At 36.8% G+C, this 144,179-nt stretch overlaps 1 long non-coding RNA gene and 1 pseudogene across 2 annotated transcripts; one reads left to right on the top strand and one right to left on the bottom strand.

Annotated features, from left to right (window-relative positions):
* Window positions 1–19,308: 19,308 nt before the first annotated feature.
* Window positions 19,309–97,804, top strand: LOC309806935. The gene is made up of 4 exons (XR_014294461.1): window positions 19,309–19,458; window positions 86,301–86,388; window positions 95,090–95,254; window positions 97,735–97,804. It is a non-coding gene; the product is annotated as an uncharacterized lncRNA (long non-coding RNA).
* A 3,846-nt stretch (window positions 97,805–101,650) lies between these two features.
* Window positions 101,651–102,537, bottom strand: LOC309806320 (claudin domain-containing protein 1-like; annotated as a pseudogene). Its single transcript has one exon. The product of its transcript is annotated as a claudin domain-containing protein 1-like (transcript).
* Between the last annotated feature and the right edge of the window lie 41,642 nt (window positions 102,538–144,179).

Here is a 144,179-nt window from a genome sequence, read left to right on the forward strand (position 1 = left end):
GGGGCTTTTTAATTCCCCTGAGCTGTTATTTATTGCAACTCATTTCTCAGGGGTGTGTCATTAAATGAGGCTTACTCACTTGTATCCAAGAAAAAAGAAATAGGATTTGGCCTTTTCTATTTAAATAAGATGACAACAGGAAATAATTTGTGTAATTTGCACAAATAAAAAAGAATGAATTTAAAATTTATTTATTTCAAACTGTTTTCTAATAAAGCCATTTGTAAGCAGAGAGATGCTAATAAGAACCAAATTAAAATAAAATAAAGAAAAATGCTTGCATGTTCTGAATTTGCTGTCCAGTTATCCCCAGAGTGAGCCTCACTAATGACTTTTGCCCCACAGAATCATCAGTTCATACTTTATAAACAAGGCTGAACATATTCAACAGACTTAGTGCTCAGTTGCAAAATACACAGACCCATGTTTTAACATCTCTGAAGTACCCAAGTTATAGTAGGAGAGCATCTAACAATATAAAAGTCAACAAAATAAGTGAATCTAGAAAAATAACTAGGAATATATGCACTGAATGGCAATACTGCTTATGGAGATGGTAAAATTATGGGTGATTTTTTTTCCCTTCTTATAATTTTCTGTATTTTCAAAATGTATTTTTTATCATTTTATATATTACAATAAACATGCATAGCTTTATAGTTGGGAAAAAAAGATGATAAGGAGATCATCCAAGGTGGCATAGTAGAAACCCTAAGTTACCTCCTCTCATGAGAACACCAAAACTCCTAACTATTTGCAGAACAACCATCAATGGAAAAGACCAGAACATACCAGAAAAGATATACACTAACAACGAACTATCAGAAAGAGAAATTAAGGAAACAGTCCCATTTACTACTGCACCCAAAAGAATAAAATACCTAGGAATAAACTTACATAAGGAGGTAAAAACCTGTACTCAGAAAACTGGTGTTCACTGATGTTTCATCAGTGAAGACGCTGATGAAAGAAATTGAAGATGACACAAACAGATGGAAAGATATACCATGTTCTTGGATGGGAAGAATTAATTATTGTTAAAATGACTATGCTACCCAAGGCAATCTACACATTCAATGCAATCCCTATCAAAATACCAATGATATTTTTCACAGAACTAGATCAAATAATTTCAAAATTTGTATGGAAACACGAAAGACCCTGATTAGCCAAAACAATCTTGAGAAAGAAGAATAGAGCTGGAGGAACATGCTCTGTGACTTCAGACTATATTACAAAGCTAAAGTTATCAAAACAGTATGGTACCAGCATAAAAACAGACACATATATCATTGGAACAGAAATCCCAGAAATAAACCTATGCACTTTTGGTCAATTAATCTATGACAAAGAAGGCAAGAATATACAATGGAGAAAAGACTACTTCATTAAGTAGGGCTGGGAAAACTGGACAGCTACATGTAAAAAAATGAAGTTAGAACATTCTCTAACACCATATACAAAAATAAACTCAAAATGGATTAAAGACCTTCATGTAAGATGGGAAGCCATAAAACTCCTAGAGGAAAACACAGGCAGAACACTCTGACATAAGTTGTAGCAATATTTTTTTTGGTTCCATCTCCTAAAGCAAAGGAAATAAAAGCAAATGAACAAATGGGACCGAATTAAACTTAAAAGCTCTTGCATAGCAATGGGAAACCATCAACAAAATGAAAAGACAACCTACTGAATGGGAGAAAATATTTGTAAATGTTATGACCGATAAGAGGTGAATATGAAACATATATAAACAACTCATACAATCAACATCAAAACAAACAACCCAATTTTAAAAATGGGCAGAAAACCTGACTAGACATTTTTCCAGAAAGGACATGCAGATGGCCAACAGAAAAGATTCTCAACATTGCTAATCATCAGGGAAATGCAAAGCAAACCACAATGAGATATCACCTCACACCTGTCAGAATGGCTATCATCACAAAGAACACAAATAACAAATGTTGGTAAGGATGTGGAGAAAAGGGAACCCTCCTACACTGTTAGTGGAAATGTAAATTGATGCAGCCACTGGAAAACAATATGGAGCTTTCTCAAAAAACTAAAAATAGAACTACCATATGACCCAACAACTCCACTCCTGGGTATATGCAGTAAATCCCCTACATACCAACTTTCAAGTTACGAACTTTCAAAGATGAGAACGTGCATGCCAGCTGTTGTACTGTACTACTGTACTTTTCAAGGTACTGTACTGTAAGATTAAAAATGTTTTCTTTATTTTTTGTGTTTGTTTTTTATGTACATATTATTTATGTGAAAAGTATTATAAACCTATTACAATACAGTACTATATAGCCGATTGTGTTAGTTGAGTACCTAGGCTAACTTTGTTGGACTTACGAACAAATTGAACTTACAAGCGCTCTCAGAACAGAATTTGTTCGTAATTTAATGTTTGAGTTAAATTACTCATTCGTAATTTAACCCTCTGAACCCTAGATTTTTTCTTTATCTTATAATAATTACCACCACTACCCAGTGGGGCTGTTTTAACTATAACATGATGTGTTTTACCTCTAACTTGGATCAAGAGACAAATGAAACTGATTCATTAAGTTAAATACAAGAACAAAAGTAAGAGTTTTTCCCTTCCTTGTTTTCAGTCATCCTCTAGAAGTCCAGAATCCAATTCTCCATGAAAGGAAGTAATGTAGATGCAGAAGTATACTTTGCTGGTGAAAAGTGGTAGGTAAATTAGGCTGGGATCTTTGGGGCAAAGAATAGAAAAACCTAAGGGCATCAGCTCTTCTGGACAGTCAGCTAGTACCATGTTGGTTCAATCAAAGAGAAATCCTCAGTGGAAGCCACTAAAAAGGACGATTAATGTATTTCCTAGGTGCCAGTGGTATATGTACTCACATAGATGGAGTCTGGACAGTTTTGAACATGAATTCTGCTCCTACAGAGCTCCTTGTCACTGGCAATAGGTGGTGTGCCTTGGAGCAGAGGTTAGAGGTTCTTGAATCGTGACTCATTTCCTTTCCACAAGCTTCTTCTGTATCTGGACCCCTTATCCTCATCTTGGTCAATCTCCATTTCTCTCTTTATACCTTAACATCTCTTCCTGTCTCTTTCCCTCTTTTATAGTCCCTGGATGGATAAATTCTCTCTTATTCATCAATTTTACTTATTTATATAGTATGAGTTTCTCACATTCTCTTGAGAGTTAGATGTTTAAAATCCAGTAATCCTTGTGTATTTATTTCTATGATCCCTCATGTCGTACTTTTCATGAGTAGGGAACATGAAATGACTGACTCAATGAGAAAGTGGCCAGAAAATAGAAGGCACTATGGAGAATAGAAATCCTATCAATTAATATTTCAGAAGTATCTTACGTTGTAATAATATGAGGAGGCAGTGAATGTGCAATGTTCAGCACACTGCTCACCACGTAGAAAGTCTCAATGTAATATCAGTTTCCTACTTTAAAAGATGATGTTTTGCAGAGTCTGTTCTAGTATCAAGACATTTGACTACATTCTGCCTGATGTCTTTGACCTCATACCTTGTATCTTCACTTAAGGATTTGCTTATTACCCCTTACCTAACCTACATGATTTTTTTAATAACAATTCTGAATTTGTATTCAATAGTCTATTGATTTTTTATATATATATAAATTTTTAATTTTATTTTTGGCTGCATTGGGTCTTCGTTGCTGCATGCAGGCTTTCTCTAGTTGCGGTGAGCAGGGGATACTCTTTGTTGTGGTTCGTGGGCTTCTCATTGTAGTGGCTTCTCTTGTTGCAGAGCACAGGCTCTAGGTGCGCAGGCTTCAGTAGTTGTGGCTCGTGGGCTCTAGAGCACAGGCTCAGTAGTTGTGGCTCACGGGCTTCATTGCTCTGCAGCATGTGGGATCTTCCCAGACCAGGGCTCGAACCCGTGTCCCCTGAATTGGCAGGCAGATTCTTAACCACTGCGCCACCAGGGAAGCCCACCCACATGATTTTTAACTAAATTCCACTTGCTAGCTTATCTTCAGTTTTCAAGTCAAAGAAGATAAATAAATGCATTAATGCATGAGCAGAATGTGGTGAGAAAATATGGACACTAATTGTTCTTACTAGATTAGGTGGAGGATTATTTTGAGTTTATTGTCTGTGATGATACTGATCAGTAAGGCCACAATTATTTGAGAAATTCATTCAGTGTGGGAAGGTTGATTCTAGAAAATAATGGACTGTGTAAACAGCAAATTTAGAGTTAGAGATTTGGCAACATAATTTTAAAATTATCACAAATAAATAAACCAATAAGGTTTTTTGTTTCCCATAGGGTGTGTATTTATCAGTGTGAAGAACTATGTACTGTGGATGTGATAAAAATTACAACAGGATCATCGAAACTGTTATAGTGTTTAACATTTGCAAAGTGTTATCTCCCAGAGGAAGGAAGGTTATTCTGATTTTTAGGGTCTGGAGTTGCTGGTTACCTCTAACTGAAAGCAAAGAAAATTATATAATTTCACTGAACATCTATAAAATGAGATTAGAGCATCAATCTCCTCATAGGTTTTTTTTTTTTGAGAATTAAATGAGGTAATCTGCTAAAGAACTTGAGCACAGCAGTTGGCACATTTATTTGAGGTGTTTAGACCATTTATCTTTAATGTGGTTATTGACATGGTTGTTCATCTATCATCTTTCTTTTGTTTTCTGTTTGTTTCATCTCTTATTTGTCCCATTATTCTCTTCTTCTGCCTTCTTATTGATTAGTTCAGTATTTTTCATGACTTTTTTCTTTTTTGTAGGTTTATTAGCTTAACTTTTGGTTTCACTATTTTAGTGGTTGCTTTAGCATTTATAGTATACATCTTTAACTTATCAGTTTACTTCAATTGGTCTTTTACCACTTATCATGTGGAATAAGAGCCTTACTACAGTATACTTGTATGTCTCCTAGACTCTGTTCCAGTGCTTTGTTCCATTTCATTTTTACATATGTTATAACTCTACAATATGTTGTCTCTTTGTTTTTAACAGTTATCTTTTAAACCAATTTAAATAATGAGGAAAACTTCATTATATTTACTCATTTAATTATTTTCAGTACTCTTAATTCCTTTATGTAGATTCGAATTTTTGTCTATTATAATTTTCCTTCAGCTTGAGGACTTCCTTTAACATTTCTTTTAGGTGTCATCTGCTTGTGATAAATACTTTCCATTTTTTATGTATGAAAAAGTCTTTAGTTCTTCTTCAAGTATGAAAAATATTTTTATTCAATCTAGGTTTTGCTTTACATGCTTTAAAAATGTTATTCCATTGTCTTCTTGTTTGTATTGTTTCTGATGAGAAATGTACAATTATACTTACCTTTTTCCTCTGTACATAATGTTTCTTTTTCTCTAATTGCTTTTTAAGATTTTCTGTGATTTGTTTTGAGAAATTGACTATGATGTGCTACAGTGTAATTATCTTGATGTTTCTTTTTTTGGAGTTTATTGAGCTTCTTTTGTCTGTGGATATGTAGTTTTCCTCAAATTTGGAAAATATTTAGCTATTCTTCTTTAAATACTTTCTCTGATCACCTTCTCTCTTTCCTCCTCATGGACTCCAACTGCACATATGTTAGTTATCCCACAGCTCATTTCTTTCAATTCTTTTTTCTCTTTGTATTTCATTTTGGATAGTTGCTATGTCTTCTATTTCACCTTCTTTTCTTCTATGATGTCTAATCTTCCAATAATTCTACTCATTGTATTTTTTGATTCAGACATAGTTTTAATCTCTCAATTTTTGATTTTGGTCCTTTTTTGTATCTTACTTGTGTCTACTTTTCAACATGTGAAATTTAGAGTGAATCACTGTCTCAATGTGCTTGTTTTCAATTTTAGCATCTCTATTGGTTCTGGCTCACTTCAATTGTTTGATTTTTCTCCTTATTATGGGTTACATTTTCTTGCTTCTTTGCATGCCTGGTAACTTTTAATTGGATGCCAATTATTGTGAATTTCATCTTTTTGGGTTCTGAATATTTCTGTATTTCTATGTATGCTTCAGTTTTTTCTGGACTTTAAGTAACTTGTAAAGACTTTAATCCTTTTTGGTTGTGCCGTTAAGATTTGGTAGGAAAGACCAAAGTCATGTGTAGTGGAAGTCTGATTTGTGCCCAGTGCCAATAAATTATGGAGTTTTCTAGTCTGGCTTATGGGAATGGGTATTATTTCCAGCTCACTGTCAGTGCTGGGTACGGCTCCCTCAAAACTTTTTGCGTTATTCTTTCTTGACCCTCAGGTAGTTTAATCACTGACAAGCAATAATAATATCTCTGCTGAGCACTCAAGGGGGTCCTTCTGCCTGTCTCCAGAGTTCTTCCTGTATGGTTCTCTCCTTTTCAGTACTCTCTCATGAGAACCCAGGCTCCCTCAGTCACCTGAGACTTTCAGCTCTGACTTCTCAACTCATGCTATATGCTGGGCCCTGCCTCAGTTTCCCTCCCCTGTGTTGCAACCTGGAAACTCTCTAGGTGCAGTAAGGAGGGACAGTGGTAGAGCTGAACCCATTTGTTGGTCATCTCTCAGGGAATACTGTCTCATGAGGCCTGATGTCCAATATCTTGAAAACTATTGTTTCATAAACATCTGTGTATTTTTATTGTTTCAGGTGGAAGGGTTACTCTATCTTGGCCAAAGTAGAAATTATTATGTGGCATTTCTGATTTTTAATAGCAATATTTCATAGTGAAATTAATTGTCTATTTTTATTATTTTACAACTTTCATTCTTACTAAAAGTAGATGATTTTATTCTAATGTATGTGAGAGAACAGTCACATATATATACGCATTTGTAGAAATGCTATCAACCTCTATCTATCTATCTATCATCTATCCATCTTTATAGCTAACTTCAGCATAAGGCTGTAGGTAAGGAAACATTGGTCATCAACAATCAAACATTAAATATTAGAGCAACTTTATTAAATCATGTTAAAGGAATGAGAAGGAAAAATTTTAAATAACATTTAAAATATTTTTAGAGTCAGTAAGCATGACCTTCTTATTCTTTTATGATGCATTTTAGTTACAGTGATAAAATTTGTATGTAGGTCTTTCTTTTGTAAAAACATACAATGTAATCTAATGTAAAGAATATCATAATCAGATTTTTCATCTGGTTTCTTCTTTTAATTTGTTAAAACAATATTAATTTTACACTGTTTTAAATTTTATTTTTGAACATATAGGCAAAACTAAGGAAAAGACTGTTATAAGTTGATGTTGGAGGAATAGATGTAACTATGACTTATTGCCTGATCATATTTCAGTGAGGAGAACAGATGTTAATTTGCATTTGAGGAATACAGACAGTATTGACTATGGCATGCAGCCTCTGCAGGATCTGAGCACTAACTAAAGAAAGAAGTGCCATAAGGTCAATGGAGAAGACGTTGTAGTTGGAAACAGGTATTAGTGAGCATGAAGCTTTGTTTATGCTCCTACCCCAGCTCCTTAAATTATGGTCTGACCCAAGAATAACCAGAATTATGGTGCTCAAAGCATCTTTATAATAGATTTTACTGAATAGATATTTCTCAATTTATAAATGGGCTAAACATACAAAAAAGTTAATTTGTAAAGAGTTGCTTTTCAGATTAGAAAACAATTTTTATATAAACAAATATTTTAAACACAGGCATCCCTCAGAGATATTGAAGGTTCCGTTCCAGACCACCACAATAAAGCAAGTGTTGCAATAAATCAAGTGAATTTTTTGGTTCCCCAGTGCATATAAACATTATGTTTACACTATGCTGTAGTTTATTAAGTGTGCAATATCATTATATCTAAAAAAAACCAAAGTACATACCTTAATTAGAAAATACTTTATTGCTAAAAAATGCTAATCATCTCCTGAGCTTTCAGTGAGTTGTAGTAGCAACATCAAAAATCACTGATCACAGATCACCATAACAAATATAATAATAATAAAAAAGTTTGAAATATTGCCAGAATTACAAAAATGTGATACAGAGACAGAAAGTGAACAAATACTGTTGGAAATATGGCATCAATAGACTTTTTAAATCCAGGGTTGCCTCAAACCTTCAATTTGTAAAAAACACAGTATCTGCAAAGCTTAATAAGGCAAAAAACAATAAAACAAGGTATGCTTATAATAATTTCCTCAATATTAACCTCAAAAAGATAACAATCATATATATATTTAATACATGCAGTCAATGGAAGTATTTTAAATACATGTAGCCACAATTCCTAATGCCATTTATACAAAAAAATGCACTTCAGTAACAACTTAGGATACCAGGATTTTATCTTTCTCCATAATTCTATAAGAACATTAAGAACCACTGTAGTTCTTAGGTTAGGGGGACATTACATGGGAGATAGCCACTTTGGGGGAATTACTTACTTATTAAATGGATGAATATTCTAAAGAAATATGTATTTGCATAAGATAAAATATCTTTATTAGCTACCTACTCCCCAAAAGTTCCGATTGAATAAAACAGACATAAATCAGGGATGCCCAGCAAGAAATGTTCCCTTCTCCTTCTTAGGCTAAATTTTCTTAAATGGGGTCTTTGTTTATAAGTTGTTTAATGTGAACAGATGGATTGAAAAACTGTCTTTGATTAGTTCGTGAAAAAAATAGGGATAATGATGATGATGAATATCACTGGCTTGTAAATCCAATGTGGATAGATCAATATTTTATTCTCTTTTCAAAGGTCTTAACATCATTTGACATAGCTAATAAGACCTATGTTGTTGCATTTGTTAATTTTTAAGTCACTTTCATATACAAGTGTCTCATTTGATCTTCAAAGCCCAATGCTTAAGAAATAGAAAGTTGATTATCATATGTATTCTGTTATTCATAAATAGCACAAAATATATCCACTGGAAATTCACTTAGTTACTAAGTGTTCAAGGTATCAGCAATATGAAATTGTAGCCATTCCAGTTTATTTTGTCACAGACATCTGATTACTTAATATATTAAAATGCACTGAGCCTTAAAGACCTATCTAACTCTTTAGAGCTTGCACAATACATTATTGTCTGTGGTTTATTTATTCTGCCATATTTATTTAACAAAATGCACAGCAGTGAAGCTTTTTAAGGTCTCCTTTAAAATGAAATCGTTTCACAAGTCCCAAATATAAAATAAGATTTTGGATTATAATGGCAATAATAGCTTCTGCTTCTTCCTCTCTGCTTTCTTTCCTAACTGAAAACTTGCACTTTCAAGGCAGTTTAAGAATGGATTTACTATTCTATTTTAGTATATTTTTTCACACAGTGTTTCTTAGAACTCATTTTGCAATGCATTTGTTCCATTTTTTTTCTTTTTTAACCCTTTTTTCTTTATGCTTGAGTTCAATTTCAGTGGATATTATTTATCACCATTTCAGTATTCTTTAAAAAGGATTTATCACCCAGATGCCTGCTCCTTTCAACAACAAAACAACTGCAGTAAACCTCAGCGCATGTCCTGACCTAACAGCTGAAAAATCACGCTGGAATTAAGGCCATAGTTCTGGTTCTTTGATCGGATGTCTAGTTTATATATAAATTCTGAATAAATAAAATCGGCCTGCAAACAGACAAGCTTAAAGATATTAAACCCAAGCCTTCTAACTGATAGACAAGCTGGAGAGAAATGCTACGGTGTGTAAGTTCCTCTCTTTTGTGTAAAAAGGTTATCTGTCCAGGCAAGCCTCTTAGGCTAAGTGTAATTAAAATCAATGGATGGAAAAGCATAAGCATTTTAAAAATGCAACTTTAAAAAATGGCAGTGGGGAAAACTTTGTCTATTTGTACTTCCGGAGGTGAAGCAAAACGGTTGGGAGATTCTGCAATTTCCGCAAGCAAGCAAGAGGTAAAACGCACCCCTAGTTAAATTATACCCTGACTCGCCAAAGCAAGGCTTGATAATTGCTCCACTGAGAACAACGCAGGGTTGAATCTGCTCATGATGTGTTTTATTGTGATTTGCATTTTTCTGCGTAGTAATTCATTGGCTTTAATAAAACATTGATTTGCATGCTGTTACAAAGTACATCATCTTTCAGGCTTTAAATTAAGCATTTCAGCAGTGCGTGTGTTGGTGGGAGCGGGGGTGGGGTATACATTAACTTGATTCTCTGCGCTAGGGAAAAAGTCTTTTCTCCCCCATCTGGCCTCTTTAAATGCAAAGGCTTAGTTGAGCATTTTTTGTTCATGAGTAGTTTGTCACTCTCTAATTTCTGTTAAATTTCTTAAGACCTGACACATTTGCATTTCCATGACTGTTAGATAATGTTTAGCACTTTTCATCTTCAAAGTGCTTTATAAATATTAAATAATCAAAGCTGCCAGCATACCCATGAGGCAGAGAAGTATTGGGTTGTTGTTGTTTCATCTTACTTGGTTTACCTTATGGGGAATTTGTCGTATGGCTGAATGTTAATTTCTTTTTAACCAGTTTTAGGTAGCTTCTCTCTACTAATAGTAAAGAATTGCACCCTTTCTGGGGTCTGAACATGGAAGCCTGTGATTCATTATTTACCACATGTAGCCTTGAAAAGTTATTTGAATTTGTACACCTGTCTATTGTTTTTTCCTTACATGTAAACCTCATTGCAATAAAGACCATCATTTATACTTTTTGCTTTTACACAGTAGCTAATCTAATACCGTTTTCATTTACTCATTCGTGCATTCCAAAAACATCTAATGAGTGCCCACTCTCTTCTAGGCATTGTATTAAACACTGAGAACATAAAGTTAATGAACACCTAAGTTCTACTCTTTGGGAGGATATGGTAAGATTGAAGTAGGAAAAGTACTCACGCTCAGAAGAGTTGAGAACATTAGATGAAGGAACTATTTAGCAAACACTTAGACACAGGGTTAAGAGACCTAAGCAGCACTGATGAAGACCCAGGGACTAGCAGCAGTGGGAAGATACTACCTACCCCTAAGGACAAGAGGGATAAGAGCTGAAGCTATGGAATAGGATCCATCTAACAAGGGATGTGATGTTAGAGAATGAAACCATTCCCAGGACTATGGACAAGTAAGGAGGGAGTCAGGGAAAGAAGTACACCTAACTCTCCATCTTGCCACCTTCTTGTGTCCTGCCAAAGCCTGGAGAAAGCTAACTGGAAACAAGAGGTAAAGGGAGCCTGGGTAGCATGGTCCATGGAGGTGACAACATACATCGCAGGACACAGAAGGGATGGAAGGTGTACAGAGGTTAACAGACAGTATCCAACACAAGAATCTTATGAGATAAGGATTGAGCTAGGCAAACATATATGATTTTACATATGTATATGTACATATAAATATATATATATATATGGAAAAAAGCACAAATACGTTTCTGTGTGTGTCAGAAGTGGAGAACAGTGTTCTGTCTGCAGACATTAGGAAAGCATTTAAGAGAATGTGAGCTTTTATCTAAGCCTGAAGGCTGATACTTTGATTGAATTACTAGGACTGTGAAACCTTAACATTGTTTTGCTGGTTTGAAAAAGTACAAATGATAGAACAGCTGCCCTTTTACTCTGTGGTATGCATTAGATTTTATTTGACTAGTCTTTCAGATGTTTAACATCATTGAAGATTGGCAGTTGATCCAGATAGCTTCTATTCTGACCACTTATTAAGCTGTTGATTTAAAAACAAGTCAATAGGGCTTCCCTGGTGGCGCAGTGGTTGAGAATCTGCCTGCTTAATGCAGGGGACACGGGTTCGAGCCCTGGTCTGGGAGGATCCCACATGCCGCGGAGCAACTAGGCCCGTGAGCCACAAGTACTGAGCCTGTGCGTCTGGAGCCTGTGCTCCCCAACAAGAGAGGCCGCGATAGTGAGAGGCCTGTGCACCGCGATGAAGAGTAGCCCCCGCTTGCAACAACTAGAGAAAGCCCTCGCACAGAAACGAAGACCCAACACAGCAAAAATAAATAAATTAATTAAAAAAAAACGAATAAGGTCTTTGAATGCAGAGAATGTGCTTTTAAAAAACAAACAAAAAACCAAATCAATACAGTCAATTAAAATTACTCGGAATGTTCTCTTTTTTTAAAGCCATTTATTTTTTTTTCTCTTCCTTTAATATTCTAGCATAACACAGAGGAAATTTAGCATGGCAGTGAATGTGCTATAACTGCCTCCCCAGGAGTATCATCTAAGGTCCAACATCTACACTTGGTGCATTCCTATCTCATTTTTATTTCTTTCAATTAAAAGCCCAATAAATAGATAAAGATGGCTAGTTTTATTTAAATAATAAGTTTCTATAAAAAGCATTGATTTCTCTATATTTCTCAATCATATAACCCTTTGAAATCCATCCAGATCTTGATTATCACAAATATCTTCTTTCTGCATGTAATTGGTTTTAATTTCTTTATTTTCTCCAGAAGCAGAAATAAGAAAGAAATTGATTTCTCAGATTTTCTCCCTTATTATCATCCCTGAATTCATTTTCTCAGTATATCGGTACAACTGATTCTTTTTAGCAAGTGTGTTATGATGAATAAATATGTACAAAGGGAAACAAATTCAGGCAGATCTATGGTTCCAAGCGCTCCCTCAGCTGTGTGTGCAAATCTGCCTCACTCCTTCCCCAAATTTGTTTCCAAGAGCTTTACTTCATATTGGAACTTGGTTTTCTGTTGGGTAGCAAGGAAGTGTCTCCAAAATAGTGATTATAGTTTGAACTACTGACCTTTCTATGCACTTTTTTCCCCCTCAGTTCTGGTGATGTTCTTTTTCAGGGTTTCATGGGGGAGAATCTGTGTAACAATTTCCTGTGCAAGGCGTGAAGGCAAAGACAAAAAACAAGTGGAGATGTAGTTCTAGCAATTATCGTATCTTGCATCATGTCTAGATTGAACATTGCTGGGTGTCATGGGAGTATTATTGGAGGCAATCATATTTATGGTGTTTGTTTGAAGGTATATTTGAAAGTATATTTTGAATGACTCAGATAGCTATTTTACTTTTACACTCAGCTGCTGTTTCTAACCATTTTGTGCTTAGGATTGTTAAATGCAAAGATGAGTTTCCCAGTCAAAAGAGTGAATTTATTAGTCCCATCAGATGGCATAGTCCATAAATCTTGAAAAATGCAAATATTCAAGATACAATTTTAACATGGTGTGGACTGTCTTATTACTGCTCAATAGTAGATGGAATCTGAGGCAAACTTAAAGATTCATTATGAAAAGGATTGTTGCAAGTAAATGACACTAGCTAGGGAGTAATAAATGCACATAATTACCATTCATCACTATACAAAAGGGATACCATATGAGAAGTAAGCATCTCCCCCACACTACCCTGATCCCTCTCCCCAAGTGTAAGCATTATTCTCAGTTTCCTTCATAACTTTTAAGAAAAAAATGCAAATACCTACATAATTTTTATAGTAAATGGGATTTTATTAAATTTGTGCATATTTTTATTGTGCTTTTTCCTTTTCTTTATTTTGGAGATACATCAGTATATGCATATATCATCATTCATTTAACCATTCTTCAAATGATGGCCATTTCCCCCTTATTCCCAAAGTTATGGCTAATAAAGCAATGTAAAAATAAATATATTTGTGTGTATGTATATACAGGTGTATATTTATGTGTGTGTATATATATGTATATATGTATGTATAGTATGTATGTATGTAAACTTTTACCATTATACACACATAAAGTAAATCATTAGAGTGAAAATGCTGAGTCAAATGAAATATCCATTTTACATTTTGATGGCTGTTGCTAAATTGCCCTACAAAAATATTATAATTTATACTACCACAAACAATGCATCCAAATACTTACTCTCTCCATAAAGTCTTGTTATTATCAAACTTACAAATTGCCAGTCAAGAAAGTGAAAATAGTATCTTGCATTTATTTCAGTTTGCATTTGCTGAATTTCAGTGAATTGATATTATTCATTCACAAGGAAATATGAATGATGTGTCATCATAAATCTCAGAGTTAAAATTTTGATTTGATATTACTAAACCTTAGATGAGGAGAAAATACTCTCTGGCTGTTTTCAGAAACTACGGAAAAAAAAATTACTTTTCGAAGCCATTCCAGTGGAAATATGTGCAGTTGTGTAAAACACAGTGATAAAGAACAAGAATAATGTAGAATTGAGAATCCAGAGTTCAGATCCCACTTACTAGCTATGTGACCCTAGGCAAGTCACTAAATTTTCCTTATTTGTAAATGATGTGAGAACGAACTTAGAGTGTTGTTATGAGTAACAAATGAAATGATGGGCAAGAAAGATATTTGTATGCTACAGTGCTCTTCAGTTCGTTATTATTACAAAGAAATAAATTATTAAATGGGAACCTAGTACTTTAGAAAAAAATGCAGTTGGCAGGGTGGGGTGTCTACCTCTCAGTGATGGTGGTCAGAATAGCTCTTTTAAAATTTTTTATTTATCTTCATTTTATTTTTTAATTTATTTTTTATTTTATATTGGAATATGGTTGATTTACAATGTTGTGTTAGTTTCGGGTGTACAGCAAAGTGATTCAGTTGTACATATACATGTATCCATTCTTTTTCAGATTCTTTTCCTATATAGATTATTACAGAATACTGAGTAGAGTTCCCTGTGCTATACAGTAGGTCCTTGTTGATTATCTATTTTATATATAGTAGCATGTATATTTTAATACCAAACTCCTAATCTATCCCTCCCCGCCACATTTCCCCTTTGGCAACCATAAGTTTGTTTTAGAAGTCTGTGAGTCTGTTTCTGTTTTGTAAATAAGTTCATTTGTATCTTTTTTTTTTTTTTTAGATTTCACATATAAGTGATAGCATATGATATTTGTCTTTCTCTGTCTGACTTACTTCACTTCGTATGATAATCTCTAGGTCCATGCATGTTGCTGCAAATGGCATTATTTCATTCTTTTTTATGACTGAGTAATATCTCATTGTATATATATACTACATCTTCTTTATCCATTCATCTGTTGATGGACATTTAGGTCGCTTCCATATCTTGGCTATTGTAAATAGTGCTGCGGTGAACATTGGGGTGAGTGTATCTTTTCGAATTATGTTTTCTCTGGATATATGCCTAGTAGTGGGATTGCAAGATCATATGGTAGCTCTATTTTTAGTTTTTTAAGGAACCTCCATACTGTTCTCCATAGTGGTTCTATCAATTTACATTCCCACCAACAGTGCAAGAGGGTTCCCTTTCCTCCACACTCTCCAGCATTTATTGTTTGTAGACTTTTTGATGATGGCCAGGAATAGCTCTTGCCTAGTAAATCTCAAGGGGTACCCAGTCTGAACTGGTGAGGTGCATCAGTAGGTCTTCCCTTGCTCTTTCATGGTCCTGCATACAGAAAGTTACTCTACAGGATTGGTTTGTTTGAAACACTGCAAGGTTAAAACAGCCGCTAGCAGCCTGGAATGGTAACGTCCACTTGCAAAGAGAGTAATAGTTTATTTTGTAGAATGCCCTATCCCTTTTCAGGTTATCCCTTTGGAAACAGTTCTTTTTACTCTTAGGGAAAATTAAACATTTCTGTAGTCACATAATCAAGTTTACATATACCCAGTCAAACTTGTCTTTCCTAAACCTGACACTTAGTGACTTTTATCCTAACTCTTACTCCTCGTTCCTTACTCTTTAATATTTTAAAATCAAAAAACAAGGTTGAAAACATTTTTATTGATTTAGATTTTCTGAGTATTATTACTATTTAATTTTGGGAATCTAGACAACTATTAGACTCTTCTATTGTCAATTATTACTCATCATTTTGTTGGTTTAGTTTTGTTCCAAGTTTAGTTGCCAAAGGAACATCTAGCACTGATGCATTTACCTTCAGACAATAAACTTAGTTTCAAACCTTATAACCTTAGCTGAAGTGATTGTATTTCTTAAATTACATTAGGCTCCCCGAAGCAGGTTAATTGAACTGCTGTTTACTGTTTTGTCAAGATTTATCCCCTTGTATAAATCTACTTGTGTCAGCTCTGTGGCACATTGTTCTGAAAGAAAACTACCTGCTCCTAGAAAAACCCTAAACAAGGCTCAGTAGTTAAATAGAATGTAGAGACCGACTCATCCCAGCGCTGATTTGAGAGGAAAAGTGTCCTCCTGTGTTTAGAAAGTTTCCAAGCTACATTACTGAATTGTGTTTTTTGTTTGGGAGATGGGTTGTAGATAGAGACAAAGGTCCTTGAGAAATCTTTCTTTCATCTGGTAGAGAGTAATGAGTTGGAGAGGAGTGAGCACTATAATTGTAATAAATGGTTTGTATATGGAGGCTCAAAATCTAGGCTGCCTTTTGTTGTGAGGGTGACATTTGCTTTTGTGCTATTATTTGACCAGTTCTAAGAACAAGTTAATACATATATATGTGATCATTTATTATATGACTTATTACTTGTACATAATTATAAAATTATATAGTTTGTAAAATTTTAGCAACTGTAGCTAGAGTTTGTCTTAAACACTGGTTTAAAATAAAATCTTAAGTTATTTGGGGATAAAATAGAGTTCTTAGGCTGGTTTGATAGAGGGCAAACTTAAAAAAAAAAGCTCGTACACAAATTGAACAGTGTTTTGTGGATACAAGATATAAAACGGAGGGTAGAAGAGAGTGAACAGAATTCCAGGAGGTTTGGGCCTGGGAAACAAAAGTGGGTATTAAGAAATTCCCACTCAATAAAAGTTAGCCACTGTTTTATGACTACAAAGGAATTCATGATCTTGTTATTCCCATCACCAAATTGTATAGCTCATTGCAATTTAGGAGTTTGGAGGAGAGAGAGGTCATTTAGAGTTGGAGTAGACCAAAAAGATTTTGTGGAGAAATTTTCACTGGATGTATGGGGAAATTAGGTGGGACTTAACTAGGGAGAAAGGTGAGTTAAATTAATCATGGAAGCAAGGAACAATAAAATTGGTGTCAGAGACAGAAGGACAGGAGCACTGGGATGGGAAATTGCAAGGATATGTTAGAGTTTGACTGTGGAGGCCTGGCTTCCAGGTCAAAGTAGTTTGAGCTTAATCCTACCAACCATATGTGTCTTCCAAGTCTTATTAACAGGGATCTGAACAACTACTGGCTTTTCTAATCACTTTAGTAACGAATGTTTAGACCACAACTAGGAAATCTTCACTTACCTTTCAAGATACAGGGTTGAGTTCATTTTCCTTAGAGATTTTATAACCCTGTTGGGAGCTCTCACACTTTATAATTAATTGGTTACTATGCTCTCTCCACTACTAGTCTGGGAGACCCTGGGGAGGGGGCAGATCTGTGTCCTGCAAAACTGTTGTAGTTCCAACACCTGACAGAGCGAGAGGCAAACAGTAAGCACTTATTGAATATAAATTAGATGAATGGATAAATCAATGGTGAGATGTTGAGTACTTCTTATTTTTAAGGCATCATGTAAGATTTGTGGGGAAATATGTAATTATTATTTTTGATATATGCCTATAAGGAATTTAAACTTTAGTTTGGCAGCTAGAACTTTGATACAAAAGTAATTAGTCATTTTTGATAGTTTATACTTTCTGCTTCCCTTTTCTCTGATTGATCACCTACCTTTAATCTTTATGTGCCTCTATCACTGTGTCTTCTAAGGTTACTAAATGACCTCCTATTTGTCAAATCCAGTGTTTGAATTTTCTTAATCTGCTTGATCTCTATCTAGCACTGAGCACTAGGGAATCCAATCTTTTGAAATTCTCTTTTCCATTTTGGTACCAAGACACTGAACTGGACTCTGACATCTCCTTCCCTCCACCACTATGCTAGTCATGCAGCCTCCATCATCAGCATGTTCAGTGTTCCTACCTGATGTATTATGTGCTTCCCTGTCTCTTCTTTTCTACACTGTATGTCCTTGAGACTGCTTCCTAGGCTAATATCTCTGTTCATGATTTAACTTGTATGTGTAAACTCTACTTCTGTCACTGAGTATCATCACTTGAATGCCACATCATCCTCTCAAATTCAGTGTTTTTAAGACTAAACATTGCGTTTCCCCTTAAGCCCCTATCTCTTATTCTGACATGGTACCAGCAGTTTCCTTGTCATCCAACCTTGAAACTTGGTACACATTTTCTCCTCTTGCTCACTTTTTATATTCAACCTTTGGCTCTTCTGGCAAAGATACATAGGTTCCTTTTCATTGCCACAGTAACTGCCAAGGCATTGGTTTCCCTGCAACCAGGTTTTGCCTTCTTGAGTCCATGTTCTATGTTGAATTGAGCCTCATAAACTATCCACATTAGCCCAACCTCAGAATCCTTCTATGATGGTTATTGCTTGCAGTCTGCCTCGCCTAGCCTAGAGTTTGAGGCCCTGTGTACAATGTGAATGACAGAGTTCTCCAGCTATTTTACCCCCTCACAAACCCAATGATTTAGTGACAATGTACTGGTCAACGTGCCTGATTTGGTGCATTTGCTTGCACCGTTCCCTTTTCTAGAATGAGTTGAAGCTCAAAAATTACCTGAACTCTGGCCTCATACTGAAGTCCAGTTAAAGTCTAAGGATCTCCCTAAAGCTTCCTCCATAGTAGTGTTTTCCAAAGTGTGGGGGACATAATTTTAAGTGGTGCATTAAAAGAAAGGCATCAAAAGAACATGAATTATTTAGTTAAAAAAGTTATTCCCTTTTCTATTTCCTTCACTCTTTCTAACTTTATCGAGGAGAAGGCCTCAATTTGGTTAAACAATTTTGGTTTTTAACATCACTCTAACATTTAATAATTTTTCTTTTAATCAGTGAAAAAGCAGGGAGATAACCCAGTGCATTTGGCAGTCACCATTATCTAGTTAGAAATAAATAACGTTATTTTGTTTAGGTTTGTTTGTTACCTTTCACTTATGGTAAAAATACTGGTGTTTCTTTAGGATGATAATATTAATTTAAATAATATTTAAATGTAACATTAATCAATAGTTAAACAATCACCCAATTTTAATATTAAATATTTAAATTTGATTTAAATATTTAAATCATGTTTCACTTACACAGAAAAATATCAGGTAAATAATAATGTATGTAGCAATTATTAAGAGGAAAATTAAAGAAGGTGGGACATAGGAGTACACAGAAATTATAAAAACTGCACATGAATGACTGCAATCTGGGGAACTCTCAATTACCATTTTAGCCTACAAATTTTTTTTTCATTCTTAAACTGTGAAATTTTAGTCACTCTTCCAAGTTTTTTTGTATTAACTAATAGAATTCTTTCAAGAATCCTATGTAAGATACTATTGTTTTCTCTATTTTACAGATGAGGAAATGGACGACATAATTTGCCCAGCTTCTCTCAAGTGGCAAAGCTGTAGAGACAGGTTTTGATCCCAAGTCTTTAGCCTCCAGAACCTGTGCTTTTAGCTACACTGCAACTCTGCCTCAGGAGAAGCACATCAATCTTTGATTTGATAATAACAGGTAAGATCTTTTGTGTTCACTATCGTTCATCTGTCTCTGTCCCCCAGAGGGAAAATTTTTATTCAGACCTGAAGTCCAGCTCTGTAGAAACCTCCTATAAGTAATTGTATTTAGAATTGATTTCCATCTCTACAAATGACTTGAAAACCTTTTTTTCCCAACAGTTTAGTTCTTAAAACTCAGGGAGTACTCAGTACTACAGGTTCAATAACAAGTAGGAAAACACGTCTCTGCATGAATAACTTTTATAGTTTGTTCATTAGAAAGTCCATGAGCATGATGACCAAGCACAATTTGTATCTGCTTCCTCAGCAGACTTCCCGGTAGATGAACAGCCCTGGGCAGTTCAAGTGAAATATTTAGTAACTAAACAGGGAGTAGTATGAAAGCAAATTATATACATTGGAGAAATGCATCACAGAAAATGTTATGGTTAGACTTGATATTAGAAAGGATCACCCTTACATTTGCCTTTTCAATTCTCGAAAAAAAAACTGAAAGGGCACTTTTCTGAAGAACTGCAATACCCTAATTTTATAATTACTGGAAATCATATTTTGATGTAAGGATTTTATAATAACCAGATATATTTCCATATTCCATAATTCTATATTTAAAATATAGATCTCATATACAACTAAGAAATATTTAACACAGAAATTTGCTCGTAAACACTCAATATTTGCTTTTTCAACCCACTTAATATAACTAAAGTTGCTGTATTTCTTTCATAATTCTGCTATCTACTAATTATTGGTCTAACACAGGAGTAGGCAAACTATGACCTGCATTTCAAACCTGGATATGGCCTCTTTTTATGTGGCTCACAAGCTAAGAATGATTTTCACATTTTTAGGGGTTAAAAAGAAAAGAAAAAAAGAATTATATGACAATGACTGTATGTAGCCCGTAAATCCTAAAATATTTACTATATAGCCTTTTACAGAAAAGTTTGCCAACCACTGATCTATCTTCTATGTTCTTCTATAATGTGCCTCCAGCTTTTATTTTGCTATGAATTTATTTCCTTTTTCTTAAATATCGCTGATTGAATTGTGGTCTGGTAGTACTTCATCTTTCAGTTTACAATATGTGATTCTGGTACTGTAATATAAAGTCAGTCGGTTAAAGTCATCTCATATTTTACCTAACCTAGTGTTTGTTATGCTGGAAACCTGCACTTTAGGAAATGCACTTGAGCAACCATCTCCAAGGATGTCTATTTAAACCAGGATATCAGAACTGAGCCTGATACTGATTGGGGCAGGGCGATGGTCATTGGGGCATAGTGTATTGCCTGTGGGAGGAAGTCACTGAAGCCAGGGGGAAGACAGTGTTATATCTAGAATCTAAAGGTGGCCTGCCTACAAACCATGCCTCCTGGTATTTACACACCTGTAGAGTCCCCTTCCACACTGAATTTGAGTTTGCCTTTGGTACTTAACAGAATGTAGCACAAGTGACACCATATTACTTCCAAGCCAAGTCATAAGAAGTCTTGTAGCTTCTGGCTTGTTCTCTTGGAATGCTTGCTCTTTGAATGCTTCCTCTCAAAATCCAAAAAAATTAGCTAAGAATCTCAGGCCACGTAGAAAAGACACATGTAGACATTCAGCCCCAGCTGAGCTCCTACACAACAGCCAGCATCAATCACCAGTCATTTGAGTAAGCTATGCTGAATACCTAATCTCAGACTATCAGGTGATTCCAGAACCAGCTGCCATTTGTTGTCAATCATTTGAGAGATCCCAAGCAACAAACACCCAACTGAGCTTCTACCACCATGAAGGGTAATAATAAATTATTTCAAACCAGTAAGTTTTGAAGTGATGTGTCATGCAGCAATAGATAAATGGAACAACATGTTCCAGTAATTCTTTGAGTATGTCCTTATTTACAGGCTTATCTTGTACTTTCCTGTGGCATGCCTGGGATCAACCATTTCTCCAAGAAACCCTAATTTCTATTAGTGGAGAATGATATTTAAAACTAAGATATGGATGTTAGATGATCTCCTTGTTATAATAGGTCTCTACTTTGAGGTCCTCTCAGGGGCCAGTACTAAAATATACAATATACATTATTTATTTATCTATTATCTAACCATGCATTCACAATGAAAAATTTCAATGCTAAAACAACCACACAGATTATTGTAACCATTCCCTTTAACATATATGTACCTCTTATTGCTGTCAATATACTTACTTATTTGATCAATCTCTCTTGCTTCATACCAACTTTATAATGAGGGAGCCCTTTCTTCCCACAGTGTAGATGCCCTCCTTACCCTACGCAAGTTTTAACTCCAAACCCAGCAAAGATACTAATGCTACACCCATCTACTATATGAGCTCCAATGTTTATTGCCCATCTAATGACTTTTGACAAAATGAGGAAGGGAAGAAGGGAGGAAAACAGGAAGGAAGGGAAGAAAAAGGATATGTTTTAATAGTGGTTTTTGAGGAGAAAATCTGGCACATGTTGACTTATTTTGAGATTGGAGTATGAAGAGAGCAGTGTAAAATTGGCCAAGAGGATATCTCAAAAATCAGGCAGAGCTGATGTGAGAAAATGGAGAAAAAACATTTTGAAGAGAAATCTGAGCTTAAGAGCTGAATAGGTACAGAAATGTATACAGAAAAATAAGTAAAAGATGATTTCTAAGTACGAGACTTATTTTGTTGGGATGTAGAGAGTAGGGCAAAGAAGATATGTTCATGTGAGTGTTCTTGGGGCTAAATAACCTATTAAACATATTGCTGCATAACTTTGCAACTGTAGATTTGTGATGCAAATATGGAAAATTAAGTCAAATTTTCATGTGGTTATAGTCAACAAGAAGAACCAATGGAATAATGTCTAATTTAACAATACATTGCAAACTCAGGTATAGTAACTATGCTCAACCCTTAAATATAACACTGTGGCTTAGTGTTTTACATGTAAAACAGGCTCAGAAAAAAAGATGAATTCAGCACTGGCCACATCACAAGTTCATCCAGTAACTAAAAGCAAAGCATTTCTCAAATGATTTTTTTAGCTTGCAAACAGATTGCACTCTCTTGTTAAAACATACTGAAATCTGTGTTATGAAGCTCTGATAGGTTATGCCATAATAAATTCTTATTCTTCTTTCAGTCAGTGATAGAAAAAGAAGCCTGATTTGGAAGAATTGAAATTGATTTACAATGAGAAAGAAATTCTTAATTTTTCCCTTTGAGATACAATTTCTCTTTTCTCTCTCAATGAACTGTAAGTAAAAGTAAGACCTTGTCATCCATTGGTCACTCACACCCTCTGAAAAACTACTGTTTCAGTCCCAGCCGTGTGATGACTTGGAAACTGGTCATTAACTTATTTAGTACTGGTCAGCTGAGCCCACATTCCACACTCTCATTTTCTCTAGAATAGAAACAATTACTGTGCTCAATCTTTTTCACCCACATCTTCCATATATGATCTGTCTCAATTTTTAAGAAACCAGTTATTTTATCTATTATTCACCATATGGTTTTCAACATCCACTATTCTCACTAACTGTGGACAAATAGTTTTCTGCATTTCCAGATTTTAATAGGTAATTATTTTCTTCGTGGAGAAAAAATCTTTTAATCTGATCTATAATTTATGGAATACACTATTTTAAAAAAATATAAAACAAAACTAAACAAACCAAAACAGACATTCAGCAGGCTGGATGCTCAAAAGTTATCTAATTTATTCAAAGGCAACCTGTTGCATATTCCTTTAAAAACAAATATTAGCATTATTAAAGAAGTAATTATTTATAAGAAGTAATTCGATTGTAATAAGTCAAGGATGCTTGTTGTAATATTTAGGGAACCCAGGAAAAGAATGCATACTTAACAACTTAATAGAAAGTTTAAAAAATGGAATTTTTGATAATAGTAATATGTGATCAATCTAAAAGATGAACAAGAAGAGAGAAAAGAGAACATAAAATATAATAGGTCAAATAGAAAATATTATATCATTTAGATGATGGAGAGAAAAATGGACAACTATTTGGGAAACTGTAAATATATATACAGTTTATACACACAAATATATAATTGAAATAAAAGTGAATTTTATAAAAACTATAATTTTCAATGAAGAAATTAACTCATGAAATATGAAGAAATTATGAGTGGATATCTATATAACCTAAGAGGTAGGGATAACTTTTTTCATTTGTAAGATTTTTTTTTTAAAGTAAACTTACTTTCCTAAAAGTCATTTAATATCTTTAATATTTTTGTGACTAAGATGGAAAAATATGGGAAATATATATAACAATTATTAATTAAAACATTTTCATATAACCAATATATTAGATTAATATATGATTATTATTATTTTTTTTTAGTTTCTGCTTTATAACAAAGTAAATCAGTTATACATATACATCTGTTCCCATATCCCTTCCCTCTTGCGTCTCCCTCCCTCCCACCCTCCCTATCCCACCCCTCCAGGCAGTCACAAAGCACCGAGCTGATCTCCCTGTGCTATGTGGCTGCTTACCACTCATTTGTAAGATTAATGACTGAATCTTTAATGAGAAAGTGTTAGAATTGACCATGTGTTTAAAACATCTTCACACCAAATTAAAGTATATAAACAAACAAACATAAAATAGACAAATAGGAAAATGATGCAATATATACCAAAAGATTATATTTCTTGATACATAGAATGTTCTTAGACAATAATAAAAAACATTTATATAATGTTTCTTTGCAGTAACTGTAGCTTTGTACCATCAGATTTAGAAAATCATAGAGCTGAGAGAAATTTAATATAAATCTTCATTTTATAAAAACAAAACAAAACATGCAAGCACTCCAGTAGAAAAATGGGAAAGGTCATCAATAGGCAATTCAAATGAATACCATTAGATAAATTATAAATTATGTTACCTCAAGAGAAATCAAAGAAATATTACTTTAAAACTCATTTAAAATTATTATACTGGGGCCTCCCTGGTGGCGCAGTGGTTGAGAGTCCGCCTGCCGATGCAGGGGATACGGGTTCGTGCCCCGGTCTGGGAGGATCCCATATGCCGCGGAGCGGCTGGGCCCGTGAGCCATGGCCGCTGAGCCTGTGCGTCCGGAGCCTGTGCTCCGCAACGGGAGAGGCCACAACAGTGAGAGGCCCGGGTACAGCAAAAAAAAAAAAAAAAAAAAAAAAAAAAAAAATTATTATACTGGAAAATGTTAATGCAATAATGTGTGGGAGAATGGACATTTTCATATGCAACTATCACACTGTAATCTTGTATAACTCTAGAGGATATGATGGAACCAAAAGTTTAATGCATTTCTTTATACTTCAAAATTCTATTTTTAGGAATATTCCCTCCTAGGCAAGTCACTCAATAAGTGTAAAAATTATAAGTATATAACAACATGACTTTAACAATTTTGTAAGTAATAAGTAAAAAGATACTTTAAAATTTTTTTATTGCAATATAGTTGATTTACGATGTTGTGTTACTTTCTGCTGTACAGCAAAGTGAATGAGTTACACATACACATATATCAACTCTTTTTTAGATTCTTTTCCCATATAGGTCATTACAGACTATTGAGTAGAGTTCCCTGTGCTATACAGTAGGTCCTTATTAGTTATCTATTTTATATATAGTAGTGTGTATATGTCAATCCAAATCTCCCAATTTATCCCACGCTCCTTTCCCCCCCAGTAACCATAGATTGTTTTCTACACCTGTGACACTATTTCTATTTTGCAGGTAAGTTCATTTGTACCATAGAAAAAAGATACTTACAATAAAAAATTATTCTTAACTTTATTTCACCTCATGCAGTCATAGGTCCTTCAAGAACATGTGAAAAGGTAGTCTTTGTACATATACTTTGGATGATGGAAATTCCTTAGGGTCAAAAAATATCCTCATAATATTTTATTAATTTTTATTGGAGTATGGTTGCTTTACAATGTTGTGTTAGCCTCCACTGCACAAACAAATGAACCAGCCATACACATACAGATACCCCTCCCTTTTGGACTGCCCTTCCATTTAGGTTACCACAGTGCATTAGGTACAGTTCCCTGTGGTATTCAGTATGTTCCCATCAGTTGTCTATTTTATACATAGTATCAATAATGTATATGTGTCAATCCCAGTCTCCCAATTCCTCCCGCCCCACCCCTTTCCTCCTTGGTATCCATAAGTTTGTTCTCTATGTCTGTGTCTCTATTTTTGCTTTGCACATAAGATCATCTATACCATTTTTCTAGATGCCACATATATGCATTATTATACGATAGTTGCTTTTTCCTTTCTGACTTACTTCACTATGTATGACACTCTCTAGGTCCATCCACGTTTCTACAAATGACCCCATTTCATTCCTTTTTATGGTTGAGTAATATTCCATTGTATATATATACCACATCTTTTTTATCCACTCCTCTGTTAGTTGACATTTAGGTTGCTTCCATGTCCTGGCTATTGTAAATAGTGCTGCTATGAACATTGGCGTGTGTGTGTTCTTTCGAATTATAGTTTTCCCTGGGTATGTGCCTAGTAATGGGATTGTTGGGTCATATGGTAGTTCTATTTTTAGTTTCTTAAGAAACCTCCATACTGTTTTCCGTAGTGGCTGTATCAATTTATATCGCCAAACGTGTATGAGAGTTCCCTTTTCTCTACACTCTCTCCAGCATTTATTGTTTGTAGATTTTTTGATGATGGCCATTCTGACCAGTGTGAGGTGATACCTCATTGTAGTTTTGATTTGCTTTTCTCTAATAATTAGTGATGTTGAGCATCTTTTCATGTGTTTGTTGGCCACCCGTTTGTCTTCACTGGAGAAATGTCTATTTAGGTCTTCTGCCCATTTTTTGATTGAGTTGTTTGTTTTTTTGATATTGAGCTGCATGAGCTGCTTGTAAATTTTGGAGATTAATCCTTTGTCAGTTGCTTCGTTTGCAAATATTTTCTCCCATTCTGAGGGTTGTCTTTTTGTCTTGTTTATGGTTTCCTTTGCTGTGCAAAAACTTTTAAGTTTCATTAGGTCCCGTTTGTTTATTTTTGTTTTAATTTTCATTACTCTAGGAAGTGAGTCAAAAAGGATCTTGCTGTGATTTGTGTCAAAGAGTGTTCTTCCTATGTTTTCATCTAAGAGTTTTATAGTGTCTATTCTTACATTTAGGTCTTTAATCTATTTTGAGTTTATTTTTGTGTATGGTATTAGAAAGTGTTCTAATTTCATTCTTTTACATGTAGCTGTCCAGTTTTACAAGCACCACTTATTGAAGAGGCTGTCTTTTCTCCATTGTGTATTCTTGCCTCCTTTATCAAAGATAAGGTGACCATAGGTGCGTGGGTTTATCTCTGGGCTTTCCATCCTGTTCCATTGATCTGTATTTCTGTTTTGGGGCCAGTACCATATTGTCTTAATTACTGTGGCTTTGCAGTATATTCTGAAGTCAGGGAGCCTGGTTCCTCCGGCTCCATTTTCAGATAATTTTTTATCCGAATTTTTATGTACTCCTCTAGCCGCCAACATTCATACGGACTTGCTGACAGTATACACTAAAAGGTATGAACAGTGCAATGTGAAAAGCCCCTGACATAATTTCAAATATATGAACTTCATTAAATTGTTCTGGTTCTTTATTGAATTTTTCTTTCAGCCTTAGGGTCTGAGATGGATTTCAAGCAAATGCAGCAACAAATCAAATGTTCTTCCTTGGGGACAGATGAATGTTTTGCTGCTTGTCAATCTCTAAGTTCCATTACCATTTCTTTCTCTTTGTGTGGAGTTTTGATTGTCTGTTTGTTTGTTTTAGACATTTTATGTCTATCATTTACAGTTCTGGTACCCTGAGTATTGCAAAATAATTTAATACTGAAGATGGACTCTGAATTTGGGGATGCCAGTTTCCCCACAATCAGTAAGGCAGCATACCTGATTAGAAGCACCATCATATATCACAATCCTACCAGATAGTCTGATCTGCTACAAAGGTTGTCTGAGGTTGCTTGTGGTAGAACTTGGGATAAGTCACTTGAAGATTCTCCCTGGTCTTCACTGTCTTATTGTAAGATGATGAATTTGATTGCAGTAGTTAGCTTTTGTAAATAATCTCTTTCAGTTCAAAATTAGTGCAGTGCTCTTAATCCCATACCTCTATCTTGCCCCTTCCCCCTCCCTATCCCCACTGGTAAACCACTAGTTTGCTTTCTATATCTGTGAGTCTGCTTCTGTTTTACTATATACATTTGTTTTATTTTTTAGATTCCACATATAATTGATATCATACAGTATTTTGTTTGTCTATATTTGAGAAATGTCCTATTTTGCTATTCTTAGAATACTTCCCACCACAGAAGCCAGCTACTGGTTTTCCTCATCTCCCTTGTAGCTATGAACAGGCATGTGTACTGTATGTTGCTAATCACATCACTGAAGCTAGAGGCTTATAAAATAAAGGTCTATGTCAAATTTATTAGGTAAGGGTTATGGTGAAGGTAGAAGCTACATTTAATTTCCAGTGGTAATTAAGGAAGCTTCACTGTGACTTTCTGCAGCGTTCCTGAATGTTTTATCTTCAAGAATGTTTTGATCCTTCCATAGATTATTTTATTTTTATTAAATCTTTTCCACTTAAATTAGCCAGCTTTTTTCTACTGCTTACAACCAAGAACTTTCACTGAAATATTAGCACATAGTAGTAGTCTTCAAATGGTGGTGGTGGTAGTTAATAATAGTATATATATAGTAGAAACTGTCATAGTATATTAAAATATGAATGGCTAAATGTTGATAATTGTTGGAGCTGGACGATGAGTATACAGAAGTTTATTACACTATTCTCTCTTCTTTTATGTATATTTGAAATTTTCTGTGATAACTTAAAAAACACTTAAATATATGCATGACAGACACATGTGATGACAGTTGGAAATTGATTCTTAACAGATGCTTTACAGTTTATTTTTAAAACTATATGAAAGATATCTGCAAGAGTTGGCAATTCCAAATATGAGGCTATATTCAGATTTATTTTTTGTTTAATATTGTGAATATCTACTTGGCCCACCTGGAGGATGCAATCACAAATGATATGAGGGGTTGATGAGAGACTTGAATTCATCATCCCAACTTAATATATTAACCAGCGATAAGTTTTGTGTTTCAAATTTTGATCATGCAGTTTCTTCAGGGAATTATATTTTATATTAAAATATGTGGTGAAGCAGGGTGCAAAATAAAATTACAAGTAATTTTTTTAAAATTGTCTTAGTAATAGATACTGCTAATAAAATTATGTTTTTGTCAAATGATCTGCTTTGAAGTATAATACTATGTCAATCAGTGTCTTTTTTAACTTTTAAAGGTTGCATTTAATTATTGTAAAATATTAAAATAACCAATGTCAGGGATATGCTTGGTAAGTGACATTAGACATATATGCATATCTGGAGATATTATTAATGCAAATAAGATGTTTTCTTTAACCCACTAAAATGCATAGCCAGAAAAAATAATTTTTTTCATGGTTAATACTTTATTTTCTTTTAAAATTTTTATGCCATTGTACCTTATTATAATTACATTTCAATGTTATATTCTAAATTCTATCTCTTAGCACACTAACACAAGTATTTACTCAGTGTTATCAAAATCTTTGCAGTGACTGCCTCGTAACTCTGTGTCATCATAAGCTAGTTCGATTAAGGATTCTTTCATGAGAAAAAATAATATTTTTTAATATTTCAAGGTACAATTTGTCTATATAATCATGAAGTGGAAGAGAATAAATCTAAATCAATAACTGAATAGAAAAACAAATTTGTATTGCACTGTAAAGTGTTATTATCATATTTCATGAGTGTATTGTTCTAAAACAAGACTCCTTAAGCTCTTCATAGATAGTAGCATAGCCAGAAGCTGAGGCCCAATATCAACGTCTAATTAACAAATGGAAATCAACTGGGTAAGAGTTACTCTTTTTGCGTACCCTAATAATACCCTAATATTGGCAACAGATTCACCTGCATCTATACATCTACAAATTTGTTGAGAACTGTGAAATCATAAAAATTTCTTCAAATTTATTATTATGAGCTTCAGTCTTTATATACATAGAGATTTGTAAATTTGTATTATTCGGTATAAAATAACCTTTAATAGCCTCTAGAACCTTTAATATAAAATGTATCAAGAGAGTATTTTTGTTTAGGATTTTATTATTTTAACTATCCATACTAGTTTTGCTTCCTAAATGCCACTCAAATTCTGTCTCATATATCTAGTGTTAATGTTTTAGTATAGGTTCTTGTCATCTTTTTCCTTGACCAACACAAATTCCATGTAGCCAGTTTTCCTAATTATTATCTATCCTCTTTCAATTCCTCTTCAGTCACCATAGTTTATTGATTCTAAGTACACAATTTTTCATATTTAAATTTCTTTGAAATTAGAATACTTCTTACAATCACTGTCAGCCATATGGCAGTCATGATGAGGTTATTAGTGTCTTCACCCAAACATCAAGTGTCCCAGTATCATAACCTGCATGAATGTCAGTGACTTAAAAACAAACAAACCTAGAATAATGGTAGAACAACATTCCTAAAGAGAAAGTCAAAAGTAGTCTAGCTTTATATGACTGCACACCTAACTTTCAAGCACTAATGGCTTTCAGTTCTTCATCAGTTCTTTAAGAAATGTTGTATTACCAACATTCTTGATGGAACAGAGGAAGATTTAGAATGTAAAATCATAGATATTGACCACTCTGAGTTGAAAATGACTCAGTATTTTATATGAATACATTCTTGTTATGAAGAAGTTTTGAAAATACCTTAACCATTTTATTTCCATTGTAATATCCTTTCTAAACGTATGTACGAAAGTTATAACTAATAAAAATAAATGTTTAATTCTAAAAATAGCTCTTTCCGCAACTATAAAATAATAAAGTGATCAGTAAGCATTGTTTCATAGTTTAATTAGTGGGTTTTATTTCAGTGTACCTTAAAACCTTTGGCATCTTTGTTCAGTAATTCAGTAATTACCTTGTGTCACCTTTCTAATTAAAAAAGTAGCCATCAGCATCTCCCTGTTGCCTATGAAATACAGTCACAACTCATTAGCATGATGGGGCCTGCTTTAGGTTGGGTTATCTAGAAGTAGAGACCAAAACAAAGTTCTTGCACAATTGATTTGCTGAAGCGATGCTTCCAGGTGAAACCTGTGATTGTCTGGGAAACAGAATGGGCAGAAGAGACATCAGGGTAAGAATGTGTGCTCAGCTGAAGTCTATGTGAGGTCTCTGTAAAAATATGTGTTCAGCTGACCCTATGAGGAGCGTGTGGTGGTGGTTCTGTGCTGTATCAACGTAGTTAAGTTGGAACTATATTCCTAGAATCTCTTTCTCATTATGGCTTTGGGTTTATGGTTGGCCACAAGAGAAATATGCATGAGATTTGTAGGGCAGAAGTGAAGCAATAGCCATTCTACTCTGAAGGTCGGTGAAGGGCACCGGGTGCTGGTGCAGATTGCTCCCGCTGTTGATGAGCTGGCTCTCCTGCTTGGCCGGAGGCAGCAGCTGGGGGTTCACAGCCTCTCCAGCTCCCATTTGATCTCTTACAGTTTCTCTAAGCCCTGGGCCAGCTGAGTATACAGCTCCATGGTGTGGGTCTCCAGCTTTACCTACAGGTCAGGTATACCATCATGGTTGGAGGCCATGGGAAACAGACATGCATCTCAGTTTGTGCCTGTTGGTTCTAGTCTGCCTTCATGAGTTCTACTTTGCTCTTTTTCTGTTCCACTGTATGTCCACCTTTTCTTCCTAACTGCCCTTCTGACTTTTGGCAACTTCACCAATACCATGAGATGCAGAGGCAACAGTCTTCTACAGACTCTTTCACCATTGCTCATATTTGTATAGGTTTACACTGTCCTACAATTTACCATCTATGTAATTTGTCTCCTCATTTCCTAATACTTCATATGGGCCCTGATTCTGACCATAGTTAGTCTTTTGTCTATTTTCCTAACAACCATCCCTTTCTTTTCAGGTTCTAAGGTTTGTTTGTTTCTTTGTTTTAATTTTATTGGAGGATAGTTGCTTTACAACGTTATGTTAGTTTCTTGCTGTATAGCAAAGTGAATCAGTCATATGTATACATATATCCCCTCTTTTTAAAATTTCCTTCCCATTTAGATCACCGCAGAGCACTGAGTAGAGTTCCCTGTGCTAGGCAGTAGGTTCTCATTAGTTATCTGTTTTACACATAGTAGTGTATATATGTCAGTCCCAATATCCCAATTCTTCCCACCTCCCCTTCCCCCCTTGGTAATCATAAGTTTTGTGCTCTACATCAGTGATTCTATTTCTGCTTTGCAAATAGGTTCATCTGTGCCATTTTTCTAGATTCCACATATAAGTGGTATTTTACGATATTTGTTTTTCTCTTTCTGACTTATTTTACTCCGTGACAGACTCTAGGTCCATCCACCTCACTACAAATAACTCAATTTCATTTCTTTTTATGGCTGAGTAATATTCCATTGCATGTATGTGCCACATCTTCTTTATCCATTCATCTGCCGATGGACACTTATGTTGCTTCCATGCCCTGCTATTGTATTATAAATAGTGCTGCAGTGAACATTGGGGTGCATGCATCCTTTTGAATTATGGTTTTCTCCAGATATATGCCTAGGAGTGGGATTGCTGGGTCATATGCACAGCAAAGGAAACCATAAACAACATGAAAAGACCACCCTCAGAATGGGAGAAAATATTTGCAAACGAAGCAACTGACAAAGGATTAATTTCCAAAATATACAAACAGCTCATGCAGCTCAATATAAAAAAACAAACAATCCAATCAAAAAATGGGTAGAAGACCTAAATAGACATTTCTCCACAGAAGACCTACAGATGGCCAACAAACACATGAAAAAGTGGTCAACATCACTAATTATTAGAGAAGTGCAAATCAAAACTACAATGAGGTATCACCTCATGCCAGTCAGAACAGCCATCATCAAAACTTCTACAAACAATAAATGCTGGAGAGGGTGTGGAGAAAAGGGAACCCTCCTACACTGTTGGTGGGAATTGATACAGCCACTATGGAGAACAGTATAGAGGTTCTTTAAAAAACTAAAAATCGAGGTACTATACGACCCAGCAATCCCACTCCTAGGCATACATCCAGAGAAAACCATTCCTTTTTATACTCCAGACCTAGACAGATTTTCTTCTCTTTCTGTCTGGAAAGCTACTGTGCAACCTAATAGATTGCCTCCAATGTGCCTTCCTCTGAGCTATCACATCACTCTGGACATGCCTTCAGTATAGCAACTATCAATATTTTATTTGCATTACAGCTACATCTTTGGTTTTTAGGTTGTTTAGTAACTCAAGGTTTGCTGTTATTCAAAGTAGATGGAGTTTGGGACTTCCCTGGTGGTCCAGTGGGTAAGACTGTATGCTCCCAATGCAGGGGGCTGGGGTTCTAACCCTGGTCAGGGAACTAGAACCCACATGCATGCCGCAACTAAAGATCACGCATGCTGCAACTAAGCATTCCGCAACGACGATCCTGAGTGCTGCAACTAAGACCTGGTGCAGCCAAAATAAATAAATAAATAAATAAATAAATAAATATTTTTTTAAAAAGTAGATGGAGTTATCACTGAAAGCTTAAATTGCTTTGTACTGTACCTTGGGTAATTGAAAATTACATTTTAAATCTTAATATTTATAATGTATGTGTACATTAAGAGGATTCTAATTCAGCTTTGCATGAGTTACCATATTCTTATGGACAAAGATAGGGCAAATGAGAATTAGGGACATGTGGACCAAAGTTCCTGTAAGATTTCTTTTTTGCTTTGTTTCTCAGTTTTTGTTTTTGTTTAATTTTTATCACCCCTCCAAATGAATAGCTCAACAGAAAAACTGCTTGAATTTATGTGTGCTCACAAAAGAAATCCATGTGAGGTTCATTTTCTCTCCTATATTCTTCTGACAAGCAGTTCTACTTTCACTACTATTTTCACATAGTGTATTATTAAAGCTACTAAAAGAGAGATAAGTAGGAAAAAAAAAAGTAAAAACATATTTTAAAGCTAAAATTCCTCTGATAATTATGAAGAGTTTGCAAATTTCAAGAAATTGTGAGAGTTTTAAGACCAGACTGGAATTACATGTACTATAATTTATAAAACCCGAATTTGGAACTGGGGAGATGTTTGGGATATGGAAGGCCTATGTAATTCAAACAGGACAGTGGTTAATGAACAAAATAGATTGAAGCACACATGTGTAGAACCTGAAGATTTTTCCCCAGAGAATATTGTCAGGAGAAAAAAAAAAAAAAAACCAATGAAAGATATGAACAAGGAAAGAACTGAAAAAATAACCCAAAAGAAGAAAAACCTCAGAAAGCTAAACATAACATGCTGAAGATTAAAGAACTCAAATTTTAAATTCTCATTTGATAGAGATAGTGAATATATTTTTTTTTTTTTTTTTTTTTTTTTTTTTTTTTTTTTGCGGTATGCGGGCCTCTCACTGTTGTGGCCTCTCCCGTTGCGGAGCACAGGCTCCGGATGCGCAGGCCCAGCGGCCATGGCTCACGGGCCCAGCCGCTCCGCGGCATATGGGATCCTCCCAGACCGGGGCACGAACCCGTATCCCCTGCATCGGCAGGCGGACTCTCAACCACTGCGCCACCAGGGAGGCCCGAGATAGTGAATATTTTTAAGTAATTAATGCTAGCTGTTGTAACAAAAAATTCAAAATTACCATTGATTAACACAGTACAGTTTTATTTCTTGCTCTCCTCACAGGCTAATCAGATGTTTGGCATGTGGTCCTCTTCATAATTCCTAAAACTCAGTCAAATAACTGAATTGCAAGGGAGGTTGGACTTGTAAGCTAGATGTGTGTCCGGAAAAGTAAGAGCATTGGTTTAGGTAAGCAGCTAGTGTTCTCTGCCACACCTACTTTAAAGTGTATCTCAGAGGACACCCCTTTTATAAAACCTTTCCTGATTCCCCTTAGTTCTACTGAATTCCCTTAAACAGATCTGTCACCTGTCTCATTTGACTTGAAAAAGTCTGGGCTTCTGTTTATTTTGTACTGGGTTTGTCCTTCCCATTAGAATGGATCTTAGCTCTTCTAAGGGCAAAAACTGAGTGTTAATCATCTTTGTGTCTCCTGTAGTAATCAGTGTAGTGCCTTTTGCGTTTAGAGACAATTGTATTTGAATTTGAATTCTATTTGGTTTAGTGGAAAGAAATAAATTCTCAAAAAAAATTAAACTCACTAAAATTACAACTGGCAGCTTTATATAGTTATCTGTTTAGCTTTTTTTGGGAGATTATTTTAAAGTTTAGCATATATTCTAATAAAGTCATACTTTAGAAAATGCATTTCAGGCAGGAAAGAGTGATGGCATATGTGTTGCAGATGGAAAAGAACAAAAGATGCCACTTACACTTCCAACATACTGAAAATAATATAATGAAGGCTCTTATAAATGACTGTGCTTCTCTCATAATGAATTAAACACTTCACAAGAACAAAAGGACAATTTTAGAATAGAGTGGTAAATGTAATAGAGCTACTTAGTGAGGAAGGGAGTCATTATTGAGAGATGAAAGAGAAAGAAACAAATTGCAACAATGAGACTATATCCCATGATTGTTTTCCCATTTTTACTTTAGGAAGGTAGATGAGTTACAGAACTCGATTCTGTTAAGTGTTTAAAGTAAAACTAGGAATAGAATTTTGAAAGTGTTCTTTAAAAAATGTGAATGCCGGGCCTCCCTGGTGGCGCAGTGGTTGAGAGTCCGCCTGCCGATGCAGGGGATATGGGTTCGTGCCCCGGTCTGGGAGGATCCCATATGCCGCGGAGCGGCTGGGCCCGTGAGCCATGGCCGCTGGGCCTGCGCATCCGGAGCCTGTGCTCCGCAACGGGAGAGGCCACAACAGTGAGAGGCCCGCATACCGCAAAAAAAAAAAAAAAAAAATGTGAATGCCAGTATTGACCGCAGCTGCACGCTGATTAAGGAATCTCTTAATAATGATAAGAAAGCTGGCTCATTCCCAATTCAGATTGATTATCACCAGGGCAGACAGTGTAAGTGATGGCCACACAATACCATTAAGATATATATCAAAGAGTCTGAGAGGGAAACTTTAAGATCTACAGTAAGATTGTCAATCCATGGCAAAATATAGTCAGATCAGATCAATTTTCAATTTTTTTCTTCCATAAATACATGTGTAGAATGAATGATCAATTGATGGTATACCACAAATGAAAGAGTGGTTCAGTGACATTGTATACTCTGTTAAAAAAATTAAGAGCCACCTAGCCAGAGCATTGGTCATGCTGATGCCATGTTTACATCTTAAAATGTGGATGTAATTCAGATGCATGAGATAAACTTATACTCTTAAAGTACTGAGTTTTATTTCAAATCCAACCATTGTATTGAGGGACTTAATTCAGTTGTATTGGGTTGGCCAAAGAGTTCTTTCGGGTTTTAAGTAAAAATATAAAAGACACATTTTTCAGTTTCACCAAGAACTTTATTGAACAACATATTCACAGTTTTGTTCCACTACATTCTGCCATTTTTCAGGCAACTTCATAATTCCATCTTACCAAAAATTTTTATCTTTTTGAGCAAAGAATTGTTCCAGGTGCCTTTTACAGTCTTCCAGGGAATTGAAATTTTTTCCATTACGAGAATTTTGTAAAGACCAGAATAAATGGAAATCCAAAGGTGCAATGTCTGGAGAATATGGCGAATGAATCAGAACTTCCCTGCCAACCTGTAACAGTTTTTGTCTGGTCATCAAAGAAACATGAGGTCTTGCGTTATCCTGATGAAAGATTATGCATTTTCTATTGACTAATTCCGGATGCTTTTCACTGACTGCTGCTTTCAGTTGGTCTAATCGGGAGCAGTACTTGTTGGAATTAATCATTTAGTTTTCCAGAAGGAGCTCATAATAGGGGACTCCCTTCCAATCCCACCATATACACAACATCACCTTCTTTGGATGAAGACCGGCTTTTGGTGTGGTTGGTGGTGGTTCATTTCACTTGCCCCATGATCTTTTGCATTCCACATTATTGTACAATATCCACTTTTCATTGCCCATCACAATTTGTTTTAAGAATGGAACGTTTTCGTTACATTTAAGTAGAGAATCGCATGCGGAAATACGGTCAAGAAGGTTTTTTTCGCTTAACTTACGTGGAACCCAAACATCAAAGCGATTCACATAACCAAGCTGGTGCAAATAATTTTCAACACTTGATTTGGATATTCTGAGTATGTCAGCTATCTCCTGCGTGGTATAACATTGATTGTACTCAGTTAATATCTCTATTTGATCACTGTCAACTTCAACTGGTCTACCCAACCGTGGAGCATCATCCAGCAAGAAATCTCCAGCACGAAACTTCTCAAACCACTTTTGACATGTTTGATCAGTCACAGCACCTCCTCCATATACTGCAAAAAAAATCTTTTTTTGCGTTTCAGTTGTGTTTTTACCTTTCTTGAAATAATAAGGCATAATATGCCAAAAATGTTGCTTTTTTCTTCCATCTTCAATATTAAAATGGCCACGCAAAAATTCACCAATTTTGATGGTTTTTTTTTTTTTTTTTTTTAGTGCACGCTGATATGACAGCTGTCACCATACAATCTAACAAAATTGTTTCAAATGAAGTTAAAGACAACTAAGCACTGAGCTTATGGAAAAATCCGAATGAACTTTTTGGCCAACCATATTTAATAAGTACACTTTTGAAAGTTTCATGTGATAGCATTTGGCTGTAATGGAATTTGTTCTATTTTAAGAATATAACGTAATTTAAGTTTTGAGGATAGAATACTCACGTACATTGTCAAGCATATTATTACCTAGATTTGGATAAATTACAGATCAGAATATGTCCCTGCCTGAAATGTTAAGAACCTTACCCACTAACTCAATTGCCTTATACCTGGTTTAGTCAGGTCCCACAACAGTAGCATTTAAATATTCTATCTTATTTGGTGTGAACACAAGGTCCGAGGGCTGTTTGGGATTAAAGGTTAGTATAATTATTTCTGACAAAAGATCAGGTTTATTGTTTCTGGAAATAAATGATATATTGGGCAGACTCTCTCTCCACCCAGAAAATATGTATTTTACTTGCCAAGAGAATATTAAATTTGCAAATGAATCTAAGATTTAATTTAATAATATTTTGAGATGATAACAGAGTTTTAAATTTTCTTACAGAGATCAAAATTTTCTCATTGTTCTGAGGCCATTTTCCCAGTGACTCAGTGGCATTTATTTATTCTGGGAAAGAGTTGACACAGAATAAAACAAAGGAGTCTATTGAATTTCTGAACACATTTTTAAAATATAGAACTGTCTTGAGATAGAATTGAGTCTCTATTGCAAATATTAGAATTTTTGTAGACAAAAGGATTTGGGTTCTATTATGTTAAAAAACTAGTGAGCTCAGAACAGAAAGGTTATACCTATACCACATCACAAATGAAATCTATGAATTATATAAGAGCACATTTTCCTGCTATAGTAAATGGAGGAAACCGTAGAACCAGTCAGATGGAGAGAGAGGGAGAGATTTAGAATAGATATGGCTAGAGCTTTAGATTCTTCTTGAGTCCTTTGGAAAGGATCTAACATCTTCTCTAGGGCAGATTGCAAAAGGTGGGTGTGAGTGTAAGTTTAGTGGGGTTTAAGACAGACATGTCTCCCTTCCTAGGCGATAGTGTGAGATATTAGATTCTTTTAGAGTGATCCCATGTCCATACTGAATCCTAAGTGGTTTTCATAGCAATGGACATGGGTGGAGCCAAAGGGAATGGGCTTAAAATCAGATTTGTAGGGTCCTTGCATTCCAACACTATCTGGGAGTGTCTATGAAAGTTCTCTAGGTCCAGTTAGAGAGTATGGTTCTGGCTGAGAACAAGTGAGCCTAACCAAAGATATACATGGAAGCACAATGAGGCCTAGACCTGGATACCAGAGGTCATGGGACGATCATGGACATTAGCAGTAGACGCCAGCATACAATGCCGCAGACCAAGAAGAATGAGTTACTCTCAGTGTAGGCCAAAGCAGATGAAAAATAATGGTAGAAAAAAATTCCCCATGATGCCAGGGCAATAAATAAGCCACCCTAACCCTGCTCATCAAATTTAGATCACTTCAAAGAGAAGGAAAAAAGAAAAGAGAAGACTATTGAGGAAGATCCATAATTGACTGACTAGTTATGTAAGTACCTAACATAAAAACTGAACTGATTACCTAAAAATAAGATGAGAGGTACTGAGCAAAATGAGAAGTTCTAAAATAAGCTGAGTTCAATTATATAGATAAAAGGCTAAATTCTTGTGCTTACTATCTAGCTATTATTATTTTACAAGTCATAATTTTAACATATTTAATTATATTTACCTAACAAAATGAAACACCAAATTAGAACTTTAACAAAAGCCATATTTTTTTTTTTTTTTTTTTTTTTTTTTTGCGGTATGTGGGCCTCGCGCTGTTGTGGCCTCTCCCGTCGCGGAGCACAGGCTCTGGACGCACAGGCTCAACGGCCATGGCTCACGGGCCCAGCCGCTCCGCGGCACGTGGGATCTTCCCGGACCGGGGCACGAACCCGTGTCCCCTGCATCGGCAGGCAGGCTCTCAACCACTGCGCCACCAGGGAAGCCCTAAAAGCCATATTTTAATCAAAGTACTAGTCCTAAATTTTGGAAGATCAAACTCCAACTGACTAGTAGTTAAAGAAGAAATAGGAGGAGGTATAATTGGGAAAAACACACGTATCTCCCTGGAACTCAAAACTGGAACTTTTCTTACCTTGGCAAATCTTCTCCAAAATTTAGTTGCATTTTGAAATCCCCCATTTCAAAGCCCCATCCAGTAAAAAATACTTCTGATATGCTCAGTAGAAGAAACCTAATCCCATATTTGTCCTATGATAGGGAATTTAAGCTCCATTTCACTTACAAAACACCCCCTTGTACTTATTCAGGTCTGCCCTGAGTTACTAAATATATCCTTTTAATATCTTTGCTTTGCTCCAGTATAAATAAAAGGATAGATATAAATCACACTTTAAAGATGTTGTATGAAATATTTAATAAGGCATGAAAATAAAACATTTCTGATTATTAGTACTTTAAGAGCTAATTAGAAAATAAGCTAATCTGTTTTCTCTTCCATAATTAATTTTAGGTACAAATAATGCTAAGGCATTTGTAATACGTAGCTGGGTATAAAATAGTCAGTAATTAGACCAATAATTTTTATTGGTCATCCATTTTATCACAGTTGGAAACTAGAGAGGAGCAGTAGAAAGACCCCTGGATTATGGTACCAGATTACTGGGTCACACTGGGCACATCACTTATCTGAGTCTTTGTTTACTTATAAAATGAGAGTATAGACAATATTGCTAAAACTTCTTTTTGTTTTTTCATCATGCAGATCTTTTTATATTCTGAAAGAGGTAATGCCTGAGATGAATCTTTGAAAGATAAGTTAGGAAGAACAACAAGGATTTTGGAGAAGGGCATGTGAAATTGAAAAAACAAAATGGCAGGCACAAAGATATGGGAAGAGAGTTCATGGAGTATACTGGGTACTGCGAACGGCTCAGTATGCCTAGGATATTAAGGGATAAGTTTGGAAAGGAAGAAAAGCCACATCATACAGGCTAGTGGGTGGCATTCTGAGTAGACTGAGGTTTAGATGTCAAGACACTTGAGTTTTAGACCGACCTGCACTTAAGAAGCTTTGGGGAGCTGGGCTGGTAAATTAACTCCTGGTGTTTTTTAATCTATGAAAAAGGGGAGATTTAGAGTTGATAAATTTTGTATCTTCTGTTCAATCTTTCCTTTACATTTTTGTGATTATACAACCTTATCAATCAAAAATAATTACTCCTCATGCTATATATCTACCCATGTAAAAAAAGTTATTTTCATGTTTATTAGAAATAAAGAGAATATTAATCTTAATAAGGATAAAAACAACTAAATGCTATTTCAAAAATGCTTTTAAATTTTATTTATTAAAGTAACAAAAGACCCCTATATTTTTACTAAATAATACAATTAGCAGTGGAATACTTTTTAATAATTTTGAAAATTTTGGTTTACCATTTTGTGATGCAGCAATATGTTCCTTTATCTTAAGGGCACAAATTAAGTACATTTTTTAAAAGATTCCTACCCATAGCTGCTTGCTATGGTAAAGGTTAAAATTTTGAAATTTTCATCTTTTTGTAAAAAAAAAAAAATTTATTTAATGCCTAAATTTAACAACTATTTTATGGTCTTTGCTGTGAGTTAGCTTATGAAAATTCATGAGCTACAGAATATTTTCATAATCACACTTGATAACATTACAAAGTTTTGTAAAGATTTTACTACTTAAAGGTCTTGTTTCTATAAAATTAACTACATTAGTGTTATCCCCATGTTTCCCTCAGAATTATGCATATATCATTGTGACAACCAAGTGGAGTGAGTGCCAATATGTATATTAAGAATAAATTAAATATTTTTTAAAAATAAATAAGTAGAAAGAGAAGCTCTATTGTTTTCATCCTACATCCCAATACACCACTTTGGAACCCATTTCTTTATGCAACTAATTTAGAAAAAGAATTATATGAACAGGTTTTTAACTCAATCACATTGGTAATGCAACAAGATCTCTATTTAAGGACATAATTTAACATTAAGATATTGTTTTTTTGAAAAGATGAAATTCTAAAAGAAACTTGATGCCAATGCCTTTTTTCCTTTGGACAATTATGAAGGTTCTTTTCTGTAAAGCATAATTTGAAGTTTTATCTTTTAGGCTATAGTTAATTAGCATAAGTTGCTTAGAGGATGTTTTGGGAAAGGAAAAGAAACAGGAAAGGCCACCTGCAGAGCACAATAATCAGAAGTTCTTACATGGAGATTTTAGCATTAACAGTTTACAAAGAAAAGGCACATACTCTAGTGATTATTGATTGCCTCTTGGGGAAGGGCAGGAGGGGGTGCAAAAGAGAGCGGGGGACTTGAGAGAATTTAAGGGTTTGTACATCTGATTAAGAAGCACAATTAAAGGATCCAGTAAGGGAAATACATTTGTGCAGATGGCTGTGAAAGAAAAATGATTGTCTTTGCTGTCATGGGTCATAAATTCACTCTTTTTCTCACAAAAGAGATAATTGATGCTTCAAACATTATGGACCAAAAGTACAGCAGTGAACCCAAAGTTAGTATTGAGTTCATATTGTTTTTTCTTAAATGTTACTGGAAGAATGGCTTTTAGGACAAAACAAAATTCCATTACCAATGATAAAAAAAAACTGTTTCAAAAGAGGGAACCAGGGTGATTGCTTCCTCCTTATGAATTGATCTAGTTTTTACCTTCATGCAGTGTTCGTTTTCATCAAACCTTGTAGTTTTTTCAGAAAATGACAGGGATAAAATTAGAGAAAAAATGATCTGCTCTTTTAATTTATTTTAAAATTTTTATTTAAAAATTTTATTTTTTTAATAAAAAGGAAGAAGGAAGGAGAAGAAATACTAGAACAATAGCATGTATGAGGGTAATGCTGCAATTTCAGTTTCTCCCAAATGGTCATTATTTCCTTCCCTGTGCTTTCTTTACGCTCTTCCACATCCCCTTCCTTGCTCAGCAAAGCACATTTTCCTTCTCTTGTTAAAGCAAAACCCTATCCTTCTAGTTTCCAGAGGAATTTCTTAGTTGAATGTTCTTTGTTATTATTATCTTTATGTGAGATTGAGCAATATAATCTCCCAGAGCTTCAATTATTTTTGTAAAATGGGAGTTAATAATTTGTCCTTTTCACTATAAATCCTTGAAAGGTTGAAATAGGTAGCGTATCTCTTTCTACTTGTGGTATATATTATGATACATCACACATAATTGTAGCTCAGTAAATATTGTCCTTTTCTGAATAACAGACTGGAAGTTGTTCCCCCAAATGGTCATTATTTCTTGAGCTAATATGTGTGAAATGACAATATATAAATATATTTTTATAAGTTAAATCACAAAGGAATTTAATTATTCCCATTTTATATAAATCATATATAGACACAAAGAAGATCCGAGACAAAACTGTATAATAACAATCAAAGCAGGAATGACTCATATTATGGATGAGGCACTTTGACTCTTATGTCTGTTAACTCATTTATTCCTTACCACAGGCTTCACCTTAAGTTTGTCCACATTGGACAGCAGAACTTTAATTCCAATTATAATATATGTACAACCCTTTTAGAACACCTACATACAACATGTATAATAACAGGACATTTTTAATTCGTCTTTAATGCAAGCTTTCGTGAAGTTGGCGAAAGAGTTTGTTGATACTGATGTCTAAATCTACACTTGTAAGAAAGATTAAAATCAGCTCACTCTACAGATACAAAAACTATTATGAGTTTACACATCATTCCCCAGATCTTTTCCACCAGGAACTGATGGTAACTCTCAGTGTAACTAAGGGGTGTAGCCCAGTTAGATCCAGTTCTGCAGGTTTTATATTGTTCTTGTCCCATGCTGAGATGTCCACTTTTTGCTTGTAGATTTTTTTTTTTGAGTTAATTTTCTGATTAACCTGGGAAGTTACCATGGAAAGTTTTTACTCTGACCTGAGTTGTTGCATCCAGTGTTCTTCTGAAATGGAAGAGGGGTCACAAAAAAATCATTCAAACATTTTTGTCAGTGAGACTCTCTTCTTGTTTGGATCTTGAATTCAAAATGACTTCCCCATGGAATAAGAGGCATCAAAGCCATAATACACTCTGTTCTGTACCATAAAATGACAGCCTGTCCTCAAGTCTTATGGGACAGATAATCAGTGAAATCATGTTGTTTTGACTGCTGAAGACCAGTTTCTGATGGCTGCCAATGCCGTGAGATCCTGTGTTCTGTGTCTGAATTATTCTGTGATAGATCTTTCCAGAAATATCGTTCCCTCTTCTCTAGCTTCCTACCACGCTTATTCACTTGCCTCTTATTCCCTTGCTATTCTTGCCTCAGTATGCTCTCTTAGAGCATTATTAGATTTTATACACTTAGAACATTATTAAGTTAGTGTTTAATTATATTTTATACCATGATCTTTCATTTCAGATATACTAGAACATGTACGCAAGCCACTTCATAAAGAGAATTCTTGCCTAAAGACTGCTAAGTATCAAAGCTCCAAGAGAAGTGGTCACTTAGCAAACGGTTGGCCATGTGTTTCTTTGCATTGCTGGCAAAATAAGTTCCCTTTGAAATATTATGAATAAGTCATCATCTAGGCTACAGGCCAGCTTTAATATTTCTGTTCTCTGGAATGCCCCAGTGGAATGTTATGCAAACCCAGCAGATAGCAGGTGAGGCTTTCAGGGACAATGCCCCAAATATCTTTCAGTGCTGCAGACTTCAACTTTGCTTCAAGTTGAACTGGAATCCTGCCCAAGAAAAGCAAAGAGTTCATGGTTTAGGGGAGCAGCCCTGACCCAGATACCTAATATCAGACAATGTCTTCGCTGAGACATGAGCTCAAAATATGCTTTTGACATTGAGTATGCCACAGTGTCTCTCTCTTTTTCTTTGCATCTATAATATCTATCAGATATAGGAATGACAATGATAAATGACAATGAAAAAAGAATGACTAAGCAGTTGAGTGTATTAAACATTCATCTCCCGGAGCCGCTAAGCTAATCATTTAGTCTCAGGTCATTCGTGTTAGGTTCACTCACTCTCAAAGCATATTTTCATCCCCAAGATATATTACTTCCTATTTGTCAAAATCAGTATAAGAAACAGTAGCAGCAAGTTCCCAAGAATAATGTTCTTTAAAAAAAGGAAACCCACTATCCTTGCAAACTAATATATTATTCAGCCATCAGTATATCTACCTATACATCCATTCATTCACTTGTTCATTCACCCACTTATTTAACAGGAAGATTTTTTAACGCCAAATTAATTTCTAAGCACTCTGCTGGATATTACGAGATATGGAGGTGAACAAGCCAGAGCCCTTTTCTGAGGGAGGGATCACAATCTTCTGGCTTAATAAGATTTTAAAAATCAAAGAATTACAGTAGGCAGCCCTACATAGGATTTTGCTCAAGATTATTTTAACATAGCAGAAGAGCACCTGATTGAATTAAGAAAATCAAGAAGTTTTCTTGAGGAAGTAGCACTTGAATTATGTCTTGAAGGATAAAATGAATAATCCAAGCAGACAGAGGGAAGTAGCAGTGCTCTATGCATATGCAACACCCTACAAGCATAAAGTGAACATGACATATTCTGAGCTACATATGAATAAGGAGGTGGTGGTGGGATGATGTGTAGGTTGCATAAGCCAACTGTTGTATGACATTTTAAGAGACTTCTATTTGATTCTGAAGCCAGTGTTTATTCGCTAAAGTATTTTAAGCAGTAGGCTTATGGATTTATTAGGGTCTAGTATGGGGAATTGATTAGAAGATTTGGGACAGTAGACAAGGAAATGAATCAGGAGGGCTTGGCACTAATAACCCCTTTACCTAATTAAGTCCTCTTCTTCCTATTAACCTATTTACTTTCTTCTCATCATAAATGGTCTTACCTGTTGCTAATCTACCTGAGATATTTTAGAGTAAATTTGATTAAAATATTTATTTAAGATAATGTGTGCACAGCACTATGAGGAAGTAGAGGAATAAAAGATAAACATGGATATTTTCTCCTGTCAAGAAGTTTTTTATTGAATTGGAAACATTCAGGATCCAAGTATCTTTATACAGATAGGATGGAAGAAGAATGTTTATGAGAGAGATTGAAAAGAAGGAGAGATAATATCTATCTGAGACAGAGAGGGATTGTGAAAGGCTTCAAGAGGCAAATTATCAGAAGAAAATAACTAGAATTTCAATCAGTGAAACTAAGCAAGAGGAGAAGGAGAAATTTTAAAGAAAGAGATGTTATGCAGATCTGGCATGCATCCTGTAGCGTTTTTTTCCTTCTTTCTTTAGGGAACAGAGGGAATTAATGGATTGTGACCAGTTCTTTAGAACCTAACCAAGGTGGAGATGTCCTTCTGTAAGTTATTTGTATATTGTATAGTGACAAAATGAACAAAATATACTAAGACCCTGCTTTAATGTATTTAAGCAAATATTTATTTTTCTCCTTCTATGTCGCAGGTACTGTTAAAGGTCCTAGAAATATAATGGTGAAAAATACAAGCAAAATGTATGTCCTAAATATCTTACATTCTATATGGGGAAGACATATAATAAATGTAAATATTTAAAGAGATTAGGTTATTTCTGTAAATGTTAAATTCTATAAAGGAAATAAATCTGAGTAATGGGATAGACTCAGGTAGGTAGGGCTTGGGCAGGCTGTCTGGATAGGTGATCATGGGGAACTTCTGAATAGTTTAACTTTTTAAAACTTTTCAATGAGGTATAAATACACACAAAAAAAGTATAAAAAATCACTACCCTTTTAGGCATTGCTTTATATTTTGGGAGGGATATATTTTTACATGTTCACCATGTAGATCAAGATATGGACCATGTTTAGCACCACAGAATTTTCCCTTTGGCCCTTTCGCTAACAATACCCTGTTGTCAACTGCCTGTTGAGTATTTTACATTTGAAATAAGAATAATGATAGAGATCAACCCTCTGAAAATCTGCAAGCAGGGCTTCCCTGGTGGCGCAGTGGTTGAGAGTCCGCCTGCCGATGCAGGGGACACGGGTTCGTGCCCCGATCCCGGAAGATCCCACATGTCGCGGAGCGGCTGGGCCCGCGAGCCATGGCCGCGGAGCCTGTGTGTCCGGAGCCTGTGCTCCGCAACGGGAGAGGCCACAGCAGTGAGAGGCCCGCGTACAGCAAAAAAAAAAAAAAAAAAAAAAAAAAATCTGCAAGCAGCGTATTCCAGGCAAATTGAACAGCAAGTACAAATACTCTGAGGCAAAAAATAAATAAAACAAACAAACAAAAACACTTGATTGTTTAAGACACAAAATTAATGTCAAAGTAGCTATAACATAGTGAAACATAGAAAAGTGGTAGATTATATCAGAGAGTTATGCAGCAGGAAGGTTATGTAAGGCTTTTGCTTCCACAAAAGAATCTGGATTTTTCAGCTTCCAACGTAGAACCTGTTGAAGAGATTAAAAAATGTCAAATATAATTGATTGTTGTAAACATTCATTCCAAAAATGTTCATGCAGAAGGTATGTGAAGATTGAACTATGACAGTGGGCATGGAAGCTAGGAGCCCAATAATGAGTTCGTACTCAAGAAAATAGATGATGGAGTCGTGAATTTTGGTAGTGCAGTGGAAATGGATAAGATTTGCTAGATTCAATAAAAATGTAAGGAAATGAAGCAAGGTAATGGGACAGATTAACTGGATGTGGCATATTCAAAACAGAAATAAATTGAGGATGATTCTTAGGCCTAAGCAACTAAGTGACTAATGGAAATATTCATCAAGATGGAGAATACTTGGCAAGAGTTAGGGATGTATGTAAAGACGTGAGTCTAGCTTGACCATTTATGTTTGAGATGCCCAAGGGAGATGTTAGACAGATTTCGGATTCAATTTGGGGATTCTATGTTAGATACTATATTTCAAAACATGAGACAGAACGAAATTACCCCAGGAGGGAGTACAAATAGAGAAACAAAGAGAACTCTGAGGCATAGCAGCAGAGAAGTACAAACTAGCAAGGGAGACTTGGAAGGAGTAGACAGAAAGATAAGAGAAAAATAAGAGAATGAGATACAATAAATGCCAACTGACACAATCTCTTTCAGACTCAATGTCACAAAGACTTTGATAAGACAAAATGTTGAGAGTTGGCCATAGGATTTGGCAAGTTAAAGAACTTTGGGGAAAAAAGAAGTTCTATTTCTTATTAATCCAGTATTATTTTACCTGTTGATTTAGTCATTATTCAAGAAGAATTTACACAAAAGCCATGGTCTTCTTTTTCTTTTTTTCTTAAAAAATTTTTTTATTGATGTATAGTTGATTTACAATATTATAAAAGTTCTAGGTGTACAACATAGTGATTTACAATTTTTAAAAACTATACTCCATTTATAGTGATTTTAAAATATTGGCTATATTCCCCATGCTGTACAATATATCCTTATAGCTTATTTATTTCATCCATAATAGTTTGTACCTCTTAATCCCCTGCCCCTATGATGCCCCTCCCTCCTTCCCCTTTCCCACTGATAACCACTAGTTGGTTCTCTATATCTGTGAGTCTGTTTCTTTTTTGTTATATTCCCTAGTTTGTTTTATTTTTTTAGATTCCACATATAAGTGATATCATACAGTATTTGTCTTTCTCTGACTTATTTCTCTAAGCATAATACCCTCCAAGTCCATCCACCTTGTTGCAAATGGTAAAATTTATATTTAATTCATGGTTTTTAAAGGGGAATATTTACAAACTTTAGGCTTTCTTGGTGCTTGAACGATACTCAGTGTCAGCAAGGCCACATCCTTACTGAGAAAAACAAGTAACAAAAAAGATAATGTTAAGGTGACCCTGAGTAGTATTTATATCTCTACTTTCAGCTTTTCAGCATTTTAAAAATCCCATTACTCTCAGTCCACCAGTGTTTCTGATTTAATATTCTTTTATATATATGGTTCTGAATTTAGACAGAGAGACAAAATCACTAGTCCATTTTCCCAAAGCAGTTCACCTCTTACTGTATCATAGCTGGCCACTGCCATCTTCATAACTGAAGGGAAACAGGATCTACTTCTACTTTTCACCAAATGTGGTTAAGATATATAATTTTAACACATTTCTTAATGAAGACAGTATTTTTTAAAGAAGTTTAAGTTTCACAGCAAAATTGAGAGGAAGGTACAGAGATTTTCCATATATCCTCTGCCCCCACACCTGCATAACCTCTCCACAGTTCAACAAAATTGTAATAAATATGGTGCTATAACACAAGAGATTCTAAGAAATAAATACCGGGCTTCCCTGGTGGCGCAGTGGTTGAGAGTCCGCCTGCCGATGCAGGGGACACGGGTTCGTGCCCCGGTCTGGGAGGATCCCACATGCCGCAGAGCGGCTGGGCCCGTGAGCCATGGTCACTGAGCCTGCGGTTCCGGAGCCTGTGCTCTGTGACGGGAGAGGCCGCGGCAGTGAGAGGCCCACGTACCACAAAAAAAACTAAAACTAAAAATAAAATAAATACAGTGACAAAATGTGTGCACAGAATTTCTCCTTTTCAAAAGAGAGTATTTGTTAAAACCAAATACATGTGAGTGCGCGCCATGCGTGCGCACACACACACACACACACACACATACTTTCTTCTCCTTCCCCTAAAACAAGAGAAGCGTCTCTCCAAAGTATATAACTTCTCTCACTTGAGAGGCAAAAACTCTGTGTGAGGGGATATACACTTCTGGCATTGTGACTAGGAAATGTGGGCCAATCTTCCCAGCATGAACAGATAGAAAACCTAATCAAAATATATTATTAAAAAACTACTTGAAGGTATCATAAAGGCAACAAGCCACTAAAAAATTAGTAACCAAGGTCTTAAAGAAGAAAAACCTAGATAGAGAAGCCTGGTATATGGAAAATGCCAAAAGGCAAGTGAGAAGCTGAACAGAGCTTTCTTATGGGGCTCGGAGTGACACAGCTGAAGTCCAGAGCCTGCCAAGGAAGCAATGCCTATAAGCACACATGATAAGGACTGTACTCTAGGAGTTAGTGTGATCTAGAAATGGTCTTATTCTCACAGGATAAGGAAGTCCAACTTCATATCACCTAGCCTCCTACAATTAGACTAAATTCATAGAAGGTTATTAGTTCCCTAGACTATTAGTTCCCTAGACTATTCTTCCCTTTTGAGGAAGAAAAGACATAACACTAGACTTAATTATATACAATTTATGTTACCCAAGCTAAAATCATCAGGCATATGGGGAAAAAAGAACATTCTTTTTTTAAAAAAGAAAATATGGGTAATAGAGCCAGACATATAAATGATTCAGGTAATGAAGTTATACAATAACTTTAAAATAATATCCTGAATACGTGTGATAATGGCATTACACAATGACTTTAATATAAGTATCCTGAATATTTTCAAAGAAATAGATATAATTGAGAGGTTCTGAAAAGAAATAGTGTTTAAGAAAATGAAAATCTGGGCACTGAAAAACGCAGTAACTGAAATTAAGAATATGGTGGAAAGGGGGCTTCCCTGGCACAGTGGTTGGGAGTCCACCTGCTGATGCAGGGGACGTGGGTTCGTGCCCCAGTCCGGGAGGATCCCGCATGCCATGGAGCGGCTGGGCCTGTGGGCCATGGCTGCTGGGCCTGCGCGTCCGGAACCTATGCTCTGCGGCAGGAGAGGCCGCGACGGTGAGAGGCCCGCGTACTGCAAAAAAAAAAAAAAAAAAAAAGAATATGATGGAAAGGTTTCACAACAGATTACAAACACCTGAAAATATCATTAGTAAAATGGAAGATAAGTCAGAACACTGTGTGAAGAAGCACAGTGAATAAAAATGATGGAAAACCCACAAAACAACATGATATACCTAGGAGTTACAGTGAGGAGGGCTACCATATGTGTGACTGGAGTCCCAGAAAGAGAAGAAAGAATGGAATAGAAGCAATGTGTGGAAAGACATGGCTGCAATTTTCTAAATCATTAGAGTTTTGAAAATAATAACTCAAGGATAACGATGAACCTCTAAAAAGAAATGAAATTGAGTTATTTGTAGTGAGGTGGACGGACATAGAGTCTGTCCTACAGAGTGAAGTAAGTCAGAACAAGAAAAACAAATACCGTATGCTAACACATATATATGGAATCTGAAAAAAAAATAGTGGTTCTGAAGAACCTAGGAGCAGGACAGGGATAAAGATGCAGACATAGAGAATGGACTTGTGGACACAGGAAGGGGGAAGGGTAAGCTGGGATGAAGTGAGAGAGTAGCATGGACATATATACACTAGCAAATGTAAAATAGATAGCTAGTGGGAAGCAGCTGCATAGCACAGGGAGATCAGTTCAGTGCTTTGTGACCACGTAGAGGGGTGGGATAAGGAGGGTGGAAGGGAGATGCAAGAGGGAGGGGATATGGGGATATATGTATATGTATAGCTGATTCACTTTGTTATACAGCAGCAACTAGCTCACCATTGTAAAGCAATTATACTCCAATAAAGATGTTAAAAAAAAAATAAGAATAACATGAACTTCAAGCAGGATAAATACAAAGAAAGTTGTACCTGACATAGCACAGTAAAGTTGCTGATAAGGGATAAAGATAAAAATCTTAAAAGCAAACATAGAAAAAGATAGGTTAAAGTAAAAGGAGCAAGAATTAGACAAAAACAGGCCCTTCCATATCTAAGAAGAGGATTGTATTAGTTATCTATTGGTGCATAACAAATTAGCCCTAACTTAGTTGCTTAAAACAATTAGCATTTATTGTTTTATAGATTTTGTGGCAGTAATCTGGAAGCAACATAGCTGGGTGGTTTGGGCTCGAGGTCTCTCAAGAGATTGCATCCAAGCTGTCCACTGAGGTGTGGCTCTCTCAAAGCTCAAGTGGAGGAGGGTCTATTTCCAAGCTCCCTCAGGTGACTATTGGCAGGCCTTGGAAGATCTTCCAGGCTTATTCACACGGCTGCCTGTTTGCCTGATTTCCCTACTCTATGGGCTGCCTCATAGGCTGCCGGAGTGTCATCATGGCACTCTTTCCAGGGCAGCCTCCCCATATGGCAGCTGGCTTCCCTCAGAGCGAATGAGGGTGAGAGAACGTACCGACACGGAAGTCAATGTCTTTTTTATAACCTAATGTCCAAAGTGGCATCCCATCACTGCTACTGTGTTTTATTTACTAGAATAAACTCACCTGGTTGGCCTTATGCTTTGTTGATAGAGCAGCATTGAAGTGTCATGTGGAATTGCTATTTAACAAGTTACCACAAACTTAGTATATTAAAACAACCTTTTTATTTGATTCATTTTTGGATCAGGAAATAGAGATGGGCTGAAGTAGGTGGTACCTACCACACTGGGTTGTCCGAGGTAGGTTCTTTATTCACATGACTGGTGCCTTAGTTGTTCTTGGTCTGACTGTCTCTGTGTCCACATGATGTGCCATCCTGTAGAAACTCTCCATATAGCTTGTATTTCTTATGGCATGGTGATCTCAGGATAATCACATTTCTTACATTGTATATGGCTTCCAAGAGTCAGGAAAAGAAAGCTCCCTCGCCAGTCAAGGGCCACATCCAGGACCAGTGCTGCATCACTTCTCCTGTATTCATATCATCATGGTAGTCACACAGTCAGCCTAGATACCAGGGGGTGGGGATGTAAATGTCAATTCTTAATTAGGCATTAGGAAGGTCACATTGCAGAAGAAAATTGTTTTAGAGATAATGTTGTTGTCATCTTTGGGACAATGTAATATTTCACATTCTGCTCTCTGGCCACAACAACCCACATCCCATTTACATGCAAAATACATTTACCCTCTCCCTGAAGATTCATCCCATTATGGCACTGAGGTCACATTTTACTGGTAGGGGGCTGCATTTGATCCTTGTTTTGAGGCTGCTCCTTAAATTGAGGATCTTTTGTTATCTGAAGCTAGTCCTGGCTCTTTTATAGATCCTCAAAATCCATAGTGAAAAGTGACCAATTCCCTCTTTATCTCAACTTTCTGTAGCCATATTTCATTATACATAACTAAAAAAAACACTTGGCATTTCCAACATTCTGCTAAACATCTGCTAAACCAGATCCTCGAGTTCATAGGCCCATTTTTACTTTATATTTCCTTCTATATTATTTATTGCTGTGTAAAATAAATACCCCAAAACTTAGCATCTTAAGACAATATGGGAAACAACTCCTACAGAACACCTACTGAACGCTGGCAGAAGACCCCAGACCTCCCAAAAGGCAAGAAACTCCCCACATACCTGGGTAGGGCAAAGCGGAGAGATCCTCACACAGAGGATCGGTGCCGAGCGGCACTCACCAGCCCGAGAGGTTTGTCTGCTCGCCCGCCGGGGCGCGCAGCGCTGGAAGCTGAGGCTCGGGCTTAGGTCAGAGCACAGAGAGAGGACGGGCTGGCGGCGAGAACTCAGCGTGAAGGGGGCTAATGTGCCACAGCTAGCCGGCAGGGAGTCCGGGAAAACTCTGGAGCTGCCGAAGAGGCAAGAGACTTTTTCTTCCCTCTTGGTTTCCTGGTGCGCGAGGAGAGGGGATTAAGAGCGCTGCTTAAAGGGGCTCCACAGACGGGCGCGAGTCGCGACTGAAAGCGCGGAGCCCAGTGACGGGCGTGGGACGCTGGGGCTGCTGCTGCTGCCGCCAAGAAGCCTGTGTGCGAGCGCAGGTCACTGCCCACACCGCACTTCCGGGAGCCTGTGCAGCCCGCCACTGCCGGGGTCCCGGGATCCAGGGGCGGCTTCCCTGGGAGAACGCACGGCGTGCCTCAGGCTGGTGCAACGTCACGCCGACCTCTGCCACTGCAGGCTCGCCCCCCACTCCGTGCCCCTCCCTCCCGCCCGGCCTGAGTGAGCAAGAGTCCCCGAAGCGGCTGCTCCTTTAACCCTGTCCTGCCTGAGCGAAGAACAGACGCCCTCCGGCGACCTACACGCAGAGGCGGGGCCAAATCCAAAGCTGAGACCCAGGAGCTGTGAGAACAAAGAAGAGAAAGGGAAACCTCTCCCAGCAGCCTCAGAAGCAGCGGATTAAAGCTCCACAATCAACTTGATGTACCTGCATCTGTGGAATACATGAATAGACAACACATCATCCCAAATTGAGGAGCCGAGAGTCAGTGCTGTGCCTCTGAGGTGGGAGAGCCAACTTCAGGACACTGGTCCACAAGAGACCTCCCAGCTCCACATAATATCAAACGGCAAAAATCTTCCAGAGATCTCCATCTCAACACCAGCACCCAGCTTCACTCAACGACCAGCAAGCTACAGTGCTGGACACCCTATGCCAAACAACTAGCAAGACAGGAACACAACGCCACCCATTAGCAGAGAGGTGGCCTAAAATCATAAAAAGTCCGCAGACACCCCAAAACACACCACCAGACGTGGACCTGCCCACCAGAAAGACAAGATCCAGCCTCACCCACCAGAACACAGGCACTAGTCCCCTCCACCAGGAAGCCTACACAACCCACTAAACCAAACTTAGCCACTGGGGACAGACACCAAAAACAACGGGAACTTTGAACCTGCAGCCTGCAAAAAGGAGACCCCAAACACAGTAACATAAGCAAAATGAGAAGACAGAAAAACACACAGCAGGAGAAGGAGCAAGATAAAAACCCACCAGATCTAACAAATGAAGAGGTAATAGGCAGTCTACCTGAAAAAGAATTCAGAATAATGATGGTAAAGATGATCCAAGATTCTATTTCCCAGATCCAAAATCTTGGAAATAGAATAGACAAAATGCAAGAAACAGTTAACAAGGACCTAGAAGAACTAAAGATGAATCAAGCATCGATTAAAAACACAATAAATGAAATAAAAATACTCTAGATGGGATCAATAGCAGAATAACTGAGGCAGAAGAACGGATAAGTGAGGTGGAAGATAAAATAGTGGAAATAACTGCTGCAGAGCAAAATAAAGAGAAAAGAATGAAAAGAACAGAGGACAGTCTCAGAGACCTCTGGGACAACATTAAACGCACCAACATTCGAATTATAGGGGTTCCAGAAGAAGAAGAGAAAAAGAAAGGGACTGAGAAAATATTGGAAGAGATTATAGTTGAAAACTTCCCTAATATGGGAAAGGAAATAGTTAATCAAGTCCAGGAGGCACAGAGAGTCCCATACAGAATAAATCCAAGGAGAAATACACCAAGACACATATTAATCAAACTGTCCAAAATTAAACACAAAGAAATCATATTAAAAGCAGCAAGGCAAAAACAACAAATAACACACAAGGGAATCCCCATCAGGATAACAGCTGATCTCTCAGCAGAAACTCTACAAGCCAGAAGGGAGTGGCAGGACATAATTAAAGTGATGAAGGAGAGAAACCTGCAACCAAGATTACTCTACCCAGCAAGGATCTCATTCAGATTTGATGGAGAAATTAAAACGTTTACAGACAAGCAAAAGCTGAGAGAGTTCAGCACCACCAAACCAGCTTTACAACAAATGCTAAAGGAAGTTCTTTAGGCAAGAAACACAACAGAAGTAAAAGACCTACAATAACGAACCCAAAACAATTAAGAAAATGGGAATAGGAACATACATATCGATAATTACCTTAAATGTAAATGGACTAAATGCTCCCACCAAAAGATACAGATTGGCTGAATGGATACAAAAACAAGACCCATCTATATGCTGTCTACAAGAGACCCACTTCAGACCTAGAGACACATACAGACTGAAAGTAAGGGGATGGAAAAAGATATTCCATGCAAATGGAAATCAAAAGAAAGCTGGAGTAGCAATTCTCATATCAGACAAAATAGACTTTAAAATAAAGACTACTAGAAGAGACAAAGAAGGACACTACCTAATGATCAAGGGATCGATCCAAGAAGAAGATATAACAATTGTAAATATTTATGCACCAAACATAGGAGCACCTCAATACATAAGGCAAATACTAACAGCCATAAAAGGAGAAATCGACAGTAACACAATCATAGTAGGGGACTTTAACACCCCACTTTCACCAATGGACAGATCATCCAAAATGAAAATAAATAAGGAAACACAAGCTTTAAATGATATATTAAACAAGATGGACTTAATTGATATTTATAGGACATTCCATCCAAAAACAACAGAATACACATTTTTCTCAAGTGCTCATGGAACATTCTCCAGGATAGATCATATCTTGGGTCACAAATCAAGCCTTGGTAAATTTAAGAAAATTGAAATTGTATCAAGTATCTTTTCCGACCACAATGCTATGAGACTAGATATCAATTACAGGAAAAGATCTGTAAAAAATACAAACACATGGAGGCTAAACAATACACTACTTAATAACGAAGTGATCACTGAAGAAATCAAAGAGGAAATTAAAAAATACCTAGAAACAAATGACAATGGAGACACGACGACCCAAAACCTATGGGATGCAGCAAAAGCAGTTCTAAGAGGGAAGTTTATAGCAATACAATCCCACCTTAAGAAACAGGAAACATCTCGAATAAACAACCTAACCTTACACCTAAAGCAATTAGAGAAAGAAGAACAAAAACATCCCAAAGTTAGCAGAAGGAAAGAAATCATAAAAATCAGATCAGAAATAAATGAAAAAGAAATGAAGGAAACGATAGCAAAGATCAATAAAACTAAAAGCTGGTTCTTTGAGAAGATAAACAAAATTGATAAACCATTAGCCAGACTCATCAAGAAAAAAAGGGAGAAGACTCAAATCAATAGAATTAGAAATGAAAAAGGAGAAGTAACAACTGACACTGCAGAAATACAAAAGATCATGAGAGATTACTATAAGCAACTCTATGCCAATAAAATGGACAACCTGGAAGAAATGGACAAATTTTTAGAAATGCACAACCTGCCGAGACTGAACCAGGAAGAAATAGAAAATATGAACAGACCAATCACAAGCACTGAAGTTGAAACTGTGATAAAAAATCTTCCAACAAACAAAAGCCCAGGACCAGATGGCTTCACAGGCGAATTCTATCAAGCATTTAGAGAAGAGCTAACACCTATCCTTCTGAAACTCTTCCAAAATATAGCAGAGGGAGGAACACTCCCAAACTCATTCTACGAGGCCACCATCACCTTGATACCAAAACCAGACAAGGATGTCACAAAGAAAGAAAACTACAGGCCAATATCACTGATGAACATAGATGCAAAAATCCTCAACAAAATACTAGCAAACAGAATCCAACAGCACATTAAAAGGATCATACACCATGATCAAGTGGGGTTTATTCCAGGAATGCAAGGATTCTTCAATATACGCAAATCAATCAACGTGATACACCATATTAACAAGTTGAAGGAGAAAAACCATATGATCATCTCAATAGATGCAGAGAAAGCTTTCGACAAAATTCAACACCCATTTATGATAAAAACCCTGCAGAAAGTAGGCATAGAGGGAACTTTCCTCAACATAATAAAGACCATATATGACAAACCCACAGCCAGCATCGTCCTCAATGGTGAAAAACTGAAACCATTTCCACTAAGATCAGGAACAAGACAAGGTTGCCCACTCTCACCACTCTTATTCAACCTAGTTTTGGAAGTTTTAGCCACAGCAATCAGAGAAGAAAAGGAAATAAAAGGAATCCAAATCGGAAAAGAAGAAGTAAAGCTGTCACTGTTTGCAGATGACATGATACTGTACATAGAGAATCCTAAAGATGCTACCAGAAAACTACTACAGCTAATCAATGAATTTGATAAAGTTGCAGGATACAAAATTAATGCACAGAAATCTCTGGCATTCCTATATACTAATGATGAAAAATCTGAAAGTGAAATCAAGGAAACACTCCCATTTACCATTGCAACAAAAAGAATAAAATATCTAGGAATAAACCTACCTAAGGAGACAAAAGACCTGTATGCAGAAAATTATAAGACACTGATGAAAGAAATTAAAGATGATACAAATAGATGGAGAGATGTACCATGTTCTTGGATTGGAAGAATCAACATTGTGAAAATGACTCTACTACCCAAAGCAATCTACAGATTCAATGCAATCCCTATCAAACTACCACTGGCATTTTTCACAGAACTAGAACAAAAAATTTCACAATTTGTATGGAAACACAAAAGACCCCGAATAGCCAAAGCAATCTTGAGAACGAAAAATGGAGCTGGAGGAATCAGGCTCCCTGACTTCAGACTATACTACAAAGCTACAGTAATCAAGACAGTATGGTACTGGCACAAAAACAGAAAGATAGATCAATGGAACAGGATAGAAAGCCCAGAGGTAAACGCACGGACATATGGTCAACTTATCTTTGATAAAGGAGGCAGGAATGTACAGTGGAGAAAGGACAGTCTCTTCAATAAGTGGTGCTGGGAAAACTGGATAGGGACATGTAAAAGTATGAGACTAGATCACTCCCTAACACCATACACAAAAATAAGCTCAAAATGGATTAAAGACCTAAATGTAAGGCCAGACACTATCAAACTCTTAGAGGAAAACATAGGCAGAACACTCTATGACATAAATCACAGCAAGATCCTTTTTGACCCACCTCCTAGAGAAATGGAAATAAAGACAAAAATAAACACATGGGACCTAATGAAACTTAAAAGCTTTTGCACAGCAAAGGAAACCATAAACAAGACCAAAAGACAACCCTCAGAATGGGAGAAAATATTTGCAAATGAAGCAACTGACAAAGGACTAATCTCCAAAATTTATAAGCAGCTCATGCAGCTCAATAACAAAAAAACAAACCACCCAATCCAAAAATGGGCAGAAGACCTAAATAGACATTTCTCCACAGAAGATATACAGACTGCCAACAAATACATGAAAGGATGCTCAACATCTTTACTCATTAGAGAAATGCAAATCAAAACTACAATGAGATATCATCTCACACCAGTCAGAATGGCCATCATCAAAAAATCTAGAAACAATAAATGCTGGAGAGGGTGTGGAAAAAAGGGAACACTCTTGCACTGCTGGTGGGAATGTGAATTGGTACAGCCGCTATGGAGAACGGTATGGAGGTTCCTTAAAAAACTAAAAATAGAACTACCATATGACCCAGCAATCCCACTACTGGGCATATACCCTGAGAAAACCATAATTCAAAAAGAGACATGTACCAAAATGTTCATAGCAGCCCTATTTACAATAGCCTGGAGATGGAAACAACCTAAGTGTCCATCATCGGATGAATGGATAAAGAAGATGTGGCACATATATACAATGGAATATTACTCAGCCATAAAAAGAAATGAAATTGAGCTATTTGTAATGAGGTGGATAGACCTAGAGTCTGTCATACAGAGTGAAGTAAGTCAGAAAGAGAAAGACAAATACTGTATGCTAACACATATATATGGAATTTAAGAAAAAAAAATGTCATGAAGAACATAGGGGTAAGACAGGAATAAAGACACAGACCTACTAGAGAATGGACTTGAGGATATGGGGAGGGGGAAGGGTAAGCTGTGACAAAGCGAAAGAGCGGCATGAACATATATACACTACCAAACGTAAGGTAGATAGCTAGTGGGAAGCAGCCGCATAGCACAGGGAGATCAGCTCGGTGCTTTGTGACCGCCTGGAGGGGTGGGATAGGGAGGGTGGGAGGGAGACGCAAAAGGGAGGGGATATGGAAACATATGTATATGTATAACTGATTAAATTTGTTATAAGGCAAAAAAAAAAAAAATTAAATACAAATAAAAAATATTAAAAGCAGCAAGGGAAAAGCAACAAATAACATACAAGGGAATCCCATACGGTTAACAGCTGATCCTTCAGCAGAAACTCTGCAAGCCAGAAAGGAGTGGCAGGACATATTTAAAGTGATGAAAGGGAAATACCTACAACCAAGATTACTATACCCAGCAAGTATCTCATTCAGATTTGACAGAGAAATTAAAACCTTTACAGACAAACAAAGGTTAAGAGAATTCAGCACCACCAAACCAGCTTAACAACAAATTCTAAAGGAAGTTCTCTAGGCAGGAAACACAAGAAAAGGAAAAGGCCTACCAAAACAAACCCAAAACAATTAAGTAAATGGTAATAGGAACATACATATTGATAACTACCTTAAATGTAAATGGATTAAATGCTCCAACCAAAATACATAGCCTGGCTGAATGGATACAAAAGCAAGACCTGTACATATGCTGTCTATGAGACTCACTTCAGACCTAGGGACACATACAGACTGAAAGTGAGGGGATGGAAAAAGATATTCCATGCAAAGGGAAATCAGAAGAAAGCTGGAGTAGCAATTCTCATATCAGACAAAATAGACTTTAAAATAAAGACTATTACAAGAGACAAAGAAGGACACTACATAATGATCAAGGGATCAATCCAAGAAGAAGATACAACAATTGTAAATATTTATGCACCCAACATAGGAGCACCTCAATACATAAGGCAAATGCTAACAGCCATAAAAGGGGAAATTGACAGTAACACAATCATAGTAGGGGACTTTTAACACCCCACTTTCACCAATGGACGGATCATCCAAAATGAAAATAAATATGGAAACACAAGCTTTAAATGACACATTAGACCAGATGGACTTAATTGATATTTATAGGACATTCCATCCAAAACAACAACACACTTTCTTCTCAAGTGCTTGTGGAGTATTCTCCAGGATAGATCATATCTTGGGTCACAAATCAAGCCTTGGTAGATTTAAGAAAATTGAAATCATATCAAGTCTCTTTTCTGACCACAATGCTATAAGACTAGATATCAATTACAGGAAAAAAAAACTGTAAAAAATAGAAACATATGGAGGCTAAACAATATGCTACTAAATAACCAAGAGTTCACTGAAGAAATAAAAAAATACCTAGAAACAAATGACAATGAAAACACGACAACTCAAAACCTATGGGATGCAGCAAAAGCAGTTCTAAGAGGGAAGTTTACAGCAATACAATCCTACCTCAACAAACAAGAAAAATCTCGAATAAACAACCTAACCTTACACCTAAAGCAATTAGAGAAAGAAGAACAAAAAAACCACCCAAAGTCAGCAGAAGGAAAAAAATCATAAAGGTCAAATCAGAAATAAATGAAAAAGAAATGAAGGAAACAATAGCAAAGATCAATAAAACTAAAAGCTGGTTCTTTGAGAAGATAAACAAAATTGATAAACCATTAGCCAGACTTATTTATCAAGAAAAAAAGGGAGAAGACTCAAATCAACAGAATTAGAAATGAAAAAGGAGAAGTAACAACTGACACTGGAGAAATACAAAGGATCATGAGAGATTACTACAGGCAACTATATGCCAATAAAATGGACAATCTGGAAGAAATGGACAAATTCTTAGAAAAGCATGACCTTCTGAGACTGAACCAGGAAGAAATAGAAAATATAAGCAGACCAATCACAAGCACTGAAATTGAGACTGTGATTAAAAATCTTCCAACAAACAAAAGCCCAGGACCAGATAGCTTCACAGGTGAATTCTATCAAACATTTAGAGAAGAGTTAACACATCCTTCTCAAACTCTTCCAAAATACAGCAGAGGGAAGAGCACTCCAAAACTCATTCTACGAGGCCACCATCACCTTGATACCAAAACCGGACAAGGATGTCACAAAAAAATAAAACTATAGGCCAGTATTACTGATGAACATACATGTGAACATCCTCAACAAAATACTAGCCAGCAGAATCCAGCAGCACATTAAAAGGATCATACACCATGATCAAGTGGGGTTTATCCCAGGGATGCAAGGATTCTTCAATATATGCAACAAATAGTAGTAGGAACTATGCTGTAACTGTTGGTATATATCTGTAATAATTGCTTTCACAGAAATGAAAGCCAGATAATGAAGCTAGCAAAGATAAGGTAAAAAATACAAAAGAAGAGAAAAATGCCTTTATAATTATACAGTACCAAATTACTAGTGAACAGGGAGGAAAATGCACAATTCTAGTCAGACAATGATAATTATTCAAATGTACATTATATGAGTAATTTGTGAAAATGAGCTAAATCGCTTATTATATATTCAATGGACTAATTTTCTAATTTTTAGAAGAAAATATATATTTAGTCTTTATGAAACCCTAAAAATTATTTATAGTCTTTAGTAATAACTTGAAAGTGAATCTTACTTTTATGGCTTTTTTTTTTTCAAGATTTTCATTCAAAATTTCATCTTTGTTGACAGATCATATTGATCCAATGGATGGTCATTGGAATTTTTCCTATGCCATGAATGGAGGAAAATTAGAATAACATTTCAGTCTTAGAAGATGATGAAAGTTATCTTTGGAAGATATATGCAGAATATAAATATTTATATATTCATATATAAAAACTTCATTTCTATATGTGGAAATATGTATTTTTACTTGATGACAACTTTCCAAGTTACAGAATTTTCTCTCCCTGAGCAAGGAGTGCTAGTTTACTGTGTGGAGGGATTAAAAGCAGTGCATTAAGAGGTGTTAGACTGTAGAGTATGCTGAGAGAAAAGACAGGTGCAGATTATTTTGTTTTCTTTTCAGAGAGTTCCATCCACATTTCTCAAGTTTAACTTGGGCACAGCATATCTATGTTGATTCACCATGAGGAGGCAGGTGAAGTGTTTGGAATAATTCCCTGCTGGATTTTTTTATTTGTGGTAAGAACATGGTTTAATCCCACTGTGAATCCCTTTACAGAGCCTCTATAAATTTTAGAAAGTATAGAATTGGCCCTAGAGTCAGTTTACAGATCTATTAGTGTACTCTCTGAGAAGAATGGGCAACTGAGCCTTTTCCCAGTCTGTAGCAGATGAAGCTGGTGTCTGCCATATCCCGTCGGCACTCCCTGGAGCTCACCTTCAGCTTCAGTGGAAGGTCCCCATATACACCTATTGCTTCCCCTTGAGCACTTGTGACTCTACTTCTGATAGCGTAATCTGACCCCATGAGTGGAGCAGGACAAAAGTGCTGGGGAAGTAATGCCCCAGGAGCAACTCTTAACCAATGAGGGTTTGAGGCCTATGGATAGAACACCCAGCTTCGGGCCCTTGTGGGTCCTGGAGTTCTGAGGTGTGCTCGATTTGGCTTCTCAGAGCCCCCTTGAGACTCAGGCTCAGTTGCTCATAGTGGTAACCCTGTCGTTAATGCACACTTTTTGGCTTTCCTCCCTCCCTTCTCTGACTTACTTCCCCACTCCCTCATTGTGCTTTCTGGGATCATCTCCCAAATAAACTCCTAGCACTTGTCTCAGGGTGTGCTTTTTTGTATGCCTCATGTAAATGTTTGCCTAATCTTTTTTTTTTTTTTTTTTTTTTTTGCGGTACGTGGGCCTCTCACTGTTGTGGCCTCTCCCGTTGCGGAGCACAGGCTCCGGACGCACAGGCTCAGCGGCCATGGCTCACGGGCCCAGCCGCTCCACGGCATGTGGGATCTTCCCAGACCGGGGCACGAACCTGTGTTCCCTGCATCGGCAGGCGGACTCTCAACCACTGCACCACCAGGGAAGCCCCAAATCTTATTTTTTAAACACCAACAGTGTCACTATTCTGGAGACACAAGATTGAGGAAAGAGGAAAGAGTCTCTGCCCCCGATTGCATTTGTGAAGAGCTAAAACCATCTATTTGTCTCTGTATTTTTACCATGGAGGCCATGGTCTGCTCTGGTGACTGCTTCTTTCTTTTACCTTTGCATCTGCCATGATTTGAGGCCCTCTCTCCCAGCATGGGCACAAAAGAATATATGAATGAAAATCATTATTAACAAGAAGGAATGGCTTCATTGAGATATTTATTCTGATGGATTTCAATACTTCCTTCCTGCTTACTGTACATTTCTTGAACGTTTTCTTTATGACTACTTAAAATGACTGCCTGAGGAAATGGGACTTAAAATATTGAAATTCTGTGGTCCACAAAGCCCGTTATCCTTTGCCCTTATTTTTCCTCTGCCCAGTCCACCCCAACATTCCAGCTTCCATGAAAGCAGGGGCTTTGTTTGTTTTGTTTATTGCTTTATCACTGATATAATAACAACGAAAGTGCCTGGAAAACAGTACTTTCTTCATAAATATTTGCTGAATGAATCAGTCGAATCAATTCAATTACTTGATAGCCTTAGAAACTTGGGCAAATTGATTAACCTCTCTGTGCTTCACTTTTCTCATAAGTAAAATGGGGGGATGATGAAAGTCCCTTCCTTAAATGATTATTGTGAGGTTTGAATGAGATTTTGTATGTAATACACTCAATATAATCCCTGACACATAATAAATGCCAAAAAAGCATAGTTTATATTATTATTACTGTTAATATATATTTATTGAGGGATGATTATATGACAGGTACTATTAGTTGCTGAGATTACAACAATGAAACATACATACAAGGTCACTATGCTCATGTAACTGTACTATAATGAGTGTGATGTATGAAAAACAGACAATGCCTATATAAATATTTTAGCTTAAGGAAATTCAATTTTTTCTGTAGATATTGAAGAACTACAAATTATAAATCGGGGAATGATATTTTTAAAAAGCACATCTTAAAATATAAAGATAGATTAATTGGGGAAAATATTGAAGGCATGAATTCTTAAGAAATTATTGGATTGGCCAAAAAGTTCGTTCAGGGTTTTCTGTAACATCGTGAGGAAAACCCGAACGAACTTTTTGGCCAGCCCAATACTTCAGTGTTTCAAGCAAAAGATAATAATAGTAGTAAAATGAATGCCTCTGAGAGACTTTTCTGGATGAGCAAAGGTAGAGCTGGTGGATGGCCACTCAGTTAACTGACAGGAGAATAAAAAATGAACAGGTAGAGAAAGAGATTTAAGATAACTGTGTGTTCCCTAAGATCCACTGGAGAAAAGCATTGCAAAGGCATTGGGAGCGAACAGGAGTTGGGGAAGATGAAATGGCTCTTAAAGCTTTGCAGAAAGTAGTAGGAGCACAAGATCTGTCCTGTTACCTGGAACGGTGAGTTGGGAAAATAGAGAAGTTGGGGTGAGGATGAGAGGAAGAATGAGAGCTCGTGATGTATCTGGGGAGAGGGAGATTGCTCATAGAAGAAGTGGAAGAAAAGAACAGGAACATTATCGAAGTATTTTCACAAGGTGGTGTCTCTTCTTGTTTCAAGGTTGTTTCTGTCATCACTTCTGTGTTCAGAGTGACTCAATTTCTAATTCAACCCAGAATGCTTCTCTCCAGCTCCCAAAGGGGAACCAAGAACCTTAGTGTCTCTATTACCTTACGCTGAATAAGATATTCTCATTCCATCAAATCAAAGCATGCTTTCCAACCTTTCTGTTTTCTTTTTAATCTCTAAAAGATAAAGATTCTTGCCTTTAACGTAAACATAATACTATCAACACCGGTAAAAATAATAATTCTTTAATGTCATCATATGTAGCCAGTTCAACTTTGTGTGTGTGTGTGCTTTTGTGACTCATCGATTCCTTATTTTGGCAATATATCAGCCCTAAATTTTTATTATTTCCAGACTTGGTTTTCTTCCTCCTGCCAAAGTTAAAAAACAAATAAAGAATTGGATTCTCATAAAGGTTCTCCCACTCCTTTGGGGATTTAAACAAAATACCACTAACTAAAATCATCTGAAACAACAGTTTCTAAGATCCTGAAAATGTAAACATGTCAGCAAAATCAACTGTGGCTCATATATATGTAGCTCAAAGGTATTAAGGCCTAAAGTAAATGCTGGAGTGTGCCTGCTTTCTAAGAGAAGAAAGGGCATTGCAAGTTCATGACTAAATGAAAGACTTCAGCAATTTGAATATATTTCCCAAGAGCCAGAGGGCTAAAACAAGGTGACTACACAAGACTTGAGCAAGCCTCCAGATTATGAAAATTAAATATTTTAAAAGATACAAGTGGTTGTCCTTCTACTAAGATAAAATATCCTATGAAAAATATCTAGTTTGTGGCAGTTGTTCTGTTAGGAATTTTCATATGTGAACCAATCCTCACAGTAAATGCATAAAGTAGGGATTATCAAGCCCACACTACAGATTTGTAAAGCAAGGTTGTCTAATGTGCCCAAGATCACATAACTAGTATGTGGATTTGCTCCCAGGATTGTTAGACTTTAAAATGCGTGGTGTTTCCATGACTATAACAGGCTGCCTCCTCTGGGCTTCATGAAGGTACAATATTATCAGCTTAAGGTAAGGATGAGGAGAATCAAATTCAAGATATACTTATGTAAACACAATGCTGAACTGTCCTCTATGGAGAGAATCTGCCCTGTGCACCCCAGTGGCCAATGAGGTGAAGCATGCAATCTTAGAGCAGCTTTAAGATTCTAAATTCTGCTTGCTGGAATTTGGTCATAGCTAACTTTCTTATGCATGTGCATGTAATTAACATTTTCTCTTTAAATTAACCCTCTGTATCAATCAGAGTTCAGTCAGGAAAACATAGCCACCATAAAAATTATGTGAATAAAGGATTTACAATATTTATTAGAATAACTAATTATATTAATTAGTATATTAATTAGACCTTACGCTAATGTGCAATAACCTGGGGAAGTGGAGATCTAAAAGTGGGAGTGATAGGCATCAATCATTCCATCAGACACACAGGTATGAGTATCCAGTCAGAACTATAGGATAAGATTGTCAGATTTAGCAACTAAAAAATAATACGTAACACCCAGTTAAATTTGAATTTCAGATAAATAACATTTTTTAGTATTAGATGTCCCATGCAATATGCGAGATTGTATTTATGCTAAAAATTTTTCATTGTTTATCTTAAGCGTAAATTTAACTGGGTGTCCTGTAATTTATCTGTCAACTTCATAGTGGGAATATTTGAGAAGCCAGATATGTTGGTCTCTGAAGTGGTACTGTGGAGAGGAAGTGTGTGTAGACTCTATGGAAATAGGTACCAGCTCTGTGGCTATACAACTAAGTGTGTGGTGGTGAGCCAGGGGGTGCTGTTGGCCAACAGGGTCAGTGGTCAAGGAGAGGAGCTGGATATGGAGCAGCAAGAGCAAGCCAGAATAACCTGGGACCTGCCGGGCACCTCTGTGCCCAGAATGATGACCTCACATCTACCTTCCAAATTGCACAGGGACCTTTCTTGGCCACACAGGGAAGGAGGTTCTGGGAAAGGCAGTCTCTGGTGTTAGTCAAATCAGTGTAATATATCTATCCTTTTTGCCCAAGATATACTTTCTCTCTCCCTCTCTCTCTTTGCTAAGTTAAAATGTATCTAAAAATGCATGGGGCGCTTCCCTGGTGGCGCAGTGGTTGAGAGTCCGCCTGCCAATGCAGGGGACACGGGTTCATGCCCTGGTCCGGGAAGATCCCACATGTCGTGGAGCGGCTGGGCCCGTGAGCCATGGCTGCTGGGCCTGCGCGTCCGGAGCCTGTGCTCCGCAACGGGAGAGGCCATAACAGTGAGAGGCCCACGTACCGCCACAAAAAAAAAAAAAAAAAAAAAAAAAAAAAGCGTGGATTTTAAATATAGCAGTTATATGAATTTTGACAAATGTACACACCTGTTTAAGCACTACCAAATCAAAATGCAGAACATTTCTGTCTCCCTAGAAAGTTCTCTCAAGCCCCTTTCCAGTCAGTCCTCTCTCTCCAATAGGTAAACACGATTGATTTTTTTTATCATAGTTTTGCCATGTTTGGAGTTTTCTATAAATGGAAGCATACAGTATTTTTCTTTTGGATCTCACTTCTTTCACACAATATCATGTGCTCATCAATGTTGCCACATGTATCAGTAGTTCACTTTTTTTTTTATTACTGGATAGTAGTCCATTGTACAAATATATCCATATTGAAAATAAGATAAATTTATTGAAAAGGTAACTTTATTCCAACACTGGAACTATTGTCATATGTAGAAGATATGCATGCAAAAGATTACCATAAAATGTAATTTAATACTAGTACGTTGTACTTGTTCGTCAAGTGCTCTAAACCCCTCTCATTTTCTATTGTTATTTAGAGTGCTATCAAATACATATAGGCACTTACAAGAGACTTCTTTTTGAGTGATCAAAAGTATTGATGGATAAAAGAAGATAATTTATTTTGATGCCCTGACTTCAAACAATCTAAAATTATTTTGCGCACAGTCAGAGTTAACTGCCACCACCTCAACTCCCCACACACATTCCGAGAAATATTACACTAGAACATGATGTAGGAATCCTTGGAAACCAGGGAATTGGGGTACCGTGGGGTTCCCAGTGTTCCATACTCCAGACACAACCCTGGAAGTCAACTCATTCCAATACTGAGCCTGTTGCAAGCCTAGAAAAGATTTTAACAGAGCCTAGAATACGACTCTTGGCCATAAGCTAGAACCAATTTACTGAGCTGGAAAGGACTAGACTTGGACATGACTTTGGAAGAGCCAGTGGGCATGAGGATGGTGGCGATTTTTATCAAACAAATGACACTCTAACTGGATGCTTAAAATTTTGCATATACTTCTCTGTACTGCTTTTAATGCCTGCTTCTGTGATCTATCTCCTTGAGGATAGAAGCCATGTCTTTTAATCTGTGCATCTCCATTGCTTAAGAGGGTGCATAACATTTGCATGACACTTGAATAAACAGCAGTGGCAGTACCAGGACACATCATCGAAATAGAGTGTCACACACAACCTGTGATGAAGTTGGTGGAGCAGAGTAATGGAATGGGGATGATGGAAACTCAGGCTGTCAGGTGAATTCTGGTCTGTGGTGAGACTGCTAGACTTCAAGATGCTCCGCTCTATTCCAGTTGTCTAAGGAACAAATGTTTCCTAGGGTGAAGTTTTTCACACCTTGCTAGAATGTTTCATCTACCAGTTAGCTGTACCTGAATGGAATTGTCAAAAAGAGAGTCAGTAGTGACAGGTGTCCTGGGAGAGGAGTTTATGATACCTGAAGAAGAAGAGCCTCTTATTTGGGGGATAGATGGAGAATATTGTTTCAAGACAATGCCCTCAGTAACTGGACCAATCACCTAGTTAAGAGACGCTAATATGACCTAACCATGGCCTGAAGGAGACAGGTCTTCTAACACTAGATAGAGTTGTTTTATAAATTGGCTAAGGACTCAAAAAGACAATAATAAGCATGGAATATGAGTATCCTTGCTCCCAATTGGATGGATGGAGAGATAGAGATAGGTGATAGATATTATATATTAAAATAATAACAATAAAAGTTTAAAATATAACTTTAAGTACATTTCATGGGACTGATGCAATGAAAAGGATTTTTTTTAAAGAACTTGTTAGATACAAGAATAGTACCCTCTGTGCTTTCTTTCCTGATTCCATGTTGAACAAGAAAAGTGAGAACTAATAAAAAATTCACAGACTATACCATATTCTGTTTGTGCTAATATTAGAACAATATTTTCAAAGATAGGAAAACATAAAGTATGTTGTGAAATAATCTATAAAAGCTCCCAGCACGATGTCTGGCTCAATAAGCAGTCGATAAGTATTAGTGTCTTTTCATCTATTAAAATCCCAGGATTAGGAACTCTTGTACAGCCTAGAAAATGGAATTGATAACTATCACTGATAAAATAGTTTTTTAAAATGCTTAAGATGAATAGAGAAGATACTAAAACTTTTTTGAACTTTAACCTGGATTAGTCTATAATAATGAATGAATAGCAGAAATGGTTTCAGTGTAAAGTAAACAGTCCTGTTGTGAATGAAAGCTGAATTTACCTCATAGGTTCTCCAGAGAAATCATTTTATTCATGCCATGTGTACCCAAAAGAAGTTTTTCAACCATATTTTGCTATTTGGCATGAAAATTGTTTTCTGACTCTCTGTCTTTGTTTATAAAGCCTGCATGTTTTGACTTGCCTATAGCAGCGCCTAATAAATATTTGCAGGATAAATGAAAGGAAAATTAGGCAACATGGGAAACTAAGTGGGCAGGGAGGGCTCTCTTTACATGAAGCCAGAATCACAACATCGGAAAGAAATTGTGCTGGAAATTTGTCCTCAGTATATTGGGAGAAAGAAGTGCATAATCCTTTGAAGAATCATTTTTACAACGTGTAAGACCAGTTTCAGCAAAACTATGTTGTCACTGGGTTGCTTACCCATGCTTTAAGTGACCTTTCCCCTTCCTCCTGGGCCCCTTATCATTGTTGGTCCCATTCCTTCTGGTCTCAATCCTGTGTCCTGGTTAGTGTAATCTAAACAATGGCTGACGTGGACTAACCTGTCTGCCAGGCCACGCCCCTCTTCCTCAGGCTGCCTTTCTCACCAGATCAGGTCCCCAGGGCCTAGCGAATTGCCTGGTGCACCTACAGTCTTTACTATACTAAATTGAACTTGGGGTTTTTTTCTCTCCATTCTGTGCTGGCTTCATGCTCAGAAATCTTCTCTCCTTGTGATTAAGAGATGGTTACAGTAGGTCCAGCCTCATATTTTCTCAGGTTCAACATCAGTGAGAAATATATATTTCCTTGTAGTTGATGTAACTCCCTCTGCTGAGTTGAATGTGAACCCATCCCTGAACCAATCACTCTACTTCTACCTAGGTAGTTAGATTAGGAAGTGGGGAGAAAGAGAGACAGAGACAGAGACAAAGGTGGGGGGGAGAAGGAATTTCCCTAAGGCAGATTGGTGTCTCTTATTCACCAATTTTTTCCAGTTTATTCCAAGAGTTTGGTACAATGCTAGGCCCATAGTACATATTCAATAATATAAATTGAACTGATGTTAAATTCAGTTCCCACATTATCGATTTTTCAGTTTACTATTTTGCTAGATTATTTTAATTCTGCCAAGACAATTTTAAAATTCCTCCAACTTTTACTTATCTAACTCTAATTTCATTTAATTCCTTTCCTTTGCATGTTATTCTGTTATCTTTGAATCAGCTTCTTATAGATTCATGCTTCTCTTTTAGAGTGGCTACATCTGTTAGTATCACATGAAATATCTTAAGAAGCTTCCTGATTTGTTGTTTCGTTGAGACTAAAGGGGTGAGGGAGAGGGACAGTGGAGCAGGAGAATGCATTGAGGGTTTATGATGGCTCTGCATGCTCCACGTGTATTAGTACCTTCAATCCTAAGAGCAAATGCTTCAGGTAGAAAAATTATCCCCATTTTATGGGTGAGAAAACTGAGGTATAGAATGGTAAGTTACTTGCCCAAGTTTTCAAAGTAGGAGTAGATGAGCCAATTCAGGAAAAAATTCATATCAGTAAATTGTTGATTGGTTGGTTGGTTTTGAACTTGAAGGAGTAATATATCCTGTCTTTCATGGTGCAGTTTTCCTTCAGAACTTCCATTTTATTCATTGGTGGTATTTTGAATATTGACTTTTTCCTCTAATAAGGGAAAATATATTCAAACCTGTGTTTGCAATGCAGACTTTGGAGGTGGATATTTCAGTAGTGGTTAAAGAGGGTGGGGTAGGGAGGGTGGGAGGGAGATGCAAGAGGGAGGGGATATGGGGATATATGTATATGTATAGCTGACTCACTTTGTTATACAGCAGAAACAAACACACCATTGTAAAGTAATTATACTCCAATAAAGATGTTAAAAAAAAAAACCCTTCTCAAACAGACAGCTTGAGAACAGGTTAGTATGTATGTTTCCTGACTACATTTTTATACTTAGTAGCTATTTCATCTAGCAAGACTCATTTTTTAGTGGGATTTTTTTCCTTATCCTACTAGATATTCTTCTGACATGCTATATAGGGGAGTATATGAAAAGTTATAATCACTGCCATTTGGCAGTAAATGACTATGAAGTTTTCTGCTGGAGTAGACCCTAGCTCCCTAAGCAAGAGGCTGTACGTTAGTGGGAAGCATGCTATGGGTCCTCATGTTCTTTCAACTGGAGGATATCATGTTTCATGGAGCAAAACATAGAAGTAAAACCATTTCCCACCCTTCATCTAGTCCCTTCTAACTTATATTTACTAGAAATTCCTCTTACATACCACTGATACATTGTATGATCATCTTGATATTTAGGTCTTGTGAATTTATATCTTTGCATCATTACATAGATAATTCTATGGAAATTTATAAGGCTCTTAGCCAGAAACCATTTTAAACCAGACAACTCATTAATTAGGTTCATTGATTTTTCTAATTTAACTATCAGAGAGTAATCTGTATTTCCTTTACTTACAAGTTATTGGTGGGGGGAATGAAACTCGTTTTTCTCTCTTGAGCTCTAACATTATTTTATAAACAACTCAACAACATAAAGATTAAGTAAATAAGAGGAAAAGAAACTTTAAAAAAAAAAGTAGCTAAGTACAAGCTATGATGTTTTTATTTAAAATCAACCAATGCCACTCACTACTTAAATTTAATATAGTTTCTATCTTAAACATTTATTTATATATTTATTTATGTAATGATTTACTTTGCTTCCAGAAATTGAAAAATGCAAGGGCCTTAAAGGAGTTGTTAAATTTATGAATTCAGCAAATGTAGGTACTGACTGAAAAACAGGTGTAGTGTTCTGGAATTCTGAGGTCAGAGTACTAGGGACTGAAGTCATAGTGTTGTATTGTGTTCCTCCTTATACTGTTTTCCTGCAAATAAATCACTTGTTTTGTTGAGCATCAATTTTCTCTTCTTTAAAATGGGAATAATAAAATATATCTTGTAATAAGATCTATAAGATTATATATGCGATTATAGATGTTGATAAGATTATAGGTATAGATAGGATGTGAATCTTGATGAATAATATTTAGGGAAATGATTTGAAGAAACAAATACTTCAAATGTAGGAAATGTAGGAATTATCCTTAATAATTATGAAAACACTTATTTTGGGTTTTTTTGCAAAGTATTTGAAATTATATTGTTTGGAGATAGCTCTGGTTCTCAATTAACAACTATTCTAAAAGAAAATGTCACCCCTAGGTTTAAGAATGTCACTTACCTCATCTTATTTTTTGAAATTTCACATGCAGATTAAAAATAGAAATAGCTCAAAGTATGTCACTTTGTATCTCTTTTTCCATTTGAATAAAGTCAGGCTCTAACCTCGTTATTTTTGTTTTCCATTAAGAAATGTCTACTTACATGGCCAAATTACAAACTAATTTGAGCACTTTCATCTCTTCTTAATCAAAGACAAATATACACAAGCAAGTCTTGTTCATTTTTTCTCCATTTTTTAATAGCCTTTCTTTTAAAATGATGTTTTAAAAAAAGATCTTAACCTATTTGAATAACCTAACACTCTATTACATAAAATCTAAGATTTAAAATATTCTCTGGAGAACCTTGTCCATTTAACTCTCTCATCTCTCATTAATGTCATCATCCTTGTCAGCCAGGATGGCTTGCTTGTAAACAAGCTTCATACATTCAAGCTTTTAAATCAGCCCACGTATCAGTTCTTATGTCCAAATGCCCTCTCTCTCCTTTCTCACCTAATCTTATTTCTCTGCTAAAGAACTGTCTATAAAGCTCTCCAAGCATGATGACATCTGACTCCAGGCACCCCATAGTGCCATTTCTACCACCTTTTCCAAGATAGTGTATTTGAATTTTGAATTTTATATTTCACTCCAATATTAACCATTACTTTTACATACTGACACATATGCATAATTGGTCAAATCTCAACTATATTTTTTTAAGAAAACTAAGAGTAAAATCACAGGTCTATTAATTTTACTAAGTCATCTTTTGCTTTGCCACCTTTGAGTCTATTATTTCATACATAGAACAGATACTTAGTAAATATTTGTCTTTTCTCCCATTACTCCCCCTGCCCCTTTCATAAGTGAAGGGATGAAGTTTATTCTTCATCCATTACAGCAATTTTTAAAATTCTTATTTTCCTTACATATTCCTTACTATATAGTCGTGCTCTGATTTTACAAATGGTTGTTATGTTTATGTCCCCATCCAATGCCCACGAACAACTCTTTGATGAGGATGAGGGTATTAGGCATCTTTTTAGAGATGTGGAAACAGAGGCTTAGTTAGTTCATAGGACTTGACTGAAATCACACAACTAGTAAGTAGTGGAACCAGATATTTGACTTGGTTCTTGAACGATTGAGAGGCAGAATAGATTAATGATTTCAGAGCCTACTCTGAAATTAGGCTGCCTGGGTTAGACTTCTGGCTCCTACACTTACTAGCTGTATCACCTTGAACTGACTGGCTTATTTTTCCTCATCTCTGAAAAGACGATCCTAATAGTGTTCACTTCCTAGGACTGTTGTTCTGATTCAATCTGTTAGTGTATGTAAAGCACTTAGAACACAGGGGTGGCCCCTACTAAGTGGTCAGTAAGTGTAAGCTGCTGATCTGAATAGAAGGGAAAGTTAAGTGAAGACTGAAGGAGTAAGTTCTTCACTCTAATTTGGCAGAGCTTGTCTCATTTAACACAAAAACTATTGAAAAATGGCAAGGAAGAAAATATAAAATAGAGGAACCTACTAGCAAGCAGAAGAATAATATTATAGGAGTAGGTTAAATTAGCCTACTCCTATTTCTTATATGATTCCCACCTTCATGACACAAGGCATTAAAAATTATACAATGAATTGTGGGAGCAAGAAATGCCAACACAGCACCCTCTGAGGATAATATCATTGCCCTGCTGGGAATGAGAAATGTCACATAACGATCTGATGGCCTCTCTGAATAAGGATAAAATAGGAAAGTCCAATTCAAGTCCTTTTAAGTACATTTCCTGAGACGTTGTCAAGCTCAACTGCACCATGACACCTGCTAAGTTAAGAGTTGTTGACTCCTTCCTTGGGAATAAAGCAGCAACTAGCATGATCTGTAAAATTCATTGACAACTGAAACTTTGTGTACCACTGACCAGCTGAAGGGCTGGTTATTCTAAAGGACACAAGCAAAGAGAAGCAGAATCTCAGACCCTTCACAATGTGGTAAAAATCTGCTATATTGCCTGCCCACTTTACTGGAAATTCTTATCATTTTTGTACAAAGAATTTTATTTTAATTAGAATCATACCAGATACCTAAAAAAATTTATATGACTGACAAAATGCTTATCATCATCTATTGGAACTCCTAAAATAAAACTGAAGGATTGACATATGATAAAAATCTTCCCCAAATTATTGAGAAAATATTTTCTCCAACACAGAAGATACTTTAGCTGGCAAAATTTACATAGTGGCTTTATTTTCAAGAAAGCCTGGCATTGTACAAAAAATTTTTAAACATTTAATGGATTTAAATTTAATAGTTTTAAGTTACTATGTTATAAGCAGATAATTCTAGATTTCTGTTGTACGGAAGACTGTCATAATCATGCGGTGATAATAATTTATCCATATTTGGCAAGGTGCTCATCAATAATATATAAGAAAGAATTTACAAATTAAATATAAGATACTAGATAAATGCACTAGGGACTATTATCCATTCATTTCTCTTATTTTATTTTCCAAGTCCTATCCCTGTATCATTTTAGATAACCAGAAGGTATATCTAGACTTTCCTGGCTGAGCTAACAGTCCACTGTCCTTATACATTTTCTTGGCTTTTAGTAAGACATAGTAAGAGTTAAAAGATGGACAAGTTTTAATCTTCTGAAAAAATAAGTCACATTTTCCTTAGTATATGTTCCAAGAAAACATGTCTATTCCATAGAACTTTGCATTTCTTTTTATCTTACAGTGAGAAACATGTAAACCCCTATGGTTTCATTTTTGCTTTGATTCCCACCATGTTCAAAACAAAATTGAGTGTTCAAATATAGTAATCATTGCATCCAAACTCCTGGAAGAATTATCTCTCTCCTTTCCTGTCTACCTACCCTATATAATTATATAAGCACAGTGGCCTGAGTGCCAGGATATCTAATAAAGGTTTGTTTTAAAAAGCAATAGAAAAATAAATGATAATTAGGTAATGTGATAGAGGTGTTAGCTAATGCTCTGGTGATAATCATATTGCAATATATAAATGTATCAAATCAACATGCTGTACATCTTAAACTTACACAATAGTCTATGTCAATTATATCTCAATAAAAAACTGAAAATCAATAAATAGGTAAGTCACCTAAAGTCATTTGTGTAGTAGACATGGTGAAAATTCCACTCTCATCACTATTATTCCAATAGTATTGGAAGTCCTAGCCCCGGCAATAAGAGAAGAAAAAGAAATAAAAGGAATATGAATTGGAAAAGAAGACGTAAAACTGTAACTGTTTGCAGATGACATGATACAATACATAGAAAATCCTAAAGATCCACCAGAAAACTACTAGAACTAATCAATGAATTTGGTAAGGTGGCAGGATACAAAATTAATGCACAGAAATATCTTGTTTTCCTATACACTAACAATGAAAGATCCGAAAGAGAAAGTAAGGAAACAATCCCATTTACCATTGCAAGAAAAAGAATAAAATACCTAGGAGTAAGCCTACCTAAGGAGGCAAAAGACCTGTACTCGGAAAACTATAAAACACTGATGAAAGAAATCAAACATAACACAAACAGATGGAGAGATATACCATGCTCCTGGATTGGAAGAATCAATATTGTGAAAATGACTATACTACCAAAAGCAATTTACAGATTCAATGCAATCCCTATCAAATTACCAATGGCATTTCTTTTACAGAATTAGAACAAAAAAATTTACAGTTTTTATGGAAACGCAAAAGACCCCGAATAGCCAAAGCAATCTTGAGAAAGAAAAACAGAGCTGGAGGAATCAGGCTCCTGGACTTCAGACTGTACGACAAAGCTATAGTAATCAAGACAGTATGGTATTGACACAAAAAAAGAAATATAGATCAATGGAACAGGATAGAAAGCCCAGAGATAAACCCACACACCTATGGTCACCTAATCTATGAGAAAGGAGGCAAGAATATATAATGGAGAAAAGACAGCCTCTTCAATAAGTAGTGCTGAGAAAACTGGACAGCTACATGTAAAAGAATGAAATTAGAACACTCCCTAACACTATACACAAAAATAAATTTCAAATGGATTAAAGACCTAAATGAAAGACCAGACACTCTAAAACTCTTAGAGGAAAACTTAGGCATAACACTCTTTGACATGAATCACAGCAAGTTCTTTTATGACCCACCTTCTAGAGTAATGGATATAAAAACAAAAATAAGCAAATGGAAAAAAAGAGAAAAAACAAAACAAACAAAAATAAACAAATGGGAACCTAATTAAAATTAAAAGCTTTTGCACAGCAAAGGAAACCATAAACAAGACAAAAAGACAACCCTCAGAATGGGAGAAAATATTTGCAAACAAAGAAATGGACAAAGGATTAATCTCCAAAATATACAAACAGCTCGTGCAACTCAATATCAAAAAAACAAACAACCCAATCAAAAAATGGGTGGAAGACCTAAGTAGACATTTCACCAAAGAAGATGTACAGATGGCCAAGAGACACATGAAAAGATGCTCAATGTCACTAATTATTAGAAAAATGCAAATCAAAACCACAATGAGGTATCACCTCACACCAGTCAGAATGGCCATCATCAAAATATCTACAAACAATAAATGCTGGAGAGGGTGCAGAGAAAAAGGAACAGTCTTGCTTTGTTGGTGGGAATGTAAATTGGTACAGCCACTGTGGAGAACAATATGAGGTTCCTTAAAAAACTAAAAATAGAACAACCACATGACCCAGCAATCCACTACTGGGCATATACCCTGAGAAAACCATAACTCAGAAAAGTCACATGTACCCCAACGCTCATTGCAGCACTATTTACAATAGCCAGGGCATGGAAACAACCTAAATGTCCATCGACAGAGGAATGGATAAAGAATATGTGGTACATATATATAATGGAATATTCCTCAGCCATAAAAAGAAATGAAACTGGGTCACTTGTAGTGAGGTGGTTGGACCTAGAGTCTATCGTACAGAGTGAAGTAAGTCAGAAGAGAAAAACAAATACCGTATGCTAACACATATACATGGAATCTAAAAAAAAAAAAGTTCTGAAGGACCTAGGGGCAGGGCAGGAATAAAGACGCAGTCATAGAGAATGGACGTGAGGACACGGGGAGGGGGAAAGGTAAGCTGGGACGAAGTGAGAGAATGGCATGGACTTATATATACTACCAAATGTTAAATCAATAGCTAGTGGGAAGCAGCCACATAGCACAGGGAGATCGGCTCGGGGCTTTGTGACCACCTAGAGGGGTGAGATAGGGAGGTTGGGAGGCAGATGCGAGAGGGAGGAGATATGGGGATATATGTATATGTATAGCTGATTCACTTTGTTATAAAGCAAAAACTAACACACCATTGTAAAGCAATTAAACTCCAATAAAGATGTTAAAAAATAAAGAGTGTTAAAAAAAATCTAATTCTAAGACCACAGGTCTCAAATACCAAAAAAAAACCCAAAAAGCAAAAAACAAAAACCAGAGAATGTACGTGATCTATGATAAATATAATTAGGAAAGGTGAATAAGAGTTGCCGAGCAAGGGATATTTAGAGATTGAATGCAAATATAAGTGAACTAATAAGACAACTTTTCTGAAAAGTTAACTTTTCTATACATGGAAAATGTATAGAAATGGTTGTAATGCCATGATCGATTTTTATTTTCTCCAAACACATGTTTGTAGATTTTCAATATTTCCTGAGTGATTTTCCCTCTCTAAATCTACACTCAAAGCTTGCCATGAAGAAGGACTAGGCAGTAAAAACAATTATTTGCCCAAAAGCTGCTTCTTATTAAAATGGAAGAGTAAACTTCTTACTAGGTGGTTCCATTAATATATGTCTTTTGATGACCTATGTTATCACAGCTTTAAAATCACTATAAATTTAGAGCATCCAAAATATATTACTGCTGTTTTTTATGGAACCAAATTATAGCTACACCCAACTTTTGTAACATTAATAACACAGTCTAATGCACCTTCACACTTATAAAGTCACATTGTGTTCAACTTCAAAATAATAAATCACATCAGAATATGAATATCATTTACTCCTTACAAATGAAAATATGTGATTTATATTGCCATGCTTTGAATATATGGGCAGGAAACTTCTATCAATCATCAATAAGCTATATTATTTAAGAGCTTTTTTATGGCAAATAATCTGAAAACGATTTGCTATTTTGGTTTTCCTATACAATGAAAACTTTGTACAATATATCAACCACCAGTACATCCATATTCTGGTATAACAGGCTTTATCTGTTGATTGCTTGATATTTGGAGTATATATGCCTCATAATAATTCTCATTTCAATAGTATACTGAAAACTTCAGAAAAAATAAAATAGAAGACTAGTGAACCTGGGAATAAATCATACTAACTGGTTAAGTTCTTTATAAGCTTCCCAGGCTTTCACATGCTAGGTCATTTGTTCATTTACATTTGGAAACAGTGAACCATATGGCTTCTGGGCCAAATCTGATGCATCACCTGTTTTTGTAAATAAAGTTTTGTTGGAACATCGCTGTGCCCATCTGGTGACATTTTTATGTACGGCTGCTTTCTCAGTACAATGGTAGAGTTGAGTAGTTGTGACAGAGACATATGGCCTTCAGAGTCTAAACTATTAACTCTCCACCCTTTTATAGAAAGTATTTGCTGACTCCCTATTTAGAGGATCTTGGGAATAGAGTCTACATTTTTTTCAGTGATAATTTTTTTAGGAATTTTTTTCTTAGTTCCGGGAACAGAAGAAAGCAGTCATTGCCTTTCTATTTAATAAACATATTTTGGACAAGAAGACAGCATTCCCGTCCTAGAGAGTAGGGTGATAACTGGTTCTTTACCAGTTTTTATTATGTATCTGATATTATACCAAGATATTTACATGGATTAATTCTCACATTTTTTTTTTTTTTTTTTTTTCCTTTTTGCTATATGCGGACCTCTCACTGTTGTGGCCTCTCCCGTTGCGGAGCACAGGCTCCGGATGCGCAGGCCCAGTGGCCATGGCTCACGGGCCCAGCCGCTCCGCGGCATATGGGATCCTCCCAGACCGGGGCACGAACCCGCATCCCCTGCATCGGCAGGCGGACTCTCAACCACTGCGCCACCAGGGAGGCCCCTCACATTTTTGATTAGAGATTGATATTATTAGGTAAAATTATTGTATTGATGGACCCAAGTATTGCCTCCTTTTCTGCTTTAACTTTGTAGTTTCCATCTATTTTGACTCTGGGCTAACCCTGTGAATTGCTTTAGCGAAGTAACATTTGGCTAATTATGTCCTCATGCTCTTAAAGCCCTGCCATTAGCATGAGGACTAATCCAGGCTGAGAGACCATGTGCAGCAGAGCTGAATAACCCAACTAAAGCTCTCCTAGACCAGCCAATCCTCAGCTAACCTGCCAGCTGAGAATACATCCTGAATAAGTCACGTTGAGATCAGTCAAATCCAGCACAGAACATCAGACCAGCCCAGACAACACATAGAGTCACGAGAAATAATAAATGATTATTGTTTTATGCTGCTAAGTTTTGGGGTGATTTGTTACACAGCAAGAACTAACTGATGCAGTATTGTTTTATATCCCACTTTCCAGACAAGTAAACTGAGGCAGCATTAGGTTACCTAATTTGATTAAGAATGTACAGATAGTTAGTGGAGAAGGCAGGATTAGTAACCAGTAATCGAATTCCAGAGCCTTTAAGAACCATTAAGATCCAGGTAAGCAGGGCTATATCTGAAATGGCCAGGTATGAGGACTCCTTCCTATTTCTTACTGGCAAAATGTGGTTGGAGAAGATTAGACAGCATCCTATTACCCCCTCATCTGTGAGAGTCAGTAGTGCAGGGACTAGACAAGTAATAGCATTGTCTGACTGAGAGGCTGACTGACAAAGCAGTATGTTCCATCCTTGCAGTAGTAATAAACTTCCTGAAACAGTCCGTAAAGCTCAGTAGCCAAAGGGGACAAGTAGATGAGCCACATGGAGATGCAGCAGATGTCCAAGAGAGGTGCTGGAGCTATAAATCAGAAGTAGACACTTGGTGCTGAGAAACTTACACAGATAGTTTTCTGAACAGAAATTCACCAGCAAATTTCATGAATATTTCGAGTAAAAACACATACCTTAATACACGCAATATGAAATAATAGGCAGGAGACAGAGTACAGAAAGATTTCCTTACTATTTTCTTTATGATTTCCAGGGCATGTTTTCATTGCCTATGTGAAGTAAAGTTTTCTTTGTGTTTTTGTTTTTGTTTTTGGTGTATTGGAAATTCTGTGGAAAGTGGGTACAATGATGGGGAATGAGAAGAGAGGTTCAAACTGCAGAAACAGGGGAGAAAACAATAAACAAAGCTAAAGAGACATTGTGGCCTACTTCCTAAGTAGAATCAAACAACGAACCTTGCACAGTGTAGTTACTTCTTTGTGGATTTAACAGAAAGTTAAAACCTAGATTTTGTTTACATTTAACAATATCTGATGAAAATAATTTATTTTTTTAATACTTATTTAATTTATTTATTCGGCTCTGCTGGGTCTTAGATGCAGCACACAGGATCTTTTAGTTGTGGTATGCGGGATCTAGTTCCCTGACCAGGGATTGAACCCAGGCCTCCTGCATTGGGAGTGTGGAGTCTTAGCCACTAGACCACCAGGGAAGTCCCAGAACTAATTTATTTTTAGTAGTGAAAAATAAAACAAAAAAAAACTGGAGGCACTTCAAATGTCCACTGACTAAAAATTGAATAAATAAAAAAGTGTGATATTTGTACAATGGAATAATATTAAGCAGTGAAAATAAAGTTAACTCTATCATCTAGATGAATGTCACAAGTTATATTAAGTAAACAAAGTAGACAGCAAAATGAATGAATTTATAAAATTCGCTTATAAAAAGTTAATAAACACATAAAATTAAATTCTGTTGATTAGGGATACAGACATAGGTGATAAAGCTATCAAAAAAAAAAAAAAGGAATGGGCTACCTCGATGTGGAATAAAGGAGTTGCTATTTGGGAGAGGCACTTGGTGGCTTTCAAAAGCAGTGATGATTAGTTTCTATTGGGGGAAAAATGTACCCATGTTTATTTTTAAGTACTATGTATACCTTACATATAAGCTACATATAGTGTAGAATCCACATATAATAACTCTAAGATAGTGTTCTCTCAACAGATTGATTAGTACATTTATTGACATAATAAACTGAAATTTTCCTTAGTTCATATAAAATGGTGTCATTGACCTTAAGTGAGTGACAATGGAAGTAGAGCACTTCATACATTTTAAGAAATTACCTATAAAAACAACCTTTGGTCCACAAATACTAAACTGAAGGTACATTAGGATATGAGTGCATTTTGATTCTTGCATATCAAGCACATCACAATAATTTAGTTTTCTTTGAGACATCTTGAAAATGAAAGTGACAGAATATTGAATTAAAAAGAGCAAAGAACATGAGACAGTCCATTAGCAGATTCAGTATGCATAAAAAAATGGAAATGCTTCCAGTAAAACAGCTGGGTTTTACATCCTAATAAACTTATGACAGGGGTCCTTCGTTGCCTTCAAAAACTGCAAAACTCTGTCTCCCTGGGCAGTGGAGGGTCCAGCTCTGAGGGTCACTGGGAGGTGACAGAAATAGCTGCACAAATAATGGAGTTTGTACTTGCTCCCAAAGTGCTAAAAACAATGGATGTGGATTAAATTTTCATGATAAATTTTCCTCCCCCTTTTTACTGTGTCTTTTTGGTCTTTATTGTTCTTCTTTCAAAAGCATAAAGAAAAGATCACATATACATACTCCCACACTTCCACACTCCCACATGTGAGGAAACTGTGCAAAAGTACTGGCACATTCAGAGATGAGCACAGGTCTTGTCAGGCACTGGAAGTTGAACCAGACTGCTTGACAAATCTGATAGAAATGCGTCCTTGCCCGCAATGCCAATTTCTATGGAATTTGTGACTACTTTCTGGAAAAGTCCAAGTGTCTTTTGAGAGGAGAGGAGATCTCTCTAATAAGAAAGACTCAGTTGGGATAGGCTGAGGACCAAAAGGCTGGGGCCAGGATTCTGAGAGCCCCAAGCATTCCACACTATCTTAAAATTCCTTCCAGCTTCAATTTTGAAATCAGAAGGTGGAGGAAAAAAGGGTACTTTGGAGGGCAGAAGGGTAGTTTATGATGTTTCTCTTTTGATGGATTACCTGTTCTCTGCTACAGCAACTGAGAGAGACAGCAAGGTTACAAGGAACATAAAGCGAAGGAGAGCACTGGCATTTCCTGAATTCTACACAGGTCCTGCAGCTTTGATACATGACCGCCCTGCCTGCACAAGGCCATCAATTCTCTGTGCAGCACCACGGGGAGTGGAATATGCAATTTGTATGATTATCGTTATCATTATTACATCAAGCTGAACAACATTTTCAGCTCTGTGAACTAGAGGGAGGAGAATCACCAGAGGGGTTGGATTCAGACTGACAAAGAGTGGAGAGGGAGAGGTTTGGAAATTCCTTTTATTCTCTTTTCTGATGGTTTCTAATTCTTGACAATGGAGTGCATATCTGGGCCGTAATCTAATAGATTCTGATTCAGTGTCAAGCGGGCCAAGGAATCTACTTTTTATAAGCACCCCCAGGTGATGCTGAGGAAATTTTTTAAATGGTACAAGACTGGATATATCATGAGATTAAATCCCCCCAAAACATCTCTCTCTTTACTCTGAGAAGCCTGATGTATATTGGTTAAACCTTCGGATTTTGTGAGATGATTGGTTACAAGCTCCTTGAGTGACAGGACTTTGCTTGGTTCCCCTGCCCCTAGAAGAGTGTTTTACGTAAGGTAGGCATCAATCAATAAACATAAGATTTAATGAATGAGAGTATGCATACTCTGAGTCAACATTATGGTTACACTTTAGATGCTCTTGGACATTAGCTTCTCCATGTGGCACCTATTTGGGAAGCTGGAGGAACAATGTATTCCTGTAATGTCATGATAAATGTTTAAAGGAGGCTCAAGCCTTAACCTAAATTTCTCACTCATTTGCTCGATGGTCTTAGATTGTGATTTAAGAAAACGTAGCATAGATTTATTTAACAGTGCATTTCCTAGTAGTAAAATAAAGCCCCTGCTTCTCTCTTTAGAGCACAGATCCTATTGACAGTGGCTTTATGACATATCTTCCCCAGTAACTGGGGCTAAATTTCAGTTTAGGACATGAGTTTTAGATCAAAACGATCTGTCCTCTGTGCATTGCTGAGTTTTCCTGTTCTATAAGAAGAATGAATATTATTAATAAAATGGAGATTGCAATTAAATTTTGGAAAATAAAAATCTCTGAATTGGTAAAAGACAAAGAACACTATAAATATTTAAGCTTTTGGACTTGGGCTGAGTCAGTTTAAGCTGACTATCCTCAGTATGGGAATAGTCTTTCCTAAGCCACTGACTTGCATGTCAGCATGTCATGTCTTTTTTTGTTTTTCCCAGTAACATTTTAAGCAGTCCTATTGAGGACTCCAGAGGGAGTATTAAGATATATGTATAATGGGGAATGTCAACAACAACAACAAAAATATGTCATTTGAACACATCTGCCATATGATTTTGAAAATTCAAATGAAACAAACCTCTAAAAACATTATAACCTTAGGTAACTTGAAAATACATAATTTGAACTTGTTTTGCTGGATACATGAATGGAGATGAATTAATTTCAAAACTGAATTTTCTTATTTAGGTAGATGAATTCAAAGGACAAAATTTAACTAGAATATTGACATTATGGAAATGCTAATGATATGTGCTACAAGCTTAGAAGAACATCCAAGCAGTCATAGCACAGTCAATTATGTAAAAGTTGAAAGCTGCAGCCACGGTGCCAGAAGAGATTTAATGTAAATTTTATTTAAAAAAATGTTTGTACATAATATATATATATATAAAATATCAAATTGTAATTGATTCATGGATAATAATTCAAACAAAGGATGTAGGGCCTTGAGCTTCTTACAAAGGGACATTTTAATTGCTAATAATATAGAGGCATTAGGGAGGGTAAATATAGTTTTGCTCCACTTATAACTGTATTTGAATGAAATGCTAGAGGAACACTGACATTTTTAATTGTTTGGTTTTTGCCTTTTGATGTTTTGTTGATTTGTTTGTTTTCTTTGTCTACTTCCTAGAAAACTGCTAAAGTTGGTATTTGTTCTAGGATGGGGAGACCAGGCTTTTCCCAGTTGGGACAATCTGAAATGTGTGTTCCTTGTGAATAATCAAGCCTAACATTGTGCTGAATAGTCAGTGAGTCTTTGATGGTGCTTTGCTCAATCTGTTTCTTATCAAAAACTGAAATTGTTGGGCTTCCCTGGTGGCACAGTGGTTGAGAGTCCGCCTGCTGATGCAGGGCACACAGGTTCGTGCCCCGGTCCAGGAAGATCCCACATGCCATGGAGCAGCTGGGCCTGTGAGCCATGGCCGCTGAGCCTGTGCTTCCGGAGACTGTGCTCCGCAACGGGAGAGGCCACAGCAGTGAAAGGCCCGCGTACCACACACAAAAAAACAAAAAAACAAAAAAACCCCCAAAAAACTGAAATTGTTTCAATCCATGGAATGAAATGTTAATTTAAATTGTTTCCCAGGAAGTGAAAATAGCTTCTTCCTATATAGTTTGTAACAGTGGTTGTCCTTTGATGGATGGAATTGTAGCTACATTGTTTTCCTTCCTTTACATTTTTCCATACATATGTACACATGCACATACATATTTCTCTGTAATGAATATATATTTCCCTTTTAAAAAGAAATAGCTTTTTAATTTTTATTGGAGTAGAGTTGATTTACAATGTTGTATTAGTTTCAGCTGTACAGCAAAGTGAATCATATATATATATATATATTCTTTATTAGATTATTTTTCCATATAGATTATTACAGAATATTGAGTATAGTTCCCTGTGCTATACGGTAGGTCCTTGCAGTTTCTCTATTTTATATATAGTAGTGCATATATATTAATCCCAATCTCCTAATTTATCACCTCCCCCACCACATTTCCCCTTTGGTAACTGTAAGTTTTTTTTCGAGAACTGTGAATCTGTTTCTGTTTTGTAAATAAGTTCATTTGTATCATTTTTTGTATTAGATTCCACATATAAGTGATATCATATGATATTTGTCTTTGACTTACTTCACTTAGTATGATAATCTCTAGGTCCATCCATGTTGCTGCAAATGGCATTATTTTATTCTTTTTTATGACTGAATAATATTCCATTGTATATATGTAACACATCTTCTTTATCCATTCCTCTGTTGATGAATATTTAGATTGTTTCCAAGGAAATAACTTTTTTTTAAAAGCAAAAGAATGAGAAATAATCTCATTATACAGAATTATATGATAAAATGGCTTTCATTAAAACAGTATTCTATCTAGGTATGTTGTGAATATTCTTGGCAACTTTTATTGAAATAAAAGTTTATTCATGTATTTAAGAAATACTTATTTAGCTTCTACCAAGTGCCAGGTACTGGTTCTAAGTGCTGGGATATAAGCAATGAACAAAGGGAAGTTCCTGATATCATGGAGCTCGTGTTGTCATGGATGATAGACAATAAATTATGTAATATGTTCAGGGATGACAAATGCTATGAAAAAAAAACTAAGAAAATAGGGTGAGGAGATGGAGAGTGATATAGAAGGTGCTATTTTGTATAGGTTGGGCAGGGAGTAATGAATGTATCTGAATAGATACAGGGACATTTCAGCAGAAACCTACTTAAAGTGGGTGAGCTAAGGAAATATCTCCGAGAAGAACTTCATAGGCAGAGGATGTGTAAGTCCAGAGGCACTGAGTGGAAGCATGCTTGGCATTTTTAACATCAAGGAGGCCAAGGTGGATGGGGTGGACTTTGAGAAGGAAAGTAGCACAGAATATAAAGTCAGACAGGGTGGTAGAAGGTCAGATTATATGGAGGTCTGATGGCCATCGTGTTCTGAGTGAGATGAAAAGTTGTTGGAGGTTTTGAGCAGAGATGATGTTCTATTTCATAATTAACAGGATCATGCTGGCTACTGTGTGGACAGTAGGTGATAGCAGGAAAGAAGTGGAATCCAAGAAGCCAGTATGGAGCCAATGAGCAGTTCAGGTGAGGGATGATCTCGCTTTCTGGGTTTCTGGCTGAATAGTTCTTGGGTACATAGAAGTCCTCAGCTTTTCTGAATGTTTTGTGTCTCAGATTTCTTCTGTGGCCTGAATGAAAGTCTCATTTGGTTACTCTCCAAAGCAACTATGAACAAAGCTGCCTACCCTGGCTGGAAATTATCTCCAACTTATTGCCTACGATGGGAAAAAACATTATAAAATTTGACAAAAAATAATTTTTCAATTTTATTTCCATCATTTTGCATATAATTCAGCCTTATCAAAGAATCATTTAGAGAGAAAGAATATTAGTATTTAAATGATTTACGTTAAAGTCTATTATACCTATTTAGGTCTAAGATTGATTTTTTTTTGTTTTGTTTTGTTTTGTTTTGTTTTTTATTTTCTATATTCACTCTTTTTTTAATTTTTTTTAAATTTTTTTATTAGTTTCTGCTTTATAACAAAGTGAATCAGTCATACATATACATCTGTTCCCACATCCCTTCCCTCATGCATCTCCCTCCCTCCCACCCTCCCCATCCCACCCCTTCAGGCGGTCACAAAGCACCGAGCTGATCTCCCTGTGCTCTGCGGCTGCTTCCCACTATCTATCTACCTTACGTTTGGTAGTGTATATATGTCCATGCCTCTTTTTCGCTTTGTCACAGCTTACCCTTCCCCCTCCCCATATCCTCAAGTCCATTCTCAAGTAGGTCTGTGTCTTTATTCCCGTTTTACCCCTAGGTTCTTCATGACATTTTTTAAATTCCATATATATGTGTTAGCATACGGTATTTGTCTTTCTCTTTCTGACTTACTTCACTCTGTATGACAGACTCTAGGTCTATCCACCTCATTACAAATAGCTCAGTTTCGTTTCTTTTTATGGCTGAGTAATATTCCATTGTATATATGTGCCACATCTTCTTTATCCATTCATCCGATGATGGACACTTAGGTTGTTTCCAGCTCCGGGCTATTGTGAATAGAGCTGCAATGAACATTTTGGTACATGTCTCTTTTTAAATTATGGTTTTCTCAGGGTATATGCCCAGTAGTGGGATTGCTGGGTCATATGGTAGTTCTATTTGTAGTTTTTTAAGGAACCTCCATACTGTTCTCCATAATGGCTGTACCAATTCACATTCCCACCAGCAGTGCAAGAGTGTTCCCGTTTCTCCACACCCTCTCCAGCATTTATTGTTTCTAGATTTCTTGATGATGGCCATGCTGACTGGTGTGAGATGATATCTCATTGTAGTTTTGATTTGCATTTCTCTAATGATTAATGATGTTGAGCATTCTTTCATGTGTTTGTTGGCAGTCTGTATATCTTCTGTGGAGAAATGCCTATTTAAGTCTTCTGCCCATTTTTGGATTGGGTGGTTTGTTTTTTTGCTATTGAGCTGCATGAGCTGTTTATAAATTTTGGAGATTAATCCTTTGTCAGTTGCTTCATTGGCAAATATTTTCTCCCATTCTGAGGGTTGTCTTTTGGTCTTGTTTATGGTTTCCTTTGCTGTGCAAAAGCTTTGAAGTTTCATTAGGTCCCATTTGTTTATCTTTGTTTTTATTTCCATTTCTCTAGGAGGTGGGTCCAAAAGGATCTTGCTGTGATTTATGTCATAGAGTGTTCTGCCTATGTTTTCCTCTAAGAGTTTGATAGTTTCTGGCCTTACATTTAAGTCTTTAATCCATTTTGAGCTTATTTTTGTGTATGGTGTTAGGGAATGATCTAATCTCAAACTTTTACATGTCCCTGTCCAGTTTTCCCAGCACCACTTATTGAAGAGGCTGTCCTTTCTCCACTGTACATTCCTGCCTCCTTTATCAAAGATAAGTTGGCCATATGTGCGTGGGTTTATCTCTGGGCTTTCTATCCTGATCCACTGATCTATCTTTCTGTTTTTATGCCAGTACCACACTGTCTTAATTACTGTAGCTTTGTAGTATAGTCTGAAGTCAGGGAGCCTGATTCCTCCAGCTCCGTTTTTCGTTCTCAAGATTGCTATGGCTATTCGGGGTTTTTTGTTTTTCCAAACAAATTTTGAAATTTTTTGTTCTAGTTCTGTGAAAAATGCCAGTGGTAGTTTGATAGGGATTGCATTGAATCTGTAGATTGCTTTGGGTAGTAGAGTCATTTTCACAATATTGATTCTTCCAATCCAGGAGCATGGTATATCTCTCCATCTATTTGTATCATCTTTAATTTCTTTCATCAGTGTCTTATAATTTTCTGCATACAGGTCTTTTGTCTCCTTAGGTAGGTTTATTCCTAGATATTTTATTCTTTTTGTTGCAATGGTAAATGGGAGTGTTTTCTTGATTTCATTTTCAGATTTTTCATCATTAGTGTACAGGAATGCCAGAGATTTCTGTACATTAATTTTGTATCCTGCTACTTTACCAAATTCATTGATTAGCTATAGTAGTTTTTTGGTAGCATCTTTAGGATTCTCTATGTATAGTATCATGTCATCTGCAAACAGTGACAGCTTTACTTCTTCTTTTCCGATTTGGATTCCTTTTATTTCCTTTTCTTCTCTGATTGCTGTGGCTAAAACTTCCAAAACTATGTTGAATAAGAGTGGTGAGAGTGGGCAGCCTTGTCTTGTTCCTGATCTTAGTGGAAATGGTTTCAGTTTTTCACCATTGAGGACAATGTTGGCTGTGGGTTTGTCATATATGGCCTTTATTATGTTGAGGAAAGATCCCTCTATGCCTACTTTCTGCAGGGTTTTTATCATAAATGGGTGTTGAATTTTGTCGAAAGCTTTCTCTGCATCTATTGAGATGATCACATGGTTTTTCTCCTTCAACTTGTTAATATGGTGTATCACATTGATTGATTTGCGTATATTGAAGAATCCTTGCATTCCTGGAATAAACCCCACTTGATCATGGTGTATGATCCTTTTAATGTGCTGTTGGATTCTGTTTGCTAGTATTTTGTTGAGGATTTTTGCATCTATGTTCATCAGTGATATTGGCCTGTAGTTTTCTTTCTTTGTGACATCCTTGCCTGGTTTTGGTATCAAGGTGATGGTGGCCTCATAGAATGAGTTTGGGAGTGTTCCTTCCTCTGATATTGTTTGGAAGAGTTTGAGAAGGATGGGTGTTAGCTCTTCTCTAAATGTTTGATAGAATTCACCTGTGAAGCCATCTGGTCCTGGGCTTTTGTTTGTTGGAAGATTTTTAATCACAGTTTCAATTTCAGTGCTTGCGATTGGTCTATTCATATTTTCTATTTCTTCCTGATTCAGTCTTGGCAGGTTGTGCATTTCTAAGAATTTGTCCATTTCTTCCAGGTTGTCCATTTTATTGGCATAGAGTTGCTTATAGTAATCTCTCATGATCTTTTGTATTTCTGCAGTGTCAGTTGTTACTTCTCCTTTTTCATTTCTACTTCTATTGATTTGAGTCTTCTCCCTTCTTGATGAGTCTGGCTAATGGTTTGTCAATTTTGCTTATCTTCTCAAAAAACCAGCTTTTAGTTTGGTTGACCTTTGCTATCGTTTCCTTCATTTCTTTTTCATTTATTTCTGATCTGATCTTTATGATTTCTTACTTTCTGCTAGCTTTGGGGGTTTTTTTGTTCTTCTTTCTCTAATTGCTTTAGGTGCAGGGTCAGGTTGTTTACTCGAAATGTTTCCTGTTTCTTAAGGTGGGATTGTATTGCTATAAACTTCCCCCTTAGAACTGCTTTTGCTGCATCCCATAGGTTTTGGGTCGTCGTGTCTCCATTGTCATTTGTTTCTAGGTATTTTTAAATTTCCTCTTTGATTTCTTCAGTGATCACTTCGTTATTGAGTAGTGTATTGTTTAGCCTCCATGTGTTTGTATTTTTTACAGATCTTTTCCTGTAATTGATATCTAGTCTCATAGCATTGTGGTCGGAAAAGATACTTGATACAATTTCAATTTTCTTAAATTTACCAAGGCTTGATTTGTGACCCAAGATATGATCTATCCTGGAGAATGTTCCATGAGCACTTGAGAAAAATGTGTATTCTGTTGTTTTTGGATGGAATGTCCTATAAATTTCAACTAAGTCCATCTTGTTTAATGTATCATTTAAAGCTTGTATTTCCTTATTTATTTTCATTTTGGATGATCTGTCCATTGGTGAAAGTGGGGTGTTAAAGTCCCCTACTATGATTGTGTTACTGTCGATTTCCCCTTTTATGGCTGTTAGTATTTGCCTTATGTACTGAGGTGCTCCTATGTTGGGTGCATAAATATTTACAATTGTTATATCTTCTTCTTGGATCGATCCCTTTATCGTTATGTAGTGTCCTTCTTTGTCTCTTCTAATAGTCTTTATTTTAAAGTCTATTTTGTCTGATATAAGAATTGCTACTCCAGCTTTCTTTTGATTTCCATTTGCATGGAATATCTTTTTCCATCCCCTTACTTTCAATCTGTATGTGTCTCTAGGTCTGAAGTGGGTCTCTTGTAGACAGCATATATATGGGTCTTGTTTTTGTATCCATTCAGCCACTCTGTGTCTTTTGGTGGGAGCATTTAGTCCATTTACATTTAAGGTAATTATTGATATGTATGTTCCTATTCCCATTTCCTTAATTGCTTTGGGTTCGTTATTGTAGGTATATTCCTTCTGTTGTGTTTCTTGCCTAGAGAAGATCCTTTAGCATTTGTTGTAAAGCTGGTTTGGTGGTGCTGAACTCTCTCAGCTTTTGCTTGTCTGTAAACATTTTAATTTCTCCATCAAATCTGAATGAGATCCTTGCTGGGTAGAGTAATCTTGGTTGCAGGTTTCTCTCCTTCATCACTTTAATTATGTCCTGCCACTCCCTTCTGGCTTGTAGAATTTCTGCTGAGAGATCAGCTGTTAACCTGATGGGGATTCCCTTGTGTGTTATTTGTTGTTTTTGCCTTGCTGCTTTTAATATGATTTCTTTGTGTTTAATTTTTGACAGTTTGATTAATATGTGTCTTGGTGTATTTCTCCTTGGATTTATTCTGTATGGGACTCTCTGTGCCTCCTGGACTTGATTAACTATTTCCTTTCCCATATTGGGGAAGTTTTCAACTATAATCTCTTCAAATATTTTCTCAGTCCCTTTCTTTTTCTCTTCTTCTTCTGGAACCCCTATAATTCGAATGTTGGTGCGTTTAATGTTGTCCCAGAGGTCTCTGAGACTGTCCTCTGTTCTTTTCATTCTTTTTTCTTTATTTTGCTCTGCATCAGTTATTTCCACTATTTTATCTTCAACCTCACTTATCCGTTCTTCTGCCTCAGTTATTCTGCTATTGATCCCATCTAGAGTATTTTTCATTTCATTTATTGTGTTTTTAATCGATGCTTGATTCATCTTTAGTTCTTCTAGGTCCTTGTTAACTGTTTCTTGCATTTTGTCTATTCTATTTCCAAGTTATGGATCTTGGAAATAGAATCTTGGATCAGCTTTACTATCATTATTCTGAATTCTTTTTCAGGTAGACTGCCTATTACCTCTTCATTTGTTAGGTCTGGTAGGTTTTTATCTTGCTCCTTCACCTGCTGTGTGTTTTTCTGTCTTCTCATTTTGCTTATGTTACTGTGTTTGGGGTCTCCTTTTTGCAGGCTGCAGATTCGTAGTTCCCATTGTTTTTGGTGTCTGATCCCAGTGGCTAAGGTTGTTTCAGTAGGTTGTGTAGGCTTCCTGGTGGGGGGGACTAATGCCTGTGTTCTGGTGGTTGAGGCTCGATCTTGTCTTTCTGGTGGACAGGTCCACGTCTGGTGGTGTGTTTTTTTTTTTTTTTTTTTTTTTTTTTTTTTGCGGTATGCGGGCCTCTCACTGTTGTGGCCTCCCCCATTGCGGAGCACAGGCTCCGGATGCGCAGGCCCAGCGGCCATGGCTCACGGGCCCAGCCGCTCCGCGGCATATGGTATCCTCCCAGACCGGGGCACGAACCCGTATCCCCTGCATCGGCAGGCGGACTCTCAACCACTGCGCCACCAGGGAGGCCCTGGTGGTGTGTTTTGGGGTGCCTATGGCCTTATTATGTTTTTAGGTAGCCTCTCTGCTAATGGGTGGGGTTGTGTTCCTGCCTTGCTAGTTGCTTGGCATAGGGTGACCAGCACTGTAGCTTGCTGGTCGTTGACTGAAGCTGGGTGCTGGTGTTGGGATGGAGATCTCTGGGAGATTTTCGCTGCTTGATATTATGTGGAGCTGGGAGGTCTCTTGTGGACCCGTGTCCTGAAGTTGGCTCTCCCACTTCAGAGGCACAGCACTGACTCCTGGCTGCAGCACCAAGAGACTTTCATCCACCCGGCTCAGAATAACAGGGAGAAAAAGTAGAAAGAAAGAATTAGTAGAAGAAAGAAAGAGAGAGAGAAAGAAAGGAAGAAGGGAAGAAAGGAAGGAAGGATGGAAGAAAGAAAGAAAGGAGGGAGGGAGGGAGGAAGGATGGAAAGAAAGAAGGAAAGAAAGGAGGGAGGGAGGGAGGAATGAAAGCAAAAGGAAGAGTGAATGGAAGAAGGGAGGGAGGGAGGAAGGAAAGAAAGAAAGACAGGAGGGAGGGAGGGAGGAAGGAAAGAAAAAGAAAGTGGAAAGAAGGGTGGGAGGGAGGGAGGAAAGAAAAAGAAAGAAGGAAAGGAGGAGCGGAGGGAGGGAGGGAAGAAGGGAAGGTAGGAAAAAAATAAAGAGCAGGTAAAGTAAAATAGAATAAAGTATGAAATATAGTAGCGTTATTAAAATTAAAAAGTAATTATTGAAAAAAAAACGGACAGATAGAACCCTGGGACATATGGTGGAAGCAAAGCTATACAGAGAGAATCTTACACAGAAGATTACACATACACATTCACAAAAAGAGAGCAGGGGGAAAAATCAAAAATCTTGCTCTCCAAGTCCACCTCCTCAATTTGGGATAATTCGTTGTAAAAAAAGGAAAAGGGCGAGAAGTCTGAAATCTTGCTCTCTAAGTCCACCTCCTTAATTTGGAATAATTCGTTGTAAAAAGAGGAAAAGGGGGGAAAGTCTTAAATCTTGTCCTCAAAGTCCACTTCCTCAATTTGGGATGATTCGCTGTCCATTTATGCACTCCACAGACGCAGGGCACATCAAATGGGCCGTGGAGCTTTAATCCGCTGCCTCCGAGGCTGCACAGAGAGATTTCCCTGTCTCTGCTCTGCTTTCACAGCTCCTGGGTCTCAGCCTTGGACCTGGCCCCGCCTCTGCGCGTAGGTCGCTGGAGGGCGTCCGTTCTTCGCTCAGACAGGACGGGTTTAAAGGAGCCGCTGATTCGGGGGCTCTGGCTCACTCAGGCAGAGGGGAGGGAGGGGCGCGCAGTGTGGGGCGGGCCTGCGGCGGCAGAGGCCGGCGTGACGTTGCAGCAGCCCGTGGTGCTCCGTGCGCTTTCCCGGGGAAGCCCTCCTCGGGTCTCGGGACCCTGGCAGTGGCGGGGTGCACAGGCCCCCCGGAAGGCGGGGCGGACAGTGACCCGTGCTCGCACACAGGCCCCGCGGCGGCGGCGGCGGCGGCGGCGGCGGCGGCGGGCGGCGGCGGCGGCGGCGGCGGCGGGCGGCGGCGGGCCGCGGCGGTGGCGGCGGCGGGCGGCGGCGGCGGCCGCGGCGGCGGCGGGCGGCGGCGTCCCACGCCCGTCTCCGAGGTCCGCGCCTTACCCGCGGCTCGCGCCTGTCTCCGGCGCTTCCCCAAGCAGCCCTCTTAATGCCCTCTCCTCGCGCACCAGGAAACAAAAGGGAAAAAAGTCTCTTGCCTCTTCAGCAGCTCCAGACCCTTTCCCCGGACTCCCTCCGGCCTAGCCGTGGTGCACTAACCCCTTCAGGCTCTCTTCCTGCCGCCAGCCCCAGTCCTCTCCCTGCGCTCCGACTGAAAGCCGATACCCGAGCCTCAGCTCCCAGCCCCGCCCACCACGGCGGCCGAGCAGACAAGCCTCTCGGGCTGGTGTGTGCCTGAGGGCACCGGTCCTCTGTGCCGGAATCTCTCCGCTTTGCCCTCCACACTCCTGTTGCTGTGCTCTCCTCCGCTACTCCGAAGCTTTCCCCCTCCGCCACCTGCAGTCTCCGCCCGCGAAGGGGCTTGTAGTGTGTGGAAACCTTTCCTCCTTCACGGCTCCCTCCCACTGGTGCAGGTCCCGTCCCTATCCTATTGTCTCTGTTTATTCTTTTTTTCTTTTGCCCTACCCAGGTATGTGGGGAGTTTCTTGCCTTTTGGGGGGTCTGAGGTCTTCTGTCAGCGTTCAGTAGGTGTTCTGTAGGAGTTGTTCCACGTGTAGATGAATTTCTGATGTATCTGTGGGGAGGAAGGTGATCTCCGCGTCTTACTCTTCCGCCATCTTCCTCCGGGTCCCTAAGATTGATTTTTATTCTTATGATGGGGGAGAGAAGAGAACAAAAGGTCTTAGATTATGAATTTGGAATTGTTGAATCTTTATGAATTTGGAATTGTTGAATCTTTTCTCTTCAGGAGGTGGTGTTACTTATATGCAAGGGTCAAGTGAGTCCAGAAAACTAATGCAGAAAGAAGGACTTAGCCTCCAGGAAAATTTATATCTGATTTTGAATCTCTCATGGCAGCATTAAAAAAGAGAAATGAAAACAAAGAGTGGAAAAGGGGAGATTAGATAGCAGAGTAGATTGTTTACTTTCCTTTGCCTCCTGGATTTTCATTCTTTTCTTTTATCTCTGCAGCCTTGAGGATTTATTGGCACCCATTTCATTTGTCTTTCTCCAGTTTTAAAATTAAGGTGATGAGATGGAATATTACCTGTGTGCTTCGGAACATCCATGAGTGACATGTGATAGTTGCCTGGGAAACTAGAGATGAAATTTTATAGGCCTTTGAAATGCTTTACATTTGAGAATTAAGCTCAGCTGAAGTTTAAACAGCATACTGACAGCGAGTATTGATCTCTCACATTATCTGTTAGGATATTTGAGCTGCAGATAACAGAAAACCCCCAACTCCAAGGGGTTTAACCAACAAAGAAATGTATTATCTAATATAACTGGAAGTACAGAGGTAGAATGAGCTCCATGTGTTGTAATGAGAAGCCTAATATAATCGAGGATCCAGCTCCTTTTCTTCTTTCTCCTCTGTTGTACTCAGCTACCTCCTAGGGCTGGTTGTCCTTATGGTTTCAAGATGGCTGCCAGTGACATCCTGAGCAACATTAATTCTTATTAACTGCCAGCAGGAGAGGAAAGGGGAGCTTTCTCCCTTAAACCTAGAAAATATTCCTTTTCTTCGATCTGATTGGGAAAACTTAATTCACATGTCTACCTCTAGACTAAGGAAGGCCATGATCTAACTGGCACAAACAAATCAAAATCCTCCTTGAGGGCTAGATATATTGTGAATCTCTGGATTAAAAGGGCTTCTACTAGGAAGAAAAAGGGGGGGGGGGAATTGGGAATTAGGCATTGTATGTATCATACAATGGAGAGGCAAGAGTTAACAACAGATTCTACACTGGAAAAAACTTTCAAGGAGTGGAATCTGCCCCAAATGTTGTTATTCTGTCCCTTGTCATCAATGCCGTGGACATGTATCTCCCTCACTAAGGATGAAAAGAGAAGGGGGAGGGAGTTCTGGTGAGTCCAAAGTTTCTCCTTTCTACAGTATTTTGAAGCACTTCATTAAAGAACTTAGAAATAGTTATTTTAAAACATAAGTGATTCTAAGGCCTTTGTTCAGTATCCAAAACTTAAAATCAATGAATACTTGTGATGTTATAATAGTGGTTTGTTGCTTATAATTTCCTGTATTCTGGATTTTTTATTTAAGATACCGGTAATAATTTATTTCAGCATCTTTATTAGCTGTATCTATAGATATAAATATTAGTAAGCAATTAAACAAGGCTTTTGAGACATTTTCCCTTTTATTTTGGAATCATGAACTTTTCTTTGTTAAAAATAATTTTAGCATATTAGAACCCAGCCATGCAACAGCAGATATATGACAAACTTGCTTTTTTGCATTTTATTTATAAATAATTTATTTGTGTATTAATTTTCTATTGCTGTGTAAAAATTACTGTAAACTTAGTGGCTTAAAGAAAAGCAAATTTATTATCTTACAGTTCCTTTACGTCAAAAATCTGGGCACGGTGTAGCTAAGGTCCTCTGCTCAGGGTTTCACATGGTTATAATCAAGGCTGCCACCAAGTGTTGGTCACACTGTCATTCTCGTCTGAGGCTCCATGTCCTCTTTCAAGCTCATTAAGCTTGTTGGCAGAATTCAGTTCCTTGTAGTTGTAGGAATGTCCCCATTTTTAAATAATGTTGCCAGGGATCCCTCTTGGCTCCTAGAGGTCACGCACAGTTCTTTACTAGTGTTTCCTTTTTTCCAGACCAACAGGAGCCTGTCCGACTTTGAGTCTCTGATTTCCTATGTCTCTAGACACAGATCTAAGGGTGCATGTGATTAGGTCAGGCCCACCTGATAATCTGTCTTAAAGTCAGTTGACTGGGGATTGTAATTTGATAGGCAAAATCCCTTCACAGTAGCACCTAGAATTGACGACCTGGGAGAAGGTATGTGCACACCAGGGAGCTTCCAAACGTAAAGGCTGGGCTTCCATCTCTGAGTGGAAGATCCAAATATTGTTTGCTCAGGTCTCATGTGTTGGACACTAAATACTTCAGAAGAACTATTCTTCTCTCTCTCTCCTCTCCTTTCCCTCTAGCTAGATACAGATCATTTGAATTTCTCCCCTACAGGAAAAAATATATAAAGAATTACCTCTGTAGGTTGCAAGGGCAGGATGAGAAAGAAGATGAAGATAATGAAAAAATAGTATTATGTCTGAAGAAAGTAGGGAAAAATATAATTGAGGAGAAGATGTGAGAAGGAACAAAGACCGACCCAAAAAGCAGGCATCCATGAGAGAGAGTTGGTGTCAGGGTTCTATGGGTTTGAGATAAAGTTAGAACAAAAGAAATCACTATAGGAGAATGAAAAGATGGAAAAAACAAGGCAGAGACATTAGAGTGCAAAGTAGTAATAATGATGGCATTTGTGGCCATGGATTTACTTTGAACAAGGCACTCTGCTTCTTTTTCCTAAATAATTTCCTGTGGTGAAGGAAGGCTGATAGCAGCAAATATTTGTGTATATATCTTGATCTTGTTAACAGTATTTCTCAACACTCACTTTGTTATGGTCTGGCTGCTGCTTTGAGGAGCCAGACAAAGCAGATAATATTACACTTAATAAACACATATGAAGGCCAAAAACATAGCTACAAATGAAAGAAGTTTAAAATAACCCAAGGTGGTCTTGTAGTCTCCTTGCAACAAACTGTTTTGACAAGAATATGAGAATATATATAACCCAGTGTGTTTTTTTCTCCTTTTTCTTTTTCAAAATCCTAGCAAGGATGAATATAATTTGAAAACAACTTCATAAATCCATTTTCCCCAGAGGACCGTAAAGAAATATTCCATGTGAGTACCAACTGGTTCCTAGTTACTAAATCAGAAGTGATCAAATAAACTTCATGATAGAGGGTTGGCTAAGCTGAGACTTTCAGTAGCGTGTGTGTGTGTGTGTGTGTGTGTGTGTGTAAAATCCAGTACAGATGTACTGCAAATATCTATCCTTTAAGCATGCCATATGCATCTGTTTTAAAATAAATCGTGAACTATTGCAGAATTAGTTTCATTTTAAGAAGAAGGATCATATATCACAAATGCAGGAGATTTTGTTTTCACTTCTGATTTTTTGATGCTCCTGAATCTTCAGGTTCTTAGCTCCATAAAAGAAGGGCCTAGGCAGAGGTTGAGAGTTCCTATGACACCATCAATTAGTAGCAAACAAGTGAGCACGTATGCCAGGCTGCTCCTAATGTCCTCTATGAAGATTCACTTTTCTCTTTGACTGGACATTGTTGCCATGGGGTTATGCAGTTGACTCATTTTCATTTTGTTGGGGGAATTGTGAGAGTGCTATAAAGAAGGGAGATGAATTGGAAGAAACAGCTCTCTCTTTCCTTCTCTGCCAACAAGATTTAGAGCATAGCAGAGGGATGATTCAGAATCCAACATACTTGTGACTCTGATACCCATTCTAATTAGATGGCTACTTGTTTGGGCTTTGTAAGACATCTCCCACAAGAATGAAGAGGAGTTTTTCTGAGAATAGAGGCAGAGATATATTTGCAGGATTGTTAATGACAGCTGCCAAAGACAGCAATGATGCCAAGATTATTAGCCTAAAAGGAAGACACAATTTAGGCTAATTTTTTTGAATTAATTTACTAACTAAATCACCAACATTGACCTCAGGTATGTGCACCTACTTTTCCCCCTGGCTTCTAGATCTGACTCCTTGTGTATCAGTTACCGTTCATGGATTACCAGGCATCATTTTTCTCATCAAGTCCTCAGATAAAAGAAATGCCAGTGTTCCATTCCCCATATTTTTCAGGTTTAAGTGTTTGTTACTAAAGTACCAGAAAGCAATGACACTTTGTGGCTTTTGGGATACATATGGCTTTTCAAAATGCAGTTCATGAAAGCTTCCAGTTTCTGAAGTAGTGATATTTTTCATCACAGGGGATCAGTAGTCCTATGATTCTTTGGTTCAGGAAAGCTTGCCATATCATTTTGCAAATTATGACTACAACATACTGAAGGCAATCTTGTCAAGAGGATGTGTTCTTTCTGTTACTTGAACTTTATTTTGGTTGGGTCTCAGCTCTAATGAAGACTGGCCTGGGTGATTCTGGTTTGAAAAGGTCAGTTATACCAAAGTCTATATAAGTATTTTCATCTTATTATGTCTCTACCACACAGCTGCTATTGAATTTTCCTGGGAGAATATACTAGGAGGGCCAAGATCCTTGTACCAGATTATTGATAGCAGTTCTTAATATATATAGCTCTTGGGGAAAGAAAGTGATTTAATTCATAGTAGTATTCACTAATGCATAAGTAGAATCAAAATTAGCTGCTTATAATTTGTTAAGAAATCAGAATTTCACTTGGGAGTAAAAATTACTTCAAATATAAAATAATAATGCTATCATTATGCATCCTTTTTTGAAAATTTGTGAACATTAATGACTTGATGATGTTTCTGGAGAAACTTCTTATGAGTGACATTTTTGTTTGTTGCTTTATCTTCATTTGACAGACCAAGTTGCTAAGTCCGTATTAATGGGTTAAACTGATTTTTTTAATTACATTTGGAATGCAAGAGTAAATTAAGAATTTATTAAATTAATTGGGTTATTTTATTCAAATGCTTCCAGGGTGATTATCTTGATACCTAAGTAATCAGACTCAATCTAAATAAATTAATTCAATAGAATATTAGCCTAGTTTATGCCTTAATGGAATCATTTCATTAATACTGTCAGGAATGAGGAGAAAAGTTTCCAGGCATTTTAAAGAGCACCAGCAGCATAAATGTGGTCAATACAGTATAGCTGGCAGTGGAATTTACCAAGTTAAGGAAACTATGTTACTGATTAGGAAAGGCCTGATGATATTACTCCTCCATTTTACTGAGAAATTTAAGCCTCCCCACAAGGCTCCCCATACTCATCATCCATCTTTTTCATATCTAAAACCACTCTATAGCTTCTCCCTCTTTTCCATTTTACAATCTCTGAGAAAGAAATAATCTTTTTTAACCAAGGCTGATCCTTCTGCTTGTGCTCTAATCCTACTCATTGTTCTGTCTTCTCTAGGGCTTTGATTTATCAAATATGTCCTCTAGAATTATTTGTCTATCTACATATATTTCTTTAATTTTTCATTTCCAACTACTTTCTTTCCCTCTGCCTAAAGATATACTTGGGATAAGCAACAAACAACCCCCTGAGAAAAATAAACAAAAATACAAACACACTTCTCTGATTATTGCTGCCCCCAAACTTCTTAACTGTTTTATCACTTTCTTTCCATTTTCTTTTAGCAATCTTAGAAAATGAATTTACCCTTGGTGCCTTATCTTCCATAAAGTTGACTTATTTTGTTCCATTCTGATTTCCAAGGTTGAAGTTTTTCTTGAAATATTTTTCTGGCCAGTGTTCATCATTTGCCTCCTAAATTTCTCTTTTTTTCCCCTCATTTTTTATTTTTTAAGAAAGATTTAGGATTTTGTAAGAAATTACTGTTACATTTTTAAAAAATCTGTCAAGTACTGCAGTAATGGAATAAATAAATAAGATTTTTAAAGTTCAGTGTTTATAGACATATGTATAAAATAATGACTGAGTTAGAAGACATTAAATAATGTTGATACACACCAGGAAGAGATTAGGCAAGGAAAGGCACATCATTTCATCACAAGAAAGAAAGACCATAGTTGGAAGTTAATGACCAGCCAAAGCTTTAGGTCTTGTGGTAGTTTTTATAGCTCCAGGGGGTCATTATGGTGGAACCTTCTTTATGGTACTTAGCTGAAATAAATAGATGGCAGTTGGAGAATTTTACTCTGGGACCCCAATGTAGTGTTAAAAAGAAAGCACTGTTTTAATAAGCCTGGTGTATGAGGAGGGAAGGAACAAAAGTCCAAAATGGTTTGGTGATACTGAAAATCCTATTGACATATTAAGGAGAGTTAAAAAAAAAAAAAGTAAAATAAGGTTAATCCTCTTGTCTAGCTGAACTGGAATTCTTGCAGTTACAAAGTTAAAATTCCATGTAAACACTTCCTTTCTTGTAAACAGATACAGTATAGGTAAACAACTGCGATATTTCATCTGAAGCATATAGCTTCAGATGAAGCTATATGCCAATATTTAGGGGAAAAGATCTTAGGTAATTTCCTTAGTTTTAGATAGCCTAAGTCCTTGAAAATAGCACTAATACCTCTGGCTGACGGGCTATCTATAACAGCAAAGTGAATAGAAGTTTTGACGATGATAAGAGGTTTCCCAAAGAAACTAGAGTTTCCAGTTAAACACGTACAGTTACTGTACTGAGAAGTTCAACAGACATCAGCAGAACTTGCTTTGGGTCAACCCCTTACTACCAATTTTCTTTGACAAATTTGTGCCAAGAGCCTACCCATTTTTTTCTGTCTGGACTCTGAACCTAGATTAGTTTGTCTGAAAAATGGACTCACTCAGGTTCCATATAAATTTTAGCAGTATTAAGAAACCATCTGTGTGAATAAATAAAATGAATTTTCAGGATGAAATGGTATACACACACACACACACACACACACACACACACCCCACACACAAAGTTAAAAACAATTGGGGGGGAGATAAGGGAAAATATTAATGTAAAAAAAATCATAAAAGTGACAACTGTAAAGCAAGCAGATTCCCACTCATGCCACATGATATGCCTTCATTAAGGTGTACTCTTTCTGGTTGGTATGAGGGGCCCAGACGAAGAGAGCAGAAGCCATGAACTGTAAGGGAGCTGAAACGCAAGCCAGGCAAAAGGACCATCCGAATTCGCCAGACACATTCTCAGGCAGCTCTAATTTCTGGTGGAGTAGTTCAGTTCCAGGGACGTAGAAACTCACTGAGCCCAGGGTACACAGACCCACAAGGAGATGGAGAATGCCTGTGGCAATGGTGAGGGTACAAGCTTTGGCAGATACAAGCACAAAGTCCAGTCAAAGCCTCAGAGCACATCAAACCTAGACTAACAAAAGGTGAAAGGAACTGGCAACGCCAAAGATAGGTCCGAAGAAATCAATCCCACCGTTCTAGTTTCCAGGATCAACAAATTTCTCCATGAACTGCTCATTTAGCATGAAACTCATTCATTTTGTGACCATATCAAATGACTCTCTCCTTTCAGGTGGGCTGTACTAGTATGTGTTTTGGGGTATAGTGATACACCGTCTCCACAATCCCACTGTGCCATTATATTGGAAAAGTGCATCATTATAAGTCTTTTCATCTGCCTCATCACTAGCAAAGTCATTTCAGATGCTTTTGTTCAATCACTGGAATTTTCTTGAACTGGACTTCGATACTCATACCAGAAGTCTGTGCCAATTGCGGCTGCCATGTAGATGGTAGAAGTGAGGCTAAGCACACAAGCAATTACAAATGCTGTAGCAAAACGGTTATCCATTCTGGCATTCAGACTGCTGGCCCATCCTCCTGCTTCACCAGCTTCACCCTCAAGCTCAAACCGCAGCACCCTGCTCTCCCCGTGCCCCCTCTGGCGCACTTCCCTGCAGAGCCCGCCCCCTGCACTCCAGCACCTCTGCCTTGGCCCTCACCCCGGCCCGGCCTGGCCCAGGACTGCCTCCTAAATTTCTTTATTTTATTCTATTCTATTCTATTTTTTTTAAACATCTTCATTGATGTAAAATTGCTTTACAATGTTGTGTTAGTTTCTGCTGTATAACAAAGTAACTCAGTTATACATATACATATGTTCCCATATCTCTTCCCTCTTGCATCTCCCTCCCTCCCACTCTCCCTATCCCACCCTTCTAGGTGGTCGCAAAGCACTGAGGTGCCTCCCTGTGCTATGCAGCTGCTTCCCACTAGCTATCTATTTTACGTTTGGTAGTGTATATATGTCCATGCCACTCTCTCACTTCATCCCAGCTTACCCTTCCCCCTCCCCATGCCCTCAAGTCCATTCTCTACGTTTGTGTCCTTATTCCTGTCCTGCCCCTAGGTTCATCAGAACCTTTTTTTTTTTTTTCAGATTCCATATATATGTGTTAGCATATAGTATTTAAAGGCTGGAGGGTGTGGAGAAAAGGGAACCCTCTTGCACTGTTGGTGGGAATGTAATTGACACAGCCACTATGGAGAACAGTATGGAGGTTCCTTAAAAAACTACAAATAGAACTACCATATGATCCAGCAATCCCACTACTGGGCATATACCCTGAGAAATCCATAATTCAAAAAGAGACATGTACCACAATGTTCATTGCAGCTCTATTTACTATTCCAGGACATGGAAGCAACCTAAGTGTCCATCAACAGATGAATGGATAAAGAAGATGTGGCACATATATACAATGGAACATTACTCAGCCATAAAAAGAAACAAAATTGACCTCCTAAATTTCTGAATTCACTATTTCTTCCCTCTTACTTTCCTTTTCCACTCACTTTTACTAACTTTCAAAGCCCTGGCTTTACCTGCTAGCCAAATTCAGGAATTAAATGAAAGTCCTGACTTTGTTTCGCTTCACTATTCTCTACATTTATTTTCTTGGTGACCATATGTGTTTTCTTAATCACAAGATCATTTCTATTCTATTGAGTCCCAAGTCTATTTACTGATGATCTAACTTATTCCTAGGATGCTAACCTTCATTTTTAGATAGGAATAACTGGCTAACACCACAATTTCAAAAATCTAAAATTTAAATCAATTGACAATATCTAAACTTAAACTTTTTAATTAATTAATTAATTTATTTATTTATTTATTTTTGTGTTATGCGGGCCTCTCACTGCTGTGGCCTCTCCCGTTGCGGAGCACAGGCTCTGGACGCGCAGGCTCAGCGGCCATGGCTCACGGGCCTAGCTGCTCCGCGGCATGTGGGATCTTCCCAGATCAGGCACAAACCTGTGTCCTGGCAGGCGGACTCTCAACCACTGCGCCACCAGGGAAGCCCAAACTTTTTAATTTTTTTAAACCTTTTTTTTTTTTTACCCCCAATCAACATTCCCAAGATACAAACTTGAAATCTTGGTGACAAAGTTTGTGTCTTCTTTCCTCTAACCTTACACATCTACTTAGATATCCTGTCCATAGATGAATTCTCCTAAGTGTTTCATTTATATTGTCCTTTCTTTCCATGATTATAGCCAACATTTGAGTTCAGGATTTTGTTACCTCCTAATATATTGCCTTATTTAATATGACAGTTTTCCAATAGGGTACCCTCATTCAATGTCTTGTTTACAAGATTGGTATATACTAATAGCCTCTCCCACTGCTTTATCTCTAAATCCCATGAGATGATGGTGCCTTTCCCTACTGTTCTTCTGACACTTCTCTCTCAATAAATGCTTTTTCATTCCTATAGTACAGTTTGAAAATATCACATTTTTGCCAAGAAGACTTTATACATTTTTGATTTGTAACCCAATTGAAGAAAAATTCTTACCCTTACATTTATTTGCCATAATCATCAAAGCCACCAACATCATATCTGAAACCAAAACAACTTCTAAACTATAATTTTTTTCTACTTTATAGATACCTGCTCATTTAATTGTCAACAAATCTATGAAATAAATATTTATATTTCCCCTTGTTAAATGGTGGAGCTGTAACTCAGAAAGTTAGCTACTCAAGACACAAAAATGTATCCTTCAGGGTAGGGAGCGTAACAGACCATGGCTCCAGCTGCTGGGCTCTGAAATCCATCACCATTGTGCATCAAAGTCACAGTTCCTAAGGGCTACTCCTAGTCAGTGACTGGGAGATACAGGACTCTTCTGACAAACAACTTTGGCTCAAAGACTCCCTACCAATTTTGTCGAAATTTCCTGAGCTACACTGCAGTCCTTCCTTCCTTCTCTTTCTCTTTAACAGGTGGCAGACCTAAATCATAGTCTGACAACTTTCTTGATCTTCTCTGGCTATCTCCCATTTTCCCTCATAGGCATTTACTTCAATCAGCTCTTGTATGGCTAAATCTGTCTTGGTATGTGCTTCTCAGAAGACCCAGACTAACACAGTCACACTACTACTTAGAAGCTGAGCTAAAATTTGTACTCTAGATATCTAGTTCCAAACCCAGTATACTTAGCCACTAATATATGGTCTCCATCCACATTTACAGATTTTTTACCCATCTTTAGTCCACCACTCTCCATCCAAACCAGGCTACTATCCATTTCCATTTCATTGCTTTCCATTTTGAATGCCTTCCAACCTCCCTCTCAACATATAAGTTACTTTTCAAGGTCTATTTCAAACATTACCTATCCTTTGAAGCTTTTTTAAAAAATCATTTGCCCTAAATTGAATTCTCTTTTCACTGTATCATCACTACCTGTGCTGCTTTTATTAGTTCAGGGAATATTTTAACATTTTGTGTAAAATAGTTCCAAAGTATGTGTTAGCTACATTCTCATTTCTACAGTTGACTTCCTATGTGACTTTAATTATGGATCTGTGAGACATGGTGCCTTGTATGCTTCACTTTCTTCAACCTTACAGTAAGCAGATATAAATAGAAACAATTTCCAAGCTACAAAAATAATCTTCGTAGTGCTGAGATCTCATGAGACTTGAAAATATCTACTATAGCATTTGTTTTAAAATAATGGCTTTTATTCATTAGGATTTCTATAGCAACAATGAAATAACTTGCATGATATTACCAGTCAATTATAAGATTCCTAAGAGTAGCTATTTTTTTTTACATTGATGATCTCTCTCTCGCTCTCTTTCTTTCTAGAAGAAGAAATACCATATGCATCCATTTTTCTTTTCCTATATTCAGTTGACAGGAATATGAAGAACACAATATTTCCTTCAAACATAGTTACAAAGATAAGTTGATTCTTTGAAAAGTAATTTAGATCTAGACACTAAGCATCTATAGCTGTTAACATCACAAAAAGAAAGATGACTAGATGTTGTCTCTCTTGATAGAACATACAGCTATGGAATAATCTTTTCAAAAAATAAAATGTAGGAGAAACTTAATTTAGAAGACATCTTTAGATCCAATTGCAAATTTAATGATATGACTAATGAACATGTCAAGTGATGCTACAGGGATGCAATCAGCACCTATGTTCTTTTTTCCAACATTTAAATTGCAAGTGAGAAAAATAAAATTGAAGGGGATCCTTATAGATTAAAGAAGATTTAAACAACATATCAACCATTTGCAATGTGTGGTCCTTAGTTTGATCCTGATTCAAACAAGTGTTAATAAAAATAACTTATATGAGACAATTGGAACTTTGAACATTTAAGCAGATATTCAAGGATGTTAAGGAGCTATTGTAAGTATTTAGGTAATAATGGTTTTTAGGTTTTTATTTTTTTAAAGAGACATTCTTTAGAGATACATACTAATATATTTATTGTTGATGGACTATGGATACATAAGGCTTTATTGTGGATTCTGTCTATTTTCTATGTTTGAATATCTATAATAAACAGCCTAGTACAATTAATATAAGATAAAGATAGTGGCTGATTGGATAAGCAACAAAGGCTAACTACCCTTTTTGCTGACTCTCTCATAGTCAATTTTTGATCCTCTATATTAGTCTGCAATACAGATTGGTCTGTGTTAGTTCCTACCACAGTGATGAGGCCTCAGAGAATAGTCGTAAGCATTAAATCACAAGTTACTGCTTGATCAGACATAAAGTAATGTTATTAAGTGAAAATGGGGATTAGAACAGCCATGAGGTTCAGAATACACCTGTATTTTGTCAAAACATTTTATTCCTAGATGGAATAGTGAAATTACTGTCAGAAAGATTTTTTTTAACGAACAAAGAGTCAAGATAAATATACTAGATGATTTTACGAAATAGTATTATCAAGACTGATATATGCCCACCTTTACCAGAGGGATAAAACTGCTAAACAGACCAAGATACCTGTGATAACAGCCAAAACAGCCCATTTCTATTAAATAAGGCCAGGATTATAATGAGCAATTTCTGCTGTTTGTCTCTTGTATCTCAGACTCGAGGCAGACCATTTTTGTTATGATATTGTCAAGTGTTTGGATGCACAGGGCATAGCTTGTTTATCATTGCATCTCTCCACCAGCACAATTTTGTAACATATAATTGGCACTTAATAAATATTTATTAAGTAAATAAATAGATAAATAAATTCATGTGACTTTTACCTTATATTACATTCATTACATTTTATATTAGCATCCTTTTGAGGGATTCAGGGTTCTAAATAGTGAGCCATTAATTCAATACAATAGTTTCATCAGTTTTATATTGATAATCATTAGCTTCGGTGTCAAGGGTACATTTTCTAAGTAGATCTGCGTACTCCAAGGCTGTAGCCTATCAGGAGTGTATAGCATCACATAGTGTAGAAAATAGAGTGTGGGTTTAAATCCCAGCTCAAGATAATCTTTACCACACTGACCTATTTGCTCATTCCCAATGGTGACAGCTTTCTGTCTTCCATGTCTTTGCCTATACTGTTCCCTCTGCCCTGAATGCTCTTTTTCCTTGTTTGGCTAACTGTTACTTTTCCTTGAAGACTCAACTCAGACCATGCCTCCTGGCCTGGATGAGATAATGCCTTTTTTCTGTACTAAGAGACACATCAGGTTTGCCACCATAGAGCTTATAGCCCTGCAACATAATCATCTATTTATTTGTTTCTCCCCCAGCCCTGGTTGCTACTCAACTCCATCTCATGCCAGAACACACACACACACACACACACTCACTAAAAAAATATCTAAGGGTAAGGGCTATGCCTACCTCTTTGTATCTTCAGTGCCTAGAATAATGGATGACACTCAACTGATGCTCAATATATCTTCACAGTTGTTGACATGACTTAAAATTAAATAATTGTATGAAGTTGTCGTTAAACTTTTGTCTCCCATTTAAGTGGAAAATTTTTCTTTGTCCTGAGATAAAACAAACACATACCTCAAAGTGATATGACTTCTATTGGTAATAAAAGGAGAGTCACCTTCACAACCAATTTGACATCACAATTACCTGGTATGATTTAGGGAGCATCAAAAGGACCTAGCCTTCCTACTCGTAAATAATATTATGGCTGTGACACAATGCCTGAAATAACCATAATTATTCACCCTTATAGTTTAAGTAATAAGTGCTGCTGTTACAGTAAAAAGTTAACTCACAGAGGAAACTTGTTTGATAGTTCTCCGGGCAGTATGGCATTTAAGTAATGAACATAAATCAGATAAATTTGAAAAGAGGAAATGAATTCCAAATACATAGAGAATGGTTCTATGGTAACCCAAGAGCATCATGAGGACACAACTCTAATAAGTTGTTCCTGGATTATAGTAGGTACTAAATATAAACTCACCAATTTCCCCTAGTACCAGTTCTGAATAGAACCTTCTTAGCGATGCTACTGACTGGAGATGGACAGTAGGTCACTCAAGAATTTCCTAAAATTCCATCAATCAAATACAACTTTACTAATTTTGTCATATCTGATAAAGCAATATGGACACTTCTTTGGCACTAAGAGAGTGATACACTGAAGTGCAGAGTAACTTCAAGAAGCCTCGGGTAGGAGAAGGGAATGAACCAATGTACTCTAGCAATTTAAAAAGTCGGTTTTTAAAATATGAAATAATCAGTTTTGTTATTTGTATGAGCTTGCATCTAATATCATCACTGTTACAAAAAAAAGCATATTCAAGAGCATAATCTCAAATTAGAGTTGGACAAATGGGAGCTACTATTCTAAAGCTTAAAGCTCTCTTAAATCATAATATTTTAATAATATCAGAGCCTCCAAATTTTAAATCTCCATGGTTTGTTGAGTCTGGTCTATTGAGCTCAGTTTTGGCCCAGTTCCCACATATCACAGCTTCCTTTAGCATTTCAATTTTGCAACATGTGGTTCATGCTTCTTTTCACCTCTGCATAAAATGAGCTAGCCTATCATTTTAACTATTTATCCCTCAGGGTATTTTTGTCACTCAGTAAATATTATTTAAAGCTAAAGGTGATAGTTTTCAAACATCTATCTGTAGAATATAACATACATTGGTCATTTGGATAAATGTCAATGCTGATATTTTTAATATTCTTTTTGAGTTTCTCTTAAAGTGAAAAGGAAAATTGAGTTCAGCCATCTTTCCGTATTCAACTCTTGTTCTTTCTCACCTTTCTCATGCCTCTTGTAATAATCTGTCCTGTTTTGTCTTTTAAGAAAAACTCTTCTATCTTTTTCCCTCACCTTGTACTTTCCTGGTGTCTTGTGTTTACATATTTTCTAAACTGAATCCATCACTACCGCAGAAAGTAAATTCTTTTTAAAATGCTAGAATTTTGCAAGGAATGCTTTTTACATTTTTTTATGAAAACATCATGATATTTGTAGGACAAATTTAATACAGTAAATTGGGTAGAGCAAGTCTACTGAATAAGAACAAATAAAACATTAGGCTACTTCAGCTTGGAAGCACAGAGTTTAAACAGTGACCTGTATTCATTTCATAAATATTGATTGAGTACCTCTTATATTTCAGATTCCGTATAGATTTTGATATAGAACAGTGAACAAAAGAAATACAATTCCTGCTCTCATGGAGCTTGTATTCAAGTATCAGTAAAAAGTATGATGATATTTCTGGTCATAGGTTTAGAGGGTGTGAAATGTATATAATTGGGAATAGGGGTATTTGAGAAGAAAACAATACAAAATTAGAAATACAAAGTTGGATATATAAATATTTAAAACTAGAAAAAATTCACAAAATTAAAAAAATTTAAAGCTGATACATGCCACAGGCATTATAAAATTCAGGAAAATAATAACACTTCTACTAATAAACTGACATACAACTATGACACTTTTTTTCCCTAAAATTTTGGCTGTATACTTTTTATAGCCTCTTCATACATTAATGATTTTATACCATTTTCTGTAGAGAGTATAGAAAAAAACTCAGGCTCTTGTCTACAATGATAGAAATGTTTGTTTTATTATTTATAGTTTAGAAAAGTTTCAGTTTTATAACTCACTGAGAAATGTAATGCTAAGGTGCAATTTATTACAAAAGGATGAAAAATACATGATTCTTTACACACTGACATACCCCATGGTACAACTACAGGTTTGTTCTCTAAAAATCTAGGAATTCTAATCACTTCTATATAATCAAATGAAAAGAGCTATTTATTGTGCATTTATAGTAATAGATATTGTATTATTGGGTATATGTGCAGTCATAAAAAGAATTTTTTCACTGAATAAGCATGAGGGAGAACTGAGTCTTCTACTTAAATGTTTACATATCTGATGATTGGGAGAAGTTCTCACATACCACATCCCAAACCTGTTTCTCTTCCATAGTCCACATATTTCTAGCGCTTGGTACTGTAGGACTCATTCATCTCACAGCCTGACTCCTAACCATGCACCACGCATAACCACTGCATAACCATGCATAACTCGTGTGCTTTAGCACCATGGGAGGCTAACACTAACTCAACCCTTCATGGAAGGGAATGTGAACCACATACATAAATCTCATTAAGCCCAAACTAAATGTGTCTCCAGTGAAATTTCCACTTAGTTGAACTTACCCTTAATTGGATTCTGGGACATGAGGGAAAGCGTGCTCAAAGGAAAGTCAGAGTGGAAAGAGGCAGTTGTCTTATACAATTGTGGCTAGAATCTACTTCTGCATATTTTACAAAAGCATTGCTAGAGCTGAGCTTTGGAAGAAGCTTGAGCAAGTGAGAGGCTCTGGAGTTTCAGCTACATTAGATTTACTGTAAATCTGTTTCTGTGGTCACGAATGAATTGAACAAAGCTGTTTTATTTCTCTAGAGCTGACATTTCCAGAGATACAGCATTAATCTTACCTATCCAAGGTAAACTCAGTCATATCAAGTTTAACACATTCAGTTAACTTAGCATTTTCCTGGGTGGAGCTCTCTGGAAGTGATTACATATGACTTTTGCATTAGAGGAATATGGATCCAGAATTGTCCTCTATCCACACTAGCCTCCACTGATGGTACCATCCCGCTTGGTTCCCGTTGTCATATATTTGCACCCATTGTTGCTACATGCGGTGTCCAAGTTTTTTCTACATCCACTCTCTGAATCTGCTCTGAACCTGGTGGTGCTCTTTCAGCCACTTTCAAGGTTCTCTCAAATGTTATAGATACAATTCATGTGTTTCCCTTCCCCACAATGGGTGGTGCTGACAATAACATGCTGCCTGTGACCCCACTCACCATCCCCATCTCTCAGCACTTGCAATTCCACTACTTTATCAACTCAGTTAAAGAGGAATATGTCTAAGAAGCTAGTAGTCTTTCCAGTCTTTGCTCTGAGATGCTTTCTGTACTCTTGGATTCCCTTTAACCTCTTAGAGTTTCTAATACATTTGCTCCTCTAAGTCTTGGCCTGGAAATTTGGACACTGGGTCCCCATCTCAGCTTAGTTTTACTATTCAAATCAACCTTCTTTCATAGGCAAGTCAAACTTTTATCTCCTTCTAGGATAGATCTAATTCTTAGGATGCATCCTACATTCTTTCCAATTCTGTCTATGTCTAATAGTCAAGATTTAAGAAATTAAAAATCAATTTTTTTCTGTGAAGCGTCTCCTTTTGCAGTTGAAAGTCCTGATTTCAGAATATGTTTCTCTGCCATTAATTAAAAAGTATCTGTGGGAGAGTTCAATGGATTTTTTACTGGACATTATATACTTTTCCTATTAGGCAACGAATGACACTGGAGTAATCAGTGGGGTGTCTTGGAACCATAAAACAGTGTGGCCATAAAAATGTCTCTGTTTACAATTTCCAAGCCTTATCCTGCTATGACTAAAAGTGATGAAAATGAGCAATTTTAACAAATGCTAATATACTAAATATTGTACAAGAAGATACCTTTAAAAATACTGCAACAAGAAAAGAACATGGAGATACATTTAAAATGTATAACATGAAATACTACTTCAACTAGATAGTAACACTGAAAATACTTGTTTTTATCAAAATTAAAATAGCTTTGTTCTGATTGTAAAATCACTTCATATTTATTTTTTAAATATCATATAATACTTTATAAAATTGCCCATAATTCCACTACTGAAAGATAATGCTAATATTTAATGCTCTTATTCAAAACTTGAAGAATTTCTTATTCCAAGAGCTAGGATAGGCAGAAAATGAAAATAAATGTACAAGTTCTTACAGCCATTTACAGATGAAAGTAATGGGTCTATAAATGGAAAATGGAATATGTTTTACCATAAGTAATAACTATTATGACTTTCCTTCAGCTTATATTGACAATGTAGTCTTGGGCTGACCCACAGTCAGCATAAAATGTTTAATCAACAAAGCTCTGAGGAATGTGGTGAAAGAGATTATTTGAAGGTATCAGAGAGATGTTTGTTCACAAAAAGAGGGGGGATTCTTTTTATAACTTGAGCTGGAAATTGCCCCAAACTCCAGGGTAGTTTTTATAACTCTTCCACTGTCTCAGGCAAAGATAAAATGAAGAGAGGAAACATGGGGGCAGTACAATGAGATAGGAAAGAAAAAAATCCTGGGAAATCTGGCAGCTGTCTTGGGCCACTTTGGAAAATATATTTTGGAGGACAAACATTTTCATGCTTCAGTGTTACACAGATCTCTAGAGAAGTAGCAAGTTAGGAAAGTCAGTATATTGAACTTCAGCAAGAAAGTTGATGACAACTCTGAACTCAAAGTCTGGTTTTTGAACAGTTGTAAAAAACAATATTGAAAAAATCTCTCACATATTCATATAAAAGCCCAGAAACTCAAATATGCCTGCTCCAAAATAGTCTGGAATGACATGTGGAATAACAAACCAAGTCTTGTCGTGATGGTGGTGAGACGGTCTCATCAAGGCAGGACAGCAATAATCCTTTTAGCTTCAGCTGGTTTGGGGTGTTAAGAAGTTCCTTATGTAAAATTAGGGCTTCCCTGGTGGCGCAGTGGTTGAGGGTCTGCCTGCTGATGCAGGGGACATGGGCTCGTGCCCCGGTCCGGGAGGATCCCACGTGCCACGGAGCGGCTGGGCCCATGAGCCATGGCCGCTGAGCCTGCGCGTCTGGAACCTGTGCTCCGCAGCGGGAGAGGCCACAGCAGTGAGAGGCCCACGTACCGCAAAAAAAAAAAAAATTAGTGTTGGGTCAGGATTTTACTCTTAGACCTAATCCTAACTTTCTGGTTGATTTTAGGCAAATCTCTTATCTGCATCTCATTTTCTTTCTCTGTAAAATGATGTTAGACATGGCAGTTCTAAAATTTGATGTACATAATAATAGAAACTAAAATGTATTAAATGCTTACTCTGTGAGCAGAGCATGCTTTTAGCATCCATTTCATACTTGCAACTTTATGAGACAGACTATGTTATTATTCCCATTTTAGATGTAGCAAAATTTATTATTGAAAAAAATTATTCAAGCTTATTTTATAGCTAGTTGACTAGGAAAAAATATGATGAAAGTAGAAAATTTTAAGGAAAATGAATCAAGGTATTGTGTATAACTATCAGTATATAATGCTGGAAATTTTGTAGGGAAGCAATTAGTTAAGAGCATATTCTAGAAATAAACACATGGATTGATGAGAGATTAGAATTAGGAGGTAAAAGTGGGAACACAGAAGAAAGATTTAGTCTAGGAGATATTTCAATGAGTCTTATTGAAAAATTGTATGGATGCAAAAAAGAAGACTGGCAGAATGTGGCTTTGAAGTCAGGAATGCCTGAACTCTGACACTTTCTCTCTGGATCTTGAATATGTGCTTAACCTCCTTGAAACTTAGTTTCCTCACCTATAAAATAAGAGTCAGGATACCTACCATGTCAGTTGTTTGAAGGATGAAATTAAATACCATACAATGTGCCAATGCTATCCCTGAAATTCCTTAATTGCTAGCTATTAACATCATGCTGATGGCAGGTTTGGAATTTTCATCAAAGCATATTATTAACTGAGATACTAATGATACCACTTATTATGTATAGTATCAACAATAAACATTTACTGAGCATTTCTTGTAAAATACAAAGAAGCGTGTGATGCTGACCCTTTATATTAATGTTTCACAATTTTCCAACAAAAATAAGAAAAGTACATAAAGAGAAAAAAAATCAAACCACCATATGATAATGCAATAAGAGTATTACAGAGTACAATGAGAATTGAGAAATGAAAGAGCTTATTTTTGGCTAAGGGATGAAGAGCATAAAACCATGTTCTAAGTCTTAGAAAATGAGTAGAATTTCAACATACAGAGATGGGATCATACCAGGTTTTTGGACTAGAGTGAAAAAAGACACATTATTAGGAAAATGACAAGAATACTCTGGTTAAGGTGGCTAGTGTATATTGGGAGAATACTACAGGGAAAGTTATGCATAGTTTGCAGATGGTTTTGAGTGATTGGCCAGCACTGAATTTTATCTTTCAAGAAGCAGGGAGGGAGGTGACATTTTTTAAAACAGAATGACACTATAAAATTGGTGATGTAAGAAGATTAACAGACTAAAAAAATTGAAATTGTGGTACTGGGGCAAGGTAATATAATTGGTGAATTCAAGATAAAAAATATAACTATTTTTAGCCATATGCTTTAAAACAAGGATCCTTTATTTGAGGAAAAATTCACCTCTCGTAGTTGTGTTCCCTCTAAAGATTGATCTGTTGTCTCCTTTATAACCAATTGTTTCTAAGGGTAAACCCAGAGTCCCAGATATATAACTGATACCAAAATTCTAAGGAAGGGCTGAGAAGGGTACAAAGAAAACCAGGAGTCCAGTGAGATAGGTGCATATGAATTTGTGTGGATAGTATTTTGTTAAGTTGGGATTCTTCTTTTTTTTCTGGAGGCTCTTAGGCCAGGAATGTCCTCTATTGTTCTAAAATCATGTTATTCAGAGGAGAGCAGACAAAGAAGGAAAGTAGATGCATTATAGGATAGTTGTTCCTTCTCAGAAATCCTGGGTTCAAGTCCCAGCTTGCAGTAGTTCTGTAATAATGGACAAGCTGCATAATTTCTCTGTACTCCAATGTTATCACCTTTAAAATAGGGATAATAATACTTCATAGGGATATTGTTAAGTCTGAATGACAAAATTCATTGAATCAACTAGAAGGATATCTACCACATGGTAAATATGACATGATATTTAACTCCTGTTGTCTTTAGTGTCAATCCTTTTTAGGTAGAATCCATTGTAATAGTTCAAGGATATGTTAATTATAGTTCAGACCAAAATGTTTAGCAGTAGAACTGAAAAAGTTGAGAATAAAGAATATTTTGGTAACAAGGCAGTGGGGGATGGGGCTGGCAGTTAAGGTGATTTGGAATAAATAAAAAAGAATAGCCCTTGAACTCATAGAACTGAAAAAAAAAACAAAAACAAAAAACTGTGGAGCCAGTCCTAAAAATCTACTAGTCCTAAAATCCGCTAAAATAAAAACTTGTGATTGGGGTTAGTGCTTCGAAACTGAGCCACAGATAGGGAGTTACTGTGGAATGCAGCATAGTCAGTTTGCTGTGGAAAATGAAATAGAAATAATCTAGAGGATGGAAGAGTCTTGAATAACACCCAGATGTACAGAATGCATTAAGAAAAAAGAGAAAAGATGGGACCAGAGGATTTAAATGGAAATAAAAAATTTGCTCTTTCAAAAGCCCAAATAAAAAAACTAAAATCTCATAAAATAAAATATGGTGATTTACATGGACTTAGTGTTCATTGCTTCAAGTTCAGGGAAATGGAGACTGAAGATAAAAAATAACTGGGGTTGGAAATTACCAGGCAAATGATATCCCTTAAACACACAATATTATTAGAGTCATGTGAAACAAAGTCAGATATGGAGGAATATGTGGCCAACAGATAATAGAAATAGAGGTCCAGTCATCTTTGCAAAAGTGAAGTAGGCAGAATCTGGATTTAATGGTAGCATTTAAAATTTTTTTGTGGAATATCCTGAAAAAAAAAAGAAAAAAATAAACCCACTGGGCTAGAGCTTTTTTGATACTGGATACCATGAATTTGCAGTAGGCAAGATCCACATAATTTTCTGTTCTGCAGCCCTGGCCAATAAAGGAGAAAGTAGACCAGGGGGTAATCCAAGGTTCAGAATGGGTGCCCTCTGAGTTAAAAACCATGAGACAGTCTTAGGGAGTAGCAAATATGGCATGAAAATAGATGTTCACAGAAGCAAATTAGCACCCAAATAAACTCTAAAACTGGTCTTACTTCTTTTGAAATAGAACCAAGCAATATCCTGGCAGCATACATTATAGTGGTGGATGCCTGATGTTTTGTAAGCAACTTGATTGCTTCTTAAAGTTGGCTTTAAGCCTGAAAAGAATATGCATTTGGAGTCTAAGAGGGAACCAGTAGCAGAAGAACTATAGCAATTAAATTCATGTTTAGCCCTCTGCTAACCCTTTTAGCTGTCTCAGCCTGACAGTATGCATTTGGCAAGGGAGCTGCTCAGTCTGCTTTGCCCTCTTGGCAAGGCAGCCATCTGGCCAGTTGCACCTGTTTCCAACAGTCCTACTACTCCCATGAGCCCTATGTTGGTTTAAATGAAGTGAGAGCTAATGGGACTTGAATTACATGTGGAATGGGATGGAAATGTGTGAAAAGGAGGGCTAAGCAAAGCCAATTAGCTAACCTGGAATAGATAAACTAAACTGAGTAATTGGAAAGAATGGCAGAACAAGGTTAGACAAAACAGCAACCAGGATGATGAATGTTCTTTGAAAAAAGAAGCTGACAAGTTCGTGGTCTGGAGGGAAAAACAAAACTCCATCTGCCTATTCAAGTGGCTGCAGCTTCTCATTCATATTAAAGATAATTCTGAACTGTTCTCTAGCAGCATTGCTGAAAGAAATTGCTTCAGGGAACAGGCTTCCTCTCTCCTAACCTCTGCTTGATGACTTGAGGTACATAATGAGCGCGGTGGTGCTGTCAGAGGAGCAAAATCGGTACCTAGAAGAGATTAAATTGAATGTAGGGGAAGCCTCCAAAATAACATATCTTTCCTCCTTGCAGAAACAATGATGATATTTTAACGTAAAAATTGCTGAAATGGTCTAGATGTGAATTTTGCTTCATTTTATATATCATTTTAGACTTTTTCAATCTCTTCGCATTACTTACTGTTTTAGCCATACCTACTGCCCCACCCCCTGTTTGTACTAGTTCACACTAGCAAAATATATGTCACAGGATTAGAATTCCTATTGTTTTCTATACTGGAATACTGAGGATTGTATTACATGGTTACGTACCATACATGATATATACACTACTATAATAGTTTGTGAAATTTCACAACTTTATGATAGCTCTGTCTATGAAATAATTAATCTTAGATGCCCAGAATATTAAGACAGAAACCTTTTGAAATTACTTGCCCCAGAAGTTAATCAGCAAAAAACATAGTATATTGAAATTCAGTGCACGTGTGTACATGTATATATGTTCAACTATCTAACTCATTGCTAATTTTTCCTCAAAACTAACCAGTTACCAAAAAATATCTACATGTCTTAAATTTAGATTATTTTTGTTAATCGGCATGTCTCTGAGCTAAATATTTCAGGAAAAAAATGGAAAACTATTTTCTATGATTCCAAAGTTATATAACAAATCCACATGTGCCCCTACATTTACTGAGTTTTGCTTCTTCATGAATGGCCCGGGAAAGAGTGAGTAAATTATTTTAGAAAAGCTCAGTTGTGGCAAAATATAGACATTTTTCCTATTTTCAAACATTTTCTGTTTACTCTATAACTCATAAACATTTGGGCACTTATCAAAATTAATCATTTTGGTACAAGGGAAAAGTTTTAGAATTTGAAAAGGCCAACTTTCAGTGGATGTGGATGTGTGTGTATGTGTATGTGTTTAATGCCAGGTACTGCAGATAGTAGGGAATGAAGTTGGTGATTTTATGTCTATCTTCACATTCTATTTCTGTACTTCAAGTCTCCACCTCTAAAGATTTTCATGTGGGTATCATGGTAGCATATGATAAAACTCAGAGAGATTAACAAAAAGTCATACAGTGGTCTTCTTTGGGGTAGTTTGAGCTACACAGGTTTTGCTTTGTGTTTGTCCTTCATATGAACTCCTGAAATACATTTAATAAATAATGAAAAATAGTACTATTAAAGTTTATAGAAACCACTATAATAAAGAAAAATTATTTTGACTTCAGGAATCTTCCACCCAGAGATTATCTTCTCTTTATCTTATCTGGCCCATCATTCATACACACACACACACACACACACACAAAACTGCTAAATTGACATTGCTTTTAAATTGGCCTAATGTGTTTCTTTTATCAATGACATAAAAAGAAGGCTTTGGGCTTCCCTGGTGGTGCAGTGGTTGAGAGTCCGCCTGCCGATGCAGGGGACACGGGTTCGTGCCCCGGTCCGGGAAGATCCCACATGCCACGGAGCAGCTGGGCCCGTGAGCCATGGCCGCTGAGCCTGAGCGTCCGGAGCCTGTGCTCCGCAACAGGAGAGGCCACGACAGTGAGAGGTCCGCGTACCGCAAAAAAAAAAAAAAAAAAAAAAGAAGAAGAAAAGAAAAAAAGAAGGCTTTGATTTAGAAGTGATAGCAGCCACTTAAGAAAAATTTCATTTATTCACTGTAAAGATCTCAAAATAACCCTACTCTATCTGGGATACTCTGTAGAAGGAAATAAAATGAGATTAACTGGGCTAAATGCCAAGAGCAAGCAGTAATTAGACAAGCCCAGAAGAGGTGCCAAACCTTCTACACTACCATAAAAAAGTGAAGAGAGACACTGAAATGGCACTGTGAACACTGCATTTGAATTTCACATGTTTTTCAAGATTCAAAGATTTCATTAACGTTAGGGAGAATTTAGGATAAGCCATGTAATAAAATACTTGTTTAGAGGCTTAAATTCAGGTTTGAAAGAACTTAATGTAGATGTGTAGATTAATCAGGATACTTAAACTCAGAACTATATGAATTTTCTTTGTAAATTCTCGCTTATTTTCTGCAACTCACCTCTTCTCTGTATTTGTAGATTTGAAACTCTCTCCCTTTAGCTATTATAAGAGATGAATTCTGTGATGTTAATGAAAGAATCTGTAGAATTTGAACTTCACAAAAGCATATTATGATTACCATCATCTTCATATTTCAAAAACTTCTTCCAGACACAAATGGGGCCTCAAAATAGAAGCAAAATGAGACAAAGGATTAGTTGACTTGCAAATGAATTGGGAATTGTTTTAGAGAGACAGCTGTATATCTATCAGTAGATCATGTTATTTCAAGCATGGGATTGGCTTGAAGACAGTATACAGAATTTAGAAATTAACTGCAGTAGTGCCAATCCTACTTTTGCCTGTGGGGAAGGAGGGCAAGATGGATATATTTAGTATGTTGCATAGAAAACTTCATTGCTTCCATGCCTCCTGGTAATTGTGCATCTCTTTCCTTCTCATTCTTCAAGAAAATGGAGACTTTACAAACATATCTTCCTCTATCGTTCCACCAAAATTAGTAGTAATAATAATGAAGGTGACGATGTTGATACCACAGAGAGAACAAAGCCACCACTAGACATGGATGGAGCACACAGGTTAATAGAGAGCTGCTACATCACAGACCCGGGGCCAACATTTTGCAAAGCATATGTGAGGGTACCAAAACCAATGACTTGAAAAACTACAGTCATACAAAAACCTTTATAACAAGGGCCTAGGAATATAAGAAGCTGACATCCCAACATAAATGATGTGGAGCAAGGCAATGTTCTAATAAGAACTGCTTCATTAAGTGCAGTGGTTAAGGGTTGTTGTCAGTTGCTCAGAAGAGAGGAACTCAAGACTGAAATCCAAATCCGGTATACTAACTCTTTATCTTTACTTCATTCTGTGTGAGTATTTCATAATCTCCCTCAACAAAATGTTGTCATCTCCACAACGTCTTAATTTAAATACCTTTAATCTCTGTTACTAAACATATCTTATCTAGTAAAACCAATGCAACTATTATAGTTAAGTTTCTAGTTTCCAATGTAGGAAAAAACAAGTAAGGAGTACCCCTTTTCAAATGGTCTTTCAAAGCTTCTATTCATTAGATATGGGGCATAAAAAAAAAATCCAGCAGACTCTTCTAACCTGAAGATATAAAACATTATAGTCAAGATTGTGGTGATAGAGCATATTTTAGAAGCCAAAGCTATTCGATGGTATCGGTTCCCACCTTTGGCATATCTAGACATATTTGGGAGCCACAAAAATGTTAAGTCCAGAGGTACCATTTTTTCACTCCAATTTGCCATTAAGCAATTTCTTAGTCAGGCTCTCTAGCCAGAGATTTCTCTGATGTCACAGGATGAAAAGCAGAATTACCAATAAACCCATCATTGGTAATACCATCAACTCATATTGCTTCTAACCACTGAAGACAATTTCTTCATTAAATCCCAATCCTCTTTTTGAACTAGATCTTTTTCATAACCAATCAACTGATAAATGAAGCCTCACATTGTTTAGAAAACTATGCTTGTCATGGAGCCTACCTTTGTCAGACCATCCCCCCAGAGAGTTCCATTCATCAGGCCTTGTCAAGTTGCATTACTCAGCCTCATTAATGCCACCTCACAGGATGCAGCACTATATCCCTCCCGGAACTGCCTGATAGACTGCTCCTCCCTGCACAGACTTCTCGGGGCCCTTTGAGAAGTGCTTTATTGAGGGCTCTGGTGAAGGAAATAGCACCTTAATGAAAGACATGTACCAGGTCATAATTAACTCCTACTGCAGCCCATTGCTGTACTTTCATCGATTTATCACCTATGAGGATGACGACTAACTTTTCTTAACTGAAAGCACAGGTGATAAGAGAAACTAAGTAAAAGTAGAGGAGGAGTGATTTCAAAAGCTGTTTTTTTTTTTTTTTGCGGTATGCGGGCCTCTCACTGTTGTGGCCTCTCCCGTTGCGGAGCACAGGCTCAGCGGCCATGGCTCACGGGCCCAGCCGCTCCACGGCATGTGGGATCTTCCCGGACCGGGGCACAAACCCGTGTCCCCTGCATCGGCAGGCGGACTCTCAACCACTGCACCACCAGGGAAGCCCTCAAAAGCTGTTTTAATAGAAATGTTTTATATTCTGTTGGCTGAAGGAGGAACCAGTCCTTGATCTCTCAGTTGGTGTAGTTAGATTAAGGAAAACAGCCTCAGGAGAACAAAGTCAGAACGAAGCCCAGAGATTATCAAGAAAATCATTTAGCACAAGAGGTAAATGTTTATTTGAATTGTGACAAACACTGTTAGTAGTAGATCAAGATGTCATAGATTTAAGCTCTTTGTCATTGCAAATACTCTAAACTCAGATTTTGAATGGAGGATCACTTAAGACATGACAGTGTATCCTGGAATTAAAGGTGACAGGAATGAAAAGCAGAGATTGATGACAACTGTTCTCCTTTACAAAGCTCTCTACTGTTCTTTTCTTATTTTCCTAGTGTCAGCTTCTTTGAAAGAATTAAAATAAATGAAAAGATTACTTACTTACACCTGCTTTAAAATGCTACACAGGCACATGCACACACAAACACACACACACACTCCCCATTCAGCATTGTTCCAAAATTATATGCAGCTTCCGCTCTTCTCTAATTGCCTTTGCAGAGCAACAAAAGAAGTAAATGACTTTTTTTTTTTCTTACTAAGCTGTAAATCAGATTCCTCTCAGCCATGGTGGCATCTGTGGATGTAGGGCCCCTTTAGAATGACAGTGTCCAATTACGAGCAAACATTGCTGTTATCCCCAAGGAAAACAGAATTCAGAGGATCTGTGAGATAGCACATGGCCGAAGAATCTGACGGTTTGGTTACTTTTTGACGGTACAATATCTATTTAGTATTAATAGTGGTAGGCTATATTTCTATCCAGGTGGAATTCACAATTTAAAAGGGCAGGTTTAAAACGCCAAGTGCTAAGCCTGCGTAAAAGTAGTGTGTCTAGTCAAGGGGTCTCAAAAAATCTATAATTATCTGGAAAGCCCTGTTGTCGAGATTTTCTTTATTATTTATGGAAGAATATTATTTTTATCCCAATTTTTAGGATCCCTTTTTTCACTCCTAAAAACACTTTCCACTGAGTATTTATACCCACACACAGTCCCTTATTAAAATTCCAAAATCTAAGAGCTCCCAAACCTTAGAATTTATTTTAATTTGTTTGGTGGTAAACTCTGCCTAACATGAACCAAATAGCAGTGAAACTTCACGTGAACTTATATAAGTTCTTCATATTCTTTATTTTTCCACTTAGTGTGAATATTGATATACTGCATCCCAGTGTCTTTGATCATAGGACACTGACCCAGGCTTAGAAGGGATATTATGTAATATATAGTAAATGCCCTGCCTTACCTTTGTCACATTGGAAAAGTGCTAAATTCTGAAATATTTGTCTCCAAGGAATCCGGTGATTGTAAAACTGTATTCTAGTCTCATTCTACCACCTGATTCTGGTTTTTCTCATAATTATAATTATATGTTTAGGTTGGAAGTTTTGAGAAAGAAACTTATCTTTTTTTTTTTTCCTTTGGCTGTAAGAAAAACTACTTCTGTATTTTCGATTCTTTCTAGATCCATTCCTTAGCTAAAGAAGCCTCAGACTAGCCCTTAAAAGTATTGTATGAAAGAGATTTTTAAAAGATTAATTGTAGAAATTCTGAAATAGGTAAGTGGACCTGGACCTGAGATCGTTCATAAAGCCAAGAGCTGCCTGCTTTATAAAAACAGAATTAGTCATGTTTCATCCACCACTGACTAAAGAAACTACAAGAAAGAATGCAGCCTACCAGAGGCTAAGGGTGCAAATAGTCACACACCAGAAATTTAAACTCAAGCCTGGTCATTCATAGTAGATGAAGTTCACATTACACTATCAATGGTATGGAATGCTAACCTAAGAAATCAATACAAATACTGGTCCAAAACACTACTATTGGTTTTTTATTGCTGTGTAACAAATTACCACAAACCTAGTGGCTTAAAACAATACCTGTTTATTAACTCACAGTGCTCTAGGCTAAAAGACCTGGCAGACCGATCTGGGTTCTCTGCTTACAGTCATATAAGGCCAGAATCAAGGTGTCAGCTGGGCTGAGCTCTTATCTGGACATCCTGAGGAAGAATCTGCTTTGAGGCTCATTCAGGTTGTTGGCAGAATTAAGTTCCTTGTACATGTAGAGTTGGGGTACTTGTTCCTTTTCTATCTTTAATTACATCTGAAAAAATTTTTTGCCAATATGTCAGTGTTCAACCAGAGAAACAGAAGAGATGTATATTAAGGGATTTATTGCTAGGAATTGGCATATGTGAGTGTGGGGATTGGCTAGGAAAGTCTGAAATCCATTGGACAGCTTGTCAGGAAGGGCAGGCTGGAACGGTTGTCCACAGGCAGAATTTCTTTCGAGAAGCCTCAGTTCTGCTCTTAAGGCCTTTAGCCTGATTAAATCACTCCCACCCAGACTAGCTAGGATAATCTTGCTAACTTAAAGTCAGCTAATTATGGACTTAATCACATCTACAAATACCTTCAGAGCAACTCCTAGATTACTCTTTCATTGAATAACTGGGGACTAAATCTTAGCAAAGTTGGCATATAAATTGACCATCACATGTAATATAACATAATCATAAGGTAACATCAGGAGTAAAAGGTCATGGGGGTCATCTAGAATTCTGGCTACTGCACCACTGAAACTCCTATAGCCACAAAGGAAATAAACCACTCTACATGTCAGAGCACTTCAGATTCCCCAGAGGCCAAAGAGTCTTACTGAAAATGAACTCACTTTCAAAAAAGTGTGTAACAGATGAGGAAACTATCACCTCAGGTGCATGTTGGTAGATGCAACAAAGAGAGGAACTAACACCAAGAAATGGAAACAATATTACAATCTAAAATGAAATATGGATACTCAAATGGTAAATGGTTAAGACAATTAAAAAAAAAAATAGAAATCACAATGAAAGTACTAAGCTGTGGGAAAGAAGAGCCAAGTTTAAGGTAGGAACAAATTCAACATTAAGAAATGAAATTTATAGCCCCTCAATTTAGAAGTAACAAAGAAAAAAAGTACATTTTAAAGACTGTTAGATGATATGTTCCACTGAAAAAATAAACCAAGAGAAGGTGGGCTTGAAAAAAAATCATAGAAAATATAGCTCAAAGAGATAAAGTTATGGGTCATAATAAAAAGTAGTTTTGAATCATAGAGGATAGCTCTAGTATGTCCATCGTGTGTCTGATAAAATTCTGTAAGAGAAAACGTGAGAGGCAATATTGAAAACAAACAGGCCCAGATTTTCTTGAGTTTAAGAAATATAGAACATCAACAATATAGAAATCTTTTTTAAAAAAATTATTTATTTATTTATTTGGTTGTGCTGGGTCTTAGTTGCAGCAAGCAGGCTCCTTAGTTGTGGCTCGCCAGCTCCTTAGTTGCGGCATGTGGGCTCCTTAGCTGTGGCATGAGAACTCTTAGTTGCATCATGCGTGTGGGATCTAGTTCCCTGACCTAGGATTAAACCCTGGCCCCCTGCATTAGGAGTGTGGAGTCTTAACCACTGTGCCACCAGGGAAGTCCCAACAATATAGAAATATTAAAAATATCTCAGAAAAAAATCGTAAGATACATAAAAAAATAATAATTAGGGTAAAAGTAAAAATTTTCCCAGAGAACAATGAAATAATATCCTGTGCTGAGGTAAAATGATTGCTATAGACTCAGTTAAGAGAGAGGTAGAATAATACTTTCAGTCAAAGACTCTGACAGTTTATTACTTTCAAAATGTACTTTACTAACCAGGAAACTGACACCAAAACAAAGAGTGGTTTGTAGGAGAAATGTGCAAACGAATTGATGAAGATGTTTGTAAATTTACATAATCATTGACCGGTACTACTCCTGCTACTACTATTACTACTAATATTAATAATAACCAGCTGGGAAGAGGCAATGGTTAATAACAAACTGAAAATAAATAATCAGGAAGATGGGAAAATGGAATAAATACTACACAGTATTTCAAATAAACCATATCAACAGAAATACATCTTACAGTGTTGAATGAAAAAAAGTTGAAGTAATGTAAAGTAACACTAAGTAAAGAAAGTAAGATGCAGAAGAATATGCATGGTGTTACACCATGTAGTTTTATTTTAAAAATACGCAGAACTATACAGAACATTGCTTTGGATGTGTACATATATGATACAATATTTTAAACCATTTTTAACTGAATATAGTTAATTTACAATGTTGTGTTAGCTTCAGGTGTACAGCAAAGTGATTCAGTTATACATACATGTATTCTTTTTCAGATTCTTTTCCATTATGAGTTATTATAGGACACTGAATATAGTTCCCTGTGCTATACAGTAGGTCTTTGTTGTTTATCTATTTTATATATAGTAGTGTGTATATATTAATCCCAAACTCCTAATTTATCTCTCCCCCCTCCCTCCCGCTATCCCCTTTGGTAACCATAAGTTTGTTTTCCATGTCTGTGAATCTACTTCTGTTCTGTAAATAAGTTCATTTATATCATTTTTTTAGATTCCACAAATAAGTGATATCATATGATATTTGTCTTTCTCTGTCTGACTTACTTCATTCACTTAATAGGATAATCTCTATGTCCATCCATGTTGCTGCAAATGACATTATTTCATTCTTTTTTATGCCTGAGTAATATCTTTTTAAAAAGTGGGTGGGAAGGAAGCACACCAACTTCAGGGTACTGTGTTTCTTTGGGAAGGGTGGGGAGGAAATGAAAACAGAGAGGGGTAAAAAAAAGAGTCTTTGGTTTATCAACAGCATTTTATTTCTTAAAAAATAAAAACTTCTGGGGCTTCCCTGGTTGCACAATGGTTAAGAATCCGCCTGCCAATGCAGGAGACATGGGTTTGAGCCCTGGTCCAGGAAGATCCCACATGCTGCAGAGCAACTCAGCCTGTGCATCACAACTACTGAGCCTGCACTCTAGAGCCCGTGAGCCACAACTACTGAGCCCATGTGCCACAGCTACTGAAGCCCGTGTACCTAGAGTCCATGCCCCGCAACAAGAGGAGCCACCGCAATGAGAAGCCCGTGCACCACAACGAAGAGTAGCCTCCGCTCGCCACAGCTAGAGAAAGCCCATGCACAGCAACGAAGACCCAATGCAGTCATAAATAAATAAATACATAAATACATAAATTTATTTATTTAAAAAAAAACTGTTACAATTCTATTTCAGTAATCCATGCAAGAGATGACCTATGACAGTGGCTCAAAAAAAAAAAAAAGAAAAAAAAATTTAATGAGACCTTTCAAATGTAAAATCAGTATGACTTGATAATCAATTTTGTATGAGTGGCAAAGGAAAATGTTGAATCAAAAATGACTCTGAGTTTTTTGTCTTGAGAAATTAAATGAATGTTGATGCTTTCAATTTTCTAAAAGACAGAAAGTTGTAAGGTCTTGATAGAGTTGTCCAAAGGGTATCTCGAAATTCAATTTTCTAAAAGAAAGTTGTAAGGTCTTGATAGAGTTGTCCAAAGGGTATCTGGAAATATGAATCTGAAAATATGAATCTGGATTGTAGACAGAGTTTGGGGTCAAATGAATGGATAGATAAATGGTTGGATGAGTGGACGGATAGACAGATGAATAAAAACCTCTATATCAGTTTATCCATTCTTCCTTTAATCCTTCAAGCTATCTGTTTGTCTTTACTTTCTAATGATCCTAATGGCCCATACTATTGCATTCTAAGTTGTTTTCTTTTATATTAAATTATTTATTGGCATTTTATTTTTCTTTTGAATTTAGTTTTTGTACTTACAATCTGCTTGTATTTTCTTGAAGCTTTTAAAAGATAAGGAAGGAGCTATGAAAGGAGCTATAGATGATTATGAAGAGCATGAACATGGATTGTATAATATAAACATGGATTCATAAAAGAAACCTTATAACCACAAATAGCTGAATTTTCACAATTTGACTCAATTAGATATCCTTATAGTTAGAATTTCAACTTGAAGTTATTAATTTTCCCTTTCTACTGTCTTTAATTATAGAAAACTTCCACCAGCTTGTAATTCAGAGAAATTTGCTCTAACAAGGAAAGTTTATTTACCATATGGGTATTCTCCAGATTATAGTTTGTATAGCTAGAAATTGATATACACGATTGGAGAATAGATTTCCTTGGAAAAAGTTAACATTGAAATTCATTACAAACCACGTTAAAATGCTCACATTCTCTAGAGTTGTAGGAATCCTTAAAAATCAAACTCTACTTTCCTCTGCATGTAATTTTATTAATTTTCCTCCTTCTCTTTAGAATATTTCCCACATTTTTGCCTATTTGACATCTTTAGATCCTCCAAGTCTTTGTGAGTACTTACATTGCTCTGTGATGCCTTTCCCAGCTTTCCAGGCAGAACTGGAAATTCTCCCACAATGCTGAATAGTAAATAGTAAATAACCACACACTTTTGGAAATTAACTTGATACTTGTCAGCACTGTTTCTGTTAGCTCTTTGGGTAGGAATTGGGGTAATGCAGTTCCTCTATAGCAATGGTAAGATGCTTAAAAGATGCTAATGACCCAACAGTGAAACTTCCTAAATAACTAGAAACATAATTAAGATATTTATTTTATATTGATACAGTTTTTTCAGGTAAAGAATGAAGTCAGGAGAATCTAATTTTTTTTTTCTGTTAGGGATTGATGAAAGGATAGTAAGAGAGAAATGACTGAAAAGGAAAAAGATATTCATTCTGCCTAGAAATGTAGGCAAAGTTGCTAAATATAAGCATGGAATTTTTTTCTCATTGTAATAATTGTTCATTCATTCAACACATTGATTGAGTACTTACTATAAGTTAGGCCCTATGTCAGACCCAATAGTTTGATAGCAGAAAACTCAGACCAGCAATCTTGCCGTACATAGTAGACTATGTTGAGTAAACTCATCTTCTCTGCTCCCTCAAAATATTCGTCCAGTGTCTCATAGGCTTATAATCGAGAAGTTTATACACTTCAAGAGGAAATGTAGTCCTCCCTGCTTCCCTTTGAGGTGGTACAAGCTTTATATGCTGATTGTGTTACTGACCCAGCAGAGTGGGAGCCACTCACAGCAATAGAACAAGACCAAGTTCAGTTCAGAAGCAAAGGAAAGTTTTATTCTTTTTTCAGAGAACGGAGAGGTGTGAGCGCCCACTCTAGAGCACACGCTCTCCCTAACAGGCTGCAGCTGTGGATGGGGCTGCTTTATGGGGACTTAGTGGGAGGGGGCGGAGTTCTCATGAGTCAGGCTCAGCTGTGCTGTTCTCACTCCAGATCGCAGTGCGGATGCAGCGTCTCTGCGCAGCGTGCCGCCGCCATTTTGAATCTGCACTCGGCCGTGGAGCTGAGGTGTCCGGAGCAGCTATTTCGCTGGAGGAACTCTGGTCTGAAGAAGGGCCAAGGTGCAAGGCCTCTGCATGCGGCATCCTGCCAGCAAGTGAAGCTAGAGGAAGCGCAAAGAAAAAGAGAGGAAAAAAAAAAAAAAGGTTAGAGTTTATCTTATTACCAAGATTCTATTCTTATTTCCCGGGAATTGGTAATGGGCTTTGCTGGTGACAACTGTGTATAACAGCCACTCCAATTTTTAATAGCATTGGTGACAAGTAATCTCATTTTTCTCTATTGAACACTATGTTATTAGAAGTTCCTCACCATCAGTCGGCTTGAAGCAATTGCCCGGGGTATGACTCTCCTAACCATATCCCTCCTCCCTGGTCCCAGGGGTATGGAGACGTTGCTGTTTCAGGCCACATTCCTCTGACTTCCAGAGTGTGTCCCAGTAGCACCTCTGCCTCAACTTCCTTTGCTCCTTTTCTGTGGGCTCCCAGGGAGTGTTGGGGTGAAGGGTGGAGAAAGGATGGTAGTGGAGACCTTGAACATTTTAGTCAAAGGCAGGATACGTCTTCCAGTGCCATGATGTGTCTTTAGGGCTGAGCAGCAGCATTAAGGGTTTAGGCCTTGTCTACTTCCAGCTGTAGCCTTCAAGTCCACTAAATTACCATCATCACCACACCCCACCGCCAAATCTTGAATAGATGCCTCTTTTACATAAATATTCAAATATGCTGGATTTGCCTCAGAATGTTAATCACAGTTGAAAGATAAATATTTCTGTGGCTATCTGATTAATGCATTTTTTAAAATAACCTGTAAGCTCAATGAGTCCAGGAAGTGTATCTGTTTGATCACCACTACATCAAACAGCTGGAAAAAGTGTTCTCATTTAGGTTCTTTTGAATAAACTCTGATGATTAAAACATTACAGACTATTAACTAGACTGAAAATTTAACAGAGTTAATATCATACTTATTTTTCAGTCTCTTACTATCTCTAGTCTAGTATTTTATATAAAATAGGCCCTTAATATATTCAGAATTGAAACAAAGGGACCATGATTAAGTCTCCTGCTTGAGAATTTTTTCAGGGTCTTCTTTATATGACAGAATCATGGTCACCAGCAACTCTGGGATCACTTTTTTTTCAATAGGTCATGATTCAAAGGGAAAGATAAAGGTTTTCCTTTAGTATCTGTATAAAGTTCCTTATAAAGACTCTAATTTGCACAACTTGTGTCATATGATTTTCCCTGAGCCAATTTCTATGGTCAGAAGTGTGAGGTTTTGTGTGTGATAGTTAAATGTCCACCCAACAGACTGATGGCAGATGTGCTCTGATTGGGAGCCCAAAGAGAGTCATATGGAATGAGGAACAGGTAATTCCCAAGGATGCAGAGTTGCTGTTGTTTTAACAGAAAGGAAAAAAATGCAGAACTTCTACCACATACACCACCACCACTACCATCATCAACAACAACAACCAATGTTTACTGCAGTGGGTATGGATATACAGTAAATGGGGAAGTTGAGAGTGTGGTATAGAGAGGTGGAATAGTTCATCAATGATTTATAATCAGATAGGCTCTACTTTATTAGTAAATGAATTAATGTTCTTAATTTACTAGGGAGAAATTCTTTAGGCAAAATTAGTTTCAGTCCAACTTTACAGTTAATGTTTAAAATAAAGACTGAAAAACTGTTGTCAGGGCCTGAAGTTGAGAGTTTTCCATTATGAGTGGTGATAAGAAGCTTATCTCTGCTTTGATTTCAAAAAGTCATTTCACTTTGGAGTCTCAAGAAATATTGAGCTTCCCTAAAAACATTCCCCTTAAGTGAAACTATTGTGGATTTTTTAAAGGCACTTAAATAAAAGTAGTGGGTTTTTTCCTTTGCTAAATGGAATCCTTACATTATGCATGATAGTGAATCTAGGTTTAAAGTGATTCTTTTTGGTAGGACTACCCAGGGAATCAGATAAATAAAAACTGAAAGGTTAGTGTTTTGCAGAAACTAAATGAAAGACCAAGCATCAAAGTTTGGAATTATGTTTGAAATGATTTCTGAATAGATTCAATATTTGCTTAATTGAGGTTCTCCCTCAGTGAACATGAGGCTCCTCATCTTTTCCCTATTTGCTTCACCTATGTTTTTAAACAAAATTTAGCTTTCTCTGATCCTCAAAAATCAAGATTTGCTAATCGTTCCAACTACCATTCCATTCCCCACTGCACATGAAAGCTTTTGCTGAAAAGGGAAGTACACTCTTGTCTCCATTTTAATTCATTCAACTCCCTTCTCAAAACTTTGTTTTTTTCTTTTTCTTTTTTTCCCATCTAATCTATCCATAGCTCCTTTGAATAGCTATGTTATGTCTTGGCACTTTTTCAATCATTCGTTTTAGAACTGCTATACTGTCTAATATTTATCACCAATTTACCCATAACTCTAGCCACTTTGGACATTCCGTTATGCTGTTATACCTCAGTTTCCAAAGAGATGTGTCCCCAGGTAGCCAGAGTTTATTCTTCATTTATGCTTATTATTGACAACCTCCTTCAGAGAAAATTCAGTGTCTCTCTGTTTCTCTCTACTTTCATTTCCTTTCAGATTCTACGTGGCATCATATTCACATCTAATTACCTCTAGCTCAGTGTTTGCATTTCGACACACTAATTAATTCTCTTCTTGCCCCAGAGTTAGCATTGTTCAAAGGATATCATCATGTGCTTGATTTATGGTGTCAAATTCTGAAATAAAAGGGAATGTATTTGTAGAATGTCTTTATTTTAAAAGTCTTTGCCATTTCTACTGGCTTTTTCAAGCAAAGAACTATAAAGTGAATTTTGGACTATAGCCTCAGTTATGCTAACTGGCTGTGTGATTTGCAGCAAGTTCTCTCTCTCATCTCTGTCTCTGTCTCTCTTTCATTATGAAATAAGGGTAGTAGGTAACTTAAGTAATCTATGAGTTTTCTTGAAGTCCCCAAAGTCAGGATATTTATTCAGGGCAATTAACACTAAGTGTCATAGCAAATAACCCCCAAGTTTTAATAGCTTAAGACAATAAAAGTTTATTTTTTGCTCATATCACAGCTTAGTTCAACTCAGGTAGCTCTTCTGGGTGAATCTATTCCAAGTAACAACTCAGGGATCCAGGAATCTTCTATCTTGTGTCTTTGCTATCCTGTAGGTTCAACTTGGAGGCCTCTGCTGTCATTTAGTCAGCCAATGAGCAGAGAGACTGAAGAATCTCATGGGATGTTTTGGAGCCAGATCCCCAAATAGCATACATTAATTTGACCACATTTCACAGTCCATTGACCAGAATTCAGTTATATGATCTTAGACTTAAACTTACTTTAGGGGGAACTAGGAGAAGTGGTCTTTCTGTGTGTCCAAGAAGAAAAAACAAGCTTGGTGAGCTTTTAGCCAATTTCTGCCACAGCCTTCAATATGATGAGACTATTAATTTCCTTCTATTTTTCTACCATCCAGTTTCCCATTCTTTCCATCTCTATTTGGTTGATTAATGGTTTTGATCCTCATCATTTTCCTCCCTGAGTTTGTTTTTTTTTTTTACTTAACACCATGACCCTGGACTCTGGTGTCACTGCCAAGCTTTGCAAGAGACCTCGTTTTATCCCTGTTTTCTGTAGAAGAGCCTGCAGATCAGTGTGCAAGGATCCCAGTTTTCCCATTTGCTAGCAACTTGCATGACTCTTCGGAACCTCAGTTTCTTTATCTGTAATAGGCTTACCTGAGAAAAACTAAGTTGTCAGAGATGTAGTATGTTCTCAAAACACTTTTATTTTTTGGTTCCATTTCCTATTGTCCTTGTATATTAGAAAGATTATCTCATCCATTAAACCTCTGCCCTATTATCTCTGTAAGAAAAATAAAGCTATTATCTTAAATTCTAGAGCCTGTCCTATATACATAAATCAATTTACTCTCCCTTTCTGACCTTCCATTATATAAAAACCTTCCTACTCTATGGTCTCTATGTCTGCAGTAGTCTAACTTCTCTACTCAGCTAGCTATATTTCAAAAATATTTTAACATGAACTTTCTAGATATATAGCCAGGGTTATCTGATTTGTTGGTAAAGTTAGTTAATATTCTTTCTGCCTCAATGTTTACTATTTCATTACCTCTACCATTATCCATTACCATCTCTACCAGTCAGAGGAAATTTTTTCTATGGCTTTGACTAAACCATTACTTGAATAACAGCAACTATTAGCTAAAGTGAGATTTGTGTCTGAACAGATGAAAATTTCCATGCATAACCATTAAGCATTGTAAAAGGCACCCTAATAGTGAACCATTTCAAGTATGTATTTCCAAAAAGATAATTATATCTAAAATTCAGGGCTCTCTATTGAACTGTATGAGATTGGACAAATAACCTCTCTGTGCTCAGTTTTCTCAACTGTCAAATATTCAGGTTATTTCCTGTGTCTCTTCTTTACCTAAAATTGATGCTTCATATTATTTGTGAGAGACTCCTCATATTTTATAAATATCTTTCCAGTTATAGCAAAAGATTTTTTTTCTTTCTACATATCATACATACACCTGTGCTAGGCTGAATACTGTCTTCTGAAAACTTATGTCAACTCAGAATCTCAGAAACTAGGAAGAGGTAGGGAAGGATTTTTCTCTGGAATCTTCAGAGGGAGCATGGCCTTTCTGACAACTTGATCTCAAACTGCTAGCCCCCAAAACTGTGAGAGAACTAATTTCTTTTTTGTTAAGCCACCAGTTTGTAGTACTCTGTTAGGGCAGTCCTAGGAAAATAATACAACCCCTTTCAATTATTTTTAACTGTTGTAATTACTCATTTAACTTGTTCATTTTCACCATAACTGTAAGTTCTCCAAGTGATGTCGTGTTCAGTAGTATTACTCATAACCTTGTAAGCAGAAGTCCATTAATAGTTATTAAAATGAATGAACGAATAACTCAGTTCATACTGTCCTACTGTCCTGGTACCATTATGCTATGAATAACTAAAGTTTTCTAATATGACAGGCAAAAAGCCTATTAATTTCCCCAAACACTTCTCAGATTTCACCCTTATGAATCATTTTTTCCAAAGTCTTATTTATGCGTGAGACAGGAATGAGAGCTTTTTTTTTTTTTCTGATAGTGAAGCTGAACACCAAGGCTTTATTTCTGTTTGTATTACTGCTACTGTCTTTTTTTTTGAATTATATTTTATTTTATTTTTTATACAGCAGGTTGTTATTAGTTATCTATTTTACACATATTAGCGAATGTATGTCAACCCCAATCCCTCGGTTCTTCCCACGCCCCCGCCACCCCCCACTTCCCTCCTTGGTGTCCATACATTTGTTCTCTACATCTGTGTCTCTGTTTCTGCCTTGCAGACTGGTTCATCTGCTTCTTGAGCATCACATTTTCTTGAATATGAATGCTTGTGTTGCTCTTTTGCTCTTTTTGGTGTCTCCCTCTCTTGTTAAGTCTTCACTGGATTCAGGGCATATGGAAATTCTATAAGAGGCATATGAAATGGCATCTTGAGAGTCAGATTTTATAGACAACATGGACAGCAGCAGCAAGGAGCATCTGTGCCTACATTTGTTCTGTTTTCAAGGTTTTGCTTTACCTCTGATGACAGAACTTGTCCCATCACAATGTTTGTTCCATCCCAGTACAAATCCTCATATATTGCCAAAGAAGATATTATGCAATATGAAGATTCCATAACTGTATCATTGCAAGGACAGCTACAGAAAACACTCTGAAATAAATTCCAAACACTATATTGTGTGAGACTGGGGAGTAGTTATGTCTGTCTTATTTCTAACAGCTATGTGGTTTCATTGATGAGTATTAAGAATTTAAGTTCTTTGTGGGCTGAGATTTCTTCTGTTCACTGCTATATCCCTAGAACTTGGAAGATTGCCTGAACATTTTATATAACCAATGAATATTTTGAATGAAATGTCCCTTTCTTAATTTACCTTGCTGCTGCTAACTCTGATCAGATGCTGCTTTATGTGCATTCTATTAGATGACTAAAGCAGGGTTTTGCAACTTGTAGAAGTCACGTCAGAGAGTTTCACTGCCAGGGAGGTTTACCGTATTCCCTACAGCCCTCAAATTTGGCAATTAACACTCCAGCTGGAGCGCTTCTTTTTCTCACTGACTCCAGTGTTTACCTGATCATTATCCCTTCATGCTGAGTGTGTCCTATTACAGAGGTTTGGCCATAGCAACATTTTTCAAGAATAGCTGATTCAAGGACTAGGGTCATCTGTACCATGATTACAAAAGGTAATTAGGTATAGATAAGTACAATTTTAAGAAGTTGTACATTTTCGTGTATTATTGTGAAGTATTTTCAAGTATTTTTCTTTTGAAAAGAAAAGTAAAGGTATAAAATAGATTAATCTCAATCTCCTTTCTCTTTTTCTCTCTCTCTATTGCTTTTAGAACTATTATCATGACCCACAAACTTAAAGATTTAGCACAAAACTGTTGCCTGAGGGCTCCATGAAATAAAACTCTTCTTTCCTCAACTTGAGATTGAAAGGTTTAAGAATAAAAAAAGTTGGAAGGGTTAACACTGTTGTGATTTAGTTTCAAATCAAAGTCCAATGTTGACTTCAGCTCTTTTCCTGTTTGGCCTTCATTTATCTTTATCTGGGCTGAAATATAAAGAGAAGTTTCCACTGCCACCCAGTATGTCAGAATAACTGCACATCCAGACACCTGAACGGAAACCCTGGCTGGGAATTGTTCCAAATCTGGGAGCTGGTTAAGCTTGCTTAAAGAGGAACCAGAGGAGCAAAAAATTCTAAGCCAGGAGTAATCAGTGGGTTCAGAATAGCAATTTATCTTTCAGGCTTAAGCCAGGGAGCTGCATTCCCAGCAGGCTCTGGTCTTTACTGTTTTATTCCTGCCCGTGCCTGCCACTTGCTTTTTATGTGAGTTTGAACAAGTTTTGTACACTCTGTGTGCCTCAGTTTCCTCATGCATAAGATAGAGAACACAGATTGTTGAAGGGAGTAAATGTGTGAATATATGTAAAGTATTTATACAGTAAATGCCTGACAGTAAGCACTAATTAAGTGGTAGCTGTTATTGCAGAGGTGGATGTATTAGGCCATCTTAGCCTGAACTCTAAAACATATTTATATCATATAAATAACTCCCCTTTTCTGAGTCTGTGTTCACCAAGCCACCTTCTGATAACTTGGCTTTCCTAGAGGATATAGCATCCGTAGAGAGAAGATATTTTAGCTGGCCATAAACATCCATTCCTCTTGAGAGTTTTATTTATCTCTTTAAAAAATATATATACCAGACACTTCCCTAATTTTATATATTATTAAAATCCTATGAATTAACCTTCTTTTAATAGATCAGAGAATTGAGGGTAATATGGGTAATATAATTCACTCTAGGTCACTTAAATGTAAGTGACAGAGACTTTGTTGAAACCCAGAATTCTTCCCTTTTTTCCCTACACAGGTGCTCCCTGTGCTGTAGCAAAAGGCTGTCTTGTGTGGTGGTCACCACACAAGAATAAAGACCCCTCAGCAAAAGTGGATCTAGGTTGCGTCCTCCTTGAGGAATGGAAAATAAATCCATATAAAATTATTCACTTTGAGGAGTCCATAGAAAACACTTTCCTCTTTTGTTTGTTTTGTTTTGCTTGTTTTTTCTGTAGTAGTTCACAAGCCTCAGTGTGCATCCAAGTCACCTGGAGGGCTGCAATCAAACACTGATTGCTGGGCTCATCCACTGAGTTCCTGATTCAGGAAACCTGGGCTTCGGCCTGAGGCTTTGCATTTCTAACAAGTTCTCTTGTGATGATGATGTTGCTAGCACTGGCACCACACTTTGACTCTGTCTTAAAATCAGTGGAGTCAGCGCTCTTAAACTGTTTATGTGTGAACTCAGTAAAGCTTAGCTGATCTGATATTAATCTTTAACTAAAATCCCTTTTTTCCCTTTGTTAAGTACTTCAGGTCTTATTCATTAACCAAAAAATCCTGATACAAACCAAATAGACCTTGAGTTACCCAAAGCAGAATTGAAATCATCCATGTAATGGCTCACTAGTCTCTGGGGGTGTAACACATACAACATTTATATACTTTTGGTCTTTCAGATTACATTATTATTAGTTCAGTGACTGTGTGAATATTTTCCTTTTTATTATCTTTAAGAGGACCTTTTATACAAGATGCCATATTATTATGACATGTCTGATTAAACAAAGAGTGCAAGACAGAAATTGCATACAGGGATTGTTGCATTTTGTTTGCTTGTTTTAGCATTTGATGGAATTCACTTTAAGGGCTTGTCTTGAGTTGCTAATTCTGAAGGGAGTTCTAAGAACAAGTAAAACAATCATGGAAGAAAGTAAGCATTTGGATTTAAAGGGTTGAGGATACTGTAAAATGCTAATCAGCAAATTTTCCTTGGTAAGTCACTATTCCTGTGGCATTTTACTTACATGCAGAATTTGCTGCTCATCGTATCGTACTTTACCACTTCATCCCTCCCCACAAGCAATCACAAAGTATTCACAGAAAATGTTGAATGAAAAAAATGAATGAGTTCAGATTATTAATAACAGTAATAATGAGAGAAGCAACGATGTACATGCTTCCCATAGACCAGGCCTGTTCAATGTCCTCATAAGGAGTATCCCACTTAATCATCCAAAATCCCTATAAAGCAGAGTTTCTCAACATCAGCACTAGTAACGTTTTAGGCTGGATAATTCCTTGTTGTGTGTTCTGTCCTATGCACTGTACAATGTCTTGTAGGATCCCTGGCCTCTACTGACTAGATGCCAGCAACAACCTCCCAGTTGTAACAACAAAAATTGGCCCAGTTGAGAACCACTGATATATATCAATATATAGGATTATAATCTCTCTTTCATAAATGTGGCCTTGGAAATTTAATTTGTCCGACTTTCCACAGTTCATTTGTATCAGAACAGGAATTCAAGTCCAGACCCTCAGATTTGTCCATTCTTAATAAGTTGACTAAAATGGGAGACACAAACTTCTGTAGACCAGAATAGGACAAATCAGCTGTGATTAATTTCCTCTAAATGAAACTTTTCTAAATAAATTTTGCCATATTTAGGCTTTAAATTGTATAGTCTATGTTTTGTCTTAATTTTTATTAGACATATTATAAGTCCTTGAATACAATCCAGCATCCGTTCTTTTGTTATGGAAACAGATGCCTTTGGCTTGTGAGTTAAAATAGCTACTAGTACAAAGCAGGGTTCTAACTGGCCTGGCTGTATGGATCCCCAGTCTCTGGTCACCACCTAGGCTGAGGTGGGATTTTTGTCTTGGATATGCATTTACTTTGTTGTGTATTTCCTTAGTTGGATCTTAGAATATTATTCATAGCCTTCTCTCTCCCCTGCTTTTTTATATCAAGGTCCAAACTTGTGTTTTCTTAAGTGTTTCATCAGACAAATAATATATGTATAAACTTCAGTTGAAATTGGGAAATGTTGTGTATTTTAAATCAACCACATGAGAATGGATAGATGATAGATAGATAGGCAGACAGGCGGACAGATAGAAGTTGGCTGTGTAAAGCATGGAATCTCTGTCACTTCTAAGAGTCAGTCAGGGGCTCACGTTCTGGTCCTGAATGAAAAGAACTGGTGATTGTAGTAACTCCTTTGGGAAAGAGGACTATATACTAATAAGGAAATTGGGAGTATATAGAGATGGATAATATAGGGTCATTTACTACAGAATAGAACAGGTTGAAGAGATAAGGAGTTATAAACTATCTAATTAAGGTAATTGTAGATAGGAGAGAGGAAGGGCCCATAAGTTATATTTAGACTATAATATAAAGAAAATGGATATGCAGTATCAGCACAATACACACACACATGCACACAAAATCACATGTTTGACTTATTGCAATAGATCCCATAAGATTTGCTGGGATTAAGTAACTGTCATAAAGTGTACTCATATGCTTTTATGTACTTAGGAAAATATTGTTAAAGGTTTAGTACCTACATGAGGAAAAATAAAAATCTCATTAAAGGATATAAGACAAATATCTCAACAAATGGAAAGACAAATCAGGTTTTTGGGATACACTATAATAGAAAATGTTTATGCTTCTAAAACAAATGTGGACTTAATTTAATATCAGTCAGAATCCCAACTGGGAATTTTTGAAAGTGTAAAAAAAAAAAAGCCTAAAATTTATATAACTGAATGGGTTTTATAGATCTCTCTCTCTCTCTCAATCTCTCTCTCACCCACACATACATAAGAATAGTAAGAGACAGCATAACTGTAGAAAAACCTGTAAAACAGATATTCAATCATTATTTTATTAGCATGACATAGAAGAAAAAGGGAGTCTAGAAATTGATTGTAGTATATAACAGAAGATTTTATATTTGACAAAGGTAGTATTTCATCTCACAGGGAAAAGATGGATCATTAATAATTAGCCCTGGCACAGTCAGCTATCCATTTGCATCTTACACCATGTACAAAAAACTAATTTCAGATGGATTTATTTGTAAATAAATCAGAAGATTTATTTGTAAAAAGTTTAAAAAAAAAGTTTTGCAAACATCTAGGAGACTAGTAATACGTGTACATGTACAATAGCTAGTAGCAAGTATAACTTTCTTAAATAAGACTGAAAACCCAGAAGCTGTAAGAAATAAGGTATATAAATTTGTAGCAAAAGATAACACAGACAAAATATCAATCAAAAGATGCATAATAGGTTTTGAAAGAAAAATATGTATACTGGAGACTACTGACAGAGTGTTGTTTCTATAGTACACACAGGACCCTGAAAATTTGTCAGGATGAGAATAGTAGCTCAATAATAAGAGTCAGTTCACAGAGATCATCTTCAAGTGATCAAGTATATGAAAATAATGCTCAAACTGATTGTTAACTTTCTATGCAAAAATATTGACGAGACATCACGTTATAGCTGTGAGCCTGCCAATAATTTGAAAGGGTGATAACTTGACTGGCAAGTGTAAAACCTAAAGTATTAAAGACATTTTGGAATGCAATGTCTATTTAAATTAAAAATGCATTTACCTTCTGACACAGAAACCCCTCTTCTTGCTAGTTCAGCCATAAAACAAAGCACCAGTAGGAGGCATATTTATTGCAGTGTGTTGAGTAGCCAAGTACTAAATAGAAAGCAATGGATCTTCAATAGGGGAATAACTGAAAATATGGTAAATACATATCACAATTTTGCAGCTGTTAAAAAAGAATGGATTAAAGCTGTACCAACGGATAATTGATTTGGAGTGATTTCTGTGGTTTTTTGTTTAGTAAGAATAGAAAGATACAGAAAAATGGGTATTGAACAATCTTTTTGAGTAAAGTAAACAATTACACGATAACTAAATTCTTCATTTGTATATGTATGTGAGTCTTTGCATGGGTGTATACATATGCATGCTTGCCTATTGTCATAAAAATATGAAAAAACATACATTCAATAGTGAAAATTTGATTTAACAGGGTAGAGAGGAAGGTAGGAAAGTGGGAGTGAGGAGGGCTGAACATTAAAATAAAAGAAAATAAGTGAAAAATGTAAAAATCCAATAAAAATGAATGTACATTTGATTCCCACTTCAATTTACACAATATTTTAAATGTGAATTAAAGTTAAGTACATTGAAATTATTTGGGATTACTCTAATTTGAGTCTTAGGTTTTTTTCCAGACTTTAACAAGAAACTGTTTCCTAAGATTTCAAAAAATATATATAATTCATATTTCCTGTAGAAAAAAATAAAAATTACAGTTAAGCAAAAAGAAAAAAATATCCTAGTCCTTCCAGCTTGAGGCTCTGTCTGTTGACTGTCTTCCCATCCCTTACCCAGGGCTCTGCTCACTGGCTTCTGTCTTCCCTCCCCAGTCTAGCTTAGGTACCACCTCCGAGTAACTGTCTTGTATTGGCCTCCCTCTGTCAACTTCTACAACTCTGTCCTTTGGACAAGTTGCATACCCAACCTCAAACAGACATATCCCAGCCCCAAACTAGAACACTTCACAAAAACAGCATCTGATCCTGGGGAATTCTACAAATTCCAAAATCTGGCCTTTAACAACATATCCTCAGTGAATGTTCTGATAGAGGTTATGACAGAAATAAAAGCATAAGAGACATAGTTCCTTCCCAAAAGAAGCTTAGAAATTCATAGAGGAGCTGAACTTTACATTTATTCAAATTAAATAGGTTTGTTTCAGCCCTTAACCCGATATGATTGTTTAAATTAATTGTAGGTTGGAGAGTTAAGGAGAAAGTTTATTCAAAAGAGCCCATTACACCAGGTAGAGGGAAGACAAAGATATGAAGATAAAGTACAAGGACCCAGCACTTCTAGCATTTGCCTCATTTCTGGTGCTTGGGCCTGTCTCAGTCCTATATAACTCAACAGGAAAGAAGGGCCAAGGCTGAGCTAGTAAAGTAATAAAAATGGACATGTCTAATCATGATCTAAAATGATACACAACTGAGGCTTCATGGCTAGAGGCATAGTTTACCTTTAGCTAATTAAAAGGAGACTCCTGCCTGTAGAAGAAGCCAACCTATTGTCTCCAGACAAACAATTTTTGATCTGGACATGTTTCTACAATAAACCTCATGTTTGGGTCTTTTTCAAAAAGTACCCTACTTCTTACTGGGTTGGGATGGGAGTATTAAACAGAAGTAGTTTTATCCAGATACCCAGGCCAACCCACGGTTGATAGACATGCCTGAGGAGGCCTGGGCCTTGGAGACCCAACTGGAAAGTGAAGGTCATACTTGCAAAGGTGAAACACTCCGATGCCCAACTGACAGGGTAAAAACACTTAAATAAAAGAGAGTAGGAGCATGTGAGAATTATCAGAAAATCTTTGGAGAGCTCTGGGCTCTGCTCTGGCTCCTAAGTAACCTTAGCTGTCAGTGCCTGTGTCACTGTAATAGCTATTGAGTGGAGAGGGTTGCTTCTAAAGGCATGACTGAAAAATTTTAAGTCAGGGATACACACACAAGCCTGTATGCTGTCTTTGTCTTTTGCTCATATGTTTGTTCTTTGTTTTCCTATTATTGCCCTTCTAACATTTTTCTCAAGGTAAGTTGTGCTCCAAACTATTCTTTTGTCCTTAGCAGTCACCCAAAACTATCTTTTTTAGTCTTTCTGTATCTCAACCTGTCTTTTAACTAAGCCTGTCCAATAGAACAGGCCACAAGGTTGCCACTGGATAAGCCACAGTGATTTTTAGCTTCAAGAATTTTATCATAAATCAGAGCAGAAAAACAGAAGATTATAAAAAGAACTGGCATAGAGGAGTTGCAAAGATCTCTGAATCTTACTATGTTCTTATAGTCATCTTTTTCTCACAGTTCCAAACTTCCTTATATAGTGATAACTGGAAATCCCTTGGGACTTGGAGTCTTTAATGTTATTTCTGAACTGGAATCACAAATCACCTCTTTTCATCATCCTAACTCCCTTCCTACCCCCACCACTAGGCTAGATGCCTGTGTGGTTCTCTTTCTTCACATAGGCCCCTGTTACTAGCAAGTAGGTTCAAGTCCAATCTCAACAGAACAGAGGTAGAAACTCTCATTTCCTTTTCCCTCCAGGTTATCCTACTCTGTACCGCCCCCCCTCCCCCCATGCTGTAAATGAGATATCTGCATTTCTGTAGATTTCCAGTCAGTATATCTATCACCTCTCACCACACTTCTACTCAGACCCTTGTGTTTGTGGTTGATAGTAAATATTTCCATTTCAATCAATTAAGAAAAGTTAGGTGCTAAACAGTATACTTAAGAAGAATGTTATATAATCTTTATCATTGTAGAATTAAAAACCTTCAAAGACCAGAATAATGGGTAGAAAATCATTGCAAACAGTAAACCCATTCATTCACCTAGTTTAAGACTGTCAAGTACACAGGATATAAGTAAGGCTTTGGAAATTTTTAGGACAAAGTATTAGTGTTATATCAGGAACTATTTTGTTAATTACACACCAAGTTGTGTTCAACTGAAATGTGGAAGGGTCACAGATGAACAAATTCTAAGAAATCTTGAGGAGAGCATCTCAGGTTTCTGCTTGAAGTAAAGCCCATTATAATTTATTAAAGTGCTCTGCCAAACCTGTAGCTTTATCCTAGGATTCTTATTTATGTACAGAGAGAATAATTTTTAAGAGTTTTTGAAATATTATTTGATTATGCTGGACATTATAGCCTGAATTTCTATAGCATGAAACAATAAGGGCCTTGAGCAAATGGCTATTTGCTCAATAATTGCACCCCTCCACCCCACTTCCAGAACTGGGCTGTGCAGTTCCTTAATTTGGAGGTATTTTGATAGAGCATTTGTTCTTATTCTACATAAGAAAGGTACACAGTGATGGGGGAGGAGGCTCTGCTGTCCTAGAGAAGGTGGAATAGTAGTATTTGAGCCTAATGATTTTAACAACATGCAGTTGAGATAGAAAGTAATGGGTTACAAGATTAGTTAAAACCTGTGGTGGTTTAAAACATGTCCACAAATTATTTGACCCTCTTCCCATTGAGAGGTGGGAACTATGTCCCCTCCCCTTGACTCCGACAGGATATGTCTCTGTTTGGACCTGTAGAGTAAGGCAGAATTAGTGCAATGTGTCTTCTGCAGCTAGGTAAGAGCAGGCCACACAGCTTCCATCTGGTTTTCTTGAAATACTCTGTGTTGGAAATCTGAGTTGCTATGTAAGAAATCCTCCGACCCTGAGGCTGCCATGCTGTAAGGAAAGGAAACTCAGGCCACATGAAGATGCCCTGTGTAAGTATGTCAGTCACCAGCCCCCAATGAGGTCCCAGCTGACAGCTGGCGTCAGCCACTGTGAAATTGTCTCCAATGATTCCAGACCCTTTCCAACTACTAACTCATCTCCATGGAGCCATGGAGTCCTCCCAGCCGAGGTCCCAGACCACATAGAGGATAGATAAGCCAAATCCCTCACCGACAGATGCTGTGAAGAAAATAAAATGATTGATTTGAACCCCTAAGTTTAGGGTAGTTTGTTTGCAGCAGCAGTAATTGGGGCAGTCCTTTAGAGCCCTCTCTTCCTAGAGATTTCTTCTAGTGATGGGTAGTGAAAATAGAGATTTGGTGGAAACATGACTCCTGGAAAAATGGTTTGAGTATAGGTGGTTAGAGGTAATGATTCTCAGGAAGAAAATGAGGTGGAAAATGGAAATCCATGCTTTTTCCTCTTTAGCACTATCCACTCTCTTCTTTTATGCTTCTCCTCACATTACTAAGAGTCTGTTTCTCTATGTTCTTTTTCTTTCTGACTGTGGCAGCCAAGATTGAATGAGGGAAAACAGGGGTTACTAAAAACATGGATGGGGGATCATTTTTACAAATCAGAAATAACCTTAACAAATCAGAAAAGAGCCTGTTTTGTTCCAAAAAAGAAATCTAAAGTTTGAGTTTACATTAAAAACGAAAAGCAAAGGGAGATTGGGTGGTACAGTAAATTGATGCCAGCAGGATGAGGTAGAAGTTTACAGAGGCAGAGACATCCTATCCATCTGGTTGAGTAGACAGATTGCCTAGGATTCACAGTACTTTTAGAAACTCATGAAATGTTTTAATTTCCTTTAAAATCAGAAGAAAATAAGTGTAGTTTTAGATAG

Source organism: Mesoplodon mirus, assembly GCF_964341445.2.
Source record: "Mesoplodon mirus genome assembly, chromosome: 6".
Classification (NCBI taxonomy): Eukaryota; Metazoa; Chordata; class Mammalia; order Artiodactyla; family Ziphiidae; genus Mesoplodon; species Mesoplodon mirus.